General features: G+C 34.4%; 1 pseudogene; it reads right to left on the bottom strand.

Annotated features, from left to right (window-relative positions):
- Positions 1-44,947: 44,947 nt before the first annotated feature.
- Positions 44,948-133,499, bottom strand: LOC123936795 (annotated as a pseudogene).
- Between the last annotated feature and the right edge of the window lie 10,680 nt (positions 133,500-144,179).

Below are 144,179 nucleotides of genomic sequence, written 5' to 3'. Positions count from 1 at the left end.
GCCTGCTTGTGATCTCTGTCTGTCAAATAAATAAATAAATAAAATCTTTAAAAATAAATAAATAAATAAATCTATGTCTCTTCTGTGCTTTAGCTCAGTCCGCTGGTTATGTTCTCAAAGCTCTCAACAAAGAAAACATATTTGTAATTCAAAGGGCTCTAAAAGACCCTTTATAATAAAGAAAATATAATCCTAGAGCTTATCTCCGCATAATGCAAAAGCAAATTACACATTTCATGTTGAAATCGGATATTGTGGATAAGGTCGGAAGGAAGGTAACTTAAAGGGAAGCTATTTTCATGCAGTTTTATACATGACATAAGACTTATAGTGGATTTTATCATTAATTTAACTATACATTCTAATGCATTGTCAAGTAAATGCATTTTAATATATTTAATTGAAATTAAACCATTTCAAACAATTTAATCTCAAATTCTTCAGAGATAATAAATGTTTTATTACTGAATCTTTAAAGCATGTAACATTTTAAGGACTTATTTAAGAGCCAGTATGTCAGGGTTCACTAAGAGGAGCTAAGCTAGGGGCACCTGGGTATCTCAGTCATTAAACATCCCAGGGTCCTGGGATCAAACCCCACATCTGGGTCTCCTGCTCTGTGGGGAGCCTGCTTCTCCCTCTCTCACTCCCCTCGTGTGTTCCCTCTCTCACTGTGTCTCTCTGTCAAATAAATAAATAAAATCTTAAAAAAAAAAAAAAAGGAGGGGGGAACTAAGCCTTTCGAAGATATTGATGGTTATGGTACAGAATTTGTCAAGGCCTTTGATCTTATACAGTTGTGGGAGCTGCTTGAGTATCCTCTGTAAGGTTACTGTGTCCATGTCTGCTGCGGAAGCCTGAAGTCTCCAGGCAAGTTAATTAGGACAGAGGATGCGTACTATGATGCTGGAGAACTGAGTCAAGCGGGACTCCATTAGGATAGACTGAAAGGCATGACAGTTTTTGCCATCGCTGATATTATGGGTATGAGTGTCCTGCAGGAGAACCTGGTATCTTCCTCATGAAGTGTGGTGCGGTGCATAACTGGCCCATCCTCAATGGTGTGGTGCAAAACTGACCCAAAAGTTGAAAAAGCTGAAGGAGGATCCAAGGACGGTCGACCAACGGCTGTCCTATCTGCAGCCTCACACCAAGGAGATGAGCCAGTAGACTGGTGACCACCTGTGTGTACTAAAACATAGCTGCTCCTCCATCTCGCCCTCAAAATCTTGCACACAGAGCCTTCATGTGGCCCATCTTAAATGATAACATTAAGGGAAAAGATATTTGGGAAATGCAGATCAGCATAGCGAGAAAGTGAGACATTGCAAAGCCACCACAGCCAATAAATTCTCTAATTCTACTTCTCCCGAACTTAAATCTCCAAATCATTTACTTTGCTAGTGCTAATAAATTTTTTTTCTAATAAGAAACGTTTGCAGTAACACATTTTGCTGCAGTTACTGTATGCTATATGCAAAGATGGTTGTTTTTTAAGTGAATTTATCACTGAAGAGAACCTTACTAATATTTATTAGGTAGATGTGATTTATATAATGTTAGGTAAGCATGAAAAGAAAGGATATTATAGCTTTCATTGATTGGACGGAGAGGTAAAGAAAACTTTTTTTTTCTGGTACAAAGACCAAATTTAAATTAAAAAGTGACTGAGAAGTTATGAATAAGGTAGTGGAAACTTTATTATGAATATTTTAAATGATCTGTAAAAGTAATTCTAAAATTATATGGCTTTCTAAATTCATAATTTTCTCTGAGTCATATATGTCAGAGTGAATTACCTATTATTTTTCAGAAATAGAACATAACATTTCCTGTATTTTTTGTAGTAATTTTTATTTTCAAATGATGAAGTGACTATCATAGGTTACATGGTTTAAAAGTGAAAGGAATGCTTCTATTCCATGAACGAAATATCTATTATTAAGTGAGTACTTCCTTTATGTGAAATACTTGATATACAACATAGAATGTTATTAGTGAAATAGAAGCCCGTTTCTTTCTTTTTCTTTTTTTTTTTTTTTTAAATAGGAGCCCATTTCTTGTAACTCTACATGTCTTAAAATGTTCTTTCAAGGTTGATATTCATGAAATTTCTCTATAATACTTTGCAAAATTTGTTGACTTTATCAAAAAAAGATACAAAAACCCATATTGTAACTTTTGTGTTCTAGGCAATGAGATAATGATATTTAATTAAATATATCAATATTGAAAATATCCACATTTCTCATCATTGTCTGTATACTTACAATCAAATGATATCTGAGCTTCAGTATTAACCCCCAATGTGTAAATGGGAGTCCCCCAAAACAGCCTAAGATGATCTCAGAAAGCAAACTTGGTTTCTGACTGGATATTTGCTGGCCTCTATTGCTTCTATTTTCACCATTTCACCTCTTCTCTGCCCTCTGCTATCCCAAGGTAACTGTCAGCACTCACCCTCTCAACTCACAGCTCTGATCTCTTTCTCCATCAAGTTGAAGATGTCCTCTCCTGACCTCAGTTAGAAACAAACTCAAGTAGTTGCCTCTGATCTTTACGAAACTGAAATGCCAGGCAGGCTTTCATGATCTGTCATAATTAGTTACAGAGATTCTCATGAGGCTTTCATAGAAATCATGAATTTATATGGGTAAATTATCTAGCAAATACTTGTAATATAAGAGATTTAAATATATATATGTATGTACATATACATATATATATATGTATATATATAATAGTTGAAGAAAAATGTTAGTGAGCAATCATTCCAGGTTTGTCATTCTCACTAAGCAGAAGTTCACACAACATGAAATGTGTAATTCTGTATTCATCAGATGTGAAATCTGATCCATTTTCCTAGTTACTTTATATTTCAACATAATGACTTTTATATTTTAGTGTCACTGACTTGAGTTATACATTGTAATTAAATGAACACATATTTCTCATAGACACCCAATTAGAACATAATTGATTCCTTATACGAATATTGCTTATTTACAAGAATAATTTGGCATTATTTTACAGTAAATGCTATGAATTTGTGACATTACATTATGTGTCCTGTAATATGAAAACTGTCTAGAAGTTGTACTCACTCATGTTTTTAAATTTTCCCATTGTTTGAAATAGGTATTTAAGCAGAAAATATGATAAAGAAATTAACATTCTACTACATGATTCCTAGCAAGTAAATATTTAATTTGGTGAACAGTTTTCAATGAGTTGGACTTGAGACCTCGCAATAATGAACTTAAGCTGGAAAAACAATACTGAATCCACTAAGAATGGGAGTCTCACAAATGGTTTTCTTTGTTGTAGTTCTAATTTTATTTTTTTTAAAGATTTTATTTATTTATTTGACAGAGATCACAAGTAGGCAGAGAGGCAGGCAGAGAGAGAGAGAAGCAGGCTCCCTGCTGAGCAGAGAGCCTGACGTGGGGCTCCATCCCAGAACCCCGGGATCATGACCTGAGCTGAAGGCACAGGCTTTAACCCACTGAGCCACCCAGGCTCCCCTGTAGTTCTAACTTTAAATGCTGTAATAAATTATACACATTTAATGCAATCCCTATCAAAATTCCATCCATTTTTTTCAAAGAAATGGAACAAATAATCCTAAAATTTATATGGAACCAGAAAAGACCTCGAATAGCCAAAGGAATGTTGAAAAAGAAAGCCAAAGTTGGTGGCATCACAATTCTGGACTTCAAGCTCTATTACAAAGCTGTCATCATCAAGACAGCATGGTACTGGCACAAAAACAGACACATAGATCAATGGAACAGAATAGAGAGCCCAGAAATAGACCCTCAACTCTATGGTCAACTAATCTTCGACAAAGCAGGAAAGAATGTCCAATGGAAAAAAGACAGCCTCTTCAATAAATGGTGCTGGGAAAATTGGACAGCCACATGCAGAAAAATGAAATTGGACCACTTCCTTACACCACACATGAAAATAGACTCCAAATGGATGAAGGACCTCAATGTGAGAAAGGAATCCATCAAAATCCTTGAGGAGAATGCAGGCAGCAACCTCTTCGACCTCAGCCGCAGCAACATCTTCCTAGGAACAATGGCAAAGGCAAGGGAAGCAAGGGCAAAAATGAACTATTGGGATTTCATCAAGATCAAAAGCTTTTGCACAGCAAAGGAAACAGTTAACAAAACCAAAAGACAACTGACAGAATGGGAGAAGATATTTGCAAACGACGTATCAGATAAAGGGCTAGTATCCAAAATCTATAAGGAACTTAGCAAACTCAACACCCAAAGAACAAACAATCCAATCAAGAAATGGGCAGAGGACATGAACAGACATTTCTGCAAAGAAGACATCCAGATGGCCAACAGACACATGAAAAAGTGCTCCACGTCACTCGGCATCAGGGAAATACAAATCAAAACCACAATGAGATATCACTTCACACCAGTCAGAATGGCTAAAATTAACAAGTCAGGAAATGACAGATGCTGGCGAGGATGCAAAGAAAGTGGAACCCTCCTATATTTTTATCTTCTCGTGTCTTTGTTTTCCAACATGAGCCACCATGGTAATTTTTCTCCTGAATTTTTACTTCGCAATAATATAAAAATTTTTCTAAAAGAATGATGAACAAGTCTAATTAATCACTCTTTTATCACTTCAGAAGTGTGGAGACCCAGTTTTACAATTTGTTCAGATTTGAATAATTAAAGCAGATTAGAATTATTTAACAAAAATTATGGATTATGACAACTAATCAGTTTTGTTCATATTCAAAATACTAAAACTACTACGACTCAAGATTTCCCAAATAAAAGAGCCCTTCGAAAGTAGGTATGAATTCAGTTTTTCTACCTTTGAGTTGGTACAATATTTATTATTTTTGGAAATTGATTTGTTGTATAAATTTTTTTAACTTGAATGAAACTTAAAAAATAGTTTTCTTAGAGATGAGATCCAGTTTGAGAGAACTGAAGAGTATAGACATGTAGTAGAGAGCTAAATACCCATAAAGTATCTTTTTTATATAAAAATATATATTATTCTTAAATAAAATAACATCTTAACATCTTAAATAACATGTAATGAGAGAGTATATCTATTAGTAAATAGTTATTTATTGTTATGTATAAATGTCATTGTAGGTTCAAACAATGAAAGACAAAAAAAAGAAAACAATATTAGTCTTATTATCATGTCTGAAGTGCTACAGCACAATCCCAAGATGCCAACACATATTCATATATAAATAAACAGGGGATGGTTCGATCTGAACCAGAATTCACCTCAGATGGTGCAAACCAAAGGATTGCAAGAGAAGGATTCCTCTCATAGGTAGGGACAGGCTTAAAGAAATAAGCAAAGATTATTTGGTAATCAGTAATCAACAGCAGCAGAAAACCCAAACTTTCCCTGGGCTAAATGCACTCAGGGAAGGGATGCCTGGTTGGCTCAGTGGGTTAAGAGTCTGCCTTCAGCTCAGGCCATGATGCCAGAAATCCTGGGACTGAGTCCCACATCAGGTTCCTGGCTCAGCGAGGAGCCTGCTTCTCCCTCTGCCTGACCACTCCCCTCTCCACTTGTATGTGTGCACACGCTCTCTCTCTCTTTCTCTGACAAATAAATAAATACAATCTTAAAGAAAACAAAAAATAAATTGAACCCAGAGAAGAACTAGGGTTACTGGAGATCAATGGGAACAGACGTCGTGGGGGAAGGGCTTCAGTCTGAAAATAACACAGCTCTTGCTAGAGATGGTATAAAGAAATAGGAAGAGAGAAAGAACTCAAAAACAAGCAAAATATTTTTTAAAATATCTCCCTCCTCTCTGTCTCCTATAACCTGTAAGTACCACCCCACTTCCTCAACTTCCAGGAAGCCAGCTGCTGGTCAAGAAATCCTTGTCACGTGGTCTTTGGGATGCAGCCTTTCCATTTTTTACATTTTTTAATTTAAATTCAAGTAGCCAACATATAATACATCATTACTTTTTGATGTAATGTTCAATGATTCATTAGTTGCATATAACTCCCAGTGCTTTTCTCATCGCATGCCCTCCTTAGTGCCCATCACTGAGTTACCCATCCCCCCAACTCATCCCCTTTTCCACAATCCTCAGTTTGTTTCTCAGAGCCAGGAGTCTCTCACAGTCTCTCTCCTCTGATTTCCTCCCATTCAGTTTTCCCTCCCTGTCCCTATGAGTCTCCCTGCTGTTTCTTATATTCTACCTGAGTGAAACCGTATAATGGTCTTTCTCTGATTGACTTATTTCACTCAGTGTAATACTCTCCCGTTCCACCCATGTCGATGTCAATGGTAGGTGTTCACTTGTTCTGATGGCTGAGTAATATTTCATTCACATATACAATGGGATATAGCCTTTTATATGCAGAACAAGGCAAAGAACGTCAGAGAATAGGAGTATAGGCCAAATTGAGAATAACTGGCAGGACCCCCTTGCCGGTTTCTGGTCTATCTACAGATTTCTCTCCCAAATTTTGTACCTTTAATAAAGTCACCTTGATGGTAATTGGGAAGGGACAGTGGTAACAAACAGCACTTACATTAGCATGTAGAAAGGAGTGGATTCCTCTACAACACGCATAAGTTTTAGTCTTGAAAAAGAAAGTCCCCGTTCATAATTCCTTTAACTTCTGTTGGATGGAAAACTTACTGTGCCCTTTTTCCCCATCTCTTTCCCAGAACAGGGCTAATATTACTATCTAATAATTGATCAGCATTTTTTTATGTCACAAACTCCACATTTTTAAGCATATAGGGTTAATATTAATAAGGCTTATATTTCACATTCCCTTCTTTTTATTAAAAAAAAATGCCTACTATGTATTGGGGCTTACTATGAGCCTAATAGCATATAAGAATTTTATATGCGTTATTCAATTTACTCATTTCAACAAAATGTTGACATTTTTCATTTCCTCTAATCCCCATTTTGTAAAAGTGATTAACTGAAGCTAACAAATTGTCAAGGACCCAAATATCATGAAGGGGACAGCTATTACTTGAACAAAATCAGACTAACATAGGAGTCATTTTCTTAACAACAATGCTTTTGTTTTCTTTCTTTATCTAAAAGTATTTATTTAATTAGTGCCCTACAGTTTTACGTAATTCTGGAATCCTAACCACATCTCTCCAAAATAGGTTTTATTAATTTAGAGGCAAAAAAAAAAAGTGTAGTCCCAGAGAAATGACAGTACATGCTAGCAAATAGAACTTCATAGAATCTACCTATTATTGCCACTTTGTTTTACTATATTCTGTGACCAATAAAACATTTGACTGACAACACACACAAAAAAATCACTGTAATTGACGCACATATCTCTTAAGAATCAATGATATTCTGTGGTCCATGACAACAGAGTGTCTTAGGTCAGATTCTGAGGGAAGCCAAATGTGAGTCAGAGTTTAGGGTCGGGATGTTTCTTAGGGGGGAAAAACAAACAAACAAGCAAACAAACAAAACCTTTTTGTCAACACCTATTGGGGGGGAACAAAACAAGGGAAAAAAAAAACAAGCAATAACAAAAATAGGTAAAGCAAGATAAGGCAGATGAAACAAACTCAGCCAAATTCTCAGAAACTTTGGAATTAAAATGACCATCTAAGCTCTCCTGAATTGAACAGAAAATAATGAAGTCCTTACACCCTCTATCCTCTCACTCCCATTTGCCCCCCCAACTTTTATTAGTCATTACTTATGATTACTTATGGATCACTCCAGAAAGGACATGACCTTGAACAAGGGTGCCCTCTGCAGTTGAGACCATCCTGAAAGTGATAGCTGACCCTGTGGGGAGCTTAGACAATATATTATTCTTGAAGGGGAATCTGGGTTTTACTTCTCCATATCCATAGAAGCTTTTTCTCTCCTGAGACAGAAAAACTAAGTTTGGCAATAATAATGAGCCCTAGCTTTATTCTTCCTAAACTGGAGTTGATTTTGACCTAGAAGTACCAGATCATACAGTGTGGTACATCTGGATATGTTCATTCAAACCTATGTCTCCTTTCTCAAATTTACTGAATTAAATAAGGCATTCAGTCTGACATTTCAAATCAAATTCTGAATTCTTACATTACTCAGATATGGCAATTGATAGTTGTGGAGATTCCTCTTTCCTTCTGCTTTCATAAACACCAGCAACAATATAACTTTCAAATACTCTCTTTCAAAATGCATGGTGGGTTCCTGGTAAATTGTAGTTTGCAGGCAAAGCTTCATTTACTAACTAGAGCGGTTGAGAATGCAGCAGAAGGTTTTTCTGATCATTGGAACCTGAAAGTTCTTTGCACCACCACCATGAAGACAACATGCTTTCTCTGGGAAGAAAGGCTTTCTTTTCCAGCTAACCAGCTAACACAGAATGCAATTAGGAGAGAGAAAAGAAATCTGAACCTCAAATAAAAGCTGTATTGTTATGAAGCTTAAAGGTGAGTTTGTACAAATATCAAAAAGTAATTAAGCAGAACAGGTGATATTTAACTACTTTGAAACTTTGAAAAGGGAAAATTGATTTTTGTCTCATTGGATTAAATTACATTTTCATATTGATTGACATAAAGCGATTCTGTTACTTCTCTTCCAGACAAGGTAAATATACTAGTTGCTATTTATTCATGAAACCCTGTCTCTCAAAATTTCAGAAAATGTTATTCTAGCATTTTATTATTAAACAAATATTTTGACAGGTGATGATATTTTAGAAGATAAACAGAAATATACACCCATTCACTTCTACTATGTAATTTAGACCTAGAAAATACGACAAAGAAATGGTGGAATGCATTCACAGGTCAATTCTATCTGTGTCTGATGTAGATTAAGATCAATGGAATCAATAAAGCTTAATTAAAACTTGGACCATTTAATACATTTGTCAGTCACAAAACAAAAATGTTGAGTTAAGAACTGCTAGCTAGTAATCATTTCATTTACTTCCCCCAAAGTTATTAAATGGCTAAGAATAAAAACACATAAGCCCCATAAAGATATTAAACAAGGAGGAAGTTAGGAAGTTTTCTAAGAAGTGAGACAGAATATGAGGAGACTGGACTACCCCCTCAGCTCCTCCAACAAAGTCCTGTAGTAAAGAGGCGCCCCTCCTCCTCCAAGAAGCCAAGAGTCGAACCTGGACTTCTACCCCCACCTGGCAGTAATAACAGGGTACCACCTTCACCCAGTGTAGAGAAGACCTGCTAAAACATAAGATTGAAATAAGATTTTGTATCTTGGGGTGCCTGCGTGGCTCAGCCTGTTGAGCATCTGCTCCAGTCTTGATCCCAGGGTCCTGGAATGGAGCCCCCATCAGGCTCCCTTCTCAGTGGGGAGGCTGCTTCTCCTCTCCCTCTGCGGCTCCCCCGTTTGTGCTCTCTCCCTCTCAAATAAGTACATAAAATCTCTAAAAAATATCAAGTGGGGCAGAGAGGAGCATAAGAATATAGAAAGAATCTTATTCTGTGAACCACAAAATGTGTCCCCCTAAAACATACCAGTTTTAACTGGGTTGTTTGTTTTGTTTTGCATTTCAGTTTTGGAAAGTTAATAATGTGATATAATACTTAGAAATAGGAAGAAGATTTAGGGAAACAATCAAAAGTTAATCTTGAAGAACCAAATAATTTTTTATGACCTTAGTTTTAATCTTTCATTGTGCTCATGAGAAATATTAGGTAAAAACAGCATGGAACTTTCTGGATTTTTTTTTTTGGATAGTAGATAGGATTTGTAGAGGTTCAATGGAGTAAGATCTGGAAAAACAATAGAGCACAATGAGAATAATAAATATATATTAGGATATACATATACACACTTGATTACTATATATAATTAACATATTTTAATATAATTAGAATACATATATGTATATATAATGAAAAGATTATAGCTATCTTTTGGGGAATTTTGTTATTGTTTTGTTTTGCATCCTCACTTCAAACTAAAATTTCCAATAATTTTCCTGAATGAAATTTGAGAAAATTGAGATACTTAATAGGTTCTAAATGGTAATACAACAATCCCTCTTATCTGTTGGAGATATGTTCTGAGACTACCAGTAGATGCCTAAACCATAGCTAGTACTGAACTCTATATATACCATTTTTTCTGTATTTACCATACTTATGATAAAGTTTAATTCATAAATTAGCCATAGTAAGAAATTATTTTAGGGTTCCTAGACCCAATTCCAACATGGGAATCCCCCATAAACACCAAGTAATTTTTGGACACCAGCACAATGTCTGAGAATTCAACTCCATTCTGACACCATCTATTTGGAGATAGCATGAAATTCCATAGGGAAAGTCCTACAAGACTGCCCCTCTATTTCTACTCCAGATGCCAGTCCAAAATCCCAGGCTATTACTTGTGCTTCTGACAAGCCAGCTACAGATTTTAAGTTTCCAAAGCCTCCTCCTTAGGTTGTTTTCGTTTGTTAGAGTGGCTCACAGAACTCAGGGAAACATTTAATGCTTGTTTACCAGTTTATTAAGAGAGATGATAGAGGATGCAAATCAACAGCCAGATAGTGAGCTACTACATATGGCGAACTCTGGGAAAAGGGCATGGAGTTTTGGTTGGAAAGATTGGGGAGAGTGGAATGACTCTCTCTCCAATTCTCCCCAATCTCCAAAACTGATGTGTCACCAACCTGGAAACTCTGAGTCCTGTCCTACTATACTTTCTTTTTACAGAGGCTTCACTGTATGATTGTGATTGACAAAGTCATTGGCCATTGGCTGCTTCAACTCCAGCCTCTTCCCAGAGGTGGGGTAACCTTCATTGACATAACAAAAAACACCTTTTTTTGCCCTTCACACTTAGAAAATTCCACAGTTTTGGGGATCTGTGAGCCACAAATGTAGACAAAGTTCATCTGAATGACCAAATGTACATTTCTTATCAATCATAATATCAGAGATTAACAATAATAACTAATAAAAGGATTATAAAAGTATATTGCAGTAAAAGTTATACAAATGTGTTCTCTCTCTCTCTCTCTCTCAAAATGTCTTATTGTACCATATCCACGCTTCTTCTTGTGATGATGTGAGAAGATAACATGCTCCCTGATGGGATGAAATGAAGTGGATGAGGTGTGCGTTGTGACACAGTGGAGCATAGCGTTAGGCTATGCATGACCTTCTGGCAACTGTCAGAAGGAGGATCATCTGTTTCTGGGTGAAGGATGACAGCAGGGCCTGGAAACTTTGGAAAGTAAAACCACAGGTAAGGGGAGGGGGCAGACTTCTGTAAATGATTTTATTACCAACATGGCTTCCTGGGTCCTCAAAGCAATAGAAGTACATCGGGGTCAAGGCAGTATTCTAGGCAAGACTTTTACTGGGGCTTCTGTGCAAGCCCAGGAGGCAGCACAAAAGAGATGATCCTTTAGGCTGACTCTGTAAACAAAAGCCAGGGAAAATGTTTAAAGAGGCTGAGGCAGGAAAGGAGTGACAGCTAAGCATGTAGAGGGGGGAAGAGACCCACAAAGTTGGGTGTACAGGCACAGTGGACAAGAACATGCTTCATCATACACCACCTCCACAAAGATTTATACTGCTCTGAGCCACACTGAATCACTGAAGCTCTATAAATATGCCAAGGACGCTCACAATTCAAACTCTTATACATCTGTTTCCTGTATGTCCTAGATACCCACATGACTTGCTCATCACTTTCTTCAACTCTCTGCTTAGATATTAAGGGGTACTTCTCTGACAGTCCCACATGAAATTTCACCACCTTCTGTGCTCTCTCTCACTTTGCTTTATTTTTCACATTTATTATCACTTTTTGCTATATGATATTTGTTTAGTTTGTTTATTGTTACTTCTCTCTTCCCCATAAAAATGTCTGTCTTCTTCATGAGAGCATAGAGTTGTTTTATTTACTCTTATATCCTAATACTTGAAGGAAATTCAGTAAATATTTGTCAAATGAAGGAAAATATCTCTTTACTTCCCTACAGAATTTTTAGTATAAAATAAACCTTCATTTTTGTATTACAAGACTGGGTGTCCCTTGGGGAATAAAACAAAGCTTTAGTAGAGCCTTAAGATAAATGTAGGGCAGTATCGGCTCAGCTGCCTCAATGGTAATCACTGAAGTAGTTACTTTGGGAAAGCAAAAAAGCATAGGGTTATTTATGTTCTAGTGCTGGTGAGGTAAAGGAAAAAGAAACTGAGAAGTTACATGTCCTCATTAGTTATTAAAATGATGCCTATATACTATAAAGGAGTTTGGTTAAGTCCTATACTTGGGAAAATATATAATACGATTCAAGCATATGGCTTTATGGTGATTTGATGTGACTGAAAGATAGAAACTAAGAGAACCAGATGGACTGATGTAGAAAAAGCGTTCATCAAAAGTGTCTTTTCTTCCCAGTAAACTTTTATCAGATGCTGAAAAGCAAATCATGTGAGGCAGCAAATGCTGTACAGCATGTGGAATTCCCTCTACATATATTCAGAGAGCAATTCTATCTGGCTCATCCCAGTCTCTTTTTAAAACTCCACAAATTAACTAAGACCATATTTAATTTCAGATTACCTTTGCTACTTTTTCTTTAAGACTCTTAGCAAGTGTTAGTTTTTCCAGAATAATTGTGATAACTCTGGTCAAGATTTTTCCAAATGTAGAAGCGCAAATTTGCTAGTGGAAATATGGAAGACTGAGGGAATTAGATTTTCTCCTTCAAGCTACTAATGTGTCATTCAGTAAGATGAAATGAGAACAACGAAAAAGATAAAAGGACACTTTGTTTCAGGCCATTCCGCTAAATCATTTGTTCCATGCATTAAATGAAGTGCAGAAATATTTAATTACCCTAGACCATTAGATCTTAACTGGTAAGGCATTTTAAAACAAAACTGAGAAAGGTCTTTATTTCACTTCTCAATCTAAAGCCTGTACCAAGCAAACCTCTACATGTGAATTTTTCTTATCCTCTATTCTTTCCACATGGATGATACTTTTCCCACAGTTAGAGCTCCAAAAGCATGGTGTATGTTGATTGAAGGAGCAAATTCAGTGCATGAATTAATGACTACACATACTAAGAAAGGGATATATTTTAACCTTCATTCTACTTATATTGATAGGAACATTAAAAAGTTGATAAACTGATGATACATTTTTGATACAATGTCAAAGATACAACCCATGAAAGAATTAATAAGTTGGACTTTATTAAAATTAAAACCTTTTTCTCTGCTTAAGATAGTATCAAGAGAATGAAAAGACCAGCCACAGACTGGGAGAAAATATTTGCAAAAGTCACATTGGATAAAGGACTGTTTGCAAAATATACAAAGAACTATTTAAAATCAATAATAAAAATCAAACAACTCAATTAAAAAATGGGCAAAAGACCTTAACAGACACCTCACCAAAGAAGAAATATGGGAGGCAAATGAATATGAAAAGATACTCCATATCATATGTTATCAGGGAAATGCAAAATGATACAACAATGAGGTACCATTACATATTTACTAGATTGGCCAGAATCTAGGAACTGACAGCCTCAAATTCTGGCCATGTTGTGGAACAACAGGAATTCATTGCTGGTGGAAATGCAAGATATTACCGTCATAGTTTGGCAGTTTCTCATAAACTTAGATCTACTCTTGCCATGTGATCTGGCAATCACACTCTTTGGTGTTCACCCAAAGGAGTTGAGATGTATGTCCCCACAAAACCTTGCACATACGTGTTTACAGTAGTTTTACTCATAATTGCCCAAAGTTAGAAGCATCCAAGTTGTTCTTGACCAGGTGAATGGATAAATAAGCTATGGTACATCCAGAGTATAGAATGTTACTTGGTAATGAAAAGAGATGAGCTATCAAACCATGAAAACACATAAAGAAACTTTTAGTGCATATGACTGGGTGAAAGAAGCCAATTTGAAAAGACTATGATTTCAACTGCATGCTATCTGGAAAAGGCAAAACTATATAGACAATGAAAAGATTACTGATTGCCACAGGTGAAGTGGTGGGGAGGAATGAATAGGCAGAGCGCATAGGATTTTAAAAGCAGTAAAAATATTCCATATAATATTATAATGATGGATACATTCCTTTATGCATTTGTCCAAACCCATAGAATGTACAACATCAAAAGTGAACCTAAAAGTAAACTATAGACTTGGGTAATTATAATGTGTCAGTGTAGGTTAACCCATTACTAAAAAACAAAAACAAACAAAAAACAAACAAACAAACAAACAACCCTTACCATTGTGGCTGATACTTGGAGAGATCATGCACATGTGGAGTAAGGGATATTTGAGAAATCTCTTACCTGCCTCTCAGTTTTGATGTAAACCTAAAACTGTTCTAAAACAATAGTCTTTGGAAAAAAAAAATATAGTCTTCAAAATACATTAAGGGAGCACAGGACTCATGTGAAAAACTGAAACTAAAGAAAAACTGAACAAGTGAATAAAGAGATCTGACCTGATACTTCAACTGGGATTTCTTTTATTACTTTTGTAGCAGAACATGAACTAAGTACAATGGTTACCAACTTTCAAGTTATCAAATTTTCACTATGATCATGTATCATAGAGGAAAAAAAATAAAAATTTCAAAACGGTAGGCTAAATCAGTGATATCTCTTAAAATGTGATCCATGGACCACATGTATAATTTCTAACTGATAACACTTTCAAAAATGCTGACTTTTAGTCCAACCCTACTTCTTGCCTGATAGTAACATGGGCAAAGTTATTCTATAATAACATACAATGACCAAATTACAGTTCCATGAAAAAGGTTATTTTACTCATCTTCCATGTTTAATATGGTCATCATGGGAAGAGAGACCTCTGCCCCCGACTTAATGTGATAGGAGAAAGAGCACATTCAAGTAAATGCCTCAGCTCAGAGTGTAACCATTGTCCCATCTGCTTGGTTAGAACTGGTCCTGGCATCACATAACTTTAAAAGGATAAAAAGTTAAAAAAAATCTCCATGTACCTGGAATAGAGAAAAATGAAACATTGAGTGAATCTGAATCTGTAGGTAAGGAGGGAAAAAAAAATCATACTCTTCCATTTTTTAATGAGTCCCATAAGCACAAGGAAATTTGGTAACCACTGCTCTGAATCAGTTTCTTATATGAAGACATTAGAAAAATTTGACTTTTTCTAATCAAAAGATCCCTTTACTTATTTAATCCAGTGATTTAATTCAAGATGTTCAGTTCTACTTCAGTTGGTCGGGGGATATAATGATCTCCTAACTCTCAATGTCCGTTTTTTTTTTTTTTTTCTTTTTTAAATTTATTTATTTATTTTTTCAGCATAACAGTATTCATTGTTTTTGCACCACACCCAGTGCTCCATGCAACACGTGCCCTCCCTATTACCCACCACCTGGTTCCCCCAACCTCCCACCCCCGCCCCTTCAAAACCCTCAGGTTGTTTTTCAGAGTCCATAGTCTCTTATGGTTCGCCTCCCCTTCCAATTTCCCTCAACTTCCTTCTCTTCTCCATCTCCCAATGTCCTCCATGTCATTTGTTATGCTCCACAAATAAGTGAAACCAAATGATACTTGACTCTCTCTGCTTGAATGTCCGTATTTTTTTAAAGATTTATTTATCCATTGTGAAGGAGAGAGACTGCACCAGTGGAGGGTTAGAGGGAGTGAGAGAGACAAAATCCCAGGCAGACTTTGTGCTGAGCACAGATCCAGACTAGGGGACAGGGCTCAATCTTACCACACTGAGTTTACAAGTTTGACACTCAACCAACTGCACCACCCAACCAGGTGCCCCCACAGTGTCCCTATTAATGAAAGTGAAACAGAAGTAAAAATATACTTCATGATTCAGAAAGTTTAACATGTATGGCACTCACTAATTTTTCACAGTGTTGATGGACTGCCTAAAAAAAGATGAAATTAAAAAAAAAAAGTGACAGAGGAAATACATTCCTGTTTATGAGGTTCCTGGAAAAGTGAGTTATTTACACAGTATAGAACCTATGGTATGGTCATCTTACCTACACAGAAAGTTGAGGATCTCATTACTCCCATTTTGAGAATTAACATTTATATTTACAGAATTGTCTCAGGAGTTGGAATTAACCAGAAAACAAAATGCTTTGATTTATTTTGTATATCTCTTTGACCTGAATACTGAAACTAAACAGATCTGTCAAACAATTAAGGCTCAATAGTCATTAAGGCTCTTTGATACTTGAGTGCCTTCTTTAAGATGATATAATGGCTCTACTAATAAGCAAAAGAAAATGTGAGAAGTGTCTTAATAATGATCAAAATTAGCCTTATATTAATCTGCCATTATCTAATATCAATAAGAAAAGAAGAAAATGTGGTATGGAAACAGTTCTATGTAAATCACCAAAGGGTATTGTGAAACCTTATGACTTGAGGCATTTCTCTCAGCAAAAGGAATAGCATATCATACTGATTTTCTGATTGAGCTATTTGACAGGCTAGATGGCAGGTCACAGCTGAAAAGACAGCTGGTGTTAGGCATTATCCATCACTCATATGACAAAAAATATTGTGAGCTTAACTTTGCAATGCTCAAGCACATGCTGATCAAATTCTGTATCTAACACTGTATCAGAAAATAAAACAGGGTTGTTTCCATGGAGTGAAATAGTGTATGTCCACATCACGGATGGGATACTTTGAGTTATGTTGTCAGAATCAAGTTTTCTTCAATAACTTGTCTAATGCTGACAACCAATAAATAATTCAGATACTATTTAATATGAATGAGGACAGAATATTGAGGTATCCAAGTTGATTGATTTAATTAGCATGATGATTGTCAATTTTTCACCACAGTTTATTACTTTATGTGGGCAATTATGGCTCCATGAACACTAATTTCTGAATCATGAAAATTACAATATATATCAAAAGTGAGAGAGATATTGGTATATAATACCAATTTTTACTAAAATTTATAATCTTTTTTATATTTTGCTTGAGTTTTAGTATTATATTTATTGATTAATCTTCTTACTTATTGCCTTTATTTCTAATATTGGCTAGAATGTAGAGAATATTTTAGGAATAAAATATTTTAAGGATTGTTTGGTACTTTTATCTAAAGTAGAATAAAATCAAAGTCTGTAAAGGATACAAGTGTTGTTTATAAAGTAGATTTAAAACAACAAATGTGGTGTATTATGGTTACCTTCTCTATATTTACTTTAATGCACTTTTCAAGCAGAGAAAAAGGGAAAAACAATTGTTTTGTAGCTTGAGATTTTGATAGGTAGATAAGAAGTTGTCATCAACTGTCATATATTGTCAAACTTAGAAAAAATAGAACCTATTTTATGCCAGATATGATGATAAAATTTTAATCACATAGGGAAAAAACTAATGTATAACATTTCAGTGAAGGATAAATGTTCATTTTGTAACTGAACTTTATTCATATTTTAATCAATGTTTAATACACAACTGCTTGACATTAATTATCTTATTCATTATACAAAAGCACTTATCAATACATCTACATTTTACTTAGTATGTAAATATTATTGTTTACAAGTCTGAAGAAAATATCTACTTAAATGTGTTGATTAGATTAGTTGGCATATATATGTAAATATGATAGAGAAATTAATATTTTTATAATTAGTAAGACTATGATAACATTAATTTCCAATTCCTAGGAATTGCCAGTGCACATTGAAAATATGGGTATTGGGGTGTCTGGGTGGCTCAGTGTGTTAAAGCCTCTGTCTTTGGCTCAGGTTGTGATTCCCAGGGTGCTAGGATCGAGCCCCACATGGGGCTCTCTGCTTGGCGGGGAGCCTGCTTCCACCTCTCTCTCTGCCTGCCTCTCTGCCTACTTGTGATCTCTGTCTGTCAAATAAATAAATATAATAAATCTTAAAAAAAAAAGAAAATGTGGGTATTAGTGTTTGATTTATAGTTACTTTTAGAGTCTGTTAAAGAAATTAATCAAATCTATTTTTTGTACTATGAATCTGAGATGTTTTGAAATAATATTAGAAAATGTCATTTTGGGACACCTGGGTAGCTCAGTCAGTTAAGCGTCTGCCTTCAGTTCAGGTCATGATCCCAGGGTCCTGGGATGGAGTCCGGCATCCTGGCACTTGGCTCTTTGCTCAGCAGGGAGTCTTGTTCTCCATCTGCCTGCTGCTCCCCTGCTTCTGCTCTCTCTGACAAATAAATAAGTAAAATATTTTTTAAAAAATTGTTATTTCACTGTAACAATCTTTTTATTTCTTTTTTTCCTACAATCTTAATATTTGCAGTTAACTTGTTTCATTTTCATGTGCATGGAGACAGTGTTTCCCTCTGATGATGGTAGCAGAGAACCAGTTTTGGGGCATGTAGACCAATGTCAACATTAATTTAAGCTGAAATGTGCACAGACCTCATTAATGACATCCTAATAAATTTTAGTGTGATGTGATTTCCTCTAGGCAAGCTTAACATTGGAAAAGACCTTTAGAAATCCTGAGAGACACATTTTATCTCATTGAATTCTACTCTTGCTACTATATGAAATATTATTATTTTTTAAATTCCTTCTCACTAACTTAAAGCATCTTGATATACACAACAAATGAGTAAAACATTTCAATAATAAAGTGATTTAACAACCAATAGTATTTAACTTTAATTATATTACCAATTATTTATTTAAAGTGTTATTCTTCTTTTATAATTGCTGTTTTTATTATTGTTACAGAATTCATAAACTTCCTGCCTTTTCTCTGTCATCCTCAAACTGCACTAATTGAGTCTCAAGATTATAACATTTTGGAACTAAAGAGAGAAATAATTAACTGAAGTTTTTAACTTTCAAAATAATTTAAAAAAATTAAACTTGGAGAAAAGTAGCAAACTTAGTACAAAAACTCCCAAATATTCTTTAAGATTAACTTGTGAATACCCTGCTGTGAGTTATTCTCAATCTCTCTCTCTCTTTCTCCCATATCATGTGTACATACATATATATGTAAGTATAGATACATACATATATATTTACCATTATTTTCAGAAACACTCGATAACTTGAAAACATCATGACACTTTTATTTTTTTTAAAGATTTTATTTATTTATTTGACAGACAGAGATCACAAGTAAGTAGGCAGAGAGACAGGCAGAGAGAGAGAGGAGGAAGCAGGCTCCCTGCCAAGCAGAGAGCCCAATGCGGAACTCGATCCCAGGACCCTGGGACCATGACCTGAGCCGAAGGCAGAGGCTTTAACCCACTGAACCACCCAGGCGCCCCCATCATGACACTTTTAACTTAAATATGTCAATATATGTCCCATGATAAAATGGGTATATTTGACATTGCTGCAATACTATTTTCCAACCTATATTTTGCCAAATTTAATTTATAATTTGCCAAATACTATTTCCAACCTCATATTTTTCCAACCTCATATTTTGCCAAATTTCCCCAAAATTTTCCTATTAGAATTTTCCTGGTTTAAGGTCACACCTCACATTTACTTTTCTCTTTACTTATTGTCTCTTTTGTCTGCTTTAATATGGATTGATTCATATGTATTTTTTTGTTTTTCAAAACTTCGATATTTTGAAGACCATAGGTCATTTATTTGTTTAATATCCTTTGGTTTGGATGTGTCTCATGGTTCTTCATCATTTAGTTTAGAATATGCATTTTGGATAGTTATACAATGTAAGTGTTCCTTCCTTAGTGCAATATATCAAGAGGCAGATGATATCAGTTTGTGTCATGTTGGTGGTGTAAATTTTGATCATTTGTTTAGGTAATATCCTTCAGATTATTCTCTGTAAATAACTGTTGTTAATTGTGCAATAACTAAGAAATGGGAATAAAGTTGTACTTTAACACAAGGTGACTATCTTGTCCATCATCAAAGTTTCACTTATTAGTTTTAACATCCATTTTTCCATAATTTGTTGTTATTGCTTATTACATAATGATAATTATTCTTTTTATCATTATTGATATTTTACTGTAAGAAAGATATTTTCTTTCTTTCCTTTTTTAAAAATTTTGATATGGAGGACACAAAAAATCTTACTTTATTTGATGGATTATAATCTATTACTATCATGTTCATTCCCAAATTACTGTTAGTCAATGTAAACCCATTCAGGCTAGCTCCCTTGAATTTCTGACACATTCCTATAATTTTTTACTGCAGTCTGACTTTTTTCCATAAAAAGAAACTCTTAATATATGCATATATGGGCTTTTTTTGCCTTAGCCATGGAATCATCACCTTCTCTAAGGAATCATGATTCTATTTATTGGAGAATTGTACTTAGAAACTAGAATTAGTTCAATTATTCCAGTTTAAAAACTAGGATGAGATACCACTTCATACCTGTCGGAATGGCCAAAATTAACAAAGCAGGAGACAAGATATGTTAGTGAGGATGCAGGGAAAGGAGGACGTTCTTACATTGTTGACGTTAATGAAGACTGGTGCAGCCATTCTGGAAAACAGTATGGAGGTTCCTCAAAAAGTTAAAAGTAGAACTACCCTATGTCCCAGCATTTGTACTACTAGGTGTTTACCCAAAGGATAAAAAATAATGATGATTTGAAGAGACACATGCATCTGAATGTTTATAGCAGCATCATCAACAATAGCCAAATTATGGAAAGAGCTCAAGTGTCCATAAGCTGATGAAGGGATAAAGAAGAGTTTATATATATAGAATGGAATTTTGCTCAGGCATCAAAAAATTGAAATTTTGCCATTTGCAATGATGTGGATGGAACTAGAGGGTATTATGTGAAGGCAAAAAAATCAGTCAGAGAAAGACAAATACCACATGATTTCACTCATATGTGGAATTTAAGAAACAAAACAGACAAACATAGGGGAAGTGGAAAAAAGTGATTGAGAGAGGATTGAGACTGTTAACTATGGAGAACAAAGTGAAGGTTGTTAGAGGGAGGTGGGTCAGGAATGGGCTAGATGGGTGATGGGTATTAAGGAGAACACTTGTAATGATGAGCACTGGGTGTTCTATGTAAGTGATGACTCAATAAATTCTATTCCTGAAACCAGTATTACCCTATATGTTAAGAAACTAGAATTTTTAAAAAATTGAAATAAACAACAAAAGATAAAAATTACTTGAAAAACTTCAACTTTATATACTTTAAGCAATTTTTGCAACATAGTACTGTATGTTTTCCAACACACACACACACACACACACAAATCACTTAATCTTTAGAGACATAAAACATACAATATTTACTTTTTTAAAGGCAGAAGACAAATTGACCCCTTTCCTAGAACAATGAAATTTAGAGTATATTATTAAAAAATAACAAGTAATTGCCAATGCATTGACTAATTATGCCACAATGGAAGACGAATCTTAATTTCCCAAGTAGAGTTGGCACGAAGGAAGTATTGAGATTTAGAAATATATATTTTTTAATTATTTAAATAGGTCTTGTTCAATTCCAAACAAGAGACTTTCAAAAACTTCAGCCTTAGATAGTCCATAGCTGTTTCTTATCTAGGAGTACCCCATTATATTCCAACTCAAATCTATATCATGTAACTTAGTACCTGAAATTTTGTATATATACATTTGTTTTTAATGAAGAAACAGGGAAAATTTTAAGGAAGATTAAGAGAAAACAGAATGAGAGTAAGGAATGAAGGAAAGTGACAAAAAGAATATTTGGCTAATGTTTAATTCCTGTCAGAAAGATTTCCACCTTCATTGAGGAGATGCTATGATAAGCCCAATTTGGAGTAAAGGCTGGTCAAGAGTTGACTGGTGTGGTGTGTAGACTTCAAGAAGAAAACCATTCTACAAAATGCAATGCCTGACACAATTCTTGTTCAGAAGGGGAAGTTGGGAACAATGGAGAATATGAAATATGCAACCCCTACACCAAGTACTTGCTAATCAAAGAGAATAAAAGGCATTATATATTTAAGATGGCATTTAAAATTGCATTTAAGGTTAACTAAACATTTATTTGATTTGAAAAAGAGGAGAAAGTCCTGTAGACTAAAGATGTTTTACAATTTAAAAAAGATTCATAAATACATGAAATTATAAAATAATTTCATGAAAAGCAAATGTTTCAGTGTACCTTAGATAACAGGGTAGCCTAGAAAGCCAAGTTGAGCTCAAATTTTACCCAAGTCATTTATTCAACTTATAGTTTTTAATGTGTCTTTGTTATTCAAAATCTCTCTTCAATTTTATTTCCCTGGGCGCCTGGGTGGCTCAGTGGGTTAAGCCGCTGCCTTCGGCTCAGGTCATGATCTCAGGGTCCTGGGATCGAGTCCCGCATGGGGCTCTCTGCTCAGCAGGGAGCCTGCTTCCCTCTCTCTCTCTCTGCCTGCCTCTCTATCTACTTGTGATCTCTCTCTGTCAAATAAATAAATAAAATCTTAAAAAAAAATTTATTTCCCTTTTCCAGTTCTGTAAAGTATTAAACTTCTGAACTTTTTTTAACCAGTCCGCACACTCCTGAGCCTATCTATCTCTTGTAACATCTTTCCAAAACAGTCATTAGTAGCCAGCACACACTACTTAAAAGTTCTATTTTCTAGCTCTTCTCTTAGAGCTGTCAGGCAAGCAAGCACATTTCTCTGTATCCAAAATTATCATAGATGATAGTTCTAACAAATGTTTTGCCACTATATAACATGGATCATAAAGTTTCAAGTCTCCAGTATTTGTTTCCTAGGCACCCACTGGCTAAATGCTAAGTTAATGCTAAGTATTTCAGTTTTCAGTCAAAACAGCATCCTTATCCTGATAACGATTTTTGTATTAGTCAGGATACTCAGCTATGTTGACATAATAGATAACCCCACAATTCTTAATGATTTAACTCAATAAAATTTATTACTCATTCATGGCACTGCACAGATAACAGTTCCCCTCTTCCACTACAAACATCCCTTCTAAAATTGATGAGAAGGAGATCTGAATACCTCATTATGATCTATGATTTTGCATTTCTTCCCTTCCAGTACTATGGATAAGGTAGAGAAAGAAGAAATAGATTGTATGCAACCTTTCAGAGTCTGGTTCAAGTGTTGGAATACACCATTTCTTCTAATATTCCTTTGAACAGAACTGTTTCAATAAACCATTCGACAAAAGGCGGGCGGTGGGGGGAATAGAGTGTTTAGGTACACCCAAGAGAAAATGGAAAACCATTTGATGGATAGGTATCATTTTCGCTGTTACCTAAAGTGAGGAAAAATATGCTTTAAAATCTATATATTATATGAGAGACTGTGGACTCTGAAAAACAAACTGAGGTTTTGGAGGGGAGAGGGTGGGGGCTGAGTAAGCCTGGTGGTGGGGGTTGAGTGAGCCTGGTGGTGGGTATTAAGGAGGGCATGCATTGCACGGAGCACTGCGTGTGGTACATACACAATGAATTTTAGAACACACAAAAAAATTAAATTAAATTAATTTTTTAAAAAATCTATATATTACAAAAGCAACAAGGGGAGCATTGCAGAGGAGACATTTAAGATGGCAGAAAATAAAGGGGTGCCTGGGTGGCTCAGTGGATTAAGCCGCTGCCTTCGGCCCAGGTCATGATCTCAGGGTCCTGGGATCGAGCCCCACATCGGGCTCTCTGCTCAGCGGGGAGCCTGCTTCCTCCTCTCTCTCTGCCTGCCTCTCTGCCTACTTGTGATCTCTCTCTCTATCAAATAAATAAATAAATAAATAAATCTTAAAAGATGGCAGAAAATAAAAATGAAGAAATGTGTTTGTGACATTATACATATCTAGATAAAAAAGAAATAAGGTAGAAACACAGACAGTAAATACCAGGTAGCAGAAATATCATTGGAGAATAATTATTTTCTTAGAAGAGCAAATGAAAACAATGGAATCAGAGATACATTTTTAGATTAGTCACTTAGAAGACATGGTAAGTAGTTTGCTGTGGCAAAATATAAAATATTTTTTTATCTTGTAAACAGAAAAAGCTGGACATGGATTTGTTGAATTTAAATTCCCTGCAAACTATCTTTATATGAGCTGGCAGTGGGAATATGATTTTAAAATTATGGTGATAAAATGAAACTAAGAAACATTCAATATGTGAGTTGCAGGCATACAAAACCTGAAAAAGGGATGAAATCAACCCATTTTTTTTTCATTTATTTATTCATCAAATATATACTTAACAGTGAGTTCCAGTATGGTAAATGATACAAAGATTTAAAAAATTAAGAAAAAGAATCTCCAATATGGATAATCTCATCTCTATTGCTACAATAATGATTGTCTAAAAATTAAAATACAATATGATAAGTACATATAGAAAGCCATTATTATCACATTAACACTGGATGATTATATTATTAACATTTGTTTTCACTGAGGGATGGAATTATACATGGGTTTGTTTGTTTTTTTGTTGCTGGGGGTTTTTTTGGTTTTTTTTTTAGTTCGTGTCTTCTAAATTAACAATGAAATATGTAACAAAAAACAGCCACTCAAAAAGTCAAATGGAATTATTGGATTGTTGATTACTTTTGGGTAACTTTATTTTTTTGTTTGTTTTTGACATTTTTCATGCAATAAAAATTAAGAGTAAAGAGATAGTTTTCAAAGATAATTCAAGGAGTAAAGCATTACCAGCTATAAAACAAAAACCTTGGGAAACTCCAGGATTTATGTGTAGGAAAAAGAGATAACAAAGGGGGAATCTGCAAAAGTGGTCAACAATTAAATGGCCGTTGACTGACTTTTTTTTTTTCCCATTTTATTTATTTTTTTCAGCATAACAGTATTCATTGTTTTTGCACAACACCCAGTGCTCCATGCAAAACGTGCCCTCCCTATTACCCACCACCTGTTCCCCCAACCTCCCACCCCTGAACCATAAGAGACTATGGACTCTGAAAAACAACCTGAGGGTTTTGAAGGGTCAGGCATTGACTGACTTTTGAAAGAACTGCACTCTAGTGCAAGTTAGACTAAACAGGTTGAGGATTAAACTGAAAATGCGAAAGACTTGCAGTCCATGTAGATTACCCAATTTGCTGATCAGGAGAAGAATGTAAGCAAAAGAAGTCAGCAGTTGAAGTAAGGATATGAATAAATTAAATGTACATGTAATTATTTTTTACTCCAATGAATACTTAAAACAGGCAATGATATTTGCAGGTAATACATTGATTACTTAAACTTTTGTCATATAATGTTCTGTTATTAAAAATTACATAACAAATTTTTGTGAGAGTTTTAGTTATTGTGAAATAATTGTTTTCATTAAGATAGTCCTAAATTCTTTTTGGACTGATTCTGTTGCCACTTTCTCAGCTTATAAAACTTTATAAATTCCTTTGTTGATTCTATATCAGCTTCTTTTAAATTAAGGAATTCATTGCAGAACTTCTTGTTGGAGAATTGCAGATAATGTTCAGAATTTTTATTTTTAAGAATTCAAACTAATTGAACACATCTGGTCCAATTAAATTGGTAATTGAGGAAACTGTTCAAACTATTGACCTGAAATTTTTCTGGGTTTTAATTTAATACCCTAAGTATTAATTTGATTACTAAAGCCTTAAAAATGTCTAAGTTTAAAGGCAAGACAAATAATGTATATATTTTAAGAACATTTAAGCACTTTCAACAATCTCTGGGACAAAATCTGAATTTCTGATCTGTAGCCTTCTCTTCCTTTGGTCTTCCTAATGGAAAACAACGATGTATGTCACTGACACTCTGAAACTTATCAGAGTAAAATAGGGCAAGACACCTTCCCTATCAAATTAATGGTGTGCACTACACTGACATAGAGACAAGGTGTCTCTCAACAGATTCCTTATGTTTCTTTTCCACATCCAGGAGTTTATTTAGCAGTTAAAAATCTGTCACAAAGTGTTAGTAAAAGAGCAATACACAAGAAACTTCTGAAAAGAAGAAAGTAGTCTCAGGTCATAGTGTTGGTATTCCATAAGAAATATTTCCCTTCATTATTGAGAAAGAATCAAATGTTTGAAAATAATTAAGCACAGATTATAAGAGTCTTTCTCTAAGAGTCAGAAAGATAGTAAGAAAGTGAATTGCAGGGGTGCCTGGGTGGCTCAGGTCATGGAGCCTACGATTCTTGATCTTGAGGTCATTAGTTCAAGCCCCAAGTTGGGTGTAAAACTTACTTAAAAAAAAAATAGAAAAAAGAAAAATGAATTACAGTGAGTCTGGATTTGTCTTTGTCTTTGGAATGAATTTGTCTTTTCTCTGATAAAGGAAAACAAAAAATTTATTGCTAAATTATTTATTATACAAAATGGAATTCCATTAAATGTCTCATTCCTCTCTATATTATATCATCTACTTTTGTTTCCTTTACTTTTAACTCTGATCCTTATCATAAAGCACCCTGAATTGTATTTTTTTTTCAGGAGTTTTATACAGATATCTAATTAACTATTTAAAATCATAAGGTTAAATTTTTCTCTAATCCATCGAAAACAAATTAAGTTTTATATAAAATATAATCAATTTTAGACTATTTTAATTTTATCATGAGTAATAAATTGAGCCTTTTATCTGATATAAAAGAGGAACTATACATTTTATGATTTAATATGATAAACATACTCATTATGAAACACTCAAAAGTAGTTTATTAGAAATAAATTTGTGCTTTAAGTTTTCAGATTATATTGACAGTATGATTTTTCAGGTCATCCCAATTCCAGAGTATGACTTATAAGTTAACTTACATACTCTTAATATCTGCCATTAATCCATTCCAAGAAACAAATTAACATTTAATCTTCTGGTCTCTACAAGGTCTGTTGCATTTCCTATATAAAATCTTATAAATTGGGGGTGCCTGTGTGGGTCAGTTAATTGAGCATGCAGCTCTTGATCTCAGCTCAGCTCAGATCTTGATCTCAAAGTCATGAGTTCAAGCCCCGTGATAGGCTCTACATTGGCTGCAGAGCCTAGTTTAAAAAATGCATATATGTGTATCGCATGTGTGTATATACATGGATATACATGCAACACATAGATGCATTACATGTAATACATATCTGTATATGTGTATAAATAACTTACACATATAACATAATTTTCAAGTTTTTTAACTGGAAAGGTGCATTTTTATACAAAAGGCAAAAGAGATTTCTATTCTTTACTACGTTTACTAGATATCCTAAAGGAAAGGTTGTCAGAATGGAAAGCTACAGTTATTGGAGTTGATACAATAATAATACTTTAAACAAGTAAATTAGATTCCCAATTAGTATAAAAGGTAGTGTCCTTCAAGAAATGGAAATTGAAAAAATATTTTTAAAAATTAATCAAGCATGATGGTCTACTTTCTCCCATTGCAAACCCTCCCTTGAAATTCATAGATGTCATTCTCAGATTTTTCATTTATCACCAGTTTCATTTACACTAGTTATACAAAGGGTTATACGTGAGCAAACATATTTCTGTCCTTATCTTTAAACATGTACTACTCCATGTCCCTATATATTCATGCTGATCTATTTTGGTAACCTCATAGCAAGAGTTTGAGTTATTTTGTGTGAATAATGACTTACCAAAAAATCATGCTATTTAAAAACAGTTTCTCCAAACCTAAAGCCTGATTTTAGCTTCTCTGGTCTTATAAAGACATTGGAGTCAGTAAAACACATTTTGGCCAACAAAAGTGAAACATTCAGTCCTAGCAGGACAATGAAAGCCATATCCCGCATCTAATCAGTGTGTATTTGTGTGTAATTCTCACTGAATGAATGTTAAAATTTATCCCATAGAAAATTATTACTTATATGTACACGGAAAATATTATAGCATAAGGCCATCAGTTAGATACCACGAGTTAACACTCTTGTTCTATCATTAGTAATTGTGTAGTCTTGGATAATTTATTTATCCTCTTTGTGATTACTACTCAATTTTTAAAATAGAGATTATAACAATGTCTAATTCACTGAGTTCTTTTGGAGAGTAAATGAAATAATATAAGTAGACTGCTTAAGCTATTCTGAAGGTCAAAATAGGCATGCAGCAAATATTGTTGTAAGTCACAAAATTGCCTTAATTCTCTTAGATAAGAAGGAGCAATTTTTTAGGAAGATCCTCAAAAGAATTAGAATTGTCTTGTTTTGTTTTGTTTTTTAGTGTCCTAGAGGGCCAAAGTGTCATGAAAAATGTTTCTGGTGAGTGAGGAAAATTCATCCAGATCCAATGAACCAAAAATTCCAAATGAAGTTGTAGCAGACTTTTGGAGCTACCTTATGTTTAATTCATAAGATAAGAAAGGGAATGTCATTGACCTTGGAATCAGGTTAGCTATGCTTGCATTGAAATCTTTACTTTGTAAATAGAATATTTCTCAAATTTTCATATTATCCTTATTTGAATTTTTTTCTTTCACTATATGATTCAGTCAAGATCCTAGCTTATTTTGTCTTATTGCTTAATTTTTTATTTTGTTTGAATAATGAAATTGCTTTAGCTATGCTGAAAAGAAAATGGATTTTATACCCTTTCACTTTTTAAAAATCTTTTATTATTGTTGGCATTATTAATATATAATTCACCATTTTAAATTACAATTCAGTTTTTCATATATTCATAGGGTTATGTAAATAGCACTAATATCTAATTTTAAAAGATTTTTATCATCGCAAAAAGAAACTTCATACCAATTAGCCAGCATGCCCATTTTCCCCTCTTCTTGCCCCTGGAAACCACTAGTCTACTTTCTGTCTGAATGGGTTTGCATATTCTGGACTTGCCATATAAATGGAAACAAAATATGTGGTCCTTTGTGCCTGGCTTCTATCACTTAATGTAATGACTTCAAAGCTCATCCATATTATAATATGCATCAGTACCTCATTCTTTTTTATTGCTCAGTAATGTTCTATAGTATGAATTTTTTGTTAATTTTGTGTGTATCCACTCATCATTTCTTAGTCATTTGTTTTGTTTAATTTTTGTCTACTGTGAATAATACTGCTCTGAATATTCATGTTTTCATTTCTTTCTGATATATACCTAAGAGTAGAATTGCTGAGTCACATGTTAACTATGCTTAACATTGTGAGCAAAGATAATTTTCTGCAGTGACAGCAATTTCCAAGATTCCAATTTCTCAACATCCTTGCCAAGATTTGTTTTTTTGTCTTTTTGTTCATAGCCTTCCAACTGTGCATGAAATGGTATTTAATTGGGGTTTTGATTTGTATTCCTCTAATAAATAACAAAGCTGAACATCTTTTCATGTGCTTATTGATCTTTTGTATATCTTCTTTGGAGAAAATGCCTATTGAAAATTCATGTTCATTTTAAATTTCATTATCTGTGTTTTAATTGTTGATTTCTAGTGTCCTTTTCAATAACAATTTTAATTGATGTTGGGAGGGGCAAGTTCAGTAGTAACAATGGAAGTGAAATAAGAAATTACTTGTGAGGAAAAAGTAAAAGAATTATACATACTTGACAAATAAATGTGGATATGAATTAATTTATTCAACGGAGTACCTTCTATTTCAAGACACTGATGTAAGCACTGAGCTGTCAGTGGTAATTTGCCTTGCAGAGCTTACATTGTAGACAAATAAGGAAATCAATTAATGGCATGTCATCTGTTACTGATAAGCACCTAGGAATAAACAAACAAAAAAGGTGTCATGAGAAGCGGAATTTAAGTGAGCAGGGAAAACCTGTCTGTGAGATGGCACAGGCCTAAGACCTTAAGATACCAGACTTCTAAGGAGCCAGTAAAGATGGTTTTAGACAGTAACAACAGCAAGAAAAGGCATCAGGGAAACAAAGTGATTGTAAGTTTTGGAGGAAAAATAGGAAGGCCAATGTTGCTGAAGTTTAGTGGGAAATAGAGAAGTTTAAAAAAGGGGGGGGAGTGCAGTGGAAGTTCAAATAGAACCTCGTGTACTATGGTTAGGAATTTCTTCTAAATGGCACAAGAAACTGCAAAAAGATTTTAAACGGTGGAGTAAAGATACAGTTTTCTTTGTAAAAAGATCACCTATTTGGAAAATGGTTAGGGGAAGAGAAAAGTAGAAGCACAGAGGTCATGTAGGAGATTTTACAAGAGTCAGAAGAAAAGATGTTGACTTGAAATCTGCTGGTGACCAATGTGATGTAACTGCATGGACAGATTTGAAAGCCATTTTGGAAACAGAGCTAATGGCATTGTTGGACTGGCTGACAGGGGAATAATGAGAGTTGTAAAGAAAATGGAAGAAGTCTAGTTTATTCCAATTTTTATGGCCTATAAAACTTCTATATTTATAACATTTCTTTTGTCTGGGTGAATCATTACATGTTATTTACCTAATCAGGGAAGGAAAGATAATTAGTGTTGATAATTATAAGGAAAGCTATTTTCTTCTATGACACTTTTTTTTTTTAAACAACCTTTCAATTAAAAGACCAATAGGAATGCCAACTGGATACCTACTGACATATGGTCTAGACAAAAATACTCAAGGCTAGACTCTTCCAGAAATTGAAAGTTTTTAGTTCTTTAATACCTCCAACCAAGAATAATTCACCCAAGAAGGTCAAGATGATTTTACCTTAGAACATGTGATATTCAAAAAGACCTGTGTAGGGGGTATAGCTCAGTGGTCGAGCATTCAACTGCAAAAGGACCTGTGTAAATGCATGCATAAATAATAATTAAGATTTAGGCAGCAACCAGGTTTATGTGTAGAATCTATTTCTGTTTTACTAGATGTTAAAATATCTTTGACTGGCTTTCTATCACCACTACTTTTGGAGAAAGAGCGTGATGAGAGATTAAGGACACGGATGTACTGAAATCCCTAACCCTTTCTTTTCTTTGACAGTCTTAAACGCTTATCTTCAATTTCCACCTATGACAACAGCTAATATAACAAATATCAGTAACCAAGTTCAGATTTTCCCAGATGTCCTGGAGTAGCTAACATCAGGAGAAGCTACATTTACTTTATTTCCATCATTCTCCTTGCTTGCTAGTGACTAGAAGAGAAACTTTATCATGTCAAAGTGTCAAAAATATTCAACAATGATTGCTGCAACCCCTGGAAAAAGAACTCTGGAGCCTTGACTACTTTATCATCACACCAGCCACTGAACTCTTTTTCTTGGATATATTCCAGGTGACAAATACTTAAAACGTCATTTAATGATAGAAAGAAGGTTGTGCAATGTTTGTACTGAGTCTGCTAAAGCTGCCCTAAACTGGAGCATGCATTTGCTAATGTGTAGAAAGTGTGCCCGCTTTAAGTATCCTCTTATTAAAATTAACTAGGTTCCTCAAGACTGCTTATTATTTTCCTATCAAGCCCATGAGAAGCAGAGCAAATCTACATAGTCTGAAAAGGAGGGAGTTAAATATAAGATTTAGATCTAATCCTGAAATAGGTAAGTCATAAATAGAGTATGGGATATTCAGAATAAAAGGGGAAAATGCTAATGAAATTTAGTTCAAAGTATTCTGCCATTGCGTTCTAATCCTACCTTACCCACGTGGATTGATTAAATGACTGACTTTACCTAAATTGTCATTAAGCTATTAGCTTGATATTTTATGGCAGTTCTTCATTCTTCCTCAATACTTTTACCTATTATGAATACTACAGACATCCCAGGCCTTATTTCTGGGTTCACTAGAGTTGAACTGAGTAGCTACCAGTCCACATATCAGATATAGATATTCAAGTATTGAGAAAAAAAAAAGACAAGAAAATTTTTTTTAAATGGTAGGGTAGTTAGTCCTCTTTTCCTTCATAAATGTTTTTATGTTCAGTTTATTTTATGAGTTTGTTCCCCAGAAGTATAGTATATTTGCCAGTATTTTTTTTTAATCCTAAGCCATGGAAGCTAAGTAGTAAATACAATAAGACGAAAAATATATAATCTGTGTGGTTAGGCTGGTCCGTGTGATTGGGGCTTACTTATTTACATAATTAAATTTCAGGAAAGGCAGTAACGCCTGGTCTTCAAAAACTTGAATATCATCAGGATTTTATCTTTTGACCTTGGTTCTTTTTTTTTTATTTTATTTTTTTTTAATTTTTATTTGTTTATTTTCAGCATAACAGTGTTCATTGTTTTTGCACCACACCCAGTGCTCCATGCAGTACGTGCCCTCCCTATTGCCCACCACCTGGTTCCTCAACCTCCCACCCCCCCGTCCCTTCAAAACCCTCTGGTTGTTTTTCAGAGTCCACAGTCTTTATATATATTGTCTCTATTCTCTTCTATATTGATAAGGAAATACGCAATGAAAATGTAACAATGGTGAAAGGAGTACATATGGCGAGGAGAAACTTAGCTATTACAATTCCACTATTTAATTATTAAAAGTAAAATGGTTATTTTTCCAAGCTCCACTTCAAAACAATACTGAAATAGTATTTTAATTCACCCAGCTTGTTTGCAGCCCTTGGACAAATCTCGGTAACTAATCAATGGAATATCAAGATTGTCATGTAGGAAGATTTCAGCTCCCATCTGACATGCATAATAAAATAATAAGGTAAAGATAGTTTCTCCAAAGAAGAGACACTGGAATTTCTAGAACACAGGCCATTGTTACTGGAACTATTGTGCTGTTAGAAGAGCAATTAGAGTAACAAATGTGAAATACACAAAGAGCTGGCTATTGGCAAGAGTGAAAAAAATATTAATAAAATCATAGACCTTGAGTATTTCAGGAATGTAGAGTGCAAAACAAGAGAAGGAAGGAAGGAAGGAGGGAAGTAAGAAAGAGAGGAAGGAGTGAGGGAGAGAGAGAGGGAGGGAAATAAGGAAGGAAGGAAGGAGGGAGGGAGGGAGGGAGAGAAGGAAGGAAAGCAGGCCCAAATTAGAAGGCTTTCATACAAGTATTAGTCATTTTCATTATTAGATAGTAAACACTGTCAACATTTCATATGTATTAAAATGTGAGGTGATTTAATTTGCTTAGAAAAACATAGTTAGCTTTTGTTGTGTTTGAGATACCCAAAGAAATTGTGCAAAAGCCAAAATATTTTTCATACCTAGACTTCATTTGAAGTTTCTAAATCTGTTTGGCTATACTAATTAACTGCACTCTCCACAGTTTTTTGGAAAGTGGAAGATAACTGTATTTCTCTTTTACAGATGGATGACCCAGAGGCAGAGAGCTTAAGTGACTTTGTGAAAAAACATATACAGTCACTCATGTGTAGAAGCAAACATTGACGGTAAGGACGGACACTCAGTCTGTTTCTTTAAATACCCAGCTGTTCCTCCTTAAGTAGAAAAGCCAGTGATCCATGCCCTCGATTCCTTGCTATTTAATTACCTGGAATCAGATTGGGGTACAAGAACAACAGCCTTCTGAATTTATTTTTAAAAGCACAGATTTGAGATGTTTTGCAGAAATCTGAATCAAGTATAAAAACTCTGTGCTGTATTCAGGATAAATCTATGTCATTAAGAGAAATAAAGTTCAGGTAAAAAATGAAAGGCAATTTTCACTGGGAAAATGTATGAATGTCCTGAAATTGATTTTACCCATAAAGTACAACCTGTTTCTAAGACAAACCTCCTTGGGAGAAAAATGTTAAGCACATAGAGAGTGCATTAAAGGTATTTATACAAAAGCAAACTTTAAGTGAACTCTCTATAAAACTACTACTACTAGAGCAGACTTGTAAATCAGAACAACTTTAAACACCTGCAACAAATGTATGTGTCAATATTGCAGTGGTAGGACTTGGTTTACAGACCTTGAAAGCTGCAGGACAGAGAAGAATGCAGGCCACTGCAGGAAACAGAAGCTCTAAAGGAAGCAGTGACAGACAGTTAGTTGCATTGAAAAAGGCATGCAAAATTTTCAAATTTTTGATTCAGACTTAATTCTCAACTCCATAATGTAAATAAAGTATCTTTATTGTAAAAGAAAGACATTTATACTCCACTATTATGTCTTATTTTCTGATCATGAAGAATATTTTTGTTCATTTTCAACTAATATATTACTAATAATTCATAAAATTTATGTCTGTGGAAATGTCCATAGACACTGGTTATAAATGCTAAACATGGCTTTACTCTTTAATGTCCTTGAAAAAAAATATATACATATACACATATGTATGTATATGTATTATGTATAATCATAGCAATTATATATGAAAGCATAATTAAAGTTAATATATAATTTGATTTCAGTGTAACATAAGTAATATTTTATATCACTGATTTGTGAAAATATTGATTTTGAAATTACAACCCCAAACTCCTGTATTAAAACTTACTACCTGTCAATTGCTAGGTATGCCATCTTGAGCAAATTAGTGAACTTCCCTGAGACAAAGTTTTCTCATACGTAATATGAAAAAAAATATGTTACTCATTTTCATAAAAGATGAGTAAACAAATATATATAAGTAGCTACCATAATGCATTGCATATAGTAATATTTATTGCTCTTAATATGAGTCATAACAACTGCTTTTGGTTGGATTTTTCTCATATTTAAAAAAATATACATACAGTACTACCTCAGTAAATACTCTAAGTTATTTTGTAGCTGCTCCCATGATCTAATATAAAATAGAATTTGAATAATAACTAATACCCCTTTTTTAAAAAAATAGACTCGTATATTTTTTTTCTCATCTCAATCTTGCAGAAACTAAGAATAAGGAACTCCAGAAGATATATTTTCTCACCCTTCTTCTAGGACAGAATTGCTTGTGCTTTGACTTCAATTGCATGCATTTGAATTCTATAATTGGCGCTTCCCTGATGAAACTCTGCTTCCACTTAATGATTTTCAGTTTACCTGCATATCATCTTTATAATGAAGATAATAATAGTGTCCATAAAGAGATTAGAACTGTTCCTGGCATGTGGAAAGTTCCTAAAATAGTTTAGGTATATGTAAAACATGGGATAATGATGCTAATAATATTCCATGATTCTTGTTAGAATGTGATAGCTGTTATTTTCCTAAATGCCTAATTTTAAAAAATAAATCTTAAAATTGTGTAACATGGAGAAAGCATGAATTCTGGAGGAAAAAAAAAAGTCTGAGTTTAGTTCTGAGCCTTGCTGTTCACCAGCTGAATGGTTTTAAAAATATGTAATTGTTTTGTGACACAAATTTCTCCTTTCCAGAGGAATGATGGTATTCATTATACCTAGCTTATATGTTTCTTGCACAGAAAAAATGAAATAATGAATGAACTACACTAATACAGTATGATCCAGTAATGAATATGATCCAGCAATTCCACCACTGGGTATTTACTCAAAGAATACAAAAACACTAATGCAAAAAGATACATGTGCCCTATGTTTATTGCAACATTATTTACAATAGCCAAAATATGGAAGTAGCCTAAATGCCCAATGATGAATGGATGAAGATGTGGTATATATACAATGAATATTAGTCATAACAAAGGATGAAATCTTGCCATTTGCACAACATAGATGGATCCAGAGAGTATAATGCTGAGCAAAGTAAGTCAGTCAGAGAAAGACAAATATATAATTTCATTCATACATTGATTTAAGAAACAAAACAAATGAACAAAATAACAGACAAACCACAAAACAGATTCTTAACTACAGAGAACAAACAGGTGGTTACCAGAGGGGAGAGAAGTGGGTCGTGACGAAACAGGTGAAGGGTATTAAGAGTACACTTCTCTGGTTCAGCACTGAGTAATGTATAGAATTGTTGAATCACTGGATTACACACCTGAAACTATTATAACAGTATATGTTAACCACACTGGATTTTTAAAAAGTATATTTTTTAAATGAAATTATCTTGGCTTCTCATTACTTCTTGAATGAAAATTAAACATTGACCTCTGAATTTAAAGTTCACCATAATCCTCTTTCAATGTAACAGTCCACACTTCCAGTTCTTCTTTTGCATCTTTTCTTCTGTATATTGCTGTTGACTACAAGTAAGCAGATCCTATCATCTTCCTGCCTGTTAACTACAACCTACTTGTTTCTATTTCCAACTCCGCAATATATATTGAAGGTCACCTTCACTCTATCTCATTAACAAAGTCCACTAAGAATATATGATCCTTAAGGAATTTGCTTCCTTTCCAACTATTCCTGTTCTCACATATTTTGTATATTTGCCATCATTTTTTATGGCTGCCTTTTATCAATGAATCATTCAAAAAGATACTTTTTCAAATTTAAATTAGTTTTGTTGACTAAGTCTTGTGAGTATAATCTTTTCCAAGGAGATTTTAGGTCTTAGAGGATGGGGGCATGGGTTTTTAATCATGATGAAGTTCGCGTCACTGAGGATAGAGCTAGATGTAGTGTTGTTACATCAGTGAGACGATGTTGGCTCGCCAACCATTGGAATATCCTACCCAAAGTTTTCTCCAAAGAAACATTCTCTAATATTCTGTTTAGGTTAAAAAAAAAAAAAATCATATAAAACCCAATGTTCTACATGATAGTTGTATCATTATTAGTTACAAGAGTTCTGGAAAGGTTTTTGTTTTGTTTTGTTTTTTTAATCATAAAATGATGTTGAGTTTTGTCATATCCATTTTCTGTATCAATTGAGATGATCAGACAATTTTTATCCTATGGATGAGGGATAGAAGCAGAGAAATGTTCACCTTTAGCTCAGAAGGCTGACCTGTAGCTTGCATAGTTTCAATAAGGATTAAATACAATCTAGTTGCTACATTTGTAAAGGGTCTCACAACTGCCTGTACATCTCACCAATAGTTAATATTGAGCTGAATGATAAGCACCTAGGAATCTTGTGAAAGTAGTTTCATGAGTAGAAATTTGAAGAAGACATTTATGATCTAATACTTCCCGCACATCCTCTCCCCCATAAGCACTAAGCATATAACCTCTGGCTTCATACAGCACAAGTATGGCTTTCTGCCCACAAGCCCTATCCCCATATTATAATAAAAGCCCCTTTTGCACCAAAAGCATCTCAAGAATTCTTTCTTGACCATTCGCTTGTGACCCCACATCATTATGATAGGATTTTTACCCTATTTGTATCCTTTGTGTGGTATGTCACACCTAATGATTTGCATATGTTCAACCATCTTTGCCCAGAGATAAATCCTCCAATGTACTATTTAATTCAGTTTGCTAGAATTATGTTGAGAATTTTTGCATGTATATTCATCAGGAATATTGGTCTGTAGTTTTCTTATCGTCTCCCTATCTGGCTTTGCTGTCAGGGTAATGTTGGCCTTATGAAATGAGTTCCCTCCTTTTCAATTTTTGGGAAAAGAAATTTTTCCCCAGTATCCACTAATAACATGGGAATGAAAATTACTTTCAAGTTTCTCCTAGACAGAGTCAGAAATTTCAGCAATATTCTGCAGGCCAGTGTCTGCCTTTTATAGTGTCTTTATTATCTCTATCTACATCAACTTCTTATACTAATATAATTTGTGTATTTCTTGACTACTTTTTTCTTGATATAGAGGAAATAATTAACATATGATTTATAATAAAGTATTATTGTATTACTGACCAATTGTATTAGTATTTTGGGAACATTTGTATTCAGAAGAAAGGCTAATGTGAGAAAGGAAATGACTAAGAATCTGGTTTAATGGAATTGGGACATTTTAAAATTTATGTTTTGGGCACCTGGGTAATTCAGTTGGTTAAGCGTCTGCCTTTGGCTCTGCATGTGATCTCAGGGTCCTGGGACTGAGTCCCACATCAGGATCCCGGCTCAGTGGGGAGTCTTTTTCTCCCTCTGAACCCCCCCATACAACCTGTGTGCTTTCTCTCCCTCTCTTTTCTCTCGCAAAAAATTGCAAAATAAAATGTAGGTTTTATGCTACAATCCATATTTCCCTGTACAGATCTAATCTGTTTATGTGTATAGCTGTTTTTGATTCATATGTGATTTATATCCATGAGATGTTTCTGAATTTATATAATTAGATAGGGCAATGTTATATAATAAGCTTCAAAAATTTGTTACTTATTATTAAAAGTAAAGATTTTAATATCTTTTAAATATTTAAATGTTTAATACAATTAAGATATCTATTTCAGCTCAAATTTGGTAATAAGAGTAATCCCAAATAGGACTACTATAAATTCATGCTGACTACCTTAGGAACAGATGATGATATTTTCTATCTGTCCAATTATATAGAAAGAAAATGTGTTAGATGCCCTTTAATATTTTTCTAAAGAATTTTAATATAAAATGATTGAAAATGTCAAAATCAGTCTGTGGTTAATATGCTCTTTCATCAGGGTTGTAATGAGAAACAGAGGACATTATCTGTTTTCAAAAAGAGGTTATTTAGGAGAAAAAACAATTAATCAAAAAATAGTAAAGAAAAAATATTTGTATAGTCCCTGCAAGTAGTTTAAAATCACCTAAACTGAAATTATATTTTTTTCAAACCTACTCAGGTAAATGTCAGTTTGGATAAACTAATTAATTTGTGGATACTATTTGTTAATGGACTGATAGGGTGTAATGTTTCCTAGACTAATTCAATCATTATGATCAGAATTTTTAAGAACTTTTTTTCAACTATTTGTTTAGATATCTTTATTTACAAAGAGTTCTATAAATTCTAATACATTTATCAAAGTAGGATTAAATAATAGCCTCATCTTAAATACAAAACCATGAGGAAAGAATATTTTGTTTATTTTAAATGATTTTATAATGTATTTTGGATTAGGTTTGTTAATATTTTGTTGAGGATTTTTACATCTGCCTTCATCAGAGATAGTGGTCTGTAGTTCACGTTCTTCAATGAATAATTTAAATCATTCCTTTAGGTAGTCAAACAATATAAATGAGGTGCAATTCATAAGAGTTATGAGAGGAGGGTTTTGAAAGATTTAATATGTGAAACTATGTTTTGTTTGACACTTAGAAAATATTTTGTTATATTTTTGCACTCTTTGATTACAGGTTATGCTTCTAATTGATTTTAAAAGTATAAAGAGCAACGTGGCATATCCCTGCCCACATTGAATAGGGACTAGGACATTCCAAATGTATTTAGTAGTTTTTAAAAAGTACAAGTATAATTTGTGAGGTAAACTGTACACAGCATTACTTCATTCACTCATTATGTTTATTGGGTTATTACAATTTGCTGTTATACCCCCTGAAAGCAGATAATTAAAACTGATAAATGCAGAGATATACGATAAAATTTCATGTATTTGCTCACTCATTTATTAGTTCATTCATTTAAAAAAAAGTTGCCTGACTATTATTAGACAACATTCTAGGCTGTGGGGGGTGGATATAGACAAAGTCATTTCAGTCATAGAGCTTATATTATGGAGGAGGGGAAGGGGCAAACAACAAACACAGAAAGTAAAATATATGTATATGGCAATAATTTTCATGGAGACAAATAAATAGATAAAGGAAAACAGAAATGGGGAAGGTGGCAATTGTCAAAATATTTAAAAAATGTCAAAGGAAGCCCTTACTAAGAAATGTACATTTTATAAATGCTGAAGGTCAATGTGCAAGTCACATAGATGTAGAACCCCAGTATTCCTGAGAGAAGAGAAAGAAAATACAAACGTCCTGAAAAAGAGATATAGCTATGTGTTCAGAGAAAAGAAGTTTAAGGAGGCTCTACAGAGAAAGGCAGGAAGAAAGTACTAGTTGTCAAAGATGTAAATAGATAACCAGTGTAAGTACTGGCCTTCTGCTTTTATACCAAGTGAGCTGAAAAAGTCATGGAGAGTTCAGAACAGAGCAATGAAAGGAACTGACTTTCTATTTAACAAGGTTACTTGGACCTTTACCTGTAGAACACGTTGAAGGGAAGTGTGGGCAAAAATAGAGAGATTATTAGCAGGCTCTTAGAATAATTTAGGCTACAAAAGTGTGCTTGGACTAGCATGGAAAGCGTTGGAAAAAATAAGAAGTGGTAAGGTATGGAATATATTCTCAATGTAGAACTGCAGAGATTTGCTGATAACTTAGTTGTGAAGTATGATAGAGAGGAGCAAAGAATGACTGAGATTTTTGGCCAAGCAACTAAAAAGACAGAGTCACCATAACCAAGATGAATATGGCTGTGGGAGGAAGTTCTGGATGTTGGAGTGGGGATGGGAGAGAGATTCAGATTCAATATTACACAGATTTGTTTTGAGATCTATTAGACATTCAGATAGATGTTGAGGAGGCAGTTTGAAATAGCAATCTGTTGTTCAGGTGAGAGGTCCAAAAAAGTTATGCATTTAGGAATCATCATCATGTAGTCTACCTAACCTCATGGAACAGCTGATATCACACAGGAGGGGATCAACTAAAGAAAAAGAAAAGAGAGAGAGAGAGTGAGGGAGAGAGAGAGTTTAAGGACTGAGAACTGTAGTACTTCAACATTAATAGGCTCAGTTTATGAAGATTAGCCTGCAAAGAAAACTCAAAAGATAAATGAGCAATGAGGTAAGAGGAAAAACAGGAGAGTGTGGCCTTGGAAGAGAAGGCAGTGCTTCAAAGACAAGACAGCAAAATGTGGCAAACACTTTCTCAAGAAAGACTCATGTTTGATTATTGGATTTTGCAAATTCTTATTATCAGTGATTCTGACAAAGCTATTTTGTAGAACAGTCTGAGCAAAAGCCTGTCTGGAAAAGGTCTGAAGGGATAAGAAAGAAAGCAATTTAAAAAATGAACATCAACAAAATATCCAAAGAGTATTACTCTAAAGCATGAGTTCTTATTCTTTAAGTAGTAATATACAAGAAGAATCATATTCTATTCTATTCTATTAGAATCATATTCTAATTTCAAAGGGATGATGAGTATAAAAGATATTTTGTGGTATTACAGTAATCTAACATGATAAAAAAGTATTTGTTTGGAGACAATACCACGTGGTGCATTGTCAACATGAAAAATTGAATGAAGGACATTATACTTAGCCAATTAAAATAAAGATAATTTTCCTTTTTTTTTCCCATGTAGATTAATCTCCTGAACTTTATCCGCAGTCCTCTGGCATCAAGTTTATACTGAGAATCTTGTTATGAAAGGAATTCGAGTAGTATCTGAAGGATGAAGTCTCTAGGTTAAAAAAAAAAAAATCCCCATGAAGGGAATGTTAGCTGTGTTTGGGAAAGATTGAATTCACAGAAAATCAAATTTAGAACAAAAGCCTCTGATCAGGAGAAGGTGAGAATTGTTAGAACTCTATCCTTGAGTAGCAAAAGGGAGTTAGGTGTTCAAGTAGGAAAAAATCACTTAGTGAAGCACAGAGTACAATAAAAAATAGCAGGGAATGTGGGCAGATGTAGGCTAGAGCAGTTTATAGAATGTCTCTTCTGATGTAGTCAACGTTCCTAAGAAGTAGGAACCAAGCCATATAGTGAACGGTGGAGACTGGAGGGGAAGTATTGGGGATTTGAAAAGGGAATACACTAAAGAATGTTTTAAAACAGCGGAAGAGATGACAGGAATATCTTGGGTCAGTATTAATGAATTTAAATTGAGAAAAATATTTATTTTCCACATTTTTCTTCAGTGAACCCAAATTGTAGGGAAGTCAATGTGGACAGTTGAAGAACTGGATTTAATCAGTGCTGTCTATTTACAACCATCATTTAGTCATTTATCCAAGAAATGTGCATCAAATATCTATCGCCTGCTGGTAATTCTCCCAAACACTGGGCACACTGTTTTACACAAGATGATAAAGACTTTGATGTTACAGAGCTAGTAAACTGTGGGGAAGAAAAATAATAAAGGGCCAACTTAGAAATATGATGATATTGACGCTGGCAAAGTAGGTCTTTATCTAGGTTAGGATAGTCTCCCTTGGGGTTATGGAAGTCATACAGGAGGATGTCATGCCTCTTCTAAAACCAAAAGATTATGTAGTCATGTTTGATAAAAGATAAAGATTAGATAATCTCAAATAGGTAGAGGAAAAATCTATTTTGTTTATTTTTAATTTCCTTCAGGAAATTGCCATACCTGGATCTTTTAATCTAGCCAAATATGACATTTGATTTAATTATTTTAAGAATTTATTTAGAAATATGATAAATCCCCAATGTAATATTCATTTCAATACAATCATTCAAATGCACCACTAACTATTCACAATTACTTTTCAATTATCTCTTTGCTCTTTAAATATTCACCAACTTCCAAAATTTAAACCTCATAGTTAGGCTCTGGGGGTGAGTGGAGGAAAGTGTCTGTTTCTGTGGAGTGTATGGTATTATGGAGTTACTTGTGATTGTTTGGTCTCCATACAAAATTTATCAGTTAAAGTTTCTATCTGACTTATATGATGTTTCCCATGCTTCTAATTTATTAGCCTTCCTGTGTTGTCTGCCTCCTCCCATGAAAACGGAAAGATCAAGAACCAGGTATCTCAGTTTCTGTCTGGACCCCGAGTGCCTGGAACACTTCTTGGCATAGTGTCCTTAATATCTATTGCATGTATGGTAGAGTGAGAGAATGAATGAGTGATTATCATTGAATCTTCATGTTTGTGAATTCAAAATTAGCTATTTGTAAAATTGTCATTCATTACCCAGTTGAGATAAGAAAAAATACGTTTTGAGAAGAAAAACAAAATGCATTAAGAATAAAAGTAAGTTTATACTCAATATGTGCAGAATATTTGCATAAGTTACAGACTTACTGTAGAAAAGGGACTCTTTGAAAGAAAAGGTTGTGAGTTTATGATACAAACAAGCTTGAGTATCTACTGTATGTCTACAAGCATGAATAAGGCAGTTTCACCGAGGTTCTAGGTATCTATTCATTCCTAGATGGCATTACTTATAATCTCTCATTTATATAATTAATCTGTAGAATTTCACAGAATGAGGGCCATCAGCTTTTACATTTCATGCCACTACTAATATTATCTTTGTTTCCATGACTATACTTGATATTGGTCAGTCTAATTTTGTTATTTTTTTTTCTTGGATTTGTTGCCTGCGTTCATCCTTTTCCTCAAAATGATTCACCTATATTCTGACTATAGAACATGCATACACTTGTGTGGTTTTCTGGAACTAAAGTAAGAGACTTTCCTTGTTGCAGTTTATGTCTTGTTATTGTCCTTTAAGCAACTACTCCTCTGTACCATCTCTTAACACTCTCAAATCCATAACAAAATAAATTTTTTTTCCATTTTATTTATTTTTTTCAGCGTAACAGTATTCATTGTTTTTGCACAACACCCAGTGCTCCAACACCCAGTGCTCCAAGCAAAACATGCCCTCCCTATTACCCACCACCTGTTCCCCCAACCTCCCACCCCTGACCCTTCAAAACCCTCAGGTTGTTTTTCAGAGTCCATAGTCTCGTATGGTTCGCCTCCCCTCCCCAATGTCCATAGCCCCCTCCTCCTCTCCCAATCCCACCTCCCCCCAGTTTGTTTTGTGAAATTAAGAGTCATTTATGGTTTGTCTCCCTCCCAATCCCATCTTGTTTCGTTTATTCTTCTCCTATCCCCCTAACCCCCCATGTTGCTTCTCCATGTCCTCATATCAGGGAGATCATATGATAGTTGTCTTTCTCCGATTGACTCATTTCACTAAGCATGATACGCTCTAGTTCCATCCACGTCATCGCAAATGGCAAGATTTCATTTCTTTTGATGGCTGCATAGTATTCCATTGTGTAGATATACCACATCTCATAACAAAATAAATTTAACTCCTGTACAAAAGTGACTAGAGAGAGCAGGATGTCAGACTTCAAAGTGAATTAGTAAAGCAAGGTACTACTCCTTGTCAGTCTTGTTAAGAGTGCTTCATAACAAATGTGTTTAAACTCTTCTAAAAAATCTAAATATGGGGCACCTGGGTGTCTCAGTCCGTGAAGCATCTGCCTTCGGCTCTAGTCATGATCTTGAGGTTCTGGGATCGAGCCTCGCATTGGGCTCCTTGCTCAGCAGGGACCCTGCTCGCCCCCCACCCCCGGCTTGTGTTCACTCTCTCACTGTCTCTCTTTGTCAAATAATAAATAAAATCTTGAAAAAAATCTAAATATGACATCCTAGCAAGTCCAAAACTTGTAGCCACAGGGAAATTTGGACACTTTAGAAAATTTTCAAGTCTAGAGAAATGAAATGTCCTTTTAATAATCCAATGAGAAGTGCTGTAAAATTATGGGAAACCAATAGACTGCAAATGATTGACACCTGAAAGGGGGAATATATGACACTTAACTGCTGCCAAATATGACGTCACTAGCCATGTACATGATAGCAATAATAATACCACCAATAAGACAATTAAGATATATTTATCTAGGAGTGCCTGGGTGACTCCGTGGGTTAAAGCCTCTGCCTTCGGCTCAGGTCATGATCTCAGGGTCCTGGGATCGAGTCCCGCATCGGGCTCTCTGCTCAGCAGGGAGCCTGCTTCCTCCTCTCTCTCTGCCTGCCTCTCTGCCTACTTGTGATCTCTGTCTGTCAAATAAATAAGTAAAATCTTAAAAAAAAAAGATGTATCTGTTTATATGTTCTGAGATTTATGTCATTTCAATCTATACTGTAAAACATATATTAAAGTTTGCATCATTGCACAAACATCCCCGCTGTAGGAATCCTGACCAAGCAGGAAATAATTGAGAGAATAACATCAGGACAGAAATGTAGGTGTTGCAGGATAACAATTATTTTGTTAACTTAACACTTTAATGCTTTTTACTTGAAGGTGGAATTTCAGTTTTATCTGTTTATCAAAATACACAATGATATTTTTGTGTACTTTGAACTAAATCATTTCTTGGGACACTGAGCTTACCTAAAGAGGCTGAAAGCTGTGATAGGTCCTTAAGGCATGATTTCTCCCAGAAAATCACTTATTCATTAAAAAAATAAAACAAATTAAGTGAGCTAATGAATGCTCAACCTTTGCTCTAATATACCTACATATTATTCCTTCCTTAAATAGTTGTTAAATTAATTAATTATTAATTATCACGAGTTACCCATGGCACTTTATCTTTTTTCTTTTCTGCATCCTTCTCTGCAGCTTCCTTGGCCCTTTTTGCCTGGATGCCGAAGAGCCGGATATTGGTCGGGGCCATGCGAAGACTGGCAAAGCCCCAGAAGTTCCCAGGAGTCTGGAATGACTCCGATGCTCTCTGTCTACTCGACGTTCTGTGTGGGGATGACCCGTCCTGTCCTCTGGGAGCCAATCTGAGTTCTTCAGCAGGACTGTCTCCCTTGCTGCGGGCTGAGGGCTCCCCGGGGAAGAGGATGAGCTTGGAAAGGTATTCCTCCCGCTTCAGCCGTGCACAGCAGCCTGCAGGGATTTGGTGGACTTGTTCTACCTTCTTGGATCCACCGAGATCCCAATGGTCTGTGCAACCGTGTGGATGCCAACCACCCGCAATTCTTCCAAGCTGCGCCCCTGCCAGCTCACATTTGGTGTGATACCTCCCCCGGGGCCCGAAGAGTCTAGATGCTGGGTGGGGAGCCATAGTGCTCGCCTTGGCTTGCTTGGGCTTTGTGTCTGCGGATCTTCTGCCCCAGCCACGTGGCCACAGGCCACTACCAGTCCTTGTGGAACTGGAGCTTCAGGATCATGCCACTGCACTCTGGCTGCTGCTTATGGCCTGCTCGGAAGGAGAACAGCCCACGGAAAAGAACTGGTGCTGCAAAGCAACCTGGGATGGTACTGGTTCTTTATTTTAAAACCAAAAATAACGACAAAATCAATAAATATATTTATCTCAATAAATTAGAGGAAAATAATTTCTCATGTGTGGAAGAGAAATCAAGAAGAAAAAAAAGTATGGGGGATTACAGAAGAAAAGGAGGCAGAAACTAAAAACAATTTTCAAATTATTATTACTTTTTATTAATTATTATTATTATTAATTAGTAACTAAAGAAAATTTTCCCAGGAAAAGAGTAAAACTGATCATGAAGGAAAGAAAAAAAAGGAAGGCACTGTATAAAAGAGGGCCCTGTAATTTTGTTAAAGATATATGGTTTGTGCATGTGTGTGTGTGTTTTATTTTCTTTGCTTTGTGTTGTTTTCTCTGTATGTTTGACTTTCCAGCTACAGAGGGGTTTTTCATATCTACACCCCTCGGACCAAACTGTTTTAGAAAACTGAAAACCGAGGTAGAAAAATTACTCTTTTGGCCAATTTTAGTCTAAAGCCCATTCCAAATCGCTGTCATAATGGCCTACCATACCACTCCTATCTCTGTCTCTTCCTCTTACTCCTTGGGAGTATTTCTTTTCCGATTGCAAAATAAACGTGAAGATCGTGAAGCATTTTCTGGAATATTTCAAACTTATTTTGCTTACGCCTCATGCTCCTCTCCAACCTGGCAAAGACATAACATTACTGAAATGTCACTTCAAACATTTCAGTTCTTTCACAAAGACAATAAGGAACTAAGTACAGACAGATAGTAAATAAACCCTTTGCAATCTGTCTCCACAGCTTCCAATAACTTTTGTTAGAAAGAAGCTTATAATCATTCTAAATACTTTATTTAAAAAATTTAATGGGCAGACTGCAATGGGACAATGTCTTGGATTGTACTGATGGGCTTTGCTTAGAATTTTGGTGACCATAAAAATGGAGGACACCTTAAGTTACCCTCACCCTCTCCTGAAAAGATGGGGATTCATTGTTTGTTTTCAAAATAGTGATATTTTTCCAGCCCTTGGTGATCAAATGCAGAAAATATGTGAAATTTTTTACAATGCATTGACTGTAGCAAAAGAGAAAGTCCTGAATATTAGGATATTACTTGAAGACACTGTCTTTGTAAATCAATTGGGAAAAAGTTTTATTTTGATTACCCTCACTCCAGTTTATAATTTTTCTATTGTCATTAAACAATCATACATCTTTGTAATTATTTTTATCAATTTACCAGGTAAATTTCTGTTGAAAAGCACATTACGTAGAACAGAGGTGGAAGGCATGTTGCTCTTTTACTAGCCTAAAGTGCTAGAGCAATGGTGACACCTAGTGGAAGAAGAGCAAAACTGATAAAATAATCATTGCGGCTATTCAATTTTCAGAGATCTTCAGCCACTAAAACCTATGAGAAAATAATTATAGTAATCATTAAAAAGTATTATCACTGATGTATCTTGACATATTCGATGATCTGTCTTTTTTGGAGTGTGTGTGTGTGTGTGTGTGTGCGCGTGTGCATTTGCAAGCAAAACAAGTAGGGATGTGAAAATTATGATTATTCATTGAGAACATAGAAATTCAACTTATTTGTCAGGTAATGAGTAATTTTTCAAATCATAGATATATAAGAATACAATACCTTTATTTTACTCTTGGTATTTTCTCTCTTTGCCAGGAGTGAAACCAATTTAAGACCCTCAATAGGTTAATTTCAACGTAGAAGAATATTGAAGATCCCTTTCTTACCTTCATCATTAAACTTCCTTATCTGCCTTCTAAAGGCAGTTTTGTTAAAGAATAAAGATGTTTCTTCCATGGTCTGAAAGTGAATATGCAAATGTGATGCCAGCTCCTCAGATGTAAACAAAAATGGTTTATTTTTCTATATTCTTTCTACATAGAACTTGGAAATCAGTAAGGTGTTCAACAAATTATTGGTACACAGGTTGATATATGCAATCCTGAGATCTCTGCTATTGATAGGCTTTGTAAGATATCTAAATTGTAAAATATCACAATGTATGTACATTTTAAGCATACATAAATTATATAAAGTTATCTGTATCAGGGTGTTGATACGTATAGAGGATAACCAAAGACAATGAATTTTCATTCCTTCACAATCAGATTTCTGGAAATTTGTTTAATTTCAACTATAGAATCTCATGATGTTATTCAATTATGATATGCTGTAATGACATCATGAAACATCACAGTTCTTACAGAATGTAATAAATCTTGTAACAGTATTTTGAATTGTATTTGTTTTGTTATAAATAGTTACTCCGAAAAAGCGAAGAAACCACGTTCTAAGAAATTTTCAGGGTAAGCTGCTGGGAAATTCCTCATGTTATTTGGTATCAGCAAATTCATTGTGAATGTTTGGCTCTTCATATCCATCTCTTGTATTATAGAATACAGTTATGTTATTTCAGTACCTAAAAAGATATGTAGATCCCCACATGCCCACACTACCGACACACTAGATCTTTATGGAACCCCAGCTGGATGGTTCCACCCATGCCATCTGAGAGTCATGAATGGCCTCTTCATTTTGTGTGGACGAAGGTTGAACTCGTTCACAAACCATGTGAGGGCTTTTAACATCTGGCCCCCACCTTCTCCCCAAACTCCTAAAACAGCCCAACACTACACATACCACAATGCAGCTCACGGAGAGCTCTGTTCTTCAGTCATATTGTGCTCTATCTTCTGTACATTGGTCCTGTTGCTTTCTCTGTGCATGGCATTTCTCTGGTGGAGAGGGAAGGCACGTTAGTGCCAACTCAAAACAAAAGCAAGTTCTACCTCTCGTTCTTACCATTAATGGCTTTTTATAAATAATGTGTTATCTCTGTGTCTCAATTTCCACATAATGTTCAGATGGCTGAACGAGAAATAGGATGTATAAAGGGCTTGGCAGAAAATATATGCTCAATAAATATACTAAGAATTGTAGTCCTTGAAAAACTTGCTTCAAAGTAACTTTATTTGTAAAACTGCCCTTGAAGCACCCATGCATGTTAAGTAAATTGACCATGCATCTGTTAGGACAGTTTTCACGTTACATCATGACCCATGATTCTCTCTCTCTCTCTCTCTAATAAATAAATAAAATCTTTAAAAAAAAAAAAAAAAGAATTTGGGGGGAGGGACCACAATATTCAGTCTATAGCAGTAGTCAATTTCATTTCCAATTTGGCTTTGGAATATGTTATTCCTTCTGACTAGCCTATTTCCCCAGAGTTATTCACCAAGTTTATTCCCTCATTTCTCTGCTCAAATGGAAATGACAAATCATTGCTGATTATATCACTGTATATACACCTGAATCTATTTCATGTATTTATTTGTGATTTAGGTATTTTTAAGTATTCCTACTCTTAAAATACAACCTTCTTAAGGAAAGTGCGTGGAAAATTCAATTCATTGCTGCATTTTCAGTGGTTAGCAGAGATTAGGTGTTTAAAAGGTTAACTGTCCTCTCACACTCTCTTTCATTGGCACAGTTAATGGAGTTAATACTCCACATTTTGGAATATTAACATTGTAAAGAACTGTACTTGCAACAAAAAGATTTATAACAATAATATAAGAAAATGTTAAAAATGGATTATAATTGTAAAAAGGACCAAGGCTTTACTTTGTCTCTCACAGAGCTTAAAGTAGATGAATCACAGAATAAGTCTACTTGAAATTTGAAACCAGCCCAATAAACTCATTCCCCACAGACCTTCCCATTCTTCATGTTGAATAGCAAGCACTCACTAATCATCTCACACACTATTCACTTATTTTATTTTATTTTTTTTCCTACTGCTCCCATTTTGAGTCAGGCACTTTCCCTTTCCAAGTTTGGACCAGTATTTCCTTACATGATTGTGTTCCTATAGCTTTCCATCAGTTTTTGCATCTGCTTTCTGCCTTCTGTCATTGAACCCCCACTAAGAAATCCAAATCACACATTTACCAGAGTTGTTTTCCCCATTCCAATACACTTCTGGTGTGTCTGTTCCTCTTGAGGTTAAAGATTCTCATCTTGACCCACTGTCAAGTAGCCTTTGCAGAAGCTCTTGTCATTTCAGAGAATGATGTGAAAAACAATACACTTTTTCTCACGTTTCTAATAAATATGTCTCTAGTTTAATGAAAAACACCACAGGAAGTGCATAGTTGCAGTGGAGAAACAACACACCACTGTGGTAAAAGCTTAAGCCCTGGCATGAAATAACTGAATTTTCAGATTTCATCCATTAGCAGCTTGGTGACTTGGAACAAATTACTTAAATCTTTTAGGCCTCAGTTTCCTCATTGGTAAAATGTAAATACTATACTGATGATGTTATAAATTAAATGCAAAAAATTCTATACTGTCGATATTTTAACATCAACATTTTATCTTGATGTTATAAATTAACTGAGAAAGATACATTGTGAAGTGTATAGTATAATGTCCAAATATACTATATACACAACTAAAATTGGATAGAGTTATTGTTCAAATTTCCCTGAGTTTGATCTTTTTATATTAAAAAATACATAAAAATATGTTTTTAAAATATGCCATCAAAGATATTTCCCTTATTTCACTTCTTTAATATTAGAAAAGATAATAACACTTTCAAAATGTTAACAGATTTCATGTTTATTATATTACTCTATCTTAACCAACTCATGGGTTAAGCAGGGTACATATTAACATGTGTTTAAAGTCAATGAGTATAAATATTATTAAATTCCACTTACAAGTGAAATCATGGTATTTGTCCTTCTCAGTCTAAGTCATTTCTCTCAGCATAATACTTTCCAATTTTCTCAGATGCACAGTTTCATCTTTTTATGGCTGTGTATTTACATAAATACATTCTATATTTACACCACATCTTCCTTATCCATCTTCCTTTGATAGGCACTTAGGTTGTTTTCATATTTCGATTATTGCAGCTAATACCGTCAATAAACATGCAGTGCGTATATCTTTTTGAATTAGTGTTTCCATTTTCTTTGGTAATACCTATTAGTGGAATTATTGGATCACAGAGTATTTGTTTTAATTTGGGGAGGAAACTCCATACTGTTTTCCATAGTCACTATACCAATTTACATTTCCCCCAACATTTCATGAGAATTTTCTTTACTATGCATCCTTGTCAACACTTGTTATTTCTTGTATTTTTTTTTTTTAATTTTAGCTATTCTGAGGTGATATCTCATTATAGTTTTGATTTGCATTTCCCTGATGGTTAGTGATATTCAGCATCTTTTCATGTGTTTGTTGACCATTTGTATGTCTTCTTTGGAAAAAAAAAAAGTCTATTCAAATTTTCTGCCTGTTTTTTAAATTAGATTGTTTTGGGGTATTTTGGTGTTGAGTTATGTAAGTTCCTTATATATTTTGAATATTAACTCCCTATTGGATATATCACTTGCAAATAGCTTCTCCCATTCTGCAGGTTGCCTTTCTGTTTTGTCAATGGTTTCTTTCACTGTGCAAAAGCTTCTAATTTGGATGTAGTCCTAATAATTTATTTCACTTTTGTTTCCCTTGCCTTAGGAGACATACCTAGAAAAATGATACTGTAGCCAAAGTCAAAGAAATGACTTCCTGTGTTCACTTCTAGGATTTTATGGTTTCAGATCTCACATTTAAGTCTTTAATCCATTTTGAGTTTATTTTCGTGTATGGAATTAGCAAGTGGTCCAGTTTTATTTTGTGTGTGTAGCTGTCCAATTTTCCCAGCACCATTTATTGAAGAGACTGTTTTTTTTTCCCATTGTATATCCTTATCTTCTTTGTCATAGTTTAATTGACCATATAACTGTGGATTTATTTCTGGGTTCTCTATGCTGTTGCACACTTGAACTTTATGTAACACTTTGTACCAACGATCTTCAAATTAAAATAATAAAATAATAGAAGATAATTAGTAATGTTGGGTCCATGGTCAAAGGAGCAAGACTGATACAAAGCAAAGGTCAAGCAAAGCTTTATTTCAGGCCAAGCATCGAGATTCAGACTGACCCGCCAAGGCCGTCTCTTGCAAAGAGGTGACCTCTCTCTGCCTTACAGACTAGCTTTTAAGGGGAAAGGCCATGTGGCTGGGCCTGGCCACACACAGGTGGCCAATGAGATTGTAACACAAAGAAAGATGCACAGTCCTGCCAGGTCACACATAAGTGACCAGTTGATTACAATTTACCTTATAGTAGACATTTGAATTAGCCTATAACCTTGGTCAGAATTGGTGCCCAAAAGGCACCCACAGGGTAGGGCCCATACTCCTTGGTAGCTAGGGAGACAGTATGTGCCCCCACTGATTGGATGTCTCCACCTGGCCTGACCCACCCTTGTATTTGGGCTTTGTTAAGTGGGACAAGTTTCTGGGACTTGTTTTAAGTAAGTCCCCTAGGGGAAGGGAGGGCAGGGACAATTTAAGTTTTACTGTAAAAACAACAAGGTCATTGTTTAACCGGTTGGAATCTCTCTGGCTAAGTAGGCCCTTCCAAGTAAAACTGGACTAGATAGACTAGAAGTAATTATTTAGAATACACTCTAAAAATGAAAAAAAAAAAAGTAAAGCCAATGTGTATAGAAAGTTTTACGAAACCTGAATATCTTCTACAAAATCAAGGTCAACACTAGAATCTAGATTTTCTGTAGTCTAGCAGTCAGTGTTATTAGGTTTTTACAGTATATCTCATTAAAAAAATCTGTGAACTCTTTTGATGAAAATAAAATATATTTATTAAACATTTATTTTTTCAAGCATTGTTCTATATAATTTCAATGCATTAACTCACAAAACTTAACTTAACAGGTAACTACATTTATTATTCCCATTTTATAGGTTGAGAATCTCTAGAAGTTTAGTAGTTTGCCCAAGGTCATAGAGCCAATATGAAGCAAATCTGAGATTTGAAGCGAATAGTCCAACTGTGAACTCAGAGTTTTAGGTATTATGCTCTGTGGCTTATCATAAACCCATGGAAACTTTATTTCCCATGCTAGCATTATTTGAAATTAAAAATTAAATAATAGGACTAAAACCAAAACATAGACTCATTTGGCAGTCTACGACCAAAACAAAGCAGTGATAATTTAAAATAAGCTCTCTTAAATTGCATGTGCAAACGAGGAGTTTATGATTATGACCCCCACTTGAGAATTGCTAATTTACAGAGCTGTGGTATGCTGAAACACAGGGCTATCTTTAAGAGCAGCTAAGCATTATCTGCATTTACATAGTGCCCATTACTAACTACAACAGTGTGCAGTAATTCAAATGCAACTGCAGGATTATCTCAGGATAACAAAACCACCAACTCAGGTCTTCAGTCACACAGTGGCTTAGAAAACAAAAGAATAGAGCGAGTACTCTGGAGATGTCTTTCATGTGTTGTTATCTAGAAAAGAAAAGATAGAAATGTTGCTGTATGAAGTAGAACCATTCTATAAATCAAGTGATTTACCATTTGGGATTTGAATCACACAATTCATAAAAGTGTTCTATGAATACAAACTTGGCAGGAATGAAAGTATGCTTTAATGTGACAACTGGAAGCCCCAACTCATATTATCCATGAGCACTGAAAGGAACCAGAAAAAGATCATTACTGAATGTGTATAAAATGGCTATTAATCATTAATTTTAGTCCAGTTTTGAGAGTTCCTAAGTGCTGTATATGCAGAATTTGCTTATTTGCTTTATGTTCACAACTACCTACTGAATTGTTACCTCTGTTTTCTGGAAAGAGAAATTCTGACTTGTAAAATAATGAAACTTAACAAACAATGACACATAAGATCAGAATCAGGGCCACCTTCTTCCTCAAGACTAGCTACTTTTCAATACAGCAGCTGCTCTGATGCCCCTAAAAAGACATCCACAAGATGACGAACAGTGACTAAAATGAGATAGTAGTGTAAATGGTACATCAGCCTTGAGGTCTTAAGAGTTTGTATTTTAACTGAATACAAATTCAGTAAATGCTTGAATTGATTGTTTTTAACTTAATTGTTAGTTATTTTGCATGCCTGAATGCTTATGGTGTTTTATGCAGTCAATTAATGAGAACATTCTAATACATAGCAATCAGAAATCCAAACAGTTCAAAGTATGTAACGATCAGAATTTCCAGAGTAGCAAGTTGAGAACAAATATTAGTTTCTGTGGGAATATTTATGGATTCTATGTGTGTGTGTGTGTGTGTGTGTGTTATATAAAAAATCTGGAATCCTAATACTTAGTAGGATAACCAGCAAAGCCATGAATCTACCCACATAAAAATCTACAAGCATTTTCTGGATTTTTAAGTTAAATGTAATCAAAATCAGTAAAAAGAAAAGGAATATGTTCTGTATGCAAAGAAATAGATCATACATATTGTAGTTAACACTTCTCTACATGAGGTGTGAAATGCTGATTTGATGGAGGGGGAAAAAAAAGATACTATATCAAAGGAGAAAAAAAACCTCCTGTATTGATGCAAGAAAATTTTCATACTAGTACAAGTAAGGTATGATTCCCTAATTTTCAAACATAGCAATTACGGCCACAGAAATAAAGTCTTTTGAGTATTTTTCTGCATTCTTAAAGGTTGTTAAATACCAATGAAAGTAAAAAAGCTTTGGAGACTGGCAAATAATTAAAATTCGGGTTCTTTAACAAATTGGTTTTATGATATTGGGAAAATAATTGAAACTCCTCGAACCTCAGTATCTCAATATCTAAAATGGAAATATTAATTTCATAGAGAGTTGCTATATGGAGAAATAAAAATAAAATGTTATGTGATAAAAAGGGCCTATAGTAAATCATCAGTATTTTTTTCCAGATTCCTGTTCTAAGAGTTGAGTTGTCTGGATACAAGAGGGGTTATAAAATACTCCCTAGAGATTAATGAAATTTGACAGCATTCTTCATGGGGGAAGCTATGTATTTTTTAATGAGCAAAATTAAACATAGTTCCTGAGATCCTTTCTTCTCTGAAGAACTTTCCTTCCTTCTCAACACTTTTCCACCTACCCCTCCCATCTGCCCCAAAGGGTAGATAGAGCACTTGGAACATTTGTGCTGAGATCTGAGAGGTTTTACAAATGATTATATCCTTTAATAACATACTTCATAGATGCATCTGGGCAGCAATTACATTCTTCTACACCAAATGCACTAGAACACTTCTAAAGAAAATAAAACAATGAAGATAATGAAATAAACTAACATATATAAAGTTATAGAGTATCCACCATTTGCCTAGATTATCTCATTTAATTCTCAAACAAGCCTTACAATGTTAATATTGCTAATATTGTGATTTCCAAAATGTTAAAAATATGACCTTTATGCAAATATAAATTTCATATGTATAAAATATTTCAATAAACTCATTCATACTGGAATCATCCTAGAATTTATACTAGAATAATATGGTAAGACTAGTTCAAGATATGTTTGAAGATCTAGGCATTATAAATATTTTAATAAAATAATATTTGCATAAGATTGATAGGCTAGATACAAAACTGATTAATGTGACTAATATCCTGTAAGATAATAACCCATAAACTTTGAGGTTTTATTTTTTTTACTGGATAGAAAAAATTTACGTATCTAGTAAACAAAAGTTTACAAGTAACATGTAATTTCACTAATTCTCAGACATTTAATAAACAGTGAGCAGGGAATGAATAAAGTACATTTCCTAAATTATTAAGTAGTCCTTAGATGGGTCTATGCTACTAAATAACCACTTACCTTTTAGTCTTATTTCCAAGTTTTGATACCCTTTCTTCATGTTATCAGTGCACCCATATTTCAAGTAATTCAGCGGAATTTTGGATAGTTTAGGTCAACTCTTCAAGGTGTTATGACTGATTAGTGTTGAAACCAAGTTTAGAACCTACTGTTTCTTGTTTCAGACCCTTAACTGTTACCTATCATACTTATTTTATGTGCTTAGGTAGAATTAATTTCCTGTACATTTTATTTTACTCTATCCCTTCCACACATCATTTTCTTTCCAGTTCCAGAGTGGCTATGCTATATTATGCCTTCATCAGCAACTAATTGAGAAAGATAGGAAGGCTAGTGTTGCCAAGCTGTATTCAGTAAGATCATACAGATACGAGTTTTTCTATGATTTTTGGTGAAAAGCCTGTCCTGACCCCAAATTACATGGTATTAAAATCTGACCTGAACTGACATAAAGCTATCTAGAGATTTTACTTACTTCGCTAGCATGAAATGTTTCTTTCATTTTACTGTATAACTATGGATGTTTGAGTAGAGTACTGCTGAGCAACATTGAACCTGTTATTTCCAAAAGAAAAAATGTTTTAAAAATTCTGAATTCAAGAGCACATCTAGTCCCAAGATTTTAGGTGAGGATCCATACTATAATAGCAATGTTCTGAAAAGGAGGAGACGAGTTCCTGGTGAACTGCTCTGTGACTTTCTAATAGTTCACGTTTTTGAAGTTTTAGTTTGAGGGCTCTACCTAAAACATCAGTTCCTACTTCCCCGGCCATGCTTATACTCACTCTGTCTCACACACACACACACACACACACACACACACACACACACACACAGACACAGACACACACACATCTATTGCTATCTATCTATCATCTATCATCACCATCATTTATTTTCTTCCTATTCTCTATCTCATTTACTGGAATACAATTTTTATAAAAATAGACCTTTCTAATTTTCTTTTCTTCACTGCTATACTCACAAGAGCAAGTAACATATAATTGTCGCATGGTAATCATTGATGGAGTGAATGAATAGAATTAAAGTAGTTTGTATGTCTAATCCATTTATATTTTTATACATTTTTCAATACTAGAACTGAAAATTGTTGCTTTTAGCTGAAAAATAATTACTTCAGAATTATCTGGGAAATATTTTTCAAATATCAGAACCTAAAGTTAATAGGCATTTTATCTGAGCCTTACCAATTTTTTTTTTTTTTTAACTGTAGACTGGTCAAAAAGTAATATGTCTTTTCTTAAATAGCATTATTGATATATAATTTATATATCATATACTGAAAATATTTAAAATGTATAGTTTGGAAGTTTTGATATATGGATAGACTCACAAACTATGACCACAATTAAGATGCAGAAGCTATTAATCACCCCAAAAGTCTCCTTATGCCTCTTGGTAATAGCTATTTCCTGTCCTTCCTATATTACACCTCATCACCACACACACATCCTCAGGAAATGCAGATCTCCTTTCTGTCACTAAAGATCTCTTCAAGGGGCGCCTGAATGACTTAGATAGTTAACCCTCTGCTTCAGGCTGAGGCCATGATTCTAGAGTCCTGGATTGAGCCCCATGTCAGGCTTCCAGCTCAGCAGGGTGTCTGCTTTTCCGTCTCCCTCTGCTTTTCCCTCTCCCTCTGCCTCTCCCCTGCTTGTGCTTTCCTGTCTCTGTCTGTCTCTGTCTCTGTTTCTCTCAAGTGAATAAATAAAAAAATCCTTAAAAAAATTTTTTTTTAAATTTCTCTCTGGACTATGGACTCTGAGAAACAACCTGGGGGTTTTGAAGGGGCGGGGGTGGGAGGTTGGGGGAACCAGGTGGTGGGTAATAGGGAGGGCACGTGTAGCATGGAGCACTGGGTGTTGTGCAAAAACAATGAATACTGTTTTGCTGAAAAAATTAATTAATTAATTAAAAAAAAAGAACACACCATAAAAAAAAAAGTTCTCTCTGCATTTTCTAGAATGTCATATGAATGGAATTATAGTGTATATGCATACTTCGTCTGACTTTAGCATAATTATTTTCATTTTCGCCCACCCATGGTATTGCATGTGTAAATAGTTCATTCTATTTTGTTGCTGGGTTGTATATTTCAGTGTTGGATATAACAGAATTTGAATATCAAGTTACCCGATGATGAACATGTTCTATCTATTGAAATTATTGATCGTGTGTGTGTTTATTCTATCAATATGGTATATCACACTGATTTACAAATTTTCAACTGATCTAGTGTTCCTCAGATACATTCTACTTACTATTATGCAGTATTCTTTTTGGAAGTTGCTGCATTCTTTTTTTTTTAAGAATTATCTAATTTATGTTCATGAGAGATATTGGCCAATGCTTTGATTATATTGCAAAGTCTTTGATTTTGTCTTTTGTTGAGTTAATTGATCTATTTTTTCTTTAAGTATTTGGTAAAACTTGACCATAAAGCCACCTGATTCAAAGATTCCTTTGTGAGGATATTTTAAACTCATTTTATTTTAAATAGAAAGTATCATATTATCTCTTTCGCCCTAAGTGGGCATTAGTAGTGTGTGTCTTTCTTGAAATTTGCCTACTTAATGTGCTATTGAATTTTGGGGCATGAATTTTTTAATACTATTCCCTTACTATAGTTTAATATCTGTTGTGATGACTCCTATATCATTCCTGACTTTATAACTTGTTCTTGCTCTAATTTTTCCTGATCGAGAAGTTTATCCATATTATGGAACTTCATAAAGAAACCTGTTTGGTTTCTTTGTTTTTTCCATTCTTTTCTTTCTGTTGATTTTGCTGGTTTCCATTCTGATTGTTATTATTTTCTTTCTTCTGCTTACTTTGGGTTTCACTTGTTCTTCTTTTTCCAGTTTATTAGATGGACTCTGAGGTCATTGATTTGGGGCTTTCTTTCCTGAAATGAGTATTTAGTGTTAAAATAATATTTCTACTGTTTTAACTGAATATTACTAATATGGATATCATGTTTTCATTTTCTAATTTCCCTTTTAATTACAACTTGAACCATAAAATATTGTGTATTGTGTTATCTAGTTCCCAAATAGTTGGAGGTTTTCCAAGTATCATTCTATTAATTTTTAATTCAATTCGGTTTTATCAGAGGACAGACTTTGTCTAAGTTGATGAATTTGTATAGATTCAACAGTTGTTTTATGCCCCAGAAAGTGTTCTATCTTGGTCAATCTTTCACAAACTCATAAAAATAAAGTGACTCTTCTGTTGGTGGAATTTTCTATAAATGTTAATTAGGTCAAGTGGATTGATGGTATTGCTCAAGTATTTTGTAGCCATACTTATTTTCTGCTACTTATTCTAACAGTTATTTACAGATGGGTATTGAAACCACCAAACAGATTTGTGAATTTGATTATATCTTCTTGTAGTTTTACAACTTTCTGCTTCCTAGATTTTGAAGCTTTGTCATTAGGTGCATAATATTTTGCTATAGCTTCCTGATAAGTTGGTCCCTTTATTGTTATGAAATAACTCTATTTCTTGTCATAGTCTTTGATCTAAAAATGATTTTTCTATATTAATATAGTCAATCTGACTTTTGGTTTCAATTGTTTAGCCACAGGATATCTTTTTCATCCTCTTAACTTTTTTTTTTTTAAAGCCTTTTTTTTTTTTAAAGATTTTATTTATTTATTTGACAGACAGAGATCACAAGCAGGCAGAGAGGCAGGCAGAGAGAGAGAGGAGGAAGCAGGCTCCCTGCAGAGCAGAGAGCCTGATGCGGGGCTTGAGCCCAGGACCCTGGGATCATGACCTGAGCTGAAGGCAGAAGCTTTAAACCACTGAGCCACCCAGGTGTCCCTCATCCTCTTAACTTTAACCTATTTGTATTTTATGTTTAAAATGGGTTTCTTACAGGCAGCATATAATTAGTTCTTGCAAATTTTATGCACTGAATACTCTCTGCTTTTTAACTAAGTAGTCTGCATTTGGTGTTATTATTGATATATTTGAATATGAATACACCATCTTGTTCTACAATTTTTATTTGTCCTAACTGTCCCTTGTTTCCTTTTTCTTCTGTTTCTACCCTTTTTGGGTTGAGTGTTGTATGGCTCTTTTTAAGTCTACTTTTTTGGCTTTCTAGTTATAATTATTTTGTTAATAGTGGTTTCTTTAAAGTTTATTGTATACATCTGTAATGTATCACAGTCTACACCCAAGGTCTACCACAGCCCTTCACATATAGTGTAAGAACCTAATGATAATATACTCTCATTTTTCCTCTCCTAGCCCTGGAACTGTTGTTAACATTTATTTTTTTTCTTGGATCTGCTGGCTTTTTGTTTTTGTTTTGTTTTTTAATTTATTTATTTGACAGAGAGAGAGATCACTACTAGGCACAGAAGCAGGCAGAGGGGGAGCCCGATGCGGGACCATCACCTGAGCCGAAAGCAGAGGCTTAACCCACTGACCCACCCAGGCGCCCCTCTGCTGTTTTATCACTACATAAATTTGGAAAATATTCTGTATTTTCTCATGTAATTCTGTCGCCTTTTTTCTCCCTTCTCTTTTTGATTCTCCAACTACAAATATATTAGGACACTTGATTTTTTTTCTTTTTTTTTAAACTGTAGACTGGTCAAAAGTAATATGTCTTTTCTTAAATAGCATTATTGATATATAATTGATATATCATATACTGAAACTTTCTCAGAATCACTAATGCTCTACTCATTTTCTATCTTTTTGTTTGTTTGCATTATTTTTGCAAAGTTTCTCCTGCTAAAGTATGTTTCAGACTCACATTCACAAATTTACGAATCTATTCTTCAGCAATTTCTAATCTGCTGTTAATTCCATCCCATGCTTTCTCAGACGTTGCTGTTTTAACTTGAAATAGTTCTATTTCAGTCCTTTTTGTACATCGTCCATGTTTTTACTCAATATGTATTTAGTTTCTTAAGCATATGAAATACAGTTGTTATAATTATTTTATTGCCTCTAGCCACTATTTCTATAACCCCTATTATTTCTGGCTTGGTTTCAATTAATAGTTAATAGTTAATTTTTTCTCCTTTTTATATAACTGGTAATTTTTAATAGGATGCCAACTATTTTCAGTTACACTCTGGTGGACCCTGGACAATTTTATATTCTAAAAAAATTTGTAAACTTCATTTTCAGACTCATTTAAAATTCTTGTGGATATTTTCTTAAAATTGCGCTATTAGAGTACAGAGAAGTGTTTAATCTGGGACTAGAATTTCCCCAATACAGAAGCAAAATACTTCTGGGAATTTTACTAAATGTCCTATGAATCATAAATTATGAGGTTTTTCACTCTAGCTGATGACAAAAGGACCTGCTCTTTGTCTGTTGAGCTGCAAATATTGTTTTTTCCTACTCCTTTGAAAATGTCAGATATCCTGCTTTAAAATGAATGCATATTAAGTTAAATAATATTCAAGTATTTTTCAGGTTTTAGAGTGTTATTTGTGCGTACCACTTATTTGTGCGTACAGTGGAAGCAATTCTTGGGTGAGGTGTAAAAAATGCATATATTTAAAGATTGATGAGAACAAATAATTGTAATTCATTTGCCATAAAATTAATTCATACTCAAGAGAAATTCTCTAGTAGGAGAAGGAATTTGAAATCTTTGATATTTAAATCTCACATTAATGGAGTATTCAAGGGCAAAAGTAAATAAAATTAGATCTTCAATATTTTGTCCCAAAATTAATTTTACTGCCTGAATGATGTATCTTAAGTATTTTTGCCTATAAATAAATCCTAATGACTCCTCTATGCTACATAGCACTCTGCTCTACTGTGTGTGTTGTGTGTGTTTAATCCAAAGTAAAATGAAGAGCGAAGGCTCTGAAACTTTTAAAGATAGGTAATTAGAGCTTGCTTTTTAAAAACCTGAATCTTGAGAGTTGAAAGGGAAGAAAAAAAATTCTACAAGCTAATTTCCTTGTCTCTTTTGTCTTTGCTTCTATTCAATTTTCTTTTTTTTCCTTGTTCACATTTACTTTTGTTTCTTTGTTCCATTTTGTAATTTTCTACAGTGCTTTAAACTTGTTTTGCTCTTTTTAGAATCTGTCTTCCTTCTCTTTGTGTCTTTTTCTTAATTTGCCTTCATCTTATCCAATCTGCAGATATTCATTCAATATCTAATTGCTGTGATTTCATCATAAAAAATCAATGAACTTTTATTAGAAATAATGTACTGCATTAAGTGTTACCTCCAAAAATTAAGAATCAGACTGAACTGTTTCACTGATAAAAAACCAACTATAGGAAGTACATTTGCCTTTATCTCTTCTTATTTGAGCTAATGAACCCTGTGTTGAAGTACAACTTCAATTATTAACTCTTTTAAACATCTCGGAAATTATCAAATCAAAATAAATTAGTAAAGAAATCTCCACTTAAAAAACAAACATTTATTTTTCACAGCTCTAGACCTGGGCTGGTCCATAATCAAGCTGTCAGCACATTGAGGGACGGGTAAAAGCCCTTTCCTGTATTGCGGGTTGTTGCCTTCTTTCTACATCCTCACATGGCCAAGAGGAAGAGATCATCTCTCTTTTGTTTTTTTCTTATAAGGGTACCAATCCCATTCATGAGGGCTTTACCTGCATGATCTGATTGATTTCCAAAGGCCCCACCACCAAAACCCATCATATTGAGGATTAGAACTTCAACACATGAATTTTATTCTATAGTAGGATGCAATTTAGAAACACTTTCCCCAAAAATACTTTACACTTAAAATATTCAATGACTATTATTTATAAAATGAATAAAAAGTTTCAGTGAATGAACAGAAACAACATAGAAAAAAGTCAAAACATTGTATTGTCTCATTATTCACACTTGCCATCTTGACCTGAGATGCAACAACAGCAAAAAAGATGTCACTGTCCCAGGTATTTATTGGCTTATATTTAAGTTATCCCTCTGGTTTGAAATTATCCTTGTTTTCAATATTTCTTCAATGGTTCAAATGAAGAACCATAATAAATAATTATTGCTTGAAGAATGAAAATATTTCAATCAATACAAGTAAAATCCTCATCTCATTTATACCTGTTGCAAGGCTAGGTAATCACTCCTTTTTAGTTCCCAGATTGCCCATGGCAAATCCCATAGACACCACATGATACGCAGCATGTAATACCGTGTCTATTCCTTGTGTATGATTTGAACATCCTCTGCATTAATTAATTCATTTTTCTTCTGGAAACACTCATTAGTCTGAATTTTCTTCATTTGAATTTAAAAACCGAATGACTAAATTTTTCCTCTGGTTAATCTATGATCCCCTAGAAGGTTATCCGCAGGCAATTATCTGGCGCTTCCATAAAGCACATCATGTATATAAAGTACTATAATTCTGCACTTTCCTGGTGCAAGGCTAGATGGGCCTTATCCTTTTGCTCCTCACACCCATTCCTGTGGTAGTGCAACAAGGAAGTTGCGAACAGAGGATATGCTGTCAGCTGGCTTATGCTGAAACCATGGTTCTACCAGCTTCCTTCTGTATGACCTTGGGCAAATGACTTAGCCTTTCTGTGACTCAGTTGTCTCATCTCAAAAATGTTGATAATTTTATTTCAGAAGATGACTGTAAAAATTAAATCAGCTAACACATAAACAGCAGCTTAGAATAGTGCCTGTTGTATAGTAAAAGGACATCTGAGCTTTTACTGTTATTACTGTTATTCCTAGAGTATGACTTCTGCTTCAGTTTAATGTATGAGCCTGATTGTGCCTTATATACATTATACATTTCTATAATCCATCCAGGAGAAAACAAGGAGACCCACTACTCTTTCTCTAGAGTGTCATTACAAATTGCACTAGGGCCAACCACTTAAACAAGGTAGCATAAATAGATAAATCCTCTCCAACAACCTTATCTCCAGGCGAACTCTGGATTTCACTTTATCCTTTAGAAGTACCAAAAAAGAAATTACCCACACATGCAAATATTTTCCCTGGTCACTGTCGGCTTGAAGAAAGGATATAGTCACCAGACATCTGGCATATTTCTTAACACACACTATGTGAGTAAACAAATAAAAAGTCTTTTTATTTCCTCTCTTAGACCCTGAGAATACATTAATAAAGATAACAGACACACATTTTCCATTTAACTTTGCCTCTTTGTTGCTGTAAAACCAGTAGGCATGGTTTACTCATTTCTCAAAATAAAAACTCCAGTGTAAATGATGATAAGCAAGATTCAAATATAAAAGTCAGTGCACTAGGAAGTTGGGTAAAATACTATACAGGGTTTGAGAAAAGAGAGAGGACCGGGTCATGTAGGCTCTCCAGAAGGCAGTTACTGTGATATTGCACATCAAATGGTGGAGATCGGGGCTAAATGGTAGCAATGACAACACTGAGTGAGAATTTGGAAGAAAGCATCCCTCTCTTGGTGACTGCTGTGGAACATATCCAGGTAACTTGAGAGATCCATGAGTCAAGTCCTGATCCACGTGGGATAGGAGAGTATGTGACCAGATTGTCCTCACATTCAGGGTAGTTCTGAAGTAACAAGTCAGTCACCTAACCCTGCTTTATGGCCAGATCTTTTCCCTTTAACAGTGGTTAGAAAAACAGGACATGGAAATTGTGTTTTATCTTTCCCCACATTGTTTTATTGGTTTCTAGTTCTAATGGGCATAGCTGTGCATATCATCACCAGTATTCTTATCAGCAATAAAAGGAATGATAACTATACCACATTATATGTTTTAAAATTGAGTCAACTCTCAAAAAGTAACTGCAATTAAAACAGTGGGTCAAGGATGGATAACTCAATCTATACTATTTCACTAAGCAACTGAATTAAACTTCACAAGATTGTATCACACCACTTACTGTATTCGATAATTCTCAGAAAACCACATTAGCATTACAGTTCGTGTGGATGCATAATTTTCAAAGCAGTTTAGAATCGTGATTTGATTTCTGTAACCAATGAGTTGGATTAACATTAGTCTGGAAGCAATTATCCTAGGTCTTCATTGTGAAAAGAAGGAAATCAAACCAAGAATTTAAAAAATGCTTTTCAAAACAATAGGCTTGGCAAATCAGTTTACTAGAACTATAGAAGTGGTTTATTTGCACCTCTAATTAAATAAAAAATAAATTGACTCACTGTTGGGGACATTAATAAAATTTAGAGGATAACAGAATCACATCTGAAGTGGACTTTGGCACCTCAAATATTTATGTTTCTTTGACTCTCAGCATGCTAATAAAGAGAACAACAGACTGGTTAAAATCATCTCGGTAGCATTTGGGGGAAAATGTTGCCCCTTAATGGTTTTATATGTGAGAACTTAGGTAATTCTCAAAAGCTATAATAAGGTTGTTTTTAAGATTCCATTTAATATCAATTATTTTGTTATCAAAACAACTAAGGAACGTATCATCATTTTACTTATTTTCCCAGCCATGCTTACTTACATTAACGTAGCTAGACTAAGCGCGCCTGGCTGGCTCAGTGTGTACAACACTTAACTTTTGTGAGTTGTGTGCAACACTTAACTTTTGTGAGTTGTGTACAACACTTAACTTTTGTGAGTTCAAGCCCTACTCTGGGCATGGAGCCTACTTAAAAAAAAAAAAAAAGAAAATCTTACCTTTTTAAAAATTTTCCATTTACCACAGGTGGTATTAGATTGTGGCCATGGTTAGAGATGATAAATAGTACTCTTGTATTTTACCTTTAATATAATAAGAAATATTCCATGTTTTCAATAAAATAAAAAAAAAAAAGAAGAAGATATCTGGACTACCTCTTGGCTTTCCTGGGACTTTTTAAACCTTAGTGTAGATCACAACCTATTGATATTAATTTTCTTTTGTTGTGCAAATGACATAGCAGCAAACTGACAATCCAAAATGTAAGGTTTGTTGGTGTATATACTAGTGTATGAATCTTGATAAATTTCTAAAGTTCTGTGATTTCACAAAATGCAAAGTGAAGATAAAATTTGCTTATATTACCTGGTAGAGGAGAATAACATGAGATTAAAATTGTACTTTAGATTTATACATCCGACAATGTCATACCAGCTACTTTGAGGAGCCAGCCCACAAAAATATAACTTGATTCCAAAAAAAGTACAAAAAACCATAATTTTAATATATTGCTACTCTCATTGGAAATAAAGAAAAATGTAGTTTTTTTTTTAATTTAAGCAACTCAACTCTTTGATCCAAATTATTGTCTTGAATAATTATTCCTGAAATATCAATAGGAAATATTAAAGGTAATCATGTCCTATTTCATCCAACCAATAAAGTTGACATCTACTTGTCAGTCTAGTTCTCATCCAACTATCTATTTATCCATCTTTTTTTTTTGAAAGATTTTATTTTATTTATTTATTTGACAGAGAGAGAGACAGATCACAGGTAGGCAGGGAGGCAGACAGAGAGAGGAGGAAGCAGGCTCTCCGAGGAGCAGAGAGCCAGATGTGGGGCTCGATCCCAGGACCCTGGGATCATGACCTGAGCCGAAGGCAGAGGCTTTAACCCACTGAGCCACCCAGGCGCCCTTATTTATCCATCTTAGAGTCATAGTATTTTAGGTATGTAAAAGAGTATGCTGAAAAGTAATGATTTGCTATTCAGAATATTTTTCCATCTTCCCTGTTCTCAAAGCACAAAAACATAGTAAGCTCTCTCAAACACACCTGTGTCCTGGTCTTTCACTTGATTTAAAGAAGAGTAGTTGCCTATTTAAGTTAAAACATCATTACATCATTAGTTTAAAATAATTTACATAGGCCCTAACACTGCTTTATATTTCTTTTATTCAGATTCATAAAATAAGTATTTTGAATGTTTTTCAATTATTGACTATTTCAAATACATTGTTTTTAACTTTGAAATAAGCATCTTATTCCCATTCCTTCATCAAATACTTCTTGCAACATTTATCCATTCTTACCAGGTGCTTATTAGGCTTAGCTTAACATAAATGGAATAGTTTAGTGATTCCTCTATAAATAATATACTTTAAAATATTGTTAATTCAACCATTTAATTCTCCTATTTACTAATAACCCAATATTTCTTTTTTTGTTTGTTGGTAATTTTCATGATGCCATTTAAACACTTTCAGGGGCACTTTCTGGGTGGTTCAGTGGGTTAAACCTCTGCCTTCAGCTCAGGTCATGATCTCAGGGTCCAGGGATCCAGCTTCGCATGGGCTCTCTGCTTCCCCCTCCCTCTCTGTCTGCCTACTTGTGATCTCTCTGTCAAATAAATAAATAAAATCTTAAAAAAATAAAGAAAAATAAAAAAAATTACGCTTTCAAGAAGAGAATATCTTTTTATGTATATGGGTATTACAGGTGTTACCAAATTCAAGACATGATAGCTAAAAATTTAGGAAAACAGCTTCATTTAATTAGCATTAATTGATCCCTTTCAGATATTGGTGTTATTAAATTTTGTCAAATACGTAACGCAGAACTCAGTTTTCAAGCATGAAATAAAATCACTGTTTCATGTATAGCAATCCTCACATGTCCTTATCCCTATTATTCCTTTATAATAATTTTTCTGAGGATATAGGTCATTTTATTTTCTAGGTCATTTTAAATTAAATATAAATATGTTGTTTTTTCAGTCTACAGTGAAATGCTAAAATAATTTTTTTCAATGTTATATGTTCATTTTGTTTTCTAATATTATTTTCATATATATCTATTTTTAGTATCTAGAAAAGGTAAGTGAGAGAAATTTAAAAAGTTATAAATATAATTTAGCTACCATTTTAGGTTTCATACACTTTGTCATGACTTCTATTATATAATATTATGTTCATCAGCTGTGAATTAGTGTTATCTTGTCAGATAACAATCTAAGAGATTATTAATGCATAAAACAATCTGGTCATTGGAATTTTAACAACTAATTATGCTATGTGAAATAGGTCAGTCAGCAAAAAACAAATATATGATCTCACTCATATATAGACTTTAAGAAATAAAACAGATGAGCATAAGGAAAGGGAAAAAAGAGAAGGAGGCAAACTATAAAAGACTCATCTATAGAGAACAAAGTGAGGTTTACTGGAGGGGAGTTGGGCAGTTGATGGGCTAAATGGATAACGGACATTAAGGAGCGCACTTGTGACGAGAAACTGAGTATTCTGTGTAAGTGATTAATCACTAAATTCTGCTCCTGAAACCAACATTACCAATATTAGACCATATGTTAGCCAACTAGAATTTAAATAAAAATTTAAAAAAGAAAAACGAGCAAAAGGGAAAAAAGAGAGAGTGGGAAACCAAAGAACAGACTCTTAACTATAGAGAACAAACTGATGGTTACCAGAGGGGAGGTGGGCAGGGGGATGGGAGAAGTAGGTGATGGGGATTAAGGACTGTACTTGTTGTGATGAGTGCAGGGTGATGTATGGAAGTGTTGAGTCACTATCTTGACACCTGAAACTAATATCACAATGTATATTAGCTAATTGGAGTTTAAATTAATAAAATATTAATTGAAATATTTAAATTTTAACTAAAATATTTTGTGCAATAGTATTTGAAGAAAGTGAAATAGACATTATAAATTCAGAAGAAAAGAAACAAAATTTACAACTGTTATAGAGCGTATCAGTTATTCAAACTTTTAAAAAACAGGTAATTATGGAAATCATTGTGATCTTTAGATGTGCAGGATTTTTGTGTCAACATCAGTAATAGGCTCATAGAAATTTTTACAACCATTTAAGTCTGATGATGAAAACATTAGTAGTACACTAAAAAATATACCATCCCATGTTAAAATAGTTAAAGTAAAATTTTGGAAATTATATTCCTTGGGGAAAAGAAATCAGAATCTAGCTAATCATCTATCATTCCCCACAGAATGTGGTATGAGAAACTTTTAAAAATAAATAAATAAATAATACCCTAGTTGGCTAATAGGATTGTTGGCTACATAGAAAACTAATAAAAAGACTTAACACATGCTAACCTAAAACTTGAATAATTTGATCGATTAGAGTTCTTTGACACAGGATGGGAGATAATATGTGTTGAAAGAATGAAATAAAAATGAAGAGCTACAGGGGCTCCCATGAGGCCCAAGCTCCCTGCTTCAATGCTAGGACATGTAAAATTCTACCTTACTTGGTAAGATTGGCTGATGACCTTCGTTTGTCCTAAATCAGGAAGGCCATGGAAAGAATGGGCCTTTTCTGGAATTATAAATAATTTTTGTTTTCGTTTATTGTGTAATCTCAATTACAGCATATTTATATAAATACTATTCTCAGTCTCCCAAATCAAGCTCCTGTATTCTTTCTTTTTGATCACCTTGAAACCTAAACTGATTTCTTCTACAAGACTGGCCTAAATCAATACCTGGATTATATCGCTGTTATAGAAATCTGCATGATTTATATAGTTTTAATTATGTGGCTATGTACACTTGGAGATATTCCGTGTTAGATTATTAGGAATAGATCATGTTAAGTGAATATAACCAGGAAAGTTTAACCAATCCAACACTGTAGAATTTTCACATTCTCCTAACTAAATTACATGAAATCAAATAGGAGTATAGCTGGGTTTTGACAAGTTAGACCATAGTCTGGCTAAATCAAAACTATGTAGCTGAGGGGCGCCTGGGTGGCTCAAGTGGATTAAGCCGCTGCCTTCGGCTCAGGTCATGATCTCAGGGTCCTGGGATCGAGCCCCGCATCGGGCTCTCTGCTCCGCGGGGAGCCTGCTTCCTCCTCTCTCTCTGCCTGCCTCTCTGCCTACTTGTGATCTCTCTCTCTGTCAAATAAATAAATAAAATCTTTAAAAAAAAAAAAAAAACTATGTAGCTGACACTCTCACTTGTTCTAGTTGAGAATTCACTTCCATTCATGTAAGAACACATTGAAAGTATTCTCACTTAAATAAAGAAAACAGTCCCTGAGAACAGAATTCTAAGAGTTTTATAGCCTTAATCTGAGGAAGAATTCTTCTTCTTTTTTTTAAAGACTTTATTTATTTATTTGACAGACAGCGATTACAAGTAGGCAGAGAGGCAGGCAGAGAGAGAGGAGGAAGCAGGCTCCCCACTGAGCAGAGAGCCTGATGTGGGGCTCCATCCCAGGAACCTGGGATCATGACCCGAGCTGAAGGCAGAGGCTTTAACCCACTGAGCGACCCAGGTGCCCCTGAGGAAGAATTCTGTTGGAATTTTGGAGTTTGAGTAGAGGACAAAGAATGAGATTACATGATGTTGGACTTTTTACCTTTTTCACAGGCTTCTAGCCCCTCTATCTAGTCTCCTTTGACCATCTCAGACCTCTATGCTTTTTGGTCTATCTCCATGGTCTTCCTCAAAGATTTCTATGACTTTCTTTATGGTTTTTAGTCCAAATGTCTGAAGCTCTTTTGAAAAGCCTTTCCTGATGTCACCATGTAAATAAATACATGTCACCTTCCAACCCTTGGCCTGCTTAATTTTTCTTCATAGATCTCACCACTATCTAGTTTATCTATTATCTATCTCTCTATCTATCATCTAATCTGTCTACCTTTATATGTTACTAGAATGTACGCTCCATGAAGATAGAATCTTTGTCTCGTTTTTTCACTCCTATATTGATAAACCAGTCCCTATAATACTTCTTGCACATAGAGGGTTTTTGAAAATTATTTGTTGAATGAAAGAATGAATATGGTGGTAGAGATAACTTCTTAAATGACAACAGCTAAGTCCAATTCATAGTGGATGTCCAATAATTATTTGTTAAATGCTCTGATAAATGACCTTGCATCATTGATCTGACAGTCACTATTCCACCTACAGTTTCCCAAATCAGGAAGAAATTTCAATAATATAATGAAAAGTATTTTCTGTTGACTCTACACCTCCATCAAATACAGAAAAGGATTTATGCACATATAACTAAGGAAATGTTAGATTTAAGTGGACTAAGAGGAGAGAAAATAGGATGAAATAAAGATATCTTGAGCATTTTAAAAGCAAGATATGCTTTTATTTTTTTTTAAAGATTTTATTTATTTATTTGACAGACAGAGATGACAAGAAGGCAGAGAGGCAGGCAGAGAGAGAGAGGAGGAAGCAGGCTCCCTGGGGAGCTGAGAGCCTGATGCAGGGCTTGATTCCAAGACCTGGGATCATGACCTGAGCCGAAGGCAGAGGCTTTAACCCACTGAGCCACCCAGGAGCTCTTAAAAAAAGCAAGATATACTTTTAAATTTAAGATTACAAATTCAGGCACCTGGGTGGCTAAGTGGGTTAAGGCCTTTGCCTTCAGCTCGGGTCATGATCCCAGGGTCCTGGGATCAAGCCCCATACTGGGCTCTCTGCTCAGCAGGGAGCCTGCTTCTCCCTCTCTCTGCCTGCCTCTCTGCCTACTTGTCATCTCTGTCTGTCAAATAAATAAATAAAGTCTTTAAAAAATAAAAAAAGATTACAAATTCAAGATAGAGTATATTTAGGGAAAAAGATGAATAAATAGTAATGATACATCATACCATAGAAGTCTTTTTTCTTTAATGTTAATTGTAGATATTAATAATCTAATTAGCTTTTAAACTTCTTTCTTAAATAAGAAGACCTTTAAATAAATAAGGGAGATACGAAATACAATTTTGATTTTAAGAATAATGCACTTTATTTTTACATGACCTATTTATTGTTTATTTTTAATTGGCACCCAGAACTATAACAATATTAGTTAACATTAATCATGTTTTAGAATATTTATGTTGAAAACTTATTTCATTACAACTGTAAAGTTCTCATATATAGTTAGAAAAAACAATTTCCAATCTTGGAAAGAAATGAATTTTCTAAAATTAAGCCTACATAGAATAGTAGGAGTAAGCTAGATAAAACTTATGTTCATTTTTTATTTTCTTTGTGGGATTTCTTGAGTAATTTATAAAAATAGTTTTGCACTCTGAATTTGATGTCAAACTACCTGATGTAATTGACAGAAAAACCTTTCACATTTGCTTTCTCCAACATTCATTCATTATAAGAAACAATTTCAGCTGGAGCACCTGGGTGGCTCAGTCATTAAGCATCTGCCTTCAGCTCAGGTCATGATCCCAGGATCATGGGATCCAGCTCCACATCAGGCTCCCTGCTCTGTGGAAAGCCTGCTCCTCCCTCTCCAACTCCTTCTGCTTATGTTCCCTCTCTGGCTGTTTCTTTCTTCAAATAAATAAAATCTTCAAAGAAAAAAAATTTTTCAGTAATTTGTTGACCTTAAATTCAGCTCAGGAAAATTTCTATTAAAGAAAAAATTTTAAATGTAAGCCTACTGAAAATGCAGTTGTGCAAGGTGGAAATATACAAGCCAAACTCTCAAAATAGATTGAATATGGAGCTCTGTCGTACTACTGTGTTATACTGTAATTTAGGTAGTGTGTTAATTCCTGTATAAATCAGTCATACCTCCATCTTCAAGATGGTTACTCTTATTTCTCCTTTTCTTCAGCCACAATCATAACACAAAAGCGTTCCTGTGTTCCCTATTATAGAAATTGTCACTGTATGGTTTTTTTTTTTTTACACAAGAAAAAAGTAAAAACATGCAGTTGTGCAGTTCTTATAAAAACACCACTCCTTAAACATAAAGACACATAAAGATCAAAAGCATGAGAATGAAAACATGTGTACCATGAACATAGGACAGTTGTGCAGTTCTTATAAAAACACCACTCCTTAAACATAAAGACACATAAAGATCAAAAGCATGAGGATGGAAACATGTGTACCATGAACATAGGACAGTTGTCATGCCTCATGAAATGTTCAAAGTAGATTTTAAGACTGGGATACCGCCAAATTTAAAGATGTGTATTTCTTAGTAATAAGGGTCAGTTATCAAAAACATATGTATAGTGATCAAGAAAATGCATTCAAATAATAGACCTTCAAAAATGTATCAAAAATTTAAAAAGTTAAGAAACAGACAAATCCAAGGTCATATTTTGACTCTTTTTTTTTTTTTTTAAGATTTTATTCATTTACTTGACAGACAGAGATCACAAGTAGGCAGAGAGGCAGGCAGAGAGAGAGGAGGAAGCAGGATCTCCGTGGAGCAGAGAGCCCGATGTGGGACTCAATCCCAGGACCCTGGGATCATGACCTGAGCTGAAGGCAGAGGCTTTAACCCACTGAGCCACCCAGGCGCCCCCCAAGGTCATATTTTGAAATTCAACAGCTTTCTCCCAGGAACTGATAGAAAAAATAGAACAAAATATTTATATATATTTGAATGATAACATCAACCAACTTTATCTAAATGCTATTTCTTTAAGTCCATGTAGTACTTTACAAGATAGGTTACCTGATTTTGACAAAGACATAATGGCAATTTTAGTGTAGAAAAGATGCTCTTTTCCACAAATGGTTTTTGAACAACTGGGCATCCACATGCAAAGAAAGAAAAATAGCACACAGATCTCATTGACTTTATGCCTTTCACAATAACTAACTCAAAATAGATCACAAACTTAAAACCATATATATTCTAAATAATGTGGGAGAAAAATCTGAAATATCTTAGTTTTTAAGTCAGTGTTAGGTGCTTTAAATAAGAAGTTCAAAACAGGGGCACCCAGGTGCTCCAGTCAATTAAGCGGCCAAGTCTTGATTTCAGCCCAGCTCATAATCTCAGTGTCGTGGGATAGAGTCATGTATATGGCCCCACACTTAACCGGGATTCTGCTTCAGGATTCTCTCTCTCCCTCTCTTTCTGCCCATCTCTCTGCAAACTCTTTCTCTCTCTCTTTAAAAAACAAAACAAACAAAAAAAAAAAAACCCAAAAAACAAAAACAACAACAAAAAAAAACTAAAAAAAAAAGAAGTTCAAAAGAGAATGATCAGTAAGAATTTATTGAAAAGCAAGCTCACACAATCATATTTTACCCAACACCAACTAGCAAAAGATATAAGCAGAGCAAGTTCAAATATAGCAACATCAATCTCTGCAAAACACTCAAGCAATAAGATACAGATTTAAAAAAAGGGAAAAAGAAATGCATCTTTTTCTACACTAGCACATGTTTTCTTTTTGGAATAATGGAAGATTACTAAGTGTGCATCACATTAACTAAGAGGAAATCATTTAATTTGGAGCTTCTTAGTTTTTATACTTCATTAGGCTTGTGGGTAGAGAATCTATGTGTATATTTCCATTCTCCAGCTAGCTGCCTCCAATAAATTCAAGTTAATTTACCATAAGCAATTTAAAGAGAACCATCTAAAGAGAGCTGCTAAAACATTCTTAGGTGAGGACTTCTTAAGTCATCTACTTATTAACCATTATCAAAAAGAACTGTGCCAAAGCCATCTTCAAGGATTTTCCCCTCGGTGCATATCGAGTACAGCTCCTTGTACATTAGTGGCTCACCTGGCGAAAAGATAATGGGTTGCTATTTGCTCTTTGTACATGGATTGATGAAGCCCATGTTTGTCATTCCATGAACAAAATTAATCAATTTAAGAGACCTGAATGAAGCATTTTCATTAGCATTTCAATCCTCTCCTAAGCCAGCAACAGGGTCTTTATAGAGGGCATATAATTATAATCACCTTCATTCTTTCTCTAAATTACCCTAGAGACTTCCTTAGCTTAGTACATTATATGTGATTTTTTTTATCATCTCACCATCTAGGACCCATTTACCTGAACATATCATAAGGTTATTATATCCAGCCCAATTGTATATCAATATCCAAATATGTTCCTTGGGCAGGAGACTAATTCCTAAGTACATTCATGACTTTCCGCTTTGTGTATATTTACTCTCATTTTGTGTATATTTACTCTCTTTTTTTATTTCCCACCAGAATTTACCATCTGTACGTTCATCAGAATTCACAACTTGCATTTTATGAACTACTATCAGTGAACTAAGTAATATGTTTTGGTTTGGCTGGGAGAAATTCATAGGGTTCAGAGCTTACAGCGAAGGGAGTAGACCAACCATCAAAGTACTCTTTCATTGACCACACAGGCAGTGAGGCAGTCTATGTATGCGGAAGTCCTCCCTTTCCCCATTTGTGTGTGTTTGTGTGTGTGTGTGTGTGTGTGTGTGTGCTTGTGTGCAGCGTCAGTTAACCTCTTTCAACTGATGTCTGGAAGCAGATGCTCCTCTTTCTGTCATATTGTCAGAAGATCGTAAGTAGCCTAACATTATGCTGTATCACTTACATCACTCACCTCACTTCATCTGAGCACGTAGGATCTCTATCATCACACGTCATCACAAAAAGGGTGAGCACAGTATAATAAGATATTCTGAAAGACAGAGAGAAAGAGACCACATTCACATAACTTTTATTACACTATATTGTTATTATTGTTCTATTATTATTGTACTCTTACTGTGTCTTGTTTATAAATTAAGATTTATTATAGTTATAAGAAAAACCTAGTATATGCAGGGTTTCAGGCAAGCACTGGGGGTCTTTGAATGTACCCTCTGTGAGTAATGGGGACTACTAAATATGTGGTGAACTGCCCCTGAATTTCCCCCTGTGAAATACTCTCGAATATGTTATGATCATATTCATAATTCATTCATTCATAAATATATCATATGTTATGATAAATTTCCAATTTATCAATGAATTCTGCTGAGCTACTCTGTCTCTACTCAAACTTTTATTTACTTTACCAAGGATCATATGCCTTGCCTTGACAGCAATCTCTTTCCACACTAATAACAAGCTAGTATTTTTCTCTTCAGTAGGTATATGAAACTGCTGCATCAAGCAGCTTTGAGTCTAAAACCCCAGAAGTTTCCATTAAATAACTGTATTTGATTGTCTTAGATCAGAGGTTTTCGTTCTAGATTCAGACACTTCCAAAATCATTTAAGCAAACAGGTTGTAAGGCTGAATGACTTTGGCCTGAGGCACAATTTTCTGGAAATCATTTACAGTTTCTCCTGGAGAGCTATTAAATTCAAGTTTCTTTTTGGGGGGCTTTAGAATAGAACTAAGTATCATTCTCATTTGGGAATAGAGTTCACCAAAACCTGTATAACTTTACCAAACTCTGAGTTTTTACTTAGTTACAGAGTCAGAAAAAAGATACTTTATTTCTCACAGTTTTAGGGCTGATTAGGAAAGAATAAACTAAAAAAGATTACTGTGAGGGGAAAATGAGAATGAAAAAAAAAAGTTTTAAGAAATACCGGTCTAAGGGTTTGGGTTTTGTTTTTCCATACGGATACCCATCATTTTCCTGTATCACTTTTAGAAGAGACTACCATTTCATCATTGATTAAACTCAGTACCTTTTCCAAAAGATAATTGAATGCATATATTTATGCACCCATTTTTGGTCTCCTTTCTGTTCCACTGAGCTCTATTTTTATAGTTGTGTCAATACTAGACAATAATGTGAAAGTATGGAGGTTAAATTTTCCAACTTTGTTCTTTATCAGAATCATTTAGCTATTCTGGGTCCTTTGAATTTCCTCATGGATTGTAGAATATGCTCATGATTTTTTATAAAAAGCTGGTTGGATATTGTTTGGAAGGCTCCTCAGTCTTGGTGTTGTATAGAATATTGCTCTTAGGAGTAGGCTAAGAAAAGAGAATATACAGAAGGCAATAACTGATTAGCGAAGTCTGTTGTTTCCATGCTTCAGACCAACTGATGAGAAAAATATTTGTACAAGCCAAAATATTGTTGACTTTAAAAGGAAATGGAAAATACTCATTCTCTTATTCCTTTCTAGGTCTCATTCCCATGAAGGATTAAGGCAGGAGAGAGTCATGTCTACCTTCCCAAATTTACCAATACATAAGTCATTCTTCTCCAGAAGTGTAATGAATAAAATGGTAAAAAGAGTGAAAGAATGTGAATCAAGGGGAAAATTTTCCCTTCTGGAAATTAGGAAAAAAAGAATGTTCTCTCTCTCAATAATTCAAAAACTCCTGGTGGTTTGCTTCATGGCAAATCCATTGTTGTTTTTGATTTAGATAAATTACTTTCCTAGTTAACTTAAAAGTTATTCTGCAATAGTCAAACACTGTAAGTGACATTTATACTTTGATGCTGAAATAAACATGACCAGTTCTTTAAAAAGTGGGGAGATCAATGTACTCAAGCCAATTTTTCTTGTGGGCTCAATTGGGAAATTAGAAGTTTAAAAAGAGTTATATATGGAACCTTGATTCAAAGAAATTGACTTACTGATTTAATTTGTTATCAGAAGACACAGGGGCTAATATAACATTTTCTATTTAACAAAAGCTCTGCCCAGTAGAAATTTTTGCAGCGATGGAAATGTTACATAACCGTGCTCTCAAATATAATAGCCACTAATCGTATTAAACTATGAGCACCTGAAATATAGACAGCGTGACTACAAACTGAATTTTTATTTTATTTAATTTCAAGTCATTAAAACTTAACTTTAAATAGATCTGCATGGGTTTTGACTATTATATATATTCATTTTTTGTGATAACATAATATTATGTTATGTCCAAAAATGGTCATGACCACAGTTATCTCAGGAAAATATATTGCTATTTTCATATTATTTACAATTTCACTTTCCTTTTTATAGACATTCCACAGATCAGGGCTTGTCAGAGCTTGTATTTTCCTTTTATATTAAAATTTACTGAATTAATGTACAGAAAAGATTTTGTGTAACAATTGCATGAAAATATAATTTCACAATAAATATTTTATTTTGCTTCTTCAAAATAACTATTGTTTAATAATTATATAAAATTTAGTTATGGATATGGAGAAGGATTAGAAAAGAATAGATTCTAAATTAAAACCATTTTTCTTGGTGGAGTGATAGGAACTTAGCTATTTTTTTCTTGTTTTATAAATGTTTTTCATATTGTTTCAAGGCTGATTTTGTAAATATTTTCACAAAAGCAGCTTTTCAAACTTCTATAATTCCTTAAGATCAAGATGATAGACAAAACATGGTTTATTTTATATGGGCTTAAAATTATTTTATCATCACTATGTAGAGAAGGCCATGAGTCATGTTTAATAGGATAGAAAGTGCACAGAAGAACACTTAAAGCAAGCTGATTGGGTAAGCATAAAATATTCTCTGGGAGAATAATGACAAATTTTGGGCCCAAGCAAAGCTTGCAAAGGTTACAAGACATTTTATATGCCATGAAAAGTAATTTGGGACATAAAAGCCAAATAAAACAAAAATTAGAGATTTTGCTCTACATATCGTATGCTAAGAATAAGGTGAAACACACAGCAGAGAAATACATGATTCAAACATATAACTTAGGCAACATTAGTTTATGATATATATTTAGAGAAGAATTTATAGATATATGAAATTCATCAGATATTACTAAGTAAATAAATAAAAGACAAAGATATTTAAAACACATTACTGATGCCAAGAAGCCTTGTTATTTAATACTGTGTGTAGCATTTATTCTATAGGAATAAAATAAGTCATGTGTATATGTAGGTGAAACTTTTAAATTTAACTTGGAGAACAAACTTATGGCTTGTCTTTTTAATTATACTCTGAGGAGAATTTACATATTCAGTCTTATAGACTAAAGAAAAACCATATCCATAAGAAAAATTGTGTGATTTACCAGTGTTTCAAAGACTAGTGAAATAAAAGGTGTTGGGGACAGAGAATAGTGCTATAATTTCCTAAATAAGTGAGATATGTTATTATATTGCATTACAAAGTTTTGATGAACTTTCTTGATTTGAGTTTTAAAACAAATTATTAAGCACAATCATATACAATGCATGGGAATATAAGAGATATTGATTTGTGATTTAGACCAGATTCTGATTTCAAACACTAGTTAAAAAAACAAAAAAAGTCCTGGGTAAGTTATTATTTCTGTACGTTTGTTCTTAATTAGAAAACAATTTGATGATGACTAAGACCATCTAGAATTTATTTCTAAATTCTAAGACTCTAATGTTAAATCAGAAAACAAGGGCATAAAATAGGCCAAAGCAATGCAATAAAGTGGAGGTAAATATAAGAAATATGTAAGCAAAACAAATGTGTGATTAAGTCATGAGGACAAAGATCTCACAAATGGTATTAGTGTCCTTATAAAGGAGGTCCCAGAAAGATCTCTGGTCCTTCCACTATGTGAGGACACAGCAAGAAGTTGGCGGTCTGCAACTCAGAAGAGGGCTTTCACTGGAAGCGACCACACTGGCATCTTGACCTCTGAATCGTGAGAAATAAATTTCTGGTTTTTTAGAGATTTATTTATTTATTTGAGAGAGAGAGAGAGAGAACACACATGCGCAAGCTGGAGGAGGGGCAGAGGGAGAGGAAGAGAGAATCTCAAGCAGGTTCCCCACTGAGCACAGAGCCTGAGGCAGGACTGGATCCAAAAACCCTCGGGTCCTGACCTAGCCAAAATCCAGGCCAACGCTTAACCAACAGTCATCTAAGCATCCTAAGAAATAAATTTCTACATATATAAGTCATTCTAGTCGGTGGCATTTTGTTACAGCAGCCTCAACCAGACTAAAACAGTGATGTTCCATCTAACATCTCTGCATTTAAGCCACTTCCAAACAATGCCTTAAAGCAGCAGTTAACAATTGTAAGCACAAAATTAAGACATTGAACTTACAATTTGGGAAGTACTCATCAAGGAAGATTCATTTTGGCTGATTGTGGCCTGAGCTGGGATGGCCTGATTGGGAATTGGAAGAATTGCTGTGTAGATGATTCTCTCAAGTGGTTGCAAGTTCTTCCTGCCTGACCTTCAGCATGGTGGCTGGAACTCAAAAGTGAGCGTCTGAAGACAGCCAAGGGGTTGGTATTGCATTTTAAGATATGATTTTGGGAAGTTATAAAACATACTTTAGCTGTAGGCACAGGCCTATCCAGATGCTAATGGAATGCAAAAGACCCATCTCTCCATAGGAGGAACATGACGTCTCATTGTAAGAACAGCCCATGGAACGTGCGAATTGTTTTGTGGCAATCCTAGAATATAATATCTGCCATAGAGGATTAGCTGGATTTTTTGGATAGAAAAGATAGGTAAGACATTTCAAAAAATAGATTAGCATGGACAAAAGCATAGAATAGAGGAATATTTGGGAAAATGAACTTTTCAACAAATACTTTTAATGTTTCAACTATTCTTCATTACATAGTCATAGTTTTTTTTTTTCTATTAACACTCCGTAAAACAAATGTAACTGTAAAGAAAAATGGGCACATATTACAGAATAATTTTTTATGGTGTGATAGCCTCACCTCTTTTAGCGGTAAATATACGCTTAATAAACCTAATCTTATTTTGCAAGGTAATTTTATTAAGTGAGGGAATGTAATTTTTATGAAAACCCCAAAGGAGAAATTAGAGAAAAAGAAATAACTCTATTTAGTAAAAATATATGGAATAATCTGATTCCATCAGGGCCTTCCTATAAAATAGAATAATGATTAATAAAGATTAATAAAGTGGAACATTTGAAAGTTTGAGGAAGTATAATTGGACTTAGGAAGGAAACAGAAGTGGTACCGTCTTCTTAAGTTTATACAAAGAGCATTCGTCTCTACAATACATGGTGTTTTTGTAGCTGCACATCCCCCAGATAATCAATATGTGTAGGAGGTGTTTTGATCTTATTATTGACCATTTTTATCCAATTTATAGCTTTGAAAGCATGTAGATAACAATGTCAGGAGTCAGCCAATTAATGACAGTTTTATAACATTTTTCTTATTTAGAACATGATAAAATGTTGAAAATAAATAAAATGTCATATTAGTGTTTGGGGTTTATCTTTTTTTTTGGAATGTATTTTTATCTCCCCTATTAAGTTCTCTGTTTTCTAATATTTGTTTTTAAAATATTTGAAATGTTTTAAATGATTAAACTGTAGTAGCTCAAGCTTTATTTTTTTTATTAACATATAATGTATTATTTGCTTCAGGGATACAGGTCTGTGAATCATCAGTCTTATACAGTTCATAGCACTTGCCAGAGCACATACCTTCCGCAATGTCCAGCTGTATTTTATTTTGCAGCTATATTATATGGCAGACCTATCAAAAGAGGAGTGGTTTTTCCACAAGGGATATGAATATTGGTTTTTCACAAGTGATAGGAATTTTAATGGCACTCCCACTAACACACACACACATACACCACACGCACAGGTACTACTGCAATTTTCCTTAGTGGCTGTGATTTGGTTTGGATCCTTTAAGAAGCAGACGTCAAGAGAGGGTAAGTCAGTGCGAGATTAATTGCAGGAAACTCCTGTGAAGAATAAAGAGTGGAGAAGGAGTAGGTAAAGATAGCCTTCAGATCCTAAAGCAGTCGGACATGTGTAACAGGAGAGGATAAGTATAAGAATTGGGTAGAAAGAGTCTCAAATTTCAGCAAAATTCTGAAAATTTCAGCGAGGCTAATGTGGAGACCAGAGACAAAGTTCCCCATTGTTCAAGTCTCAGGACCCATCAGAATGAGTCAATGCTGGTACTGCAGCTGTGCTAAATTAGTGGCTGGGAATAGCCCAGGGAATACGCAGGCTTAGGGTGAATGCCAGTGTAGGTCTCGAGGGCCAGCAGCTGGTGCTGCCAGTCATCGATGCTGCACAGCGGGCATTCTCAGCAGTGCCTGTTCATGGCTGCTATGGGAAGACATAATAAATAGGTAAATGGTAGAAGTGACACTAGAAAGAAACTTCACTCAAAATAGCATCATGACTCTGTTGATTTCCCACCTCAAATTCAGAGGCAGCTGTTTTTTTGGAACCGTGCTCATGTACAGGAAGCAAAGTATCTGAAAATAATGATCAACTGATGAAAAAGAAAGAAACAGAAAACATTCTAACATAGTAATTCGCAATGATTGAGTCCAGAGACATTAGCAAATTCTATGAAGACGTCTGACAGCTAATACAGACGAGGAAGGTGATCAATGTCCGGAGTGAGACGTGAACTAAGTGTCATGAGTTGGAGTAAAGATGGTTAGAGTCATCAAGTGCTGTGTTACGTCAATAGTTTGGAAATCTGTACTTAGCAAAACTTGTAGTAAGGTATGTCTGCTCATAGTTCCTTTCAGTTTTTCCCAGTTCTAGGCTGGCCTAGGAAGGAAAAACAAAATAATAAATAAATAAATAAATAAATAAATAAATAAATAAAAATAAAAAAGTATTTCCCTGGGTTCCGTGGGCCCTGCAAGATAGAAGAGCTTTGCATTTCAGAATGCTAACCACTTTTCCAGTGAGAGTAGCTTAGCAAGGCTGCCTCCTCACTCTAGTTGCTAGAACTTTGGAGTTTTGTTAACTTTGAGGCATAGCAGGGCTTATGTTTATGACAAATTTTATTTTTTTAATTTATTTTTAATAAAGATTATTTATTTATTTGACAGAAAGAGAGCACAAGCAGGCAGAGTGGTAGGCAGAGGGAGAGAGAGAAGCAGGTTCTCTGCGGAGCAAAGATCCCAATGCAGGACTCAATCCCAGGACCCTGGAATCGTGACCTGAGCCGAAGGCAGCCACTTAACTGACTGAGCCAAACAGGTGTCCCTTCACGACAAATTTAAATTTTTTTTTTGTAACGTATATAGCTTTCTTCTATTTCATAACAGTGAAGTGGGCTTTTTTCAAAATGTGTTTGTGGGGCACCTGGATGACTTAGTTGGTTAAGGATCTGAGTTTGGTACAGATCACGATCTCAGAGTCCTGGGATTGAGCCCGGCTTCCAACTCCATGCTCAGTAGGGAGTCTACTAGATCCTTTCTCTCTCCTTCTGCCCCTCCCTCTGCTCATGTTCTACCTATCAGATAAATAATAAAGTCTTTAAAATAAATAAAAACTTGGTTGCTATATATTTTTTTTAATCTTTTTAAGTTATAATTGACATGCAATGTTAAATCAGATTCAGGTGTACAACATAGTGATTCAACATTTGTATACATTGTGGAATGGTCACCACAATTAGTCTACCATGTGTCACCTTAGAAAATTAATACAATATTGGGGCACCTGGGTGGCTCAATTGGTTAAGCATCTGATTCTTGATTTTGGCTCAGGTCATGATCTCAGGGTCATGAGACTGATCCCTATGTTGGACTCTGCACTTAGTGGGGAGTCTGCTAGAGATTTTCTCTCTCCCTCTCCCTCTGGCTCTCCCCCAACCTCAAGAGCACTCTTTCTTAAATGAATATTTTTTTTAAAAGAAAGTTAATATGTTATTATTAGCTATATTCCCCATGCTATATTTTATATTCTCATGACTTATTTTAAATTTAAATTAGCCTTCAGGTATTTAAAAGTCAAGTGGAAATTCTTAGATGAAGTAAACTGACATGCTGTATAGGCAATCCAGGCTGGATTGACCTTATGATGATCAAGATATTTACCTACTTATTATGACCTTTACCCAGATCATGGTAAATCCTGTGATTAAGGACATCCCCTTTGCATGGGGGTGCATTCTATGTGCATTAGTTTGAGAGGATACCACAGCAAAGTACCACAGACTCTGGGTTTTAAACAACAGGAGTTTATTGTCTCACAATTCAAAAGGCTAGAAGTCCAAAATCAAAGTATTAGTAAGGCTGATTCCTTCTGAGGTCTGTGAAGGAATTATCTGTTCTAGGTCTCTCTCCCTGGCTTGTAGATGGCTGTCTTCTACCTATGTGTCTTCACATAATCTTCCCTGTATGCATGTCTCTGTATCCATATTTCCTCATTTTTAAAGTCATCAGTCATATTGGATTAAGACCCACCCTAATGACCTCAATTTAACTTGAGTAACTCTGTAAAGACCCTATGTCCAAATGAAATCACCTTTTGAGGTACTGGGAGTTAGGACTTAAACATATGAGTTTTGGGAGAGATACAACGCAACTCATTAATACTATGTAACTTTACCACTGCAAAATCAAGCCATAGTATAAGCAGCCACATCATGATTGTTGTCTCTGTTTCCCCTTTGGGTTATTATAGATGCTAAGAAAAGTAGAGTGACTTATAAGAGAATGAGGAAAGTCAAAGTGGTTGGTCCTGAGTTTTTTCCCCATCAGGATAGAAGTTTTTAAGTGGTTGTTAAGAAATGGGATGAATAATGTGGAGACTGATGGAGTTGAAACAAAAGTCTGATCCAACACTGTTAGAGGTTTTCTGGATGAATAGGATTCCCTGATGGTCCCTCAATATGAAATGACACTAACTGAATCCACTGTATATGCCCTAAAGTTAAAAAGCTAGAAAGCAAGGAGAGCAATGAGAACCCTAACCTCAAATTGATGGGAGGAATAGATCAGCAAATTAATTAGGATAAGGACTGAGGAAAGAGACAGAATTTCTTGAATGGACCCCCGGCCACTTGCACATGTGTGGATAAAATGGCAAGGGGGTGAAGAATAAATAAATTTACACACAGACCACTGTATGCTGCAGGGTTCTTTGATTTCATCAACTTATTGTAAAAACCTGGTTAGAAGAGATTTGGACTTAGTGCAAATCCTGAGTATAGTAATACACTACAGTGATGGTATGTTAATATCAGAAATGGAAGAGCAAGTTAGAATTGACTTAAACATAGTGGTGACACACATGACTCGCAGAAACTGCTAAATAAAAGCAACAAAAGCCCAAAGGCTTTCCCAAATGGTGAATTTTTAAAAATAACCTAGACAGAAGTCGCTTATGATTTTTACAGGCAACTCAGATTGCGACCATTGACAATCCCAGGGACTAAACAGGAAATGTAAAGACTGGTCATGTTCGTATTTTGAAGAATTTATATTTCACATCTGAGAGTATTGATAGCTCCTATGTCCCCCAAAAGACATATTTGAATGGGGCCTGAACAACAGCACACTATGTCTGCCTTGGACAACAGTGTGACTCCATCAATACCCTTTAATCTATAATGCTCACTCAGATATAATTCTGGAAGTATCCACAACTTACACTTATCCAGACTGGCACTTATGGCAAAAGCCCAGTGTGACCTCTGGAATATTGGATCAGAAAATTTCCATACATGGCATACTGTTTGAGAAACAGTCACTGGCTTCCTATTGAACACTATTTCAAACTGTCTCTATCGTGAAGTGCATGAAATAATCTTAAAACTTGAAATATCCAAAATGTATTAGGTAATGATGAAGAAACACTCTAATTAAAAAATTAAATTAAATTAAATTAAATTAAAAAGTCAGTGCCCGGGAGAATGCCATAATAAAATTAAAATGTTTCATACAAAAGCATGGTATTGAAGGAATGCAAGGAGGTACTCCAGAGCAGGTAGCCTATCTTCCTCTAGAACTGATTTTGGAACCATCTGAGGAGCTCACAGATTTATTGACAAAAGGGCAGTATCTTATGAACAAATCTCTATTGACCAACAAAATTCTCTTGGTTTCCAGATGGAAGTTCCAAGGTGGACAGAAAGCATGCTATCGCGAAGGCCACTGTCCTATGACCAAATGTGGAAAAACTGATTGAAGAAGGTATAAAAAGCAGCTCAGTGGGCTTCCTGGCATGTTTTCCCTTGCAGTGAAAGAATTGAGGAAAAATGACTCCCAAAGTCAGACTGTATTCCAGTTTATGGGGTTTTCAATAAATATTTTTTCAACAGATGATGCTGGAAAACTTGATATCCATATTTTTGAAACTAATGTTTATCCTTACTTTAAAACAGTTACAAAATTAAACTAAATGAATCATAGATAATACATGTAAAAGCTAAACTGTGAAAGTCATAGTGGATAGAATAGTATATGATATCACCATAGACAAGACTGTGTTATATAGGAAGCACAAACTATTAAAAGATGAAAGGAAAACCTGAAAACTTAAAAAACATTTTCTCTTCAAAAGACCATGCTGAGAAATGAAAATATAAGCCACAGCATGAGAAAAAATTTATATGCAAACCATATATCTGACAAAAAAAATTTGCACGTAGTACAAAGGGACTCTTACAACTTAATAATACAAATACATTTTAATAACTGGAAAAATTTTAACCAATACTTTACAATATATGTAAATGGCCAATAAGCACATCAAAAATGTGCAACATTATTAGCTATCAAATAAATGAAAATTAAAATAACAAGTACCAGCAAATGGTCATTAAATTTAAAAGTTTCATAATATTAAGCACTGGCAAGGATTTAGAAAAACAAACTCTCATACCTTTCTATTGAGTATTTTGTTTATTTATATATTTGTTTTAAGGTTTTATTTATTTGTTTGACAGAGAGAGGGAACACAAGCAAGGGCGATTGGGAAATGGAGAAGCAGGCTTCCTGCTGAGCAGGGTACCTTACACAGAGCTCAATCACAGGGCCCCAGGATTATGACCTGAGCTGAAGGCAGACACTTAACCAACTGAGCCACGCAGGTGCTCTTCTGTTGAGTATTTTATTTATTTATTTGACAGAGAGATAGAGATCACAAGTAGGCAGGGAGGCAGACAGAGACGGCAAAGCAGGCTTCCTGCTGAGCAGAGAGCCTGATGCCAGGGCTCAATCCCAGGACCCTGGGATCATGGCCTGAGCTGAAGGTAGAGGTTTTAACACACTGAGCCACCCAGGTGCGCCCCGAGTATTTTAAATGGTACAACTATTTTGGAAAAATTTGACACATTATTTTTTTTTCTTTAAGATTTTTTATTTTGGGGGATGAGGGGCAGAGGGAGAGTCTTAATCAGACTCCATGCTGAGCTCAATCTCAGGACCCTGAGGTCAGGACTGGATTGATGCCAGGCTCGATGCCATGACCCTCAGATCAGGACTGGAGCTGAAACCATGAGTAGACGCTTAACCAACCACCCAGGCACCCCTGGTACTTTCCTATAAAATTAAAAACTCACCTAAAACACGACCCAATTATTCCAAGCTGCGTATTCAGCCAAAGTAAGTAAAAACATATATGCACACATAAATCTGAACATGAATGTTCATATCTTTTTTATAACAGCAAAATTTGAAGGCAATTTAATTACCCATTTATGATGAAAAGATTAAATAAATATAATATATTCATATAATGAAATATTACTCAGGAATTTTAAAAGAACAAAACAACACAACTTCATGCAAGAAAATTCATGCAAGAAAATGGATTAATATCAAAAATTTTATGTGGAATGAAAGATGCTAGAATTAGACTATATAACATATAATTCCATTTTTATAAGGTTCAAGAAAATGCAAACTAATATATATTAATAAAAAGTGGATCAGTAATTCTTTGGAGCTAACAGAGCAAAGGAGAGAGTAGACTATAAAGAGACATGAAGGAACTGTAGGAAGGAACAACAATATTCTTTATAGTGATTATGTGTACAATTTGAGGATTTTGGCAACGTATTAAGTCAAAACTGATCAAATTCTAAATCCTCAAATGAATGAAGTTTACTAAAATAAATTATCACTAAATAAAATACATTTTAAAATATATGCTCTGATGATGCCCAGGCTAAAAATTTACTAATGCAACTTGAATTCAGACAATATATGCGGAATGTTCACTGACCCCATGGGCCAATGCAAACATCCAGCAAAGTAAAACATGGGACACATAAAAAAATAACAAAGGGTCTACTGGACCTTCTACACCACTTTGGAAGACACAGCATTTTTCTTTTTACAACTTATTTATTTATTTGTTTATTATTATATATAGAGAGAGAGCACAGCATGGGGAGCAGCAGGCAGAGGGAGAAGCAGGATCCTCATTGAGCAAGGAGCCTGATTCAGGACTCAATCCCAGGGATTTGGGATTATGACTTAATCCAGACCCAGAGCCTAACCCACTGAGCCACCCTGGCATCCCAAAACACAGTTTCTTCTATGTACCTAACATAATATAGCTATTGGGCAGAATGAAAAAGAGTAATGCTAGGAAGGAATAGCCAGGGTTTTCATTTTTTTTCTTGCCTAATTTTATTTTATTTATTTAATTTATTAATATATAATGTATTATTTGCTTCAGGAGTACAGGTCTGCCAAATTGCAATTTTTAATTTAACATTCATTGGATCATCTCAACTTCTTTTATCAGTTCTCTTGTCATTTAAAACCAAACTTCTCTTAAATTTCTCAGTCTCAAAGTTTTGAGCCATCTTTCAATTTCAATATATTGTACATTCTTCATTCCATCTGGTGAAATATTGCTATTATCTCAAAAATACTTCTCTACATTCTAATTTTAAAGTATTTAACATACAGATAAGTATAAAAACCTCTTAAACAGTGTTCTTCGAACTTTTTCTCTGCATTTAATTTATTGTGCGTGTTGTCCTAGAAGACCACTTCAATCTTGTCATCGCCAGTAATGACAGCCTAGTAGGGCCAAAATCAAGTCTACATCATTCTGCTTACCCAGATACACTCTATATTTCCATGTACTTGTTTAACTCATGACTCAAATTTACTTCAAGAAGTGTAACACTGAGGCGAGTTTTGGCATGGGCTATGAAAGTGTAACATACTAGTGAATGAGAAAACAAGTATACGTATATATACATATAGATATAATATAGTATAGTATACATATAGTGCATATATACAGAAATATATACATATATATGTATATATTCATTCAAAGAAATGAGACACAAATGGAATTTTAGAAAAATCAACTCAAATCTTGAGCACTGTCATTTCAAATCCACTCTGAGGCCCTACCACTTAGAGAACCTACAGTTTTTTGATGTCTCCAATAATAAAAGTCTTATGATCACTTCGACTGCTAAGAACAGTGTCATTTCAGTAATTAAAATGTTCGGTCAGCATCTTTGCAAGTAATTCTGTGAGCAGATCCAGTGTAAAGCTCTCTTTGTTCCTCTGCTGTTACCTACTTTAGGCAGGAAAATGGCAGATGAGATGTGGATGTGGACAGACTTTTTATTTTCCCAGCAGATTCATGCTTCTCCTTTACTGCAACAACAGGGTCTGCTACTGGCTCCTCTGGGCTAGGTTGAAGGGAACGTCAAAAGTAGGAAAGACTTTAATTGCTGTGCATCCTAGCAATCTCTGTAGCCTCGCGCGGTAGCCTTCTGGGTGAGGCACATTCTCAACACTACTTCCTTTCCCTTTCCCTTTAGAGTGATTCCATGGGCTCTTCTGAGCACCAGCTCCAGAGATAGCTTTTTGATATGGGTAATTCTGCCCTTAAGCTGGCTGCCTTCCTTAAATGACCCCCTCAGCTTTTGCATCTGACAATTGTTGCCAGCTGCCTCCTAGCCGGAAGCCCTCTGGACAGATTGTTTTTCTAAACAGGAAATGAACTCAAGAAAGCTGCAGCCTCAACCTAATATTTGGTGGAAATATGTTCTCAGAGTTCCAGGCTAGGCAAGGAAGCCACAACATTACACTTTTAATCATTTGAGGCCCTTTGTTAATACCGGCCTCTAAGCCCCCTTAAAATGTTGGAGCACACACAAAGCTTTCCAAGAGCTGCATTTGATTAATATTCTCTCACTTGGTTTGAGTTGAAGGAGTGTCATCATGGAAGCAAGAGCCGAACAACAAGGCACTGAACCAGGATGCCTGGTTGGCTCAGTCAGTAGAGCATGCAACTTGCCATCTTGGGTTATGGGGTGGAGGCCCACATTGGGTGTAGAGATTCCTTAAAAATAAATTCTTAAGAGAAAGAAAGGCACAGAATCTTATAAACTATCTCCAAAGAAATCTTCTTTCTTCACCTCTTTACACTATTTTTTTTTAAGATTTTATTTATTTACAGACAGAGATCTCAAGTAGGCAGAGAGGCAGGCAGAGAGAGAGGAGGAAGCAGGCTCCCTGCTGAGCAGAGAACCCAATGTGGAGCTCAGCCCCAGGACCCTGGGATCATGACCTGAGCTGAAGGCAGAAGCTTTAACCCACTGAGCCACCCAGGCACCCCTCTTTACACTATTTTAATGTTTAAACATGTACTTTAGCTGCAACTGACAGACTGTCTTCAGTAATGTATACTTTTGCATATCGTACTGCATGACTGTATTGTTTTATGCAGACCATTGGAAACTCGGGCATAATTAGGATATAAAGAGTTCTATTTCAATATTGTGTCATACAATGATTGCCTGGGAGTTTGCATTTTAGGATAATAGGCTCTTAAGTCTTCACAAAGAGTAAAAATTAATCAGAGTAAAAATTACACTTAAAATACTGTTATATCATCCTCAAAGTATCTTCCATATCAGTTACTCTAATTTTTCTGTAATCGAAGTTTCTTTATAGGCCTCAATGAATTTTTCTATTTTTTCTTTAAGAATGTCAGTGAAGCTATCTTTATCCAGCAATCTTAATTACCTAAGCAAAAATTTTTAACATTTTTTCAGTAATTTGCAAGCTCTTAAAAAACATTCTTTCCATATGTTTTATCAGTGAGCACTGGCAATTTCAAGCTTGATTACATCTAATGTAGGTTTCTGTGGCCAAGGAGTACAACAGTCTGCAGAGCACCCATCCCCGTGATTCCCTTCCCTCTCTTTTAATGGGAATAGCTGAATATAAAAATATATGTCATTCATGCATCAAAGCAGTCTCATGATAAATTTCTGTTTAAATGTGTCCCATTGCCAACATAAAATCCCAACTTTTTATTCTGATTACAATGTGTACTACAAGGGTGCTTGGGTGGCTCAGTCAGTAAAGTGTCCACCTTGGGCTCAGGTCTTGATCCCAGGGTCCTTGGATCAAGCCCACCTCTCAGTGGGGAGCCTCCTTCTCCCTCCTGGCTCCTGCCCCCTCCTCATGCTCTCTCTCTCTCTCTCAAATAAATGAATAAAAATAATGTGCAGGATCATAATTGGGTTCTTCCCCACCTCATTGACTACACATGCTCTAACCTTTGTCGTACATGGAACAGGTTAATCTATACATGTCTCTCTCTCTCTCTTTTTTTTTTTTCAAACATACCCCCATAAAGGCTTTGTACACAGATAGTGTCCATAACTACTCATCACCAACATCCAGATTTTTTTTAAATTATTTTTTAATTTATTTGACAGACAGAGATAACAAGTTGGCAGAGAGGCAGGCAGAGAGAGAGGAAGGGAAGCAGGCTCCCTGCAGAGCAGAGAGCCCGATGCGGGGCTTGATCCCAGGACCCTGGGATCATGACCTGAGCTGAAGGCAGAGGCTTTAACCCATTGAGCCACTCAGGCGCCCCCAACATCCAGATTTTTACCTGTAGCTCTATCTGGTCATTCAAGTCCTAAAATTGTCCTTGAATTTTCTTGACTCTTCATTATAATGAACGTCCATCCCTCTCTATTACATTAACACTCTCTCAAATTACCTCCTTTTTTGTGTGCACATCTTCATTTCCTTTTACACCCATACCCACTTGTAGGTCACATTATTTGGGATAGAATGCTTGTCTGATTTTTTTTTTTTTCACCAAATTCCTAACACCAAGGAATATCTATTTGAACTGAAATTTAATATATTTTTTCATAAACCATCATATTTTTGGTATGTTTACACTTAAATTTTTCTTCCAAGCAAATGTTTTTATTTTGACTGAATCCCAATAGAATGCAAAAATTGTAATATCTGTTTTTATGTTTTAATTTAGAAAAGGTAAGATGAAAATGGCATAAAATAATTTTTAAAAATCTTAGATTTAAGCACAGTTTGATTTTAATATTATAAAAGCAAAAATAAAAGAGTAAAAAATAAAAGAATGATGGTATGAAAACCTTATTATTTCTCCATTTTACACATTAGATATGCTTATCAATTTGAAATATTTACTTAGTGTGTATGATTTAGGTATTCAGAATGCATTCCTAGTATTGGCATTAATATTTTAACTTTACCTGTTCTTGTAACTGAAAATTTAAGGAAGGCCCTGTACTCTGACTTCAGGGAATGAAAAAACACAGTCCTGTTCTGAGCCAATGGCTTTTAAAATTTCCAGTGACCTTATCGAGCCCCGCATCGGGCTCTCTGCTTGGCAGGGAGCCTACTTCCTCCTCTCTCTCTCTCTGCCTGCCTCTCTCCCTACTTGTGATCTCTGTCAAAAAATAAAATAAAATCTTTAAAAAAAAAAAATTTCCAGTGACCTTAAAAATTGGTAAAATATTAGTCACCTGTCCCATTGAAAGCCTTGCAATACATTTTTTTTTTTCCTGTGAAAGCTGAAAAGGATAGCATTGAACTCTTCCTTCCAGCTCTAAATGAGAGAGAACATGGTTATCGGACTTAATGTAATCATGTCCCAAAGAAGTGAAACAAAGAAGTAAGGAGAGATCTTTTAAGTCCTGGTGATATGATTTGACACCTAGATTGTACCTGATGCTAAATAGAACCATATATGGTTAAAGCGTATGAGACAATACTCTTTTCTTTGATTAAACTAACTTGAATTTCATTTTTCATTCCAGCAACAGAAAATAGCCTAATCAATATTATAATGATAATAAAGAAAGAAGATAACATTGCTATATCAATCATCTCCATTTTTATAAATATCTTGTTAAAAAAGCAGTTAATTAGTTCTGAGAGCTTACAATGCATAAATATTATAATAACTATTTTAAGTGTGCATTTCACTGAATTTTGGCAAAAAATACTTTGATGGAGGCATTAGTATTATCTATAAAATTACAAATGAAAAATTAATGCTTAGAAACTTTAACCTGACAAGTCCAAAATAAGTAAACAGCTGTCCTTATACTAATATTTAGAAATATTTGGTACAAACATTTTGTTTTTAACCACTATTACATAACTGGATATCAAGAATATCTTTAATTTTGCTTTTTTATTTTTAAATTCCACACCAGTTAATAGTTGAATATTTTAAGTAGAATATTTAAAGTAGAAAATAAGTAGCATTTTTTTTTATTATGGAGTGACAATTAAGTGATGAGATAAACATGACTGTCTCATGAAATTATTTAAAACATAACAAAGCATTTCATTTATTCTCCATTAATTTTGTTGTATGTTAAAATCATGAAAATCACATTACTTGGCATTATTGGGAACCCAGAGATAAATAAAGCTTTGATCCATTCTAAGAGAATTTAAGATCATCGCAATACAGGTCTAGAGGTAGCAATGGCCCTAAGTATGCATTTATCTCACATACCTTATGTTTCTTACTACGATTATAGCATTTATTCGATTTATAGGATTATTATGGAAGAAAGTACAAAGTGAAAAGTAAATAAATAAGTGGTACTTTGAGAGCCTAAAAATGTTGAGTCGTTCAAGAGATTTATAAATATTTTATAAAGTAAACTTGTTGTGAGTCTCCCAGAGAACATTTACATGTGTTTGCAGTGTGCTGATGGATGTCTCTAAGCCTGAGTAATCCAAAGGTGAGAGGCTGTATGTAGTATTGATCCACGTCAACAGATCAAAGTAGCAAAAATTTTAAGGTCAGAGATAGAGCCTGGGTTAGAAAAGTCAACCTATCCATCTTAAAAGTTTCCACCCAAGAAAGCTGTTGCCAGACGATCCAGGAGCCCCAATACCAAAAGTCTGTGGGCAGTGAACTGCTAGAAAGGCAAAAAGGCTAGTTGAGAGTTTGACCAGCCAGCTGAGGTACTCTCCCTGTGACAAGACTCCCATCAAGTTGTCTCATCAAGGAAGAACAGAATGTGCTCATCCACAAGAGAGCTTGGTAACTTTTTTTTTTTTTAATTCATAAACGTATATCACTTTATTTTTTTTCTTTTCAGCATAACAGTGTTCATTGTTTTTGCACCACACCCAGTGCTCTATGGAACCCACCACCTTCTTCCCCCAACCTCCCACCTCCCACCCCCCGCCCCTTCAAAACCCTCAGGTTGTTTTTCTTTTTTTTTTTTAATATTTTATTTATTTATTTGACAGACAGAGATCATAAGTAGGCAGAGAGGCAGGCAGAGAGAGAGAGAGGAGGAAGCAGGCTCCCCGCGGAGCAGAGAGCCCAATGCGGGGCTTGATCCCAGGACCCTGAGATCATGACCTGAGCCGAAGGCAGAGGCTTAACCCACTGAGCCACCCAGGCGCCCCATCTCAGGTTGTTTTTCAGAGTCCATAGTCTCTCATGGTTCACCTCACCTTCCAATTTCCCTCAACTTCCTTCTTCTCTCCATCTCCCCATGTCCTCCATGTTATTTGTTATGCTCCACAAATAAGTGAAACCATATGATAATTTAGCTTGGTAACCTTTAACAAAACAACTCGCAAGTCGAGAGTGAATGGGAAACCGTCTTAGATCAATGCCTAGCGAATAAGAGTATGTCTGTACCTGTGTTCACTTGATCCCTTGATCTTTCCTTTGGATTTAGGCTTGCGGGATCATGAATTGCAATATGAGGCAAATGTCAAATAGCCACAATGGAGCCAGACTTAATCTGGGAAAGGAGAAAGAAATTTGCCTTTGTTGTTTTTCTGAGTTCCTATGCTGCCTCATATTGTCAATCTTATTTTTTTTATTTAGATAAACATAATAATAGCAAAACTTATGCATACTTCACCATGTACCAGGCATCGTGTCAGGTGTGTTATATTAAGAAATCTGTTTAATCCTCACATCACACTCACAAGATCGTGTCCTGACTGATTTATCCACGATAAAGCTGAGGTTCTGAAGAGCAAAGGGAAAAAGGGGGGTGGGGGGCAAACCAAGAAACAGAATTAATCATTACCAGAAGTGGTGTGTGTGGAGGGGTGTGGGTGAGAAAGGTGACTGGGGATTAAGGAGTGCACTCCTGATGAGCTCCTGGTATTGAAAGGAAAATGTTGAATCGGTATATTGTACACCTGTATATTGTGTGTTAAGTAACTGGAATTTAAATAAAAAACTTCTAAAACTAGTAATTAAAAATTAAAAAATATTTTCAGTGAAAAACCATTTTTGGTAAAAAAAAAAAAAAAGAAAAATATTTTTCTGAGGCTAGGCTCATTTGAAAAGTTGCGGTGTTACACCACCACCCTCTGGTGGACATAAGTAGAATTTTCTTTCTTTCTACTCTGAAAAAATATTTTTCTTACGAAAGTTAAGATGTGTTTTTTTTTAATTGATTCTAGTTGACTTCTATTAAAAACAAAACTTGTATTCTTTTTCCATTGAATTTTATATGTAAAATAGTACACATATGTACATGCATATATACATTTATTTCCCTGATTATGTAAATGTAATAAATGAACATCTCAGGGTTTTAATCTCTTTGTACACATTTCTGTTGAACCTGCTCCCACCATGTTACTCTAATTCCACATATTTTCCATTCTGCCAGAAACCTCATGCTATGAATCATGTCCGCTTGCTGTATTAGGAACAGACAACTTTATCGTAACTCGGTTCATGAAACAACATTGATTACCTGTATTTCATTTTCTCAGAACTCTACTTTTTTTATATAGACATAATTATTAAACCATTACCTAATGGTCTTAATGTGTGCTGCTTCACAAGGGAAACACTTCCATTTTAATAATTATGTCTTAAGTGAATTAAAAAAAATCAAGCCTCAGAGTTTGACAATTTAAATAGAAAGCAATATGACTAGAATATATAAATTAAATACATGTGTATAAAGAGGAATGTCTTTAAAGAAAATAATTTATGAATATACAGACATAGAAGGTTTAGAGCAGTAAAGACAAACATAATACATACAAACCATATTATGGTTAGATCTTCAGATTTATTCATCCTATATAACTGCAACTTTGTATCCTCTGACTAACATTTGATATCTCCCATCTTACCACCCTTGAGAGCAAATTCTACTCTCTGGTTCTACATATCCAACTTTTTAGATTCCACATGTAAATGAGGTCATACAGGGTTTTGTTTTCTTTTTGTGTCTTATTTCACTTAGCATAATGAACTTGACAGTGATTGGGGGGGGAGGGATTCCAAAACTTAGATAACCAAAGCAAAGAAAACAAATGGGACTTTATCAAACAAAAAAGCTTCTGCACAGCAAACAAAAAGCAAAATGAAAAGACAACCTACAGATTGGGATAATGTATTTCCAAACCATATATCTGATAAAGGATTTTATCCAAAATATTTAAGAATACAGATAATATAACTCAACTGCAAAGAATAATAATAACCCAATTAAATAGACAGACAACAAGAGTAGACATTTTTTCCAAAGAAGACTTACAAATGGCCAACATGTATATAAGAAGGTGCTTAACATTACTAATTATGAGGGAAATGTAAATCGAAACCTCCGTAAGATATCACCTCACACCTGTTAGGATGGTTATTATCAAAAGATAAAAGAAAGAGTGTAGTTTTGATGTGTCAGAACTGTTTCCATCAGGCAGTTAAAACTACAAATCTAGCCCTCATGAAAGACATTCTGGTTAGAGTAACTAATTGGGTGTTACTTGGCATACAGATAGAAATGAAAACATAGAAATTAAATACGATCATCCAGGGAGTTGAGAGCAAACAAGAAAAGCTTTCAAGAGAAGGAGTCTCTCCCAATAAAAGCATTTATGAAGGCGATGCTTGCAACCCACTGGATGTGTCCTGTTTGGCTAAAGGTAACCACAGAGCCGAGTCAATGTGAAGCAAACTAGTCAGAGATACAAATATTTGGAAGTGTTGGTCATCAGAGGCCAAGGCTGTAACAGTCTACATTACAAAAAGCAATCTACTGCAAATAACAAATCTCTGCTATAGAATTCACTGTTGTTAGTTAATGAGGCTGAAGATGTCCTAACTGCCTCCTTTCACAGTCCATTCTGTTGTCTTTTTTCTTACTCTAAGAAAAGATTGGCCATCACGCCCTTGGTTTTAAAGGAGAAAAAAATGCTTTATTGATATTTCAAAAATCTAACAGAAATAAAAAGAAGAAAGGCGAACTCTCGGCGTAGATGAGGACAATAGGAAGCAGTGATGGAGTATAAGACAGTTTCATCAAATCGGGTCCTTACAGCATCCAACCTCTTTAGCTGAGGAAGCTAAATTGAGACAACCAGGCTGGAGTCCCCACAGAGAGGCTTGGGCAAAGCATTCTCTACTCAGGTGATACTTATAACTGATCATCTTCATAAGGGCCATAGGGCAAATGACAGGGTCTGAAGTTAAACATTTGTTTGCCTAAGTGCAGTTCGGAGCGAGCTGTGTTCTATGTTAATCACGGTTTTACATCTTCAAGGAGCCTGGGCTAGATGCGCTGCCTTCCCTGCCAGATTCCATTCATAGGGACCAGCCCAGTCGGAGCTGGAGGGGATATAAGGCAAGATTGACAGGTCTTGGCATTCGGATGAGAAGGGCCAATTCTGACCTGGAGGGCATCTACTATCAACCTAATCAGCTCCCAAGGTCACTTATGCAGCACAAATCTCACAAAAAACAGTGTTTAACCTGCTTGCATAAGTTTAGGTCCAGGTAGTCCGTTATTCAGGAGGAATCACAGAAACTATCCACATGATAATGGTTCTCAGACAGAACTCAATTGGCTCCTCTCCTAGTCAGAGACGCCAAATTTGGTTATTGAAATCTCTGAATCCTCCATGGTCCTGTCTATTCTTTTTGGTGTAAATTTTCCCTTGACTTGGACCATTGAAAATATAATTAATGAATGGGAAGTCCAGAAAATCCCCTGAAATTCAGACCTGGTTGTTCCTGACCTTATTGATAGCAGCAACCATATTTCCCTTTGCTGATAAGCATCAAGTACTCCAAAGAGAATAGAATACCTTTCTTAACTCCTTGATTCAATGTTCAAAAGCACAAAATGGCATGGTGGCAGTTTCATGTTTCAGTTTAGCAGGATATATATTGTGGTCCCTGATGGAGGTGTACCTTCCCTTGGACACCAAGATCTCCCAATGAGAAACATTCAAAAGTTTTGGGGGGAAGAAGCAACAAGTTTGTGGGTGGTTATTGGGTATAATGACGAGAGGGTTTCCTCTTACCTCAACCCCTTGACTCACAGATTCATGTATTCTAGCTATCAGACAGATAGTGCCATAGTATCCACTTTACCTTTCAAGATAAAACTCTGCATCTTCATGGGATTCCTTCTGAATTGGTGATGTAACTGGAATCCATTCCAGTGTGTTACTGGCCATTCCACCATTCTGTTAGGCTGGGTACTTCTGAGACGTAGCTGCTAGTCTAAAGGGAAATCAGCATAGTTCATGAAGGCACCTGCTATATGGAAGCATGAAATGAGAACAAGTGAGAACAGAGTTGGAAGTTGTAGAGGAGTAGAAAGTATCTAAACACTTGTGAAACGAAGAGACTTGTGGACAACGTGAAGAGAGGAGCATTGCACATTGTGAAAACAGTGAGCTACAGGCAGCTTTTCTAAAGTGGAGACAGACACCTGCCTTCACCCATTGAAGGATAAGTGGGGAAGGGAGGACTAAGTAAGATAGAAACTCACATGTCTTCTGTCAGACTGAATGACATATGGATGCTAAAGGCATGTGAAGACTTAAAATTTATGATTTGAAAGCAAGTCATCAGACACAGCCTACACTTAAAGAATAAGAGGTAAGCTCCTTTTGGAGAAGAGTATTTATATAAATTATTTGGAATTCTTCTGGATAGGAGATTTATCTCTTCTCCATCCATTTATTTCTTTAATTTTTCATTTATATAAACTCATGGATATATATTTTATACTTTGAGTTATAATTCACTGCTACATTATTTATACCTTTGTTTCTCAAATTTCCCTAGCTCTTGCCATTGGAGAAAGTTTCACTCGGCTCCTGTTTTCTTCTTAGGTACCCTAGTTGTTGTTTCTTCTTCTCCTTCTTCTCCTCCTTCTCCTTCTCCTTCTCCTTCTCCTTCTCCTTCTCCTTCTCCTTCTCCTTCTTCTTCTTCTTCTTCTTCTTCTTCTTCTTCTTCTTCTCCTTCTCCTTCTCCTTCTCCTTCTCCTTCTCCTTCTCCTCCTCCTCCTCCTCCACCTCCTCCTCCTCCTCCTCCTCCTCCTCCTCCTCCTCCTCCTCCTCCTCCTTCTTCTTCTTCTTCTTCTTCTTCTTCTCCTTTTTTTTAGCTTTTCCTTATTCTATGATAGTTCAATATATTATTGGCTTATCTTGTATATTCCCTGCCAGCTCTAGAATCAACTAATTCTCTAAGGAGCTTTGGTTCTTTTTGGGTGAAATAGTACTGGAATTTAAGATTTGAGTGCTAAGTGTGCTTCTTACGGACTGGAGTATTATTACCCCTAGGCCTCCAGGGAATAGAATGTACTATACACACACACAAATATACAAACACATAATTATTTATAAACTATCAATCTGTACCTATGTATCTATATTAAGCTATATACAATCCATACTGTCTCCAATTCTATTCCAGTACCACATGGTTCACTGTGCATTCCTTTCTTGTTATCTGCAACTTCCTCCTGTGAAAGTTAATAAACTGGATCTCAATATTAGCCATCCACTTACTTGCATATTTGATACCAGAATATGGATGGCAGTTTGAGTTTTGGCCTTTATTCTTATAGTACAAAACTTTACCAACTACAGTGTTTATGTGTATTTTTTTGTTTTTGTTTTTGGTTTTTGGGTTTTTTTTTTTAACTTATAATTTCCAACTGAAACACAATGTTCCATAGTTACTTAGGTCAGAACTTTCTTCTTCATTCTTTTTTGGTGGTACGATGATGTATTTTTTAATAATATTAGACTCCTATTTTTTTTTCCACTAGGCATTCCATCCCGGGACATCCTGATCTCCTTGTTGATTTTTTAAATTTACATATATTAAGATTCTATGGTTCACTTTTAATTCTGTAAAGTTCTGTGAGTTTTGAAAATGCATACTATTATTTATATACCATAGATTCATTTCAAGTGCAGATTTGAATGTCTTATAATGAAACCAATAACTTGACTTTAACACATAATAAAAAGAAACAATTGAAAGTACTATAAAGAGAAATAGGAAAATTTACAATCATAGTGGGATACTTCAAAACTCAAAATAGCTGATTGAAAAAGCAGGTACAACATTACTAATGATAAAAATATCTGATGAATACAATTAAAAACTTGACCTAATTGTTACATACAAGGTTCATTTCATAACAGATTTAAATAGTTTTCAAATGCACATGGGACAATAATTATAGAAAATTACATATTACATATTGGGACATTAAAATTTCTCAACAAATTTTGAAGTGTTGAATAATTTCAAAGAGTACTCAACAAAGTGAAATTAAGGTACAAATTTACAGCAACTTTTATTTTTCCTTAAATTCCAGTGTAGTTAACACACAATATTATATTAGTTTCAGGTGTATAATGTAATGTTTCAACAATTCCATATTCATAATCACCCAGTGTTTATCATAAGTAAAGCAACTTTTTTAAAGATTTTATTTATTTGACAGAGAGAGAAACAGAGAGAGGGAACACAAGCAGAGGGAGTGGAAGAGGGATAAGTAGGCTTCGGGCCAAGCAGGGAACCTGGTGCCAGGCTAGATCCCAGGACCCTGGGATCACGACCTGAGCTGAGGGCAACTGCTTAACAACTGAGTCATGCAGGCTCCCGTAAAGCAACTTTTTATTTATAACAAGACAATCTGCAAACTCTTGCTAAAGTGATATAACTCTAAATAACCTATGAGTCAAAAAAGAAATAAAAATATCATTTTAAAGAGATTTTAAGTAGGTAATGAATGCATGTAGAAGTAAAACTTTTGAAATAAAGATAAAGCAGTGCATAAAAGAATATTTATAGCATTAAGTGGTATCTATTAGAAGAGATTAAAGGCCAAAAAGCTTTTATCTTCAAAACCAAAAAGAAAAGAAAAGAAAAAATAAGGAAAGAAAAGTAAGATGAGAAGTAAGATAATATTAAAGAAATATAAATTAATAAAATAAAAAATGAGCATGCAACAGCAAAAATTGACAAAGCCAAGTGAGTTCATTGAAAAGCTTGAACAACAGATAAAAGAAAATCTGATTTCAAGAAAGAACAAAGGTTAGGGTTCTGAAAGAGAAACAGTGATATAGACAGAGACTTGAGACAAAATGTCTAAGAAGTATCAGGGTAAACAAGAGGACAGACCTAGGTATGTAAATTATAACAAGAGGATAGTCTGTATGATCTACCAAAAATTTTGGAATGGTAATGATATGGACAAATACTTTAAATAAAGCAACTTTGGTAAAAACTTTTCAAAAGAAAAGAAATGTAAAAACAAGGAAAATAAAAAAAAATAAAAACTAGGAAAATCTGCTAGTAATTAAATTAATTTAACTATTTAATGAAATCTTGAAAAAGAACACATTTAAGAAAATGTTTAGTAGGCTTCTGTAGTGAACATTTTGAAAACATTATTGGAAGGAATTTGAACATGACCTAAATATATGAGAAGATATATCATGTTCATGAATCAAAGAACTAATATTTAAATGTCAGTTATTTCCCAATTGACAGATTCAATGTGATGCCAACAAATACACCAGCACTAGTCTGTGCATTATAAATTTTTTGTGTGCATATTTCAAAATTGATGAGATCAGGGGAATGCAATGGAAAAACATAACTGTAGTACATTGTTTTCTAAGATAAGTATGTCAGTTCTTTCCCTCTTCATTTGATAAGTGGCTTTATCATTCATTTGATAAGTCCTTTTCTTACTCAATATAGCAGGTCTGTTTTCCTTCCTCTTAAGTTTGATCTATCTTCTTTATTTCCTTTGAGCAATAAAAAGAGATTGAAGTAAGAAACTCAGATTTAAGGAACCTGAAAGCTCCCACTTTTGTCCTCATGGAATGCTACCCTAAATTTGTCACACTATGAAGAACTCCACAATAAATGAGAGGCTCAGCTATACTAGCCATTCCCACTGAGTGCAGCACCTTGTCTATCCAATAGTGTAATTTAGCCCAAACAAAACCAGCTGAGAAATACTTCAGGCAATACACAGAATCACAAGAAATAATTCATTGCTCTTTTAAGCAGCTGAATAAGAAAGACATGAAAAAGAAATTCATGCTTATAGTTGTATACCACTACGTTTCTGAGTGATTTATTGTGTGTCATTACTGTGAATGTATCTGATTATACAAAAGTTGTCACAAATGCAATAAATATCAAAACTTATGTGATATTGGCATAAAACCAGTGTAAGAGGACACCTGGGTGGCTTAGTCAGTTGAGCGTCCAACTCTTGGTTTCAGCTCAGGTCATGATCTCATGGGTCGTGGAATCCAGCCTCACATCGGGCTCCACACTCAGTAGGGAGTCTGCTTGAAGATTCTCCTCCTCTACCCCTCTCATGCTTTTTCTCAAATAAATAAAATCTTTTAATAAATAAATAAATAACCAGTGGTGGGCAACAAGACAACTGTTTTAGAAATTTAGAAAATGCGGGAAAAAAAGAAAATTTAGAAAATGCTTCTCTGTGTTAAGTAGTGGCAAAATATTTAGTAAAACTGTCAGCTACCTTAACTTGGAAAAAGATGACATCTGTCTAAAAACTCTTAGTTCTGTAGGAAAAAATTCATGACGATGCTGAAATATGAGTTGATTGCTAACTGATGGTACGTGGTGGTATGATACTATAAGAAAGACATGATACCATTGTGTCAGCAGAATTTAGACAGAATATAAACAGGTCGGAAATTGCAGGGTTGAAAAGAAAGTGCTTTTCACTAATTCAAAGGTGTGACCATTGTAACAGTTAGGAAAAATGTCAAATGCAAGGTGCTGCAGTAAAATAGTGGCCTCAGAGTAAAGACCCAGTTAATCCATTTAGAAGTATTCTGAAAAGATCAAAATTATATCTACTAAATCTTTTTAATCAGAAATAAAATGCTCCTGGAAGATTAAGGTCATGATCCCACAGAAGCCTGATTCACTTCAGGTACCATAGTTAGAACGTTGTGTTTCATATGAATTGTGGGTGGGGCAATTTGTACATATAAACTGACTGCAATGAAATACATGGAATATCCACAATTTGTTTGAGATACTGATATAGAAAGTCACCTCCGTCCTGGAACGTAAGAAACCAAGGTTGTTTGAGGTTAAAAACAAAACAAAACAAAGATAATTCTGGAGCTCCAAATTTTTAGAAACAGGAAGCCATCTGAAAAAGCTGTTCAGCTACAGGCCAAGTAGGGAGGGGGTGCTGTTTCCAATGCTCTATTTTGAAGAGAAATGGTGGAAAAGAGACCCCACACACAATGTTCACATAGCAGAATCAAGAACTATAGAAACAACAGATGAAACATTGATATCTCGAAAGCAGAACCAAGGAATTGGGACTAAACAGAATTTCATATATGCTGTGTATTACTGACTGTTCTCTGCCATCTATTCTTTATCTTATAAATGAAAATATTTACCCCTGTTACCCTATTTTTCTTCTATCAGTATATAATTGGTATATGGGAAGGAGATAGCCCGTCTTTGTAGTTTGTGACTGGATGATATATTGGCGGTGTGTTTGTTAAGTACAAAAAATATATGTCAGAGGAAATGACATGATAAAGTAGTGCATCAGGATGAAAAAATAGAGTGTGAATGGTGATTTGTCATGAAATTAACTTTTGTTAAGTCTCATTAAGGAGGAAAGGGAAGGCATAGGAGTAGATGCTTCATGACAGAAGAAATGTGATGTCACTGTGTTCAAGGTCTTAATAAAGTCAAAGAAAAACTACAAGAATAGTGCTGGTATATTTGAGCTGCAGGGCTAGGAGATTGATATCTGAAAGTGAGATTTTTCTTTTAATGTTTGTATAGTATTGACAATGATATTACCATCAGGAATATAACCATTGGGGCATGGTGCATGGGTGGCTCAGTCAGTTAAGCATCTGACTCTTGATCTCAGCTCAAGTCTTGATCTCAGGGTCGTGAGTTCATGCTCCATGTGGGGTTCCATGCTGGGTGTGAAGCCTACTTAAAAAAACCAAATTAAAACCAAACAAACAAATAAACATAAAAAATATAATCACAGAAGAGGCTGAGTATGACTGAGTTAAAAAATATAATTAGAACCAAGTGCCTGACTTGTCCAGTGTAAATCCTAAAGCCCCAGAAGTGGTGAAGCATATGAATGTGGAAAGAAGGCAGAGAAAAATTGCTAATTATCTAGAAGTAAGGCGCATGACCACATGACCATGCTATCCCTGTAGATGGCAACAACTCTAAGACATCGTAGATAATAAAGTGTGATGGCATGAAGGTGGATGAGGAAAATTTGGGGAAAAACGATGGGGAGCTATTTTATCTCTGGGCTCTGAGTATGTGAAGCTTTAGAGGGAATATAAATCCCTTCATTATAGTATTAATTAATATTTGTTACTATTATTGTCATTACTATATCAGTTGCTCCTTGTTCTCTGTACTTAACACTACTTGATGTTATTAAAGAGAAACCACAGTGATACTGTTTTCTTTCATGCTGAATTTGTGTCCACAAACCTTAGTAGGCATCTGCACTACTTTCCTAGAGCTGCATAACAAGTTACTACCAAGAGGATATCTTAAAACAAAAGAAATATGCTTCCCTCACAGTTCTGGAGGCCAGGAGTCAAATCAAATTGTCCTTAAGGCCGAGTCCTTCAGGCAGCTCTAGGAGAAGAATTTTCCCCTGCTTGTCTCCTAGCTTCTGGTGCTTGCTTAAAATCCTTGGAGTTTCTTGACCTGTAGATACATCACTGCAATCTCTGTCTCCAACTTTGCATTGTCTTCTCTGTGTTTCTGTGCATCCTTCTCTGTCTCTCATAAGGAGACTTTCAGTGCATTTAGAACCAATGCGAAACCAGAGCAATCTTATCTCAATCTTTATACTAACTCATATAGTGATTCAAAGACACTATTTCCAAATAAAGTCACATTCTGAGGTTCTGCGTAGATATGAATTTTTGGAAAACACTGTTCACCGCATGCAGTCTGCGCTCTCACTGAGACGAGGATTCTTGGCATCTTCATAACTCATTAGTCACTGTGTGCTACGGCATAGCAGGAGGTGAGCTCAGCAGGGGCAATTGCAGTGCTGCCAGAATCACTGAAAATATTTTTTTCACTCTAGAATGTACTTTATTACCTACTGTCTATAAAGATTTCTGATTAATTTTAGTAAATAATTTTTTTAAACATGTAGCATTATATACTTTCAGAAAATGTCTTTCTTCTAAATGAATTGAAATGTTCAGTGGAGAATGAGACTACCCTGATATGAGAAAACGTATTGAATCTATTACAAATAGATGGGTGTTCTAAGAAACTATACTAAGTATGACTGAGTTCAAAGTAATTCTAAGAGGAAGAAAAAAAAAGAGAGAGAGAGGCAAGGCAAGCCATGGATGCTTCTGAGGGTGTTACAGAAAATGGTGAAAAACACTGAAATTTTATATTCTTATAACAGGAAGGGTATTTTTTTTTCTTTAAAGAGAGAGAGAGAGGAGGAAACAGGTTCTCTGCAGAGCAGAGATTCCAATGTGGGGCTCAATCCCAGGACCCCGGGATCATGACCCGAGCTGAAGGCAGAGGCTTTAACCCACTGAGCCACCCAGGTGACCCTGGAAGGGTATTTTATGATGAGTCTGAGAAGAAATAATTCATTACAAGATAGTCATCACCAAAAGTTCAAGACACAGCTGAATATGCCTGGAAAAAATATCAAAATTAAGAAAATTGTTTCTAGACAGATAGGAGATGAAAGATCAGTAAGCAACAGGAAAAAAAAAAGTAACAGCTGGATAGATAAATACCAATAAATTTTCATTCTTTACTTGAAAAAGGATATTTCAGAATGTGTGTAGATTATGAATTTAATTTTTAATGAAAGTTGAGATAACAGATTTTGTGTTAGGTAAGTTGCACAAATTTAAGATTTTTCCCAAATGGAAAATATGGATACCACTAACTAATAAAGGTAAGACATAACTACAGTGATTATATCTTCAGGAAAATGTGGGAAGTTGTTTGAGAAAAGATTTCTGTGTAATATCAACAAATGATGATCAGACTTGATGATATAAACTGGATCAAACACCCAGGAAATTTCTATTATCGTGAGGGAAGTGTGATTTGTCATTTGTCTAATTCAGTTGTGAGTTAATGCTTTCTGTGTACCAGCCTCAACAAGTTGTAATAAAGCTTTTAGCTGAGTGTCTCCTGTGACTACTTGAAGCTCCTATTGTAACTTTAGGATATCTATCTGACTGTTTAAAGTCTCTTCTCTAGTTTGTATTGAAATTTAAAAATGTTACAGGGAATATGAAAAGCATAAGTATCTCAAATAATTACATTTAGCAAAAATAATTACTGTTATTAAAATAAATTCTGCTAATACAATTTTTAGGGCACACAAAGATACATCAGAGTATGCCTGGGTGATTCAGTTGGTTAAGCATCTGCTTCAGCTCAGGTCATGATCTCAGGGGTCCTGGGATCAAGTACCACCTAGAGCTCTGTGCTCAGTTGGGAGTCTGCTTCTCTCTCTCCTTCTGCCCCTCTGCACTGCTTCTGCTCTCTAATAAATAAATAAAATCTTTAAAAAAATAGATATGTTAAGATATCTTAGGTTGAAATGTGACTGAGTAAAACCATTAAAGACCAGGCGTTAAGTGGGAGATTTCATAGTACTGACATATTCTAATATATAGATAATATGTTACAGAGTTAGCAGAAAAGCAAGAAACACTGAGAAGCCAAAAATTACAGAACACATTTATTTATATAGAAAAATAGCATGTGTGCAATATTTGTTCATGCAAATGAAGACAATAACATTATAGAAATTAATTTAGCCAATAAGAACTTTTTAAAAATATTTAATTAATTAATTTATTTATTTCAGCGTAACAGTATTCATTGTTTTTGTACAACACCCAGTGTTCCATGCAATATGGGACCTCCCTATTACCCACCACCTGGTTCCCCCAACCTCCCACCCCCACCCCTTCAAAACCCTCAGGTTGTTTTTCAGAGTCCATAGTCTCTCTCTTTTTTTTTTTTTAATGGCTACTTTTTTTTCTTTTTTTTATTTAATTAATTAATTTATTTCAGCGTAACAGTATTCATTGTTTTTTCACAACACCCAGTGCTCCATGCAAAACGTGCCCTCCCTATTACCCACCACCTGTTCCCCCAACCTCCCACCCCTGACCCTTCAAAACCCTCAGGTTGTTTTTCAGAGTCCATAGTCTCTTATGGTTCGCCTCCCCTTCCAATTTTTTTTTTTTTTTTTTATAAACATATAATGTATTTTTATCCCCAGGGGTACAGGTCTGTGAATCACCAGGTTTACACACTTCACAGCACTCATGATAGCACATACCCTCCCCAATGTCCATAACCCCCTCCCCCTCTCCCAACCCCACCTCCCCCCAGCAACCCCCAGTTTGTTCTGTGAGATTAAGAGTCATTTATGGTTTGTCTCTCTCCCAATCCCATCTTGTTTCATTTCTTCTTCTCCTATCCCCCTAACTCCCACGTTGCATCTCCATATCATCATATCAGGGAGATCATATGATAGTTGTCTTTCTCCGATTGACTTATTTCACTAAGCATGATACCCTCTAGTTCCATCCATGTTGTCGCAAATGGCAAGATTTCATTTCTTTTGATGGCTGCATAGTATTCCATTGTGTATATAGACCACCTCTTCTTTATCCATTCATCTGTTGATGGACATCTAGGTTCTTTCCATAGTTTGGCTATTGTAGACATTGCTGCTATAAACATTTGGGTACACGTGCCCCTTCGGATCACTGCGTTTGTATCTTTAGGGTAAATACCCAGTAGTGCAATTGCTGGGTCATAGGGTAGTTCTATTTTCAACATTTTGAGGAACCTCCATGCTGTTTTCCAGAGTGGTTGCACCAGCTTGCATTCCCACCAACAGTGTAGGAGGGCTCCCCTTTCTCCGCATCCTCGCCAGCATCTGTCATTTCCTGAGTTGTTAATTTTAGCCATTCTGACTGGTGTGAGGTGATATCTTAATCCACAAACTAATATTACTTCACCACTGAAAAAATAAAAAACAGTATTATGTTGGTTCATTATAAGTTTTAAAAAATGCTACACAGTCAATCTAAGGTGCATTGAGAAATGTCTGAAAGTTGTTTTTTAAAATTTATATCAAGATACTGACAGAAATGACTGCAATTCACTTGTATTTATCAGAATATTAATATATAATTATGAGGAATTTGCCACTGTTGAAACATCAAGTCCCCAGTGATATTTCATATTTCAAAGATGTTCTGCTGGATAGTAAGACAATATTTAAGACAATGGATGAAATAAGTTGGTTTTGAAAACTATTGAATTTTTTACTGAAGAATCCATCTATTGGTTTATTTTTCAAATGAGCATGATACATCAAATTGAGGGCATAGCATGTTTCTTTTCTTCCTGTCTGTGAAAAATGAATAAATAAATAAATAAACCCTCTATTTGTTGTTTTTTGTTGTTGTTGTTGTTTTACAGGGAATATTTTGGGACAACTGATAATAAGATTCTTTAAGTTTGGATGAAGTAAAGTATATTTTACATATATATATATGTATTCAAATTTGGAAAATATCAGGCAATGTTTTTGTTTGTAAAAAAAATTAAAAAGCTTCATCATCCTAACTGGTGATTAGAATATATAGAAAAATACCCAAAGGTATCACATGCCATATGAGTCTGTGTATTTATAAAAAATTTCAAACTTTTTCAACTGTGATATTAAAAGTTATATAAAAATCTCATGTTTTTCCTGTCAAATATATGAAATAGTGTTTATAACAGAATGGAATATACTTTTGAAACAAAATATATCCAGGTCAGTCAGTAATGACTATTAATTTCCTAATAAGTAGAAATAAAACTTAATTATTCAAAGATTTAATAACTACTTAAGGTGTTCAACACTGAATTATATATGGAGTGGAGTACAGAAGAATACACAAAATATGATGCTCATTTTAAGCTTACAAACTAATTATCAATTTAGGACTGGAAATATGAAGAGTGAAATATATAAAACAACATCAAGTTGCATACTACTGGCTATCAGTGCACTAAGAGATTGGAGAAATACAATAACAATAAAAGAAATGGTCAATGGTTTATCTCCACAAAAGTGGAGTAAGTCAGGAGTGCATTCTAAGTAAGTTGCATTTTATGTTACTTGTTCTACTGAAATTTGGCTAGAAAATGACCAATCAATAAAAGTTTTTAAATGTCAGTGGAACAAAATAAAGAACCTAGAAATGGACCCTCAACACTATGGTCTACTAGTCTTCAACAAAGCAGGAAAGAATCCCAGTGAAAGAGAGATAGTTTCTTCAACAAATGGTGCAGAAAACATTGGACAATCATATGCAGAAGAATGAAACTGGACCTCTCTCTTACACCATACACAAAAATAAACTCTAAATGGTTGAAAAACCTAAATGTGAGGCAGGAATCCATCAAAATCCTAGAGGAGAATACAGGCAGCAAGCTCTGTGACCTGGGTCACAACAACTTTTTGCTAGACACTTCTCCAGGGGCAAGAGAAACAAAAGCAAAATGAACTATTAGGACTTCATCAAGATAAAAAGCTTTTGAACAACAAAGGAAACAGTCAACAAGACTTAAAAGCAACCTATGGAATGGGAGAAGATATTTACAAATGACTTCTCAGATAAAGGGCTAGTACCCAAAATCTATAAAAACTTGTCAAACTCAACGTCCAAATAACAAAAAACCCAGTCAAGAAATGGACAGAAGACATGAACAGACATTTCTCCAGAGAAGACATACCAATGGCCAACAGACACATTTAAAAAATGCTCATCACTTGGCATCGGGGAAATATAAATCCAAACCACAATAATATACCACCTCACACCAGTCAGAATGGCTAAAATCAACAGCTCAGGAAACAATAGATGTTGGAAAGGATGCAGAGCAAGGGGAACCTTTTTACACTGTTGTGGAAATGCAAACTGGTATAGCCACTCTAGAAAAGAGGTTCCCCAAAAAGTTAAAAATAGTTTCCCATGACCCAGCAATTATGCTACTAGGTATTTACCCAAAGGATACAAAAATACAGATTTAAAGGGGCACATCCACCCCAGTGTTTATAGCAGTTATGTCCACAATAGCCAAAACTTGGAAACCACCCAGATGTCTATCCACAGATGAATCAGTAAAGGAGAGATTGTATATACGTACAATGGTATATTACTTAACCATCAATAAGAATGAAATCTTGCATTCTGCAATGACATGGATGGAACTAGAGGGTATTATGCTAAGTGAAATAAGTCTGTCAGGGAGACAAATACCATATGATTTCACAAATACCATACACTGGGCATGTATTCTACTTGTCCTTACAAATCAGAATAAGTCAGATACAGAAAATTTTAGAATATCATTATCTTTTTTACAACTCCCTAAATAATAGTTGAAAATGGAATCTATTATTTTACATTTCTGGAAAAACAAAAACATTGCATTCTAAAGAATTTTGACCCATTAAATGTCCTTTCTGATAAGAAGTCCTTCTGTCTCTGACATTTTATTCTTTCTCTTTTCAAAGATATTCAGTCCTTATCTTTAATGTGTTTTTGTCCATATTCCTACATTAGAAATGGTTAACTGAGTTGACCAGAATTTGACCTCCAGTTTAGTGAAAAATTATGTTCATATCTGAGGCAGAGTCAGTCAAATTCAAATTCATGTGGAATTTAAGAAACAAAACTGATGAACATAGGGGAAAGGAAGGAAAAATAAGATGAAAATTGAGAGGGAGGCAAACCATAAGAGATGCTGAACTCTAGGAAACAAACTAAGGGTTGCTGGAGGGGAACTGGGTGGGAGAAAGGAATAACTGAGAGACAGGCATAATTGGGAGGAAGACTACTTGATATAATAAACAGAAAGCATTATATACAGCTGATGAATCACTAAATTCTACCTTTGAAACTAATAATAATAAGAAAAGATTTTATATATGGGAACAACCCAAAAGTCCAGCAACAAATAAATGAATGAAGAAAGGTAGTATATACATACATGGGATATTATTTAGCCTTGAAAAAGATGGATGTCTTATCATTTGTGTCAACCTAAAAGAACATAGGGAATATTACACTAAGTGAAATAAGCCAGTCACAGAAGGACAAATACCACATGATTCCACTTACATGACATATCAAATACTAAAACTTATAGACAAAGACAATAAAATGGTCTTTGTTAGGAGCTGGGAGAATGGGAGAATGAAGGGGAATGAGGAATTATTGCTCAACGGATATAAAATCCAGTTATGCAAAACAAGTATGTTCCAGTATCTAGTTTATCTAGTTCTAGTATCTAGTTTATTATGCACACTAATATATGTTAAGGTCAGTTCTCATTTTAAGTGTTCTTACCACAAAAACAAGAAAACAAACAAACAAAACAAAAAATGAACAAACAAAAAAAATGCAAAAATTTTGGAGGTGGTTGATATGTTTCTTACCTTGATTATGGAAATGTATGCATGTGTTGAAATTCACCAGTATGTATGCATTAAATACATGTATTTTTGTTGTTCTTTTTAAACTAAAAACAAGTACAATAATTATTGAATGAGCCAAATAAAATTCAAATCAATTGAAAATAAGACTATGCTAGGAGCACCTGGGTGACTCAGTCAGTTAACATCTTCCTTTAGTTCTGATCATGATCTTGGATCCTGGGATCAAGCCCTGCATCAAGCTTCCTACTCAGCGAGGAGCCTGATTCTCCCTCTCCCCATTGCTTATGATTTCTCTTAAAAAAGCAAATAGAATCTTAAAAAAAAAAAAAAAGACTATGCTATCACTTACCAGATTTGATGAAAGTAAATCCAGTTCTGAAAAATCAAAAGTACAGAGTAAAGAGGGCTGCCATAAGTGATTAGGAATTGAGTAGTATCTAGGTTCATATTTCCTGAGGATTTTATTCCTTCCTGGTAGCTACCTAGTTCACACAACTGAACAGCCATGGAAAGAAGAAAGGGGAAACAGCCTTAATGCTTACAATCAAACAAGGTAATTCATGCCATAATAGAGACATTCCAGAGCACTTATGTTAAGAAAGTGATAAACACTGGCCAGGATAAATAGGGAGTCAGAGAAGGCACCGCTCTTAACTACCACAAATAGTAGTTGCCCCCCCCAAATGTTAACACTCACTGAAAACCAACTACTGTATATGCCATATCAAATCCAATGGCTTTTTCTCAGAGAGAAAGATCCCTTGATCTCTTACATAGTCATGGACCTTCCTATGGGTCCCAACTTTCTCACAAATCTGTCCACTGTTGTACTTTATAGGAATTCACTAGCATTTATTTTATTTATTTTACTTTTATTTTTAAGTAATGTCTGCACCTAACCTGTGGCCCAAAGTCACAACCCCAAGATCAAGCTTTCCATGCCCCACTGACTGAGCCAGCCAGATGCCCTGGAGTTCACTAACATTTAATACAGTGTCTGAGGATGTAGAATGAAGAAACCTTACTATCACTATGACATCTATTCATGAAATTCTATGTATAAATCATTTCTCTTTGGTGTAATACTAGGGGGGAATATAACAATTGATTCTAATTAAATATTTGACCTCATGTTTAAAAATCTGAAACATTTAAAATGTTTTTAATACTTCTGTCTCAATTTTTAATCCAAATTTTTATCTTGTTGAAACAATGAAGGGGGAAATTGACTTAGTGCAAGAGATGAGAAACTATGGAATCTGGCAGATTACATCGTTTTGCCAGCATAATCTTCTACTGGTATCATGGCTAATAGACAGTAGCAGGTCTTCAATAATTGAACTTCAAAGATACTTCCATTGAGAATGATCCCAGCAAGAAAGAGAGATCACCAGTGATTCATACAAAGATATTTTGATAAAGGAACTACTCCCTGATGGATGTGACTTCCTAATGTAGGTTATAAACACCCCTTGCAAATAACTTGGATCTAGTAAAAATGATTTTTTTTTAAGGTTAGAACCCAGAGCTTTGGTATCTATTGTAACTTAAGTCTAGAACAGATGTTTCAAATCTCTTCACCACAATAACCTATGAACCATTAAAATAATCAATACACACATGTGGCCAATCACAGAGTAAATTTGAATATCTGCTATGATTAGCCCTTATGCAAATCCAGGGTTGGAAATCCATGTTCTAGGAAATGTTTATGCCAAAAGCAAGGAGAAACCAGGCCCTGAATTATTCTTTCCAGAAATAGAAAAAAGAAGAAGAAGAAGAAGAAGACAAAACATCAAACCAGAAATATAATTCATTTCATTATCCTTTTAAAATATAAGCATCTCTTAGTATAATATTGGTAATAATCCATATTTTAATTTATTCATTAACATTTGTAATTATCAAATATATGCTGTTTGTTTTACAGTGGACATACAAAAGTTTAAGAAATTCTTCTGTTTTTAAGAAATTCACAGTTTAGCAGAAAGATTATTCAGTGCTATCTATATAAATTAGTCTGTGGGGTAGCATGATAATACCTATTAAGTTATACTAAAATATTCCAAATTATAATGGCATAGTATTTGGGCATGTATTCTACTTGTCCTTACAAATCAGAATAAGTCAGATACAGAAAATTTTAGAATATCATTATCTTTTTTACAACTCCCTAAATAATAGTTGAAAATGGAATCTATTATTTTACATTTCTGGAAAAACAAAAACATTGCATTCTAAAGAATTTTGACCCATTAAATGTCCTTTCTGATAAGAAGTCCTTCTGTCTCTGACATTTTATTCTTTCTCTTTTCAAAGATATTCAGTCCTTATCTTTAATGTGTTTTTGTCCATATTCCTACATTAGAAATGGTTAACTGAGTTGACCAGAATTTGACCTCCAGTTTAGTGAAAAATTATGTTCATATCTGAGGCAGAGTCAGTCAAATTCAAATGCATTGGAAAAGGTACTGTCAGTCTGAATACATGACATAGCACTAAGGACCTAAAGAGTTGCTTACCCTCTGCAATATACAAAGGACAAAATCATAGAAACTATAAAACTCATTTCAGGAAAGAAGCAAGTTTCCAATAAAGGTCTGAAGACCAAACCACTTTGCTATATGGCATCATTAAACGTAATGTGCATGGATGCGGAATCACTTACTTCAAATTATTTTAGTAGCAGTTTGATGGCTATCCTCTTAACCTGTGGCTTCATAATGAGAATCTTCTCACCTTTAAAATAATCTTGAACCAATAAACTCATCTGCAGATAATAACATTTGAAAGGTAAGGTAAGAACATTTCTGATATCGTGAAGGTTTAATTGAGGAGTTCTGCCATTAAATTCCTATTACTGTGCAATGGGGCTTTACAAACCACCTAGAAGAAAATGAGTCATTTCAGGGTAATGAAATAGTACATTCAATGGGTCTTATCAATATTAATATTATGAATTTTGAAAATAAACATTTAATTACATAGACATCTAGAAGAAAATAGATTTTATTTTTTTAATTTTATTATGTTATGTTAGTCACCATACACTATATCATTAATTTTTGATGTCGTGTTCCATAATTCATTGTTTGCATATAACACTCTGTGCTCCATGCAATACTTGCCCTCTTTAATACCCATCACTGGACTAACCCATTCCCTCACACCCCTCCCCTCTGAAACCCTCAGTTTATTTCCTATAATCCATAATCTGTAATGGTTAGTCTCCCCCTCTGATTTCCCTCCTTCATTTTTCCCTTCCTTCTCCTAATGTTCTCCACTCTATTCCTTATGTTCCACTCATAAGTGAAACCATATGATAACTGTCTTTCTCTGCTTGACTTATTTCACTTAGCATAATCCCCTCCAGTTCCATCCATGTTGATGCAAATGAGTATTCATCCTTTCTGATGGCTGAATAATATTCCATTGTATATATGGACCACTCTTCTTTATCCATTCATATGTTGAAGGACATCTTGGGTCCTTCCACATATCCTAGAGGAGAATATATGCAGTAACCCCTTCGACATCATCCACAGCAACTTCGTTTAAGACATATCTCCAAAGGCAAGGGAAACAAAAGCAAAAATGAACTTTTGGAACTTCATCAAGATAAAAAGCTTCTGCACAGCAAAGGAAACAATCAACAAAACAAAGAGGCAACCCATGGAATGGGAGAAGATATTTGCAAATGACACCACAGATAAAGGGCTGGTATCCAAGATCTATAAAGAACTTTTCAAATTCAACACCCCAAAAAACAAATAATCAAGTCATAAAATGGGCAGAAGACATGAGCAGACAGTTCTCCAAAAAAGACATATGAATGGCTAACAGACACATGAAAAAATGTTCGCATGATTAACCATCAGGGAAATTCAAATCCAAACCACAGTGAGATACCACCTTACACCAATTAGAAGGCAAAAATTGACAAGGCAAGAAACAACAAATGCTAGAGAGGATGTGGAGAAAAGGGAACCCTCTTACACTGTTGGTGGGAAGGCAAGTTGGTACAGTCACTTTAGAAAACAGTGTGGAAGTCCCTCAAAAATTGAAAAATTGAGTTACCTTATGAATACCCTATCAGCAATTGCACTACTGAGTATTTACCCCAAAGATACAGATGGAGTGAAAAGAAGGACCACATGCATTGCAATGGTCATAGCAGCAATGTCCACAGTAGTCAAACATAGATTTTATTAACAGAGTAATAACACTATATATTTAAAGATTGCTTTTATATGGCAATTTTTAAAAATTTCATATCTATATAAGCTTCTGGCTTAATGACTAATAACTCCAACTGTTTAGAGAAAAACAACTGAAAGTGTTTCAAACATATCTCCAAGTACACAATTTTTGATATTATTTTTCTATCTTTTTTAATCTCCAGTGGGTAGAAAAATGCACTTCTAGGCAAAATCCACATCCTAATTCCTGAATCCTGAGGATAATTTATACAGAAAATTCACTTTGAAAATGTGATTAAGTTAAGGGCCATCTGATGGGAAGATGATTCTGGATTATCTATCTGGGCCAAATGTGTCCTTATAAGAAGAAAGCAGTAGGATTGGAGAAACAGATGTAACAAAGAAAGTAAAGGTCAAGGCAATGTGGAGCTACAAGCAAAGGAATGCAGGTAGCCTGGAAAACTAAAAAAAGTAAGGAAACAGATTCTCCCCAGAGGCTCTAGAAAGAATATAGTCCCTGATGACCCATTCAGACTCTTACCTCCACAACTGTAAGATAAGAAATTTGTGTTGTTTTTGAATGCCACGTTTGTGGTAATGGGTTACAAATGCAGTAGGAAAGTAATACAGAATCAGGGAAGCAGAATATGTAGCTGTGTATACATTTATATATGTGTATATATGTATATAAAATATTTTATACAGAGTATTATATTTATTAATTACTATTTATATATAGTATGTCTACAAAGTAATATATATGATGTGTGTATACATATATGCATTATATGTGTGCATAATACATGAATTACTATGTACACATATAAATGTCTTAAATGTTTAAGATTTTACTACAAGGAAAATATTTTATATTCTAAGTGTGTACAAATGATAGGCTCTACTTTATATGTTTTGATTTTGTTTGCAAATTTTAATGTGTGTATTGATACCTTTTCTTATAAGCAACAGCAGTTTAGGAGTCTAATATACTTCTACAATGATACACGTACAGAGTCCCACACTGAGATGTGAGAAACTCCTTTCCTTCTGTTGATGAGGAAAAAGGAATTTGTCCTCTTCTGGCCTTTCCTTCCTGACCCAGTAGGAGTGGACAGTTCCTCAGGTTCAAATCTTGCCTGAGTGATTTTTCAAGGAATAGAACTGGGAAAATGAGCTTAGTCACAGAAGCTGTTTTCAGATGGAAAACAACAAGAGGAGCCTAAACCATAAGTAAAAGGTTTAAAGTGTTGAGTTTGGAAGCTATGGGATTTGACTCTTTGTAGTTCTCAGTCATTCGCTTTTGAGCTGCTTACCATTTATATTTTCAGCCATGTTTTTCTTGTAGACACCTCACTTCATTCATTTTTCTTGATTTTTTTTTTCAATTTTACTATGTCAACCAAGACAATGACTATGTTAGTTATATTATTGCTTGATTCCTTTGGACTGCTATAACAGAATAACATTGATTCATGAACAATAAATATTCATTTATCCCAATTCTGGTGACTGGGTGGTTCAAGATCAAAGCAGTGGCTGATTCAGTGACTACTGAGAACTCACTTCCTGCTTCATTTATAACTGTCTTCTCATTCTGCCTTCATGTGGCAGAAGGGGTGAGGGTGCTCTCTGAGGTCTCTTTAATAGGACTCTAATCTATTCCTGAAGGCTCCAACCTCGTGACGTAATCACCTCCAAATACCATCACATTGGGTGTTTGTATTTAACATGCAAATATTTGGAAAACACATTCAGTCTATAGCCATTATTCAATCGTGAGTCTTTCCCTAAGAACATATGACCATTCTCCATTCTCCACTGCTAACTTTCTTTTTCTTTTCTTCCACTGCCAACTTTCTAGAAAGAATTGAATGTACTCCATTTTCATTTTGATTTTTGTCTAGTACTTTCCACTATAATGAACAAATCTTTAAAAGAAAGCTAAAAACTTTCCAAGTGTCAAATTTAAGGGGCACTATTCTTTCCTTTCTGCTTTAAGCATTTCTCTGGATTTGATACAGATTATCATAGCTTTCTTTTAGAAAATCTTTTTACAACTGCCAAAGGCTTCTCTTATAGTTTTTCATTATTATTCCTTATCATTTTCAAGTTATTTCCTGACTCTTATTAGTCCACCATCCAATTAAATAATGATATGTTTCTCATGAATCATTTCTTGGATCCTTTCTCTTCTTCATATATTCAACATTGAGAGATCTGTGTCTCTACATGTTTATGCATTCCCTAAACTGTGTCTGTAGCTAAAATCCCACTTTATATTCCAGACTAGGTTTTCCAAATGTCTACCTGACATTCTGCTCAAGACTTGAAAAACATGATGAAATTTAATCTTATTAAACTTCTAACAATGTTCTTTTCTATTGTATTTCTTATTTCGATTATTTTTTTTCTATTTACTTAACGGCCATTCTAAAGGAACTATTAAGATTTTACATGCCCCTTACACCTCAAAAATCTAATCTGTTACAAAACCATAGTTTTAATATTGATTCCTTCCTCTCAATTTGCCCTTCTATTGCCCAAGTTTAGTATATATATATTTTTTCCTTTGGAATTCTCTCTTCCAACTATGAAGTTTCTGGTATGCTCTTTTCCTAATTACTCCTTGACTATCTAGCTACTTACTTTTGTTAAAGACTGAACTCATAAACACTTGGGCTGATTATTCTGTATTTCTAAAACACAGGCAGATCCTTCTGAGAAATTGCATTCTTCAGTCCCTTATTGTATTGCTTTAACTTAGCAATAGTAATTTAGACTTAGACTAGTAATTTTTTGTTGTTGTTGGTTGATTGGTTGATATGATTTGAATATGTATTTCATGTAGGAGAAATGAATAACATAAAGCTTAGAAGGTTGAAGTTTCTTTATGAAGAAAAGTTGAGTAATAAACTAAATCATTTGAATTTTATACTGAAGGTCACAGTATTTGACTGAATGACCCCAAATATGAGAATGACATGTTTGGATCTGCATTGTGAAATATTATACTTCTTTGAGAGAAATGTATAAACTGAATCATTCATAGGTAGACCTAAAAAGTATTATACTAAGTGAAATAAGTCAGAATGAGAAAGATAATTACCATATGAATTCACTCATATGTGAAATCTAAAAAACAAACAAACAAAAATGAACCCAAAGCAGAATCAGAGCTTTAAATACAGAGAACAAACTGATGGTTGACAGAAGGAAGGGAGGTGGGAATATGAACAAAATGGGTAAAGCAGAGTGGGAGATGAAGATTTCCAGTTATAGAATGAATAAGTCATGGGAATCAAAGGTATAGCATAAGGAATATAGTCAATAATATTGTAATAGTTCTGCATGGTGAAATATGGTAACTACATTTATGAGCATAGATAATAGAGAGATGTTAAATCACTGTGCTGTACATCTGAAACTAATGTAGTATTGTATGCCAACTATGTCCAAATTAAAAAAAAAATAAGATTTTAAAAAAGGAAATAAAAGGGATGACATGTAAAAAGTTCATAGAGAAAATTCAAAGATATTACTTAGGAGATAATCCTTGACATCTGTAGCAAAGTTTTAGATATGTTAGAGTAATGGATATTGGACATATCCACATCTTTAATGCTGAAGAAAAGGAAAAAAAATGTAACTGTCAACCTACAACTTAGATCTTCTTAAAATTATAGTGAAATAAAGATAGGTCAGTTAAGAAAAAGCTAAGAAAATTCATCAATAGCAGATTTGTACTACTAGAAATATTACCAAAAATATTTCAAGATGAAGAGAGTAATGAATATAAATAAACACTTGGAACTACACAAAGAATAAAAATACCAGAAATGAAAAAAAAATGTAAATAAATATAAACAATTTGTTCAACTTTTAAAATTTCTTTAAAAGACAAATAACAGATGTAATGTTATAAAATATGAAGAGGTAAAGTGAATAGGAACAACTTATAGCAAAATGGAAGAATATTGTTTGAAATTCTTGCAATACAGGGACACCTGGATGACTTAGGCGTCTGCCTTTGGCTCAGGTTCTGACCCCAGGATCAAGCCCTACATAGGGCTCCCTGCTCTGTGGGTAACCTGCTTCTCCTTCTCCCCACCCCCTACTCAAGTTTTCTCTCACTATCCCTCTCTCTCCCTCCCTCTCTCTCAAATAAATAAATAAAATATGTTAAACAAACAAGCAAATAAATAAATAAATAAATTCTCACAGTATAGATGAAGATATATAATACTAAGTCAGGGCAGAGTGTGACAAATTAAGGCTGCATATTTTAATACATGATGTGATCGATCAGTAGATAAATATGTTCAAATAAAACAAACATATACAACTAAAAATTAAATGCATATAACATAAGGAAAAATGGAATAGCAAATAATATTTGATTGGTTCAAAAGGAAGTAGGCAAAAGAGAAAAAGAAATACATACAGAAGGGATAAATAGAAAACATATAGTGGGACACCTGGATGGCTCAGTCAGTTGGGCTGTTGGCTCTCGGTTACAGCTCAGGTCATGTTCTCATGGGTGGTCATCTTGTGGGTGGTGAGATCTGTGATCAAGCCTGTGATCTCAGATCAGGCTCTGCAGTCAGTGGGACATCTGCCAATCCCTCCACTCATGCAAAGGTAAAATGACAGACTTAAGCACAACCATATTAAATACTATATAAAAACTAAATGGAAAAATACTCCAATTAAAATCAGAGATTCTTCAATTGGATTATGGGTTAAAAATGGATAGACAGTTTTTATTTAGAAAAAAAAAAGCACTTTTTTTCAGTTAAGTATTATCTAAAAATGAACATCCAGAATCCCACATTAAAATATTAGAAACTCAAGGGTTTTGTTGTTTTGTTTTGTTTAGTTTGTTTGTTTGTTTGTTTGTTTTACAAAGAAGAAGGAAGGAAAATCTCCCTTTCTGGTCTAAAGACTCGGGTTAAAAGGGTTAAAAAATTGTATTATGCAAACACTACTCATGAGAAATCTTGAGTGACTATATTAACAATAAACAAAAATAGGCACCTAGACAAAGAATGTCACCAGAGAGAAAGGGAGCATATAATTATGGTAGATGTTTCATAAAAATTTCATTAGGACCAAAATGTGGGGGCGCCTGGGTGGCTCAGTGGGTTAAAGCCTCTGCCTTTGGCTCAGGTCATGATCCCAGAATCCTGGGACTGAGCCCCCAATCTGGCTCTCTGCTCAGCAGGGGAGCCTATCCCCCCCCCCCCCCGCCTGCTTCTCTGCCTGCTTGTGATCTCTGTGTGTCAAATAAATAAATAAAATAAAATAAAATAAACCATAATGTGTTGGCTCCTAATAACAGTGCCAATTTACAAGGATCTGGTACATTCAAGGATTGCAGTATTTAGTTAGGAACTTTCACTATTTAGATAGAAAAAGATTACAAGACTTCTGGTAACACAGGTTCTAGCTTTATTGTTGTGCATTATTCTAAATTGTAGTATGAAGCACTGTTATGATTTCAGAAGACCATGTCTTGTGGTACTTGTGGCAGCCCTTGAAAAATTTAGTGTTGACCTCCCAGTGCCAGGAAGAGAGCTCTGGTAGCATGTGATGTCTCTAGAATCCTTTGCAGTGAATTATTAATTTTGGGTTGAACAAAGAGTGTCTCAATATTTTATAATGGTTTACAGTGTTATTGTTGCAAGATGCATAATCTATTTTTTCTTTTAATGAGCATCTTATCCCTAAATATATAAATTCAGATAAAGTGCTATAAGTAAAAAATGTTAATAACATGATCCAGATGGTCCAATAGTTCTGTGTCTCTCTGCTTTCTATTTCTGTGGTGGGACTTGAGCAGTAGCATTGTATTGATGCTCTAATTAAAGCTTATATTTAATCACTTAATTTCCTATATTGGAAACATACTTTTGCTATTTTCCCTAGCTTTTTATCACCGCTGCACTAATAACTGTATCCAAAAAAAGCCAGCTTAACATCTTTATTGATCTATGTAATTAGCACTGAAATCACATTATAGAAAATCTTTTAAGACTCAGGTTGCATCATGCATAAAGAACTATTTTTTACTTATTGCTTTTTTAAGCAATTAGCTTTGTGACCACTGTGCTATTTCCCCACAGTATAACAAATATAAAAATGATGCAAAGAATTTATTACCTCTTTTGGACAAGATTGAAATAGTTTACAGTGTTTATAAATGATTTGCAAGAAATTTTACAGTAATGAAAGTCATAAATTATATTCCGATTCCATGTCTACAATGCTGAGGAACAATGATAATCACCATTTTGTGATTTTCTTTCAGCTTTTGATAAAGAACCATATAGTGTTCAACGTACATGCCCTCAAGTGATTTAGAAAGCAATAATGCACAGCAATAATTAAAACACCATAAAGTGCAGCCTTCCAAACAAACAAATGCCAGTGTTTTATTAGGGAGTTTTGTAAAGAGTATAAAGGTCTTTGGATCATTATCACAAATGCCAGTCCACGTTGAATCAACATGTAAATGAGATTGCGAATCTCTGTAGGATGTTCAGTGCACTGATGCCCATCCGAGGTTTAAATATTAGAGAATTATAAATAGAAACTGATGAGCCTCACATATTACTGAAAGTAATTTCAAGCCCTTTGCAAAAATAAGATAAAATTTCATTTGAGGAAGTTATCAGGCAGCAGAGCATAGTTAAAAAAACCTCATTGGCCTGCTCCATCATGGAATCAGTAATAGGTTTTGTAATTTACTATAAAGATTTTTTGCCTTATTCAAATGTCTTCTGATAGTTTCAAAGGCTTGAATGAAAGTAAAACTCCATCTTATATAAATTATCCCTTCCATACATTTTCCTAATCCCTCAGCATAATTTTAGAGGTCAAATCACCAATTTGGGAAGTTTTCATATAGTGAGAAGTAGATCCAATAGCTAGAGAAAGTGGTTATTTTTTTTATTTATTTGAGATCACAAGTTGGCAGAGAGGCAGGCAATGAGAGAGGGAAGCAGGTTGCCCGCTGAGCAGAGAGTCTAACGTGGGCCAAGGCTCAATCCCAGGACCCTGAGATCATGACCTGAGCTAAAGGCAGAGGCTTAACCCACTGAGCCACCCAGGTGCCCCAAGAAAGTGGCTATTTACATGGAGATATTTTCACATGTAAATGAGATTCACTGGAAATTGTTTAAATTAGTGAAAATAAGTCACTAGAAAATTGCAGAATCTAACCTAATCATAGAAAGGCATTTGATTAAATGGCTATGTTACAAACAATCTGTTAAAAATAACTGTATAATAGAAAAAGATGCAAAATATGGGAATTTTCATTTTATAAATGAAATTATATCATGATCAGGATTTTTACAATTGAAAAAGACCAAACTCAATTTGAGCTGCTCTTAACAGAGAGGATTTATTTGAAACATAATGAAAATAATAGATACATCAAACAATCAAAAATATTCATCTGATAAGTATAAATAAAAACAGTTTTAAAAAGTCAAGTTTTCCTCCTTTTTTAACAAATGGATTTTATTTAGCACAAGTTGTACATAGTGACAATTTTTTTCAAGTGTTTATTGACACTTAGTATTTTAAGTGAAACTCCAGCATTTTATGTCATTTTATATTACCAGTTAACCAATAAAGTTATAATAAGTGATCATAAGTTAACCAATTTTATACATATCTTGTGAATATAAAAAAAAAGGATTTGCAACTATTTTTAAAACTATGTATTAACCTCTTTCCAGGAGCTTTGCTTTATAAGACAATTAAATAAGAAAGCCAGAAATTTGAACTCATTATTTTTCATAACCTAATGAAAGGGAAGAAAAAAGGAAGGAAATATTGGCTAATTCAACAAGAAAAAAAAAACCACATAGAGAAAAGAACGTATTCTGGTAATTTTACACTTAGGCATATCCTTGATAACCACTTTCGGTGCAGTCTTCAATAGAGGAAATTATTAGATATTTGATTTCCTCAATTTCTCTAATGGTAACAGTAATTTTAGTGCTACATCATTCTTGTTCTAAATAATTTATTTAAAACGCCAGCCATTGACTGAATTTTACCCTTCACTCCAGAACCATTTGATTCAATCCTGACTTACAGTAATCTGCCCTGAAAAGCATTTTTTCACTCTGATTCTTGTCCTTAAGAAGTTCTTCAGGGGAAAAAAAAAAATACCCTTATCAGCCAAAAATGTGTTCTAGATGTAGTTTGTTTTCCTAATTTTTGAAAACTAAATGGGAGTGTTATATGTAAATGCAACCTAAATGTAAGTTACAAAAAGCAAACAGGTTTCCCTGTTAAAGATTTGCAAGGTTTTCTGCATTTTCTCTTTCTTTCTCTCCCCTCTCTTTCTCCCTCTTTCCTCCTTTGTTCTTTCTCACTTATTTTTTCTCTTTCTTCCTGTAGACCTAAACAACCTTATCTTATCTTCCTGCAGGCCTAAGTGATCTCTTTCCATCTTGGTTAAAAGATATACTTGATTATAGAGTTATTCTCTATTTTAATAACAAAGTTTTTATTTAGGTTAACTATAAATTAAATTTAATTTATATTTTAAAGATTCTAATTTTCTTTTTTAAGTATTAAGATGTCTTTTAAAAAGAGACTTAATTATTTGAGAAATAATTTGAAATATAATCTATAGGTTAAAAACTTATGTGCAAGTATTGATGAGGGAAAAACTATACTCCAAGATGGCGGACCAAATCAAGGGAATTCCAGTCCCTCTCTCAAAGCACTTCAGGGTTCCTCTTTCTTACCCTGTTCCCGCTCACAAAAGTACCAAGTATGTAGAAGTAGAAGGGTATAAATTCTCCTCCCTGCCTGTGCTTGGGGCTCAGACCTTTGGAGAATAGCTTCCTTGGAACCCACTGGTATTAAATAAATCTCCAGTCCTCCTAAGTCTCCCAAGTGTCGCTTGGTTCTTCCATCAGGATCCAGTCCAGTTTCTGTAACAATATAATTGATTTTCAATACAGAAAAATAATTTACAAAGTTATTAATAAATCACTGAAGATCTGTCAGTGAAAGTTGATATGATAATCTTAATCATAGACAAATATCCAGTGATTCTAACCAATCTTTTGGGATTTTTGACCAAAGATTGATGAAACAAACATTCAGTTCTCTGAATTATCTAGGTTGTCTTGTCAAATAATGCAAGTATATCATATAATCTCATGCCTTTTATTCATTTAGTTTTACATATACTAAGGAACGATTATTCTACATGAACACATTTTTCTTAAAGCATATTTTTATGAAACATAACAAAAGTGTAGAAGATATGTTTTCCATTCAAATTGGAAATAAAGTAAATATCATTGGATAAATCAGAGATCTGAAAGAATTGCTATTATTAATTAAATTCAAGTATCTCAAGAGAAAATACAATGTGTGTGTGTGTGTGTGTGTGTGTGTGTGTGTAGGGAAGAGTGATAACATTATTTTTTAAAGCTATGACTTAAAACTTTCTCACATTAAATGCAAGTAAATAATTCACAAACAGTTCCCAAAGAATCACACTCTTTAGAGTACCTAAACGCTCACAATATACAACAATAAAGTTTTTTTTTTATTTTTTTTTTTTATTTGCTAGAGACACAGAGAGAGAGAGAGAGAGAGCAAACAAGTAGGCAGAGAGGCAGGCAGAGAGAGAGGGAAAAACAGACTCCTTGCTGAGCAGAGGCCAGATCCCAGGGCTGGAGCTGAAGGCAGATGCTGAACCCACTGAGCCACCCATGTGCCCCAATAGTTTTATTGTTAATCAAAATTTCTTCATTGTATTCAACTAGCTGTTTACAAAGCCACTAGGGAAAAAAAAAAACATAAAGGAGCAGAGATAATTATTATTTAATAATTTTCTTTAATTAAGGCTTACTCTTTAAAATTTTGACTGTTTATAGCAGTCTTATTTAATGTCTATTAATTTAAGCTGATTCATATTTTATATATGTATATATACAAATAAGTAAAATTATATAGCCAAGATAAGTAGCTAAGAATGATTCCATGAGAAATTCATATTGAAATTTTTTTCAATTAGGAATTAATTAGGAAGAGCCCTTCCTAATTAAGCATGACTTTTTGGTTGCAAAGTACATTTTAATTGCAGCCTATATTATGTCATCAAAGGTAATTTGCTGATTTCTACAATCTATCTGCTTTTGCAATCTGGCAAAAGCCCTTTCAAAGGAATGGTAGAAATCCTGAGCTCTCACAAGATGGCAGTAGTGTAACATTAATGTTAATAATGCTTATCATTCATAAAACAAAACGGGTTTTCAAATAGTAAAAATACTTGGAAATACTAACCATTGGAGTCAGTCCTGAATATAGAAAATGATCAGAAAAGTGGAATTTGATATAAACATAATATATTAAGCCTCAGAGAAGCAGCTTAAATGTAATGATTCTTTCTTGTACCAATTTATTTTCTACTGATTTGCTTTTTCATGAGGAGGTAATACAAACGAGGGCTCCTTCTCATCCTTTCCTCTCTCACTGCAAGCTGGTTAAAAGAGAGTAAATTCTGGAATCTGTTTTCACAATTCATTTTTTTGTAATTCTAACAGTCATGGTCAATTCTGTATAAAAAACATAAAAATTATATATATTTTGTTTTCAAATTTTGATAGCTTGTAAGAATATGAGAAATCACACACATTGATATCAGATAGACCCATATAAAAATAGTGGCTCCTCACTTTAAGTGTGTTACCTAAATTCTCTTAGTTTCCACATTCATAATATGAAAGTTATAGTATCTACCTTTCAGAATAACCTTGAGAAGCAAATGACACATGACTGTTACCCTGTCATTGCCTTTAACACTTGATGAGAGCTTACAGGACATATTCAAATTGACGCATTTCCTATCAGCCTCAAGTCTTTTCAGCAAATGTTATTATATTTCTATATACTTCTGTGGCAAAATTTACTACCTTGTTCCCCTGGGACAACCCCACTGTTTGTGTGGTTACCATTTCTCCAATTTATTCCTCTATTCCTTCTGAGTTATTGGTCTAGTCAGAAAGGCTCCAATATGTTGTTATCACAAAGCCTTCCAAGATTGGCTTCTTGTCAATTCTTTACTAGTTATCTGCACTTATCTTCTCATCCCTGTTGACCGCTTGTTACTCTGAGCAACATTGCTGACTTCCTTTCTCCTTTTCCATTACATTTAGTCAATCACAGTTTTTGAGGAAAAAAAAAATAAGGTTCTATTTTGATGTTTATTATCAAATTGTCTTATTCACATACATGTCCAGACTGTTGACAAAAATTAAGGAAAGAATTTTGTGTGCTCTTGTTTTTGTACACATGTTCATATAAAATATCTAACGTACTTATTCACATAATGCTGGACTTAAAGGATTATTTTTCTATCTAGTTGGAAAAAACCCCAAGTATTGTTAAATATCAGTTATTGAGGTGTGACCAATATAAAAATAAGAAAATACACATAGAAAAATAATTCAGCTCAATTAAATATCATAAAATGAGTGTGTGTGTAACCAATACCAAAATCAAGAAATAAAAAATCATCCCACAAAAATGCTTTGTGCTTAAAGAAATTTTTAAACCCTTCTCCCCCAAAATAATCCCTACTGATTTTTCAAACTGTAGATTAGCTTTTCCGTTTGTGAACTTCATATAAATGGAATCATACCCTTGCTTAAGCTTTTATATCTGGTTCTTTTTAGTCAATATTATGTTCAGGTGATTCATCTTGATTTTGTATAGCTACAGTCCATTCCATTTCATTGGTGTATAATAGTGTATTAAACGAAGAGACCACAATATGATATCCATTCTACAGAAATTTAGGTTGTTTCAAGTTTGGGACTATTATGAATAATGTTGCTATGAAAAATCTTGTAATTACTTTTGTGAATTTCTGTGTGTTCACCTAGGGGTGAAATTGCTATATTCATAGCATATTGCATATGTTCAGTTCAGTTAGAAAATATTAAGATTCCTCCTGTGTTGCAGTATCAACTTATGTTCTTGCAAGCAGTCTATGATAGTACACATTGCCCCACAGATAGCATTTTTAATTTTAGACATTCTGATGAGTATGTAGCCTCATCTCAGTATGGAGTTTTTTAGAATATTTTTTATAAAAAATATTCAAATATTCAAAAAACTGGGAAGAACTATACAGTTAATTCTCACATAGTCACCACATAAATCCTACAAATAGAATTTTACAATATTTGCTTCAAAACATATCTATTCCTGTAGCTATCTATCAGCACATCTTAAATTTTTAATGAATTTCAAAGGAAGTTACAAATACCAATATACAACCCCTAAACACTTTGGCAATGGTTTTCGTAAACTAGGTTTGCTATTTGTTTATGTTCTTTTAGGAGAGAAAAGTAAAAATAAGTGAAATCTACAATTCTTAAGTTTATGGATGAGTTGACAATGAAGGAATTATATGAGTCAAAATCCTATAAAGATATAGAAGACTACAGTCACTCCAGAATGTTCTCTCATAACTCTTCCCAATAATTCCTAGTCCTACACACTCCCATAAGAGGCAAACATTGGCTTGCTACTAGAGAATTTCAAATAAATGGAGTCATACTACATCCAGATGGCCAACAGACACATGAAAAAGTGCTCCACATCACTCGGCATCAAGGAAATACAAATCAAAACCACAATGAGATATCACCTCACACCAGTCAGAATGGCTAAAATGAACAAGTCAGGAAATGACAGATGCTGGCGAGGATGTGGAGAAAGGGGAACCCTCCTCCGCTGTTGGTGGGAATGCAAGCTGGTGCAACCACTCTGGAAAACAGCATGGAGGTTCCTCAAAATGTTGAAAATAGAACTACCCTATGACCCAGCAATTGCACTACTGGGTATTTACCCTAAAGATACAAACGCAGTGATCCGAAGGGGCACGTGTACCCAAATGTTTATAGCAGCAATGTCTACAATAGCCAAACTATGGAAAGAACCTAGATGTCCATCAACAGATGAATGGATAAAGAAGATGTGGTCTATATACACAATGGAATACTATGCAGCCATCAAAAGAAATGAAATCTTGCCGTTTGCGACGATGTGGATGGAACTAGAGGGTATCATGCTTAGTGAAATAAGTCAATCGGAGAAAGACAACTATCATATGATCTCCCTGATATGAGGACGTGGAGATGCAACATGGGGGGTTAGGGGGATAGGAGAAGAATAAATGAAACAAGATGGGATTGGGAGGGAGACAAACCATAATTGACTCTCAATCTCACAAAACAAACTGAGGGTTGCTGGGGGGAGGTGGGGTTGGGAGAGGGGGAGTGGGGTTATGGACACTGGGGAGGGTATGTGCTATGGTGAGTGCTGTGAAGTGTGTAAACCTGGTGATTCACAGACCTGTACCCCTGGGGATAAAAATACATTATATGTTTATAAAAAAATAAGAAATAAATAAAAAATTTTAAAAAATAAATAAAAATAAAAAAATGCTTTCTTTATTACTTCTTTTCCTTAACTAAGTATTTGTAAGAGCTTTATTGAGCTCTTTCTGAGAGTTTAAGAAATTGCACATAATAAAACACACAACTTGATAAGTTTGATATATCTTAGTCCGCTTTTGCAATACTCCCCCTTGCCTCTTCCAAATCCCCATCTCCATAGACTGTGTGTTCATGGTCTAGAATTTCATGAAAAGGAGATTATACAGCATGAACTACTTTTTGGTCAGACATCTTTCACTCATCATAATAATTCTGACATTCATGGGACACCGGGGTGGCTCAGTGGATTAAAGCTTCTGCTTCAGCTCAGGTCATGATCCCAGGGTCCTGGGATTGAGCCCCGCATCAGGCTCTCTGCTGAGCAGAGAATCGGCTTCCTTTCCTCTCTCTCTGCCTGCCTCTCTGCCTAATTGTGATCTCTGTCTGTCAAATAAATAAATAATATCTTAAAAAAAATAATTCTGAGATTCATTCATGTTGGCACCTGTATCAAATTCATTCATATTCATTGATGATAAATATGCCATTGTATACATGTGCCACAATATATGTATTTGTTTACCTATCATAGTAGACATTTCCAGTTTTTTTTTTCCTCTATTATGAATAAAGCTGCTAAGAATATATACTTTTATTTTTGTCGAATAAATATCTGGTTATGAAATGATTGAGTCATATGGTAGATGCGAGTTTAAGTAAGAACCTACCGAATTGTTTTTCAAAAAGGTTCTGGCAGTGTTGGAGACTCTAGTGCTCCGCACTCCCACCAACACATGCTATAATCAGTTATGTTTCAATTTTAATCCTTCTAAAAGATGTAGTAAGAACTAATGGTGGCTTTATTTCATTTTTCTAATGGTTAATAGTGTTGAGTACTTTTTCATGTGTTTAGTTGCTTTTGTTTGTTTGTTTTGTTTTCTTTAAGATCGTATTTATTTATTTGAGAAAGAGCCAGAGCAGAAGCGGTGTGAGGGTCAGAGGGAGAAGCAGACTCCCCTCTGAGCAGGGAGTCCAACGCAGGACTCCATCCCAGGACTCCAGGATCATGACCTGAGCTGAAGGCAGACACCCAACCTCCTGAGCCATCCAGGCATCCATCTTGCTGGTCATGAAGAGCCTGAGGACTTTGCATTCTTTCCTCCAGATTGGAGCTAAGATCGGCGTTCACAGCTGACATCTGTGTTGAATCGCTCAGATCAAATTCATCACTTTCTATGGAACTTCCATCCTCATCTTGCTGTGATTTAGCAGCTGCGGTTTCGGGTGCTTCATATAGGCCATGGTAATCGGCATGTTGTAGTCAATCATGCTGGTCACCAAAGTGGGAGGTTTTCCATTATCTTTGTGATCTGTTCCATCTGGGTTTAAATGCATTCTTTTCTGGCACTCTGAGCAGCTCATTAGAACCCGTTTTAAAACGTTTGCACAGTTTTAAAACTAGTTTAGTGAAGTATGATTGACATGTTAAAACCTTGTACATATTTATGCATACAACTCGATGATTCTGGGGTTAAGTATACACTATGAAAACATTGCCACCACCAAGGCCATAAACCTATTTACCACTTCCCAAAGTTGCTTCCCATCCTTTTTATTATTATTATTATTATTATTACTATCATTATTAATGTGTGTGGTAAGAACACAAAATAAGATCTACCTTCTTAGCATATTTTAAGTATACAATGTAATATTAACTATAAGCAATGTGCTATGTAGTAGATATCCAGGACTTATTCTTCATAACTCTGTACCCTTTAACAATCTCATCCACATTTTCTTCTCTCCCCAGCCCCTGGTGAACACCATTCTATTCTCTGTTTCTATAAGTCTGACTATGAGAGCATACAATATTTCTCTTTCTCTGTCTGGTTTATTAACTTAACATAATGTCTTCAGACCCATCCATGTTGTGGCAAATAGCAGAATTTCTTTTGTTTTTAAGGCTTAATAATACTCAGTTGTATGTATATCCTACATTTGCTTTTATAAATATATATTTATATATAATATATATTTTAAATTCAAATCATGTGCCTATCATGTGCCCATTTCTTAAAATTTTGTTTCTTTTGGTTAAGTTTCTATTTTCTTTTTGTTAAGTTTTAAAATATTCTTTATTTATTCTAGATATAAATTGTTTGCCACATATGCAATTAGTAAACATATTATCTGTCTGTTCATCCTTTATCTGTTTTTCTATTTTGATGTCAATACCATACTACATTTATTATATTTATAATAACTTTGCAGTTAGATAGTATAACTACATTATTTCTTCTTCATTTGGAATATGAATTGGTTGTTCTAAACTTTTCAATATTCATGTAAATTTTAGAAAAACTTTTTAGTTTCACAAAAAGAAAGAAGCCAGATTTTTCTTAAATATTAGGAATTTCAGATTTTTCCTATTATTAGGTATTTTTGATGTTAATATAAATGCTATTTTTATTTATTTATTTTTATATTTAGAGTATATATATATATTAAGATTTTATTTATTTATTTGAGATATAGAATGAGTGAGAGTGAGAGTACAAGTGGAGAGACAGATGGAGAGGGAGATGGAGAAGCAGATTCCCCACTGAGCAGGGAGCCCAACATGGGGCTCTATCCCAGGACCCTGGGATCATAACTTGAGCCAAAGGCAGATGCTTAACTGACCAAGCCACTCAGGTGCCACATAAATGCTATTTTTAAATCTCAACCTCCAGTGTTTACTACGAGTATATCAATACACAATTTATTCTTATACATTGATATTACACCTTCTAACTTTGCCAAATTTATTAAATAATTTTTGCAGATGTTTTTGTCAATTTCATTGGATTGTCTATAGAGATAATTCTGCAATCTGAAAATACAGTTTTCTTATTTTTTTCTGATCAAGATATCTTTATTTTTTTGTCCTTGTTCCATTGCAATGGTTAGAACCACCAGTATAATACAGAAAAGAAATATTAACAGTGGTTATGCATGATTTGTTTTTGTTCTTAGGTGAAAAACATTTCATTTTCACTTAAAGTACAATGTTAATAATTGGTTTCCATGCCTTCCAGAAATTTACTTCTATTCCAAGTTTGCTGGGAGGTTTTTATTTTTTTTTTAAATCAGGATAGATATAAGATCAATTCTATGTACAAAGATGAATATGAATATTCTTTTTTAGTCTTCTATATTTATGGAATAACACCCACTTAGTAAATAGTTGATTTTTGTACTTATGTTTTATAATATCAATGTGAACACTGAATTAATGGATACTGAACACTGCTTCTATGGAAAATGCAAAATTAGGTTCCTGTGAGCCTCTCATCACAACTATTCATTAACTGATCAATATATAACCTTGGTTTATGTATACTTATGCTTAAAGACTCTTTACTTAATACATGTTGTTGATTTATTAACATTGAATTCATGACTAACAGCATTATAACTCACCTGATGAAATTATAATACATGCGTATTTTCCATCACAACCTTCTTGCAGTTAACAACACAAAACAACACTTCAGTACCACACTCGGGGTCATTTTAAACAACAAAAACACCAACAGAAATGTCAAAAATGTGACACAAATAGACCAAGAAAAGGACACTTGTTTACAAGATATGAGCTAAAACAAGAACACAGGGCATTGCCTTATTTTATCTCATTGGGAATATGACTGTCCTTTGAGTCAAATTTCTGGCAACTCTGTCCGTGTTGAGAAGTGATTGCGGAAGTACTCTAAGTATAGATTACGGGGTTAGAAATAAAATTTAGCCAATAAGCAAAATGATAAATTAAAAATTCATGAACAATGAGAACCAACTGTATTTTTTGTTGTTGTTGGACTTTGCTAATTTTAAAAGAATTTTTGCATTTGTAATCTTGAGAGATATTGAAATGCAATTTTTTAAATCGAATTTTTGTCTTGATTCAGTATCAGAGAAATGCTGGAATCATAAAATGAGAGGAACTCACCTGCTTCTTCAATTTATAAAGTACTTGTGTCAAATCTGTATTGTTGCATTCTTAAATATTTGGTATTCCACAGTGAAGCTATCAGGGCCTGGAGGTTTCTTGTTTTTTCTGTAGGAAGTTTTTTAAGGATGAATTCAATATTCCTCATAAATCATTGCCTATGCAGGTTATCTGTTTTGAATGAGTTTTGGTAGTTTATATATCTCAGTACTATTACCATTTTCTATAAAATGTTAAATTTAAAAAATGTTCATACTTTCTTCTTATTCCTTTCATATCTGTAGAATCTGTAATAACAGCTTCTTACTTCTGACATTGGCAATTTTTGTTCTCTCTCCTTATCAGCCTAAGGAAGGAGAGGTTAATAAATTTTACTAATTTTCTCAAATTACAGGCTTTATTTTTCAAATGACTTTCTTCATTATTTCTACCTTATCGGTTGCCACTCTGTATTTTAAATCTCCCCCCTTTATTTTTCTGTTGACTTTGGGTTTCTTTCTATTTTTTTCTTAAGGTAGAAGCTAAGGTTGTTTTTTTGAGACTGTTCTTTTCCAACATGGGCACATATATTATAAATTATCCTGAAGGTATCAATTTAGCAGTTTCCCATTAATTTTGGTATGTTTTTGCAATGTTTTATTTTCATTTTCATTCTGTTCAAGGTACTTTTTGAATTTTCTCTTTGAATTCCTTCTGAGATGCACAGTGTTATGGGGTGAATTGTATCCCCTCCTCCTGCTTCCGAAATTCATGTATTGAAACTCTCACCCCCAGCACCCTAGATGGTGACTGTGTTTGGAGATGGAGCTTTCAAAGAGTTTACATTTAAATGAGATCCTATCTGTGGGCTCTATTATAATCTGATGGTTGTCCTAATAAGAGAAGTAATTATGGACACACAAGTTATACTGGGAATACACATGCACTTATCTCTTGGAAATATGAGTATCAGGTGAGTCAATTTTTTGCCACTGGTACCTGAAAAGGCCATGTCAGAACACAGCAGAAAGGTGACCATCTGCAAGCCAAGGAGAGTCCTCAGAAGAAACCAAACCTGCCAATGCCTTGATCTTAGATTTCTAGGCTCCAAAGCTAAAGAAAAAAAAAAAAAATCTGTTCTTTAAGCCACCTGGTTTTTGGTATTGTGTTATGGCCCAGGATATTTAGAAATGTGTTTCATTTCTAAATACTTGGGAATTCGGCTGCTAACTTGTTATTAGTGTCTCATTTAAGTCCACTATGGTCAGAGAACATACTTTTTATGACTTGAATCTTACTCTGATAATTGACAGCAGTTTCACTCTACAGCCTGTGGTCTATCTTAGTAGCAATTGTTCAATATTGGGTAGAACAGAATATATTTCCATGCATTTTATGAATTCAATCAAGTCAAGTTGGTTGATAGTGTTGTTCAGTGTCCTATATATTTGATGAAACTTTACTTGTTCTATTAATTTCTGATACAGATGTTAAAGTCTCGACTATAGCTACGGATTTGTCTATGTCTTCATATAGTTCTTCCAGTTAATGCTTGACATACTTCAAAATTCTGTTATAGATGCAGAGTCTTTGGGGATTATTAGTCTTTAAGATTATTAGGGTCTCCTGATAAATTGTGCCCCTTTTATGGATTTATTATAGACAATTAATATTATATATTAAACAGGTTAGCTATAGCTTTTACCCTGGGATCTGACGCTGGGCCTTCAAGTCAGCAGGGCAAATAGTAGAGCAAGAAATAGGGACGTAAATAAAGTGGGGCGAGCAACACCAAACTGGAACCTATGAAGATGAGCTGGACCCTGTTCTGTTCTCTCACCACTTCCAAGCTACCAATTTTGATACTGTAGGGGGCAAGGAGGAGAAACTGGAGCTTTTTGTCATGGAGCTATACACACACACCTGGCCCAGGAACTTCAGAAGCTGAAGGATGTGTCTGGGAGGAGCTGGAGAAACCTCTGGGTGGCTGCTGCCTTACCCCTACAAGGTGAGCCACAGTTTAATGACATGTGAGCTACAGTAGTGTTGGGTGCGCTGAACAGTCTGAGTACAAAAAGAATATGGCTGTTGCTTCATGTTGCTTTCCAAATCGCATATAAAGTATCTCATGTGGGCACAAGCAAACCTCAAACCTTGCAGGGATAGAAATTCTCCAAATTTTGTGGTTTGCTAAACCACTGTGGTACAAGTAACTACCATTCCTCCTCAAGGGAAATGGCAAGATTTCATCAAGTGCAAAATGCAGGGATGTCTAGGTAATAAAATAACCTCTTTATCTATAATCTAAAATTATATATATATATTTTTGTTAATATGTATAAAATACATTAGCAAAATTATATTTATATTATATTTAGCAAAATATTTATACAGATATATATTGATAAATATAATATATATATAATTTCTTTGCTAAAATCTACCACATCTGATATAACAGAGTCTTCTTGTCTTCCTTTAGTATGTTATTAGCGTAGTACACCTTCTCCATTCTTTCAATTTTAACACATTTGTGGCTTTATTATTTTAAAATAGTTTCCCTATAGCAGTTTATAATTGGACTTGCTTTTTAAATCTAGTCTGAAAATCTCTGCCTCTTAATATCACCTACATTAAATGTGGTTGTTGATAATATAACTGAGTTTAAATCTAGTGGTTTCTATGTGTTTTCTATTTTCCAAACTATTTATTTCCTTTTCTCTGACTTCTTTTGTAAACTTTCAATTCATTTCTCTCCTGCCTCTCAGGGATTACTGTTCTTCATTCCCTTTTGTCCAGCATTTGGGAAATGGTTGTTTTAGATGTTGTCTGTTTTTCTTAATTTGCTTCAGGATGCAGGATCCATTTAGTCCCTATTACTTTATCTTGTCCAGAGATGGATTTCCACCTAGACAAAGATTTAAAGCAGCTACTATAAAAATATTCAAGGATTCAAATTGATAAATGAGCATTATAAAAGCACAGATAGGAATCCTAAGCTGAAACAACAAAATGAAAAATCTAAATAGGAAAAATTCAATACTCAAAGTTTTTAAAACTTCACTAGATGGGCTAAACAGATGATTGGAATTAACTGAAGAAACCGTAAGGGAAGTTGAATATGGATCAATAGATAATATCCAATCTGAAGTTCAGAAAGTTAAAAAAAAATGTTTGAAACGAAATACAGATCCTTAGAAACCTGACGTACTGTATCTAACAGTCTTAAAATATATGTTAATTGGTGTCTCAGAAGGAAACTAATGTGGTAGACTACCTTTATTGTTAGGTGTGTTAGTCCCACAGGCATTCCTGGGATGTGAATATTTAGGCATCTTGCCAGTTTTTGATTGGTTTGTCTCTGTTTTCTTACTGATTTATAGAAGATCTTTATATTTACAGAGCACAAGCATTATTTTGGATATATGTGATGGAAATCTCTTCTTTCATCTGTGGTTTTCTTTTGCACTCTTAATTTGTCTTTACATTTTAAAATATATAACCCATCTCTTTCTGTATGTTACTGCATTATGTAAGATATTTTTGGCTCTTTTGGGTCCTTAACAGTGTCTTTCTATTCAAAACTGTATTATTTCTTCTCTTGCATTTAGGTCTACCCTTCACCTGCAACATGTTTTAAGTACTATGCAACATATCACTTATTGTTTTTATTTTTGTTTTTTGGGGTCTTATATTTTCTTTTCTTTTTCAAATTTTTATTTAAATTCTACTTAGTTAACATACAGTGTAATATTGGTTTCAGAAGTAGAATTTAATGATTCCTCACTAACGTAACACCTAGAACACATCACTTATTATAAAGACTATGGTTCCCCTACTATTCTATCATAAATCAAGGGTCCTTGCACATATACAGCTGTTTCTGTGCTCTCTATGCTTTCCCGTGAGTTTATTGCCTACTGTCATACTAATATTACACTTTAAAGTCAAACGATTTTAAAATAAGTCTTGGTATCTGGTAGAGTAAACCCCTTACTTTTGTTCATATTTTTAAAGGTATTGTTAGCTATTTTTAGTCATCTGTTTCCTATGTACACTTTAAATTGAGAATACTAAATTTCACAATGAAAGTTCCTTGGGATTTAAATTGAGATTGTATTAAATTTTTTTTTCAAGTTTAAATTTGAATTCCAGTTAGTTAACATGTAGTGTAACATTAGTTTCACGAATAGAATTTAATGATTAATCACTTATATACAACACCCAGTACTCATCACAGCAAGTGCCCATCTTAGTACCCATCACCCATTTAACCCATCCCCCCACCCACCACACCTCCAGCAATCCTCAGTTTCCTTTTTATAGTTAAGAGTCTATTTTATTGTTTGTCCCTTTTCCCTCCTATGTTCATCTGTTTTGTTTCTTAAATTCCACATATGATTGAAGTCATACAGCATTTGTCTTGCTCTGACTGAGTTATTTCACTTAGCATAATACCCTCTAGGTTCATCCACATCATTGCAAATGAAAAGACTTCATTCTTTTTTTATGGGTGATTTAATATTCCCGTACATATATTTCTTCTTTATCCATTCATCAGTCCATGGACATTTGGGTTCTTTCCATAGTTTGGCAATTGTTGCTAAGTTTTTGAGGAACATCCATACTGTTTTCCAGGGTGGCTGCACCACTTTGTATTCCCACCAGTGGTGTAAGAGTGTTTCTCTTTCTCTGCATCCTTGCCAACACCTGTTATTTATTGTGTTGTTAAATTTAGTTGTTCTGACAGGTGTGAAGTGCTATCTCCTTACAGATTTGATTTGTATTTTCCTGATGATGAATGAAGATAGAACAGTGACATTTCATGTGTCTGTTAGTCATCCATATGTCTTTGGGGGAAAAAAAAAATCTCTTCATGTCTTCTATTTCCTAACTAGAAATTTGTTTTTTGGGTCTTGAGTTTCATAAGTTCTTTATAGATTTTGTATACTAAACCTTTATCAAATATGTCATTTAGAAATACCCTTTCTCATTCTGAAGGTTGCCTTTTTAGTTTTATTGGTTGTTGCTTTCAATGTGCAAAAGTTTTTATCTTGATGAAGTCTCAATAGTTCATTTTTTGTTTGTTTGTTTCCCTTGTCCCTGGCCACATGTCTGATAAGCAATTGCTATGGCCAATGACAAAGAGGAGGTTGCTGCCTGCCTTCTCCTCTAGGATTTTGGTGGTTTTCTGTGTTACATTTAGTCCTTTCATCCATTTTGAATTTGTTTTTATGTATGATGTAAGGAAATGGTCCAGTTTCTTTCTTTTGCATGTTTCTGTCCATTTATCCCAACATTTGTTGAAGAGACTGTTTTTTTTTTTTCATTGGATATTCTTTCCAGCTTTGTCAAAGATTAGTTGACCATCTAGTTGTGGATCCATTTCTGGGTTTTCTATTCTGTTCCATTGACCTATGTGTCTGTTTTGGTGTCAGTACCATACTCTCCTGATCACTACAGCTTTGTAATATAACTTGAAGTCCAGAATTATATGCTTCCAGCTTTGCTTTGCTTTTTTCAAGATTATTTTGGCTATTCAGGGTCCTTTGTGTTTCCCTACAAATTTTAGGATTGTTTCTTCTAGCTCTATGAAAAATGCTGGTGTTATTTTGATATAATTGCTTCAAATGTGTAGATTCCTTTGGGTATTATAAACATTTTAACAGTGTTTATTTTTCCAATCCCTGAGCATAGAATGTTTTTTCATTTCTTTGCATCATCTTATTTTCTTTCATAAGTGTTGTATAGCTTTCAGATCAGAGTATAGATCTTTTACTTCTTTGGTTAGGTTAATTCCTAGGTGTCTTATGGTTTTTAGTGTAGTTGTAAAAGGGGTCAATTCCTTGATTTTTCTTTCTACTGCTTCAATTGTTGGTGTATAGAAATGCAACTGATTTCTGTTCATTGATTTTTGTATCATATCACCTTGTTAAACTTATGTATTAGTTCTAGGAATATTTTGTTGGAGTCATTTGGGTTTTCCATATGAAGTGTCATTTTAGACCTAAAGACACCTGCAGATTGAAAGTGAGGGAGCGGAAAATGATTCATCATGCTATTGTATGTCAAAAGAAAGCTGGAGTATCAATGCTTATATCAGACAAACTAGATTTTAAATCAAAGACTAACAAGAGATGAAGAAGGGCACTCTATCATAATAAAGGGTTCTTCCAACAAGAAGATCTAACAGTTGTGAATATTTATGTCCCAACCTGGGAGCACCAAATGTATAGAACAGTCAATAAAAAACATAAGGGAACTCATTGATACTAATGCAATTATATTCGGGGATCTTAACACTCACATCAATGGAGAGATCATCTAAGCAGAAAATCAATAAGGAAACAATTTATTTGAATGACACACTGACTTAACAGATAATACTCAGGACATTTCATCCTACAACAGCAGAATATACATTCTTTTTGAGTGCACATGGGCTATTGTCCAGAATAGATCACATACTAGGTCACAAATGAGACTTCAACAAGACAGAAAGATTGAGATCATACCATGCATATTTTCTGACCACAACATTATGAATCTTGAAGTCAACCACATGAAAAAAGTTAGAAAGACCACAAATACATGGAGATTAAAGAACATCCTCATAAAGAATGAATGGGTCTACCAGGTAATTAGAGAAGAAATTTAAAAATACATGAAAACAAATGATAATGAAAACATGATGGTCCACAAACTTTGGGATACAGCAAAAGCAGTCATAAGAGGGAAGTATATAGCAAACAGTGACCTACCTCAAGAAGCATATATTAAATCTTTAGATATGTGTGGATATAATTGACATCTCTATAGTACTGAAAATTCCTGTTTCAAAATCTGCAATATGGTACATCATTCATAAGTATATACTAAATTGAGTTTAATGCTGTCAGTATTAAAGGAATAAAAAAGTTAAGATAACATTAAGAAAAGAGTTTTAATCAATTTCATGAATCTAATCTATGGGCTAATACACATACAATGTGGTTTTCTTTTCAATTTGTAAAGTTTAACATCACTTATTGTTTGGTAATTTTTTTCTATGATAAAAAATTAGTTCGTAATAATTAAATATTTCAAATTTTAACACTATGCTTTGGCTTACTGATTTTTCAATGATATACACGTTACACATTTTTTCATAATTCTCCCTCCCTTATGTGAAGGCCACACACATATACTCAAATTAATTCTGAGACCAAAAAAAAAAAAAAAAGTGTGTTCTTTTTATGTATATATTTTTTTTCCTCATCTCTGGAGTTTTAAATTTTATTTAGTTTATCTTATGTGATGTCTTTAAATTAAATGCAATACTATCAACGTTGCCACAATCCTGCAACTTATATTTCAATTGTTTGGCAATAATAAAAATTTTTATAAGATTGTGAAAAAAATAGGCCAAATCTATTTCAATATTTGATGCTCTATCAAATTTTTACTTTGGCTATTTCTATATATTGTCCTCATGTTGCAAAGATAATTCTATCTAAAGTCATCTCAGAGAATAAAACTAATCTAAGGTAATATTCCTTTGAGAATGAAAATTGGTCATCTTTCTTAAGTATCACGTCTTCTTTAGGTATCTGCGCATGTTAACATACAAAGTCAGATTATTATGCACTCCAGGAAATCCTTTTAAATGTTAACAGATATGTTAACCAGTGATAGATTAAATTTTAAAGCATGTGATTCTTATTTCTTTTCCTTTATTTCTTTACAGTCAGAAGTTCGTACTGTTATTTTGTTATAGACAAAGTTGGATCTTTTTTGGAAAATCACAGTAGCTCTGGAGATGGTTTTGAACATATTTTCAATTGCTTATATTTAAAACTGTACACTTTCTCTGCCCACATGTTTCTCTCTACACCATTAACAAGGTAAAATCTTGGTATCAACGTATACCAAAAGCTTGAAAAGAAAATAATAGCTAATATTTTAAAAAGGCCTTGTGCCTGGTCCAGGTTTAAGCACTTAGCATGTATCAATTTACTTATTCTTACAGAAATCCCATTTGGATATCAGTAGTATTATCAGATTATCAATTCTAGTTAACAGATGAGGAAATGGAGTCAGGAAGAGCTAACATAATTTCCCCAAGGTCACACAATTTGAAAATGACAGAAACATGACTCAAATCCAGATGGTCTGGCCCCAGAGATAGCACTCTTTTTTTTTTTCCACTAGCTTTTTAAAGTTTTAAATTATGTCAATGGAGACACAAAATCCCGTTGTTACACTGAAATGCAAATGTTAACATGGCACATAGGAAATTAACAATGACTTTACCATTTTTTTTTTTTTTGCACCATACCAGAGTATTGAATATGATGTTGATAAGTTCTACTTACCTTGGGATAAAAATGTTTCTGTTATATACTTTTGCTGTGTGCCTACAAACTCCAGAGATAATCTTAATTGGGAAGTGATCTGAATAGATGTACACTGATCATTCTGGTAAAGAAGAAAATAACTACCTACTTGAATAACTAGCTTTTTGCTGTCCCATCATTCTATGTATTTGTGCCATACTAACTTTGAAGATTATGATGCTATAAAATTAAATCCTCTAGTTTATAATTATACTAAAAATTCACAGTTTCAGCTTTGCTCTGCTTAAAAAGTAATGGTTACCAAAAAAGCTGGTTGAATAGTGGACAAAAATCAGCTGTTTGATATAAAAATTTATAATTAAAAATACATATTTACCAGGGCACCTGCGTGGCTCAGTGGGTTAAGTTTCTGCCTTCAGCTCAGGTCATGATCTCAGAGTCCTACATTGGGCTCTCTGCTCAACAGGGACCCTGCTTCCCTTCCTCTCTCTCTGCCTGCCTCTCTGCTTACTTGTGATCTCTTTCTGTCAAATAAATAAATAAAATCTTTAAAGATATCTATCTATCTATATATATAATTAATTTTATATTTTAATAATTTAAGAATTATATATATCTTTTATATACCAAATTGAATATTTTGTTCTTAAATTATTAAAATAGCTGTTTATATCACTTATCTATCACTCTTGAACTTGACAACTGAGTTTAAAATGTCTGTTTTGAAATGCCTGTCTGGCTCAGTCAGTAGAATATGTGACTCTTGACCTCAGGGTTATGAGTTTGAGCCTCACATTGTAGGTAGGGATTACTAAATAAATAAATAAACAAATAAATAGATAAAATATATTTTTTCAAGCTATTCCGATCTGGTTTATGATACATTGGAAATTACCTATAAGGTAATTTCAAATATTATACATAACTATTGCTATATCTTTCTAAAACCTAACATATAAATTTGATAAAATAACAAGCAGAAACATGAAATTTATGGATTGGAAGGCAGCATGATAGTGAGAAAACAGCTCCAAAGTTAGAGTATGTGAGATTTTGATTCCGGTCCCAGTTCTGTTAAGTGTCTGTGTGGATTTGAGAAGTATCCCCTGAACTCTTTGCTCCTTAATCATCTTGTTAAATAAAACACTTCAAGGGCGCCTGGGTGGCTCAGTGGGTTAAAGCCTCTGCCTTCAGCTCAGGTCATGATCTCAGGGTCCTGCGATCGAGCCTTGCATCGTGCTCTCTGCTCAGCCCAGAGCCGCTTCCTCCTCTCTCTCTCTCTGCCTGCCTCTCTGCCTACTTGTGATCTCTGTCTGTCAAATAAATAAATAAAATCTTAAAAAAATTTTTCAAATAAATACTTTCTACAACCACTTGAAAATCTAAGCCATTATGATTTCTTATTCAACATTTCTACAGAGTTATTCTTCCATATCTGGCTTTTAGATCTTCAAAAAATAATTTCTTATGCCCCATACTAAAGCAAGGGAAGCAGATATTGTTTATGTCTATGTGAAATATTTAAGTTCAAACTGAATAGCCAATTAATGTCTAAAACAAAACCATCATCTTCCCATTTTAACTGAAACCCCACTATCAATGACCCTGTCTATAATTTGCATCACTATTATCACAATCTCTATCATACAAATTCTGAGAAGTCACCTCAAATTTATTTCTCATTTTATATTACCATGTCCTGTCAATTTTCATTCCATACCAATATATACTTTTCCCATGCCAGTTCTTTCTGACAACTTCCCTATCTTCTCATACTTCATGTAATGTGAGACAGTACTCAACCTACAATGGTTTAACTCATGATTTATCAATTTCATATTAATGTGAAAGTGATATGCATTCATTTGAAACTGTACTTCAAATTTCATGTGTTTGATCATTGTTTTTTTTTTTTTTAATTTCCTTTTAACTCCAGTATAGTTACCATACAGTGTTATATTATTTTCAGGTGTGCAATATAATGATTCAACAATTCCAAATATCACTCAGTGCTCATCAGATAAATATAATCTAATTCCCTTCACCTATTTCATTCTTGCCCCCACGCCCCTTCCCTCTGCTAACCATGTTTTTTTCTCTATAGTTAAGAGTGTGTTTTTTGGTTTATTGGTTTCTTTTTCCTTTATTTCGTTTCTCAAATTTCATACATGAGTGAAATCATATGATATTTGTCTTTCTCTGATTGGCATATTTTGCTTAGCACTATACTCCCTAGATCCATCCATGTTGTTGCAAATGGCAAGATTTCATTCTTTCTTATGGCTGAATGATATTTTACCATATATATATACATGTGTACACATATATGTGTACACGCATATGTGTGTATACACATGTGTACACATGTATATATATGTACATATATTATATATATAATATATATATAAAAATAATATCTCTAAAATTGTCTTATCCATTCACTTATTGACAGACACTTGGGCTGCTTTTGAATTTTTGTATTTTCCCAGAAATAGTGATATGCAGTATGATAACTTTCTCATGATGTTGCTGAGCAGCAACAGTAAGCTGTAGCTCCCCATCAGCAACATGATCACAGGGTAAAAAAAAAAACAACTTAGAACTATTTTGTACCCATATAGTCATTTTGTTTTTCCTCTTTTAGTACAGTTGTTAATAAATTACATAAAATACTCAATACTTTATTATATAATAGACTTTTTATTAGATAATTGTGCCCAGCTATAGGCAAATTTTAAGTGTTCTGAGCATGTTTAAAATTAGCTAGGCTATAGGGTTCCTGGTGACTCAGTTGATTAAGTGTCCAGCTCCTGAATTCAGCTCAAGTTACGGTCTCAAAACTCTGAGATGGAACCGTTCCCCGCACCCCCCACACTGGACTCTGCACTGAGCATGGAATCTGTTTAGATTATCTCTCTCCTTCTGCTCCTCCCTGATGGTCACACTTTCCCCCTCTTAAAAAAATGGCTAGGTTAAGCTATGATATTTAGTAGGGTAGGTATATTAAATGCATTTTTTACTTATGATATTATCAACTTATGATGAGTTATTCAGGATATAACCCCACTGTAAGTTGAGGAAAATCTGTATTATGTTACATCAATCCTATTTCTTTCAGTCTATTCTGTAAAGACTCCCCAGCTAAATACCATTTTTGTAGCTCTTTTTTGTCATGCCTTGGAGGTAGTATGCTATTTCAAGATGAAGCTGAACATCTATGTCCCAACTACTGGCTTCTAGGAACTCAGTGAAGTGGATGATTAATGCAAACTTTGTACTTTTTATGAGAAGCTTATGACCACAGAAGTTTCTGCTGATGCACTGGTTGAAGGCTGGAAGGATTACATGGTCTGAAG

This window comes from Meles meles, chromosome 2 (assembly GCF_922984935.1).
Source record: "Meles meles chromosome 2, mMelMel3.1 paternal haplotype, whole genome shotgun sequence".
Classification (NCBI taxonomy): Eukaryota; Metazoa; Chordata; class Mammalia; order Carnivora; family Mustelidae; genus Meles; species Meles meles.
The sequence above is the reverse complement of the archived record's forward strand: the minus strand, read 5'-3'. Positions and strand labels throughout refer to the sequence as shown.